The sequence below is a fragment of the Cetorhinus maximus genome, chromosome 20 (assembly GCF_964194155.1).
Source record: "Cetorhinus maximus chromosome 20, sCetMax3.hap1.1, whole genome shotgun sequence".
Taxonomy (NCBI): Eukaryota; Metazoa; Chordata; class Chondrichthyes; order Lamniformes; family Cetorhinidae; genus Cetorhinus; species Cetorhinus maximus.
The window spans coordinates 710,900-855,078 of NC_135898.1; the positions used below are offsets into that span (position 1 = coordinate 710,900).

The 144,179-nt window shown below is 45.2% G+C and overlaps 1 protein-coding gene and 1 non-coding gene across 3 annotated transcripts; both read left to right on the forward strand.

Annotated features, from left to right (window-relative positions):
* Positions 1 to 60,117: 60,117 nt before the first annotated feature.
* Positions 60,118 to 105,312, forward strand: LOC144694772 (NACHT, LRR and PYD domains-containing protein 3-like). Of its 2 annotated transcripts, XM_078565349.1 has the most exons (9): positions 60,118 to 60,288; positions 66,702 to 66,873; positions 66,979 to 67,044; positions 72,190 to 73,927; positions 79,571 to 79,657; positions 91,642 to 91,812; positions 97,869 to 98,033; positions 103,173 to 103,340; positions 104,705 to 105,312. In XM_078565349.1, exons 2-9 carry the CDS (start codon positions 66,768 to 66,770, stop codon positions 104,790 to 104,792), a joined length of 2,589 nt encoding a protein of 862 aa, XP_078421475.1. In that variant the 5' UTR covers positions 60,118 to 60,288; positions 66,702 to 66,767; the 3' UTR covers positions 104,793 to 105,312. The 2 variants fall into 2 exon arrangements, with proteins under 2 accessions (XP_078421475.1, XP_078421474.1); XM_078565348.1 differs by lacking the exon at positions 97,869 to 98,033 and having other exon boundaries at positions 60,193 to 60,288.
* Positions 105,313 to 122,913: 17,601 nt separating this feature from the next.
* Positions 122,914 to 122,996, forward strand: trnac-aca (transfer RNA cysteine (anticodon ACA)). The gene has a single exon. It is a non-coding gene; the product is annotated as a tRNA-Cys (tRNA).
* Positions 122,997 to 144,179: the final 21,183 nt, after the last annotated feature.

A 144,179-nucleotide genomic window follows, 5' to 3' on the forward strand; every position in this document is an offset into this window, starting at 1 on the left:
CCAAGGGCAACAAGCCCATCCTGTCCAACCTACGCTCAAAAGGCAACCCGCTCATTCCAGGTACCAATCCTGTAAACCCCCTCTTAACTATCTGCAACTCACTTAAATCCTTCCTTAAGTATAAAGACCAAAGCAGCACGCAGTATTCGAGATTTTATGTATCAACAATCAATACCCTGTATAACTGAAGCAGAACAACCTTGCTTTTGTGTTCAATCCCTCTCATAATTAAGGATACCATTCCATTAGATGTCTGCAATACGTGCTGTGCCTGCATGCTAACTTTTGGTGAAAAATGAACGAGGACACCTAGATCCCCTGCACCTTGGAACTCTGCAGTGTTTCTCTGTTCAATTAATAATTTGTTTTTATTCTCCCTGCCAACGTGGACAACTTCACTTTTTCCAACATTATGATCCATCTGCTAGATTTTGGCTGACTCACTCAACCCATCTATTTCTATCTGCAAATTCCTTATGTTTTCTTCACAACTTTCCAACCTATCTTTGTGCCATCTCAAAATTTAGCTACAATGCCTTAACTCCACTCATCTAAGCCATTGATATAAATTGTAAAAACATGAGGCCCGAGCATGTACCCTGCGGTACCTCACTCGTCACATCAAGCAAAGACGCACGTTTGCATACTCTCTTTTTTCTGACAGCCAGCCAGTCTTCTCTCTATGCTAAAATGTTACCCCCTACGCCATGAACATTTAATTTCTGCAATAGCGTTTGATGTGGCACCTTATTGAATACCTTTTGTAAATCTTAACAAAGTACGTTTAAATGCTCCCTTTCATCAACAACACATGCTTCTTCTTCAAAGAACTCTACTAAATTGGTTAAACATGATTTCTCTGTCACAAAACCATGCTGAGTCTTACTTTTGCATGAATATGGTGAACTCTGGTTATATCATCTCGAACGGAAGTATTTCCTCCTGCAGGTATGGTCTTCATACTGACACTTATTGATGTATTTCAAGTCTCTTCCAGCAAAGGCTGCCCAGGAGAAAGAGAAAGAGGCCGATGTCACCTTCCTGGAACTCCCTCCCTCATAGCACTCTGGGTATACCTACACCACATGGACAGTAATGGTTCAAGAAAGCAGCACACCGCCAAGTTATGTAGGGCAATTAAGGATGAGTCACAAATGCTGGTCGAGCCAGCGATTCCCACATGCCATGAATGAATAAAAAAAATCACCCGGGCCTTGGGCATAAAATGGACAATATGGTTGTGGTGATTTTTTTTAAACAGATGGTTGTAGGTGTATGTAATGGAGCAGCGAACAGGCAGTGGGGCTTGATTGTTGCACAAAATTCGAGAGAGTTTTTTAAGCCCTGTGTAGCAGCGATGGGTAATACCTTGGGGTTGATCGCCTCGAAATTTGGATTTTAAAGTTATTTATCGTACATATCCCCCAATACTTAGTGAGTTTTGTACTGGGAGCCATATTTCCCTTTGCTTCCCTGCTCCCTGCTCCCTTGTTTCTCACCACTGAGAAAACATAACGCCGGTTTGTCACCTGGTGCCTGCAATATCTGCTCTTTGCGTAAATCCCACATTTTTACTGACGGGTTCTGCTTCTACTGTTCATTAGTCTTCCCTTTCTCCCCCTTAGTCCTGTATACACAGTTCGAGGAGGGGATTTATTTCGATATATCCTATCGAAACATGTAACCTTTTAATTGGTAACCTTTCAAATCCAAATTATACAAGGAACACGGAAAATTTTAGACCTTGGTTCTCTTCGCATTTCTGAAAACAAAAAAAGTGGCATCTTCATAGCACTTTTGGCACAGCTGTTGTGGTGTCTCCGGTGTGGGTTACATCGGTTTCGAACTATATATATTTATGAATAATATTGTGATGTTTGCAAACGGATGATGGATGTATCATTCGGGAGGTGTGTGTACCTGTGTGTTATTTCTCAATATATTTGTGTTTTGAGGTGTATTGAAACGTAAGGAAGAAATAAATGTGCTGAAGAACGGCCGAATGAAGTCAAATCTAGGCGACTTAATGAACAGGGAATAGAGATTCATCTAAATAGACACGCAAACAGCAGAGTCATGAAATCTATCACACAAAGTCAAAAGGATATCAAAATGAGCCCTCGAAGGTTCAATTATATTTGCAATGATCGCTGGAGTTTAAGGATCGTTTCCTGGTGATCTAGCAGTTAGGATTGGGCTCTTTCACCACCGCGGCCTGGCCAGGAAAGTTCATTTTACAAAACACCTAAACTGTTCCGTCATATTTGCCGGTGAAGTTAAATTCCGTTCACAGCATGAAGAGCCTCTGCACGTGGAAGCAAATATTTGTCATGGAGGAAGATCCTTTTGTGCGTCAGGAAAATTGCTAACATCCACACCTCTGCTACTTTTGGGAGAGGAGGATTGAGGAGGAGGGGTGTTGTGGAGTTGCAGTGAGTGTTTGGGAGACGCGAGATTGGGTCGGGCTGCTGGGGAGGCGGGAGGGGGCGGTGGGGATGGGGCGGGAGGCGGTGGGGGTTGAGGGGAGGTACAGAATTCCACAGATGAACGCCGTTCTAGGAGAAAGAATCCTCATCTCATCTTCAAATGGAGATCCCATTTTTCAACCCTGCCCTCTACTTCTAGTTTCCACCTGATCAAGTCATCTCAGATTAGACCATGGTTTAATAGGATCACCTCGCTTTCTTATAAACTCCATTGGGTGCAGGTCCAAACTGCCTTCATAAGATAAACCCTTCATCCCAGGAATGAATTGAGTGAACTTTCTCTGAAATGCTTCTTATGAATTTGTTGAGACATGGCAGGTGATATGTGTCGGGTGACCAAGTCCACAAGGGAAACTTGCCCACTATATCAAAACGGTTTTGCAATTTGTATTAATTACGAGAAGGCTGATGCACTTTAAGGAACAGACAAAAGTCCAAAATAGATTTGGAACTACCTTTCAATCGCACACGTTCGTGGGATGTGGGCGTCGCGTTGCTGGCTCAGCCTGCATTTGTTGCACATCCCTAATTACCCTTGCCCCGTTCAGAGTCCATTTTTAAGTATCAGCCATTGCTGTGCAGTCAAATGTAGGCCAGACCAGCTGAGGACAGCAGATTCCCTTCCCTGGAGGATGGGTTTTTATGACAATACATATGGTTTTGTGCTCATCATTAGACTTCAAATTCCAGATATTAATTGAATTCAAATTTAAATTTGAACGCGGGTCCCCAGAGAATTACCCTGGATCTCTGGATTACTAGCCCAGTGACAATACCACCATGTCACTGCAGTCTTTCATCCCTCACTATGTATGTTTTCTCTATCTCCTAATCTAAAAATCCCATTGCTCGACGGGTCTTTGGAAATTTACTCTTCCCATAATGTAAAAATATTTCATGTAACCAGTATGGCCCCTTTCCTTTTCGGAAAAATAAACATAATAACTTTGCCCTATATATCTTGTTAGTTGTAAACATCCTACCATCCCGTTGAAACTCAACTACCTTTCCACTTACCTGTAAATGCAAATACACTTCACACCCTACATGGTCCATGTTTACGCATTAGCATTTCAAACTTTTTTTCCACCTAACTTATTTTGATCATTTCAACCTTGCTGTCTATCTCACTCTAATTCAATTAACTCAGTAACACAGGCAGAACCATTCACACTCACACACATAAGCCCATATTAATCTTATGAAAAACATTATCGTTTCGTGATCTTTGTCTTCAGATGCGGAGGCTAAAACTGTACACAGTATTCCAGATGTGCCCTCCCCAAGCTCCTGCACAGCTGCAGTAAAACTTCACTGCTTTCATATTCCATGCTCTCTCAATAAACTCCAACATTCCATTTGCTTTCCTAGTCACGTGCTGGACCTGCATACAAGCGTTTTTCGTCATTCATGTACTAGGACACTCAGATCCCCTTGTACAGGTATGCGCAGTTAAAGAAACCCCATTCAGCTAGTTTGGAAGCTGAGACGAAGGACAACAGTTAAAAAATAGACAGATTTCAACTTTGAAACTAGGAAACAATTCCACTCACCAAGGGTGCTGGAATTTCAGAGCTCCCTTCTGTACACAGTAATTGGCTGTTTTATTTTAAATCTGTGATCGAAAGCGTTTTATTACACAAATCTATTGATGTACGTGACAAAAGCCATCTGGTTCCCAATTGGCCACGATACCTCTGAATGACAGAAGAGAACCTTGGGGCTAAATGGCCTCACCATAAGCAATGCTGGGGAAAAGCGGATCACCTTTCGGCTCAGCACTCTATAGCCTCCTGCACTCAACACTGAGTTCATCAATTTTCATCAATCATAATATCCGCCTTCATCTTGTTTCTTTTTTTTCCTTGGCCGCCTTGATTTAGTCCCATTTGTTTCATTATTCCTTCATTTTGCCTTTGGGTGGCTGCCATTCATAACCTCACTTAGACACATTTTTCTTTTATTTTAAGGCAAACTGCAATTTAGACTGCATTGAAAAGGGATTGGAGCATATGAATAAATATTCTTGCTGAAATAGCACAGGCCTTTGGTGACACTATATCTTTAATATTGTTTGCAGTTTTGATCTCTATATTTGAGCAAGGACACAATTGCATTGAAGGTGGCAGAGCGAATGTTCACTGATTTGTCGCCGGGATGAGGGTGCTGTCCTGTGATGAGAGTCTGAGTAAAATGGAGGAGCATTCCGGCTCTCCCACGTGGCGGTTTAATATGATCGTATTCTGAACCGCATCTTACAGATTTGAAGTGAATGTACAATTTCCCGCACTACATTTTCTTTATCTTTTGAATGTCAGGACAATAATACACGAACATTAATCAAAAGGCAAACTGGCAATTCGGAAAATTTTGGAATCATCCTGCAGGTCCAGAAACATCTAAAAATGATGACAAGGATTCAGGGCGATGAGCTCCCGTCAGATGTGGCGTTTTCCAGCAGTGTTGAAATGTCGTGAAGTTTCTTCTAAACGTATTAACTTGTTCACATTCGGAAGCAAAACATGTCCTCACTCCTTGCAGATTATCACATTGAATACATGGGGCTGAGTGCAATCCCCACAATACTTAGGAAGTTGGACAGAACCCAGCATCAGAAACTTGGCAGCAGTCTGTACTATCTATAAGCCGCACTTAAACGACTCGCCAATGCTCTTTTGACAGCACCTTCCAGACATCAATCACCTTGAAAGACAATTGCAGCAAACTCCTGGGAACACCACCGCCTGCAAGTTCCCCTCCAAGCCACACACTATACTGACTTGGCTCTGTATCATGATATATTCATTGCCGCTGTGCCAAAAGCCTGGAAATCCCTCTTAACATCACAGTGGATGTACCTACACCACAGGAGCAACAGCGGATCAAACAGTTGGTTCACCACCACTTTCTCAACGACAATATGGGATGGAAAATAAATGTTGGCCTTACCAGCGAAGCTCACACACAACAAATAGTTTTTTTAAAGGGCGAAAATTTATTCCAACCCTCTCCTGGAGGGTCATGTCTGAGTCTCAACTGTAAACAACCAAAAGTGACCGCAGCCCCGTCACCGACACACTGACAGATACAAGGTCGGGCTCTACTTCAGTGAGATTAATGTCGAGAACAATTTCCCGGTGGGATGTAAGCGGAGAACAGAAATCATTGAAAGAAACAGTGGTTGACTGAGGAGCCTTAAAACCCTTGATTGTCTGCACTGAATCGCTTCCCGAATCCATTGAGACTTTCGTGGAGTGATGCCTAGCATTTCCCTTTGATGTGCGGGGGTGCGGCGGCTAAATATCAAAGAGGAAGATAAAATGGAATCACTTTCGCAATCCGCTTTTTCATTGGGATGGACTCAAGAGGGAGAGACATTTATTCACAATGATAAACTCTCAGAGCCCAGCTCTCAGCGGAGGAGGGGAAAGAAAGGAAGAGCAGAAATGGTAGGAAACTCAATAGTGAGGTGTACAGACTGCCGTTTCTGCGGCCTCAGACCTGACTCCAGAATTGTGTGTTGCCTTCCTGAGACCAGGGTCAAGGATATCACTGAACGGCTGCAGGACATTCTGAAGGGGGAGAGCGAACAATCAGATATCGTGGTTCATATTTGTGCCAAAGTCATAGGTAGGAAGTGGGATGAGCTCCTGCTCCAAAAATTTAGGGAGGTAGGTAGCAGGCTATAAAGTTGGACTTCAGAGATTGTAATCTCTGGATTACTCATGTTGCCACGTGCTTGTGAGTATAGGAATAGGCGGGCCGAGAGGATGAATTCGTGGCTGAACAGTTGGTGCATGAGGGAGGGTTTTAGATTCCCGGATCACTGCGTTCGCCTTTGGGGAATGTAGAACCTGTACAAGTTGGCAATTTGCACCTGAACCGGAATGGGACCAACTTCCTTGCGGGGTGAGGGGTAGGGGTACGGTGATTTGCTCGTGTGGTTGGGGGGCTTTTAAAAAGGTTTGGCAGGAAGATGGGATACGGAGTGGAGATATAGTAGGGGGTGATGCCGATGCAAGTATAGAAGGAAAACCAAGTCAGTCTGGAAGGAAGAGCACCAATAGTCAGGTTGAGGTACAAGGGATCATGGCAAGGCTATTTTGCAATTATTTTAATGCAAGGGTCTTGTGAGTAAGGCAGATACGTTGAGGCTGGTGATTAACACACGGTGATATGATATCATGGCTATCATGTAGGCATGGTTAAGGGAGGGGCAGGGCTGGCAGGTAAATATTCTGGGGTATATAATCTTAAAGCAAGACGGGGGCGGGGTGTGTGTGGTGCGGGGTGTAGAAGAGGAGATGGGGTCGCAATATTGATCAATGAGTCAATTACATCAATAATGTGGGATGATACCTTAGAATGTTCCTGAAATAAGTCATATGGATAGAATTAAAAAACAAAAAGGGGGCAATCAATTTGCTGGGAGTGTACTGTAGATTCCTCGACAGTCGGGGAGAGATAGAAGGGCAGAAATGTCAGCTAATCTCAGAGAAGTGTAAAATAGTGACATGGTAATAGGGGATTTCAACTTCCCCAAAATTTACTGGGATAGCCAAAGTGTGAAAGGCTTAGAGTGGAAAGAATTCTTAAAATTGATCCCGGAGAACTTTTTAAGGCAGCACGGAGAAAGTTCTTCAAGAAAGGGGGCGGTACTGGACCGAATTTTTGGAATTAAGATCGGCAAGTGATAGAAGTTTCAATACGGGAGCATTTCGGTGATAGTGAACATAACTCCGTCAGATTTAAGGTCGTTTTGGAAAAGAACAAAGATGGACCAGAAATACAGTTTCTGAATTTGGATAAGGCCGATTTTAATATGATAAGACAGGATCTGGCCAACGTGAGCAGGCAGCAGCTACTTGTAGGAAAAGCTACATCAGAGTAGTGGGAGTCATTCAAATAGGAAATAGCAAGAATGCAGGGCCAACTTGTTCCGGTAAAGGTGAAGGGTGGGACCCACAAGTCCAGAGAACCCTAGATGTCTAGGAATGTACAGGATAGGGTGAGGAAAAAAAAAGGGAACATTATGGTGGAATCCGAGGGCTGAGAACAGCAGAAGACCGAAAGGATTATAGAAAGTATGGGGGTGGGGGTGCTTTAAAAAAAACAAGAAAGTGAAGAGGGGGCATGAAAAAACACTTGTGGGTAAAATAAAGGAACATTCCAAGGTTTTTAATAAGTATACTAGGGGCAAGAGGATAACCAGGGAAAGAGTTGACCCATTAGCCACCAAAGTGGCAATCTGTGTGAGGAGCCTGAAGATGTAAGTGAGGTATTGTGTGGTAAATGAGTGTTGTGTTCACTATAAAGAATGGCGATGTAGGCATAGAAATGAAACAAGGGGATTTTGACATTTTTGAACAAATTATCTTTGAAAGGGACGAGGTATTAGCGGCTTTTGCAGGTTTAAAAGTGGATAAATCCACAGGCGCAGATGACATGCAGCCCAGAATGCTGTGGGGGGGAAGGGAGGAGATTGCAGGGGGCCTGGCGTTAATTTTCAAATCATCTCTTACCACATGAAAGAAGCAGAAGACTGGAGGACAGCTAATGTGGTGCCATTATTCAAGATGACTGGTCGGGATAAACCAGAGAACTGTAGGCCAGTGAGTCTAACATCAGTCGTAGGGAAAGATTTTGGAAAACGTTCTGAGGGACTGAATTAATCATCACCTGGAGAGCCAATGAATAATCAACAACAGTCAGCATGGTTTTGTCAGGGGGAGTTCATGCCTCACAAATTTGCTTGTTTTTTTTTGAGGAGGTGACTAGGTGTGCAGATGAGGGTAGTGCAGTTCATGTCATTTACATTGATTTCAGTAAGGCTTTCGACAAGACCTGGCCTGGTCGAGAAGGTAATAGCCCATGCGACACATGGCAATCGGTCAAACTGGATCCAAAATTAGCTTATTGGAAGGAGGCAGAGGTTGATTCGAAGGTATTTCTGTGACTGGAAAGTGTCCAGTGGTGTACTGCAGGGCTCGGTGCTGGGTCCCTTGCTGTTTGTAGTGTGCATTAATGATCTGGACGTTAATGCAGGAGATATAATCAGTAAGTTTGCAGATGACTCGAAAATTTGTGGTGTGGTAAATAGTGATGAGGAAACCCTTAGGCTACTGGACGATATCGGAGGGCCGGTCAGGTGGGCATAATATTAGCAAATGGGACTTAAAACTTAAAATTGTGAGGTTATGCATTTTGGGAGGACAAACAAGGGAAGCAGGTCATGATCAATGGTCGGACCCTTGGAAGTGCAAAGGGTCAGAGGGACCTTGGTGTGCATGTTCATAGATCCCTGAAGGCAACAGCAAAGGTAGATAACCTTGTTAAGAAGGCACATGGGATGCGTGCCTTTATTAGTCGAGGCATTGAATACAAGAACAGGGGGGTTATGATGGAGCAGTATATGTTAGCTATCTGTGTGCTAGTTCTGGAGTACTTTGTGCAGTTCTGGTCGCTGCAATAAAGGAAGGATGTGATTGCACTTGAGAGGGTGCAGAGAACTTTCACCAGTATATTGCATGGGCTGGAGCATTTCAGCTAAGAAGAGAGTCTAGATAGGCTGAAGCTGTTTTTCTTAGAGCAGAGAAGGCTGAAGAGGACCTGTTTGAGGTGTACAAAATTATGAGGGGCATGGATAGGGCAGATGGGAATAAATGTTTCCATCTAGCGGAGGGGTCAATAATCACGGGGCATAGATTTATGGTAAGGAGCAAGAGGTGCAGAGGGGATTTGACGATTTTTTTCACCCAGATGTTGGGGGCACCTGGTACTGCTGCAAAACTACGGACTCACCCCAAAGAAACTTGTTCAAGTTTTGAAACTGAACACGTGAAGAAGGATGCACAGTTGGGAAAACTCGAACTTGGGCAAGGAAACTCCAATGGATTATAAATCCAATCCCTTAACCATTCAGCCACGACTATTACGTTGATGCATGCCAGCTCACACTGATCCCCACTCGAAATAATTCTCATAAACTGCTTATTTTGACTTACTGTGCTGGATATAAATGCGGCTTCATCACCCTGCTGGTTACCGAGATCGGTTTTCCTTCTTCATTTGGGCGGAGGTTCATTTGTTTTGTTCTTTTCTGCCAGTTTGTTCTTTTTTCAATCGCCCCTAAATTTATACACAACGCAGATATACACAAATGCATTGAGAGATAACAGAGTTAGCAGACATCTAATCATAACTAGCACACAGACACACAGAAAATCAATATTACAAACGTAACAATGTTAATCATATAGAAATAAATATATTCAGAATCTGTTGTACTCCCTCCCGAAATGCCAGAATTCATTCCGAAATTTAGATTTGAGGTGCTACCAAGGAAAGTGCTTGTGGATTTGTTGGGATGGATCGAAAGAAAACGGGTCCTCGAATTGTGTATATTGGCAAGAATAGCACAATGTCTATAATGTTATTGTAAATAATTTTTTTAAATAGAGTTTATTGGCGTGTTTGTCGATGTGTGCCTATGTGTGTCTGTGTCTTAATTGGATTCAAGCCAGTTGGTCAAGAGGCTTTTATGTATCGAAATAAGTAGGTTTAAAATTGTAATTAGATAAACACACGTGAGTTTAGATGTCACGGGGGCAATTTGCATTTTTAAATTAACCAATAATGGGCGACATCTTGCACCTCGCAAGAAGATGCCAAGCAATGTATTTTATGTTATCCACTTACTAATTAAATCGGTGGGATCAAAGGAAGACATTGTTAAAAGAGGTAAAATTAAAAGCCTAGTGATACAATGTATAATTTACACTCAGCGATAAAGATGGGTATAAAGGAGACAGAGGCATGCGTAAGGCTGAGGCAGTTTAAGACCCATCAAGTATGAAACGTCTCAAGCTGCTGTCTGAGATGTTCCAGAGCTGAAAGGGGCTTATTTTCAATGCAGCTGTCCATGTTGTGCTCTGTCAGGTGTCACTTTAAATCTAAATGATTTACTGTTGCCTTAATGGGACCGTAATTCAGAGTCAGATTAATTGGCGGATATTTGTGATTATTGTACTGGTTATCTTGTAGAAGTATTTAATTGTTTACAATCTTTCTTGTGTTAATAAATGCTTAATTTAGTTTTATTTTTTAAAAAAGCCTCGGTGAGACTCGGTGGTTTATTACTACGGAATTCAAAACCTGCATCTCAGAATCACAGAATCTCAGAATCACACAGTGCAGAAGAGGCCCTTTGGCCCATCGAGATACGTGAGAAAAACGTGACCTACCTACGTAATCCCATTTACCAGCACTTGACCCACAGTCTTGAATGTTACGACGTGCCAAGTGCTCATCCAGGTACATTTTAAAGGATGTGAGGCAACCCGCCTCCACCAGCCTCTCAGGCAGCGCATTCCAGACCACCCAGATCCAGAGATTCCAGATCTCGAAACATACAAGTTTGAAAAATGGGTTATGACAATTGTTTCAAGTTCCCCTCCGAGATTTGAACAACTCAGCCTTTACCATCGACTGTGTCATCATAACACAGAACACAGCAGACAGAATAAGAATGCAATCAACAGTCGTTAAGGATGTAGGGAGTGCACAAAGAGCATATCATTCAGGCACCAGATGAGCAATGGGCATATTTTGTTGGTGGTAAGAAACAGGGGACTGTACAGATGCAAAAGGATTTATGTCTCCAGGTACAGGGCTCACTAACCGCCAGCGCAAATGTACAAAATAATCATTTTAAGATCTCAACTTTCAGGCTGTCATACCCGAGGTACCACTCATTCCAATAGGTATTGACACAACTGTCTTGAATTTGCTGCTTTACACACCTGTGTAACAGACGGGATGGCATAAAGCGAGTTTTGTAATGCAATGTTGTGAATTGTATCCCACTATTTTACTCTAAACATGATTGTTCAACTCTTCTGGGGCTGCACATTCATTAGGAATGCTTTACCTGTGATGGCTCTGTAAGACACTGTGAATTGAGAATTTTCGGGATGGTGCGATTGATGCAGGAGATCAGCCAACATTTTTGAGAAGCCGTGAAATAAACAATGCATCTGCTCCTATTTCTCATGCTCTTGCACGAGAGGAAGCACAAGGATTATATTGAATCTGGATTGGAAGCAGTGCTGATTCCGGAGTTTAGTAGGTTACTTTAGGAGTTTATATTTGATAATCCTAGATACCCATAATCATTGAATGGGTAAAGCACAGAAGGTGTCCATTTGGCTCTCTCTGTCTGTGCTGGTTCTTTGAGGGAGAAATTCACCGGGTATGAATCCCCTGCCTTCTCCTGCAATCCGCACCCCCCCCCCCCACCCCCACCACCCCCCAACCTCCCCACCCACCCCGCTTTTTTAGGGATTCTCCCTGTTTCTAATCCCTTGAGAAAAAGAGAATGAAGGGTGGTTTGTTCGAGGTTTCTATCCTGTTAGAATCAAGTGTTAGGTGAAATAGGGAGAAACTGCTTCCGTCGGCGGTGAGAATAGGTTGACTCATAATATATTGTTGGCATGGATTCGCAGCGGTGGTATCTAGGCCAACCAGGAGAAAATTCAGGGAGTATTTTCACACTGAGAGTAGCTGGAAATCTCGAAAGAATTCCTAAAATTTTCGAGGATGCGATAGTTTCGATCAGAATTTTTTTTGCTAGACTTTTGCATTGCTAAAATGCTACTTGCCTTCAAATAAAAATAAGATGTGTTGAATTGAGGTTACAAATTGCTGCTTAGCAGCCGGCAAAAGGAACCATGAAGGAATAATGAAATAAACTGGACCAAACTAAGCTGGCAAAGAAAGAACAAAGGTGTGAACAGAGGTTATGATCTAAAATTTCTGAACTCAGTTATGAGTTCCTAGTATTGTTGAGACTGCACTCAGCTCCAACTATTTATTATGATAACCTGTAAGGAGGGAAAATCATTTCGCTTCCGAATGGAAGCAAGCTAATACGTTTAGAAGAATGCTCTGTCATTCAGAAATACTTTGGCCAATTGGGAACCAATTCACTTTTGCCACGTACATCAATAGATTTGTGTAATAAAACGCTATCGATCACAGATTTAAGGTGAAACCACCAATTACCGTGTACAGAAGGGAGCTCTGAACTTCTAGCATCCTTGCTGTGTGGAATTGTTTACTAATTGCAATGTCGAAATCTTTCGATTTGTTTTACTGTGGTCCTTAGTCCAAGATTCCAAGCCGTTGGAAAGAGTTTCTTCAACTGACTATATTTGTGCAAGGGATCTGGGTGTCCTAGTGCATGAATCTCTGTGCTGTTTGTATGAATGTAAAGCAAGTGATTAGGAAGGCAAATAATATGTTGGCGTTTATTGAGGGAGAATGGAAGATAAAAGTAGAGAAGTTTTAAGTGCAGCTATACAGGACATTGGTGAGGACACATCTGGAATACTGTGTTCAGTTGTGGGTCCCGCATTTTAAAAGAAAGATAAAAATGTGTCACAAAACTGTAATATTTTTCATAATACTATTGGGGGCTTATGGGTGAGAGTGTGGATGTCTGTGTGATTAATTTAATTGACTTAGACGGATAGACTGAAAGGTTAAAATGATCAAAATAAGTTAGGTGAAAAAATACATTTGAAATGCTAATGAGTAACTGACGAGGGAAGCATCTGGGGTCTGAAGGAAATTTGCATTTTGATATAAGTGGAAAGGTGTTTCGGTTTCAAAGGGATGTTAGGATGTTTACAACTAACAAGGGCAATGTTTATTTCTTCCAAAAGGAAAGAAGACATATTGACCACATGAAAGAATTTTTAAGAGAAATGTAAATTTACAAGGCCTGTTGAATAATAAAATTTACAAATTAAAGAGAGAGAAAACATATATAAAGAGGGATAAAAGACTTTGAGGTAGGTGTGACCGTGTGAGATTGAAAGGTGCACCATGTGAAGCAGTCCCTGGATAAAAGCCTTCAGCCACTTTTGCAGCAGTCTACCATGTCCAGTAACTAAAGTTGTATATTACGTGAAGTTTTGGTCTCTCTACCTAAAAAAGGATGGACTTGCAATAGAGGGAGTGCAGCGAAGGTTCACGAGGCTGATGCCTGAGATGGCAGGGCTGTTGTCTGAGGAGTCGTTGTTTTGGCTGTGCCTTGACTTGAGTTTAGCAAAATGAAAACGGTTCTGATTGAAGCGTATAAAATTCCGATAGGGCTACACAGACAAGATGCAGGTAGCATGTTTCCCCTGGTTGGGGAGTCTAGAATAAGGGGCCACAGCCTCCGGATACGGGGCCAGCCATTTAGGACTGAGGTGACGAAACACTTCTTCACGCAGTGGGGGTTAAACCCGTGGAATTCTCTACGACAGAAGGCTGTGGGGGGCGGGTAACTTAGTATATTAAATAAATAAATTGATATTTTCATGGATATTGGGAGCATAGAGCGGTATGGAGAGAAAGCAGGAATATGGGGTTGAGACAGATGATCAGCCACAATCGTATTGAATGGCGGAGCAGGCTCAAAGGGGCAAATCGCCTACTCCTGCTCCGAGTTTCTATGTTTCTATGTATCCCGTCTGGCTTTGGGCGCTACTCTTCAGCAAGGATGTGAATATGTGAAGGATGTTGGGAAAAGGGCAGAAATAAGTCACGAAAATGGTTTCTAGGATGAGGGACTTCAGTAATGAATGAAGAGTGTAGCAGTTAGAACTGTTTTCCTTGGAGAAAAGGAGGCTGAAAGGAGATTTGGTAGAGGGATTGACAATCATGAGGGGTCTGGACGGAGCAGATATGAAGAAGGTGTTCCCGTTCATTAACGGATCAAGGTCGAGTGACTATAGATTTAAAGTAGTTGGTTATAGAAATAAAAAAGTGACACGAGGAAAAACTATTTTATTTTCTTGTAAAAAAGCGGTTGATGCACGGGGTGAATGCACTGCCTGAGGCTGTGGCGGAGGCGGGATCAAGGGAAGGATTAAAAAGGAGATTTGACTGTTATCTGGAAAGGAAGAACGTTCATACGGGGAGACGGCGGGAAGTATCACTAAGTGAACTGTTCATTCGGAGAGCTGCTGCAGACACAATGGGTTGAATGACCTTCTCCTGCGCCGCAACATTTCTGTGATTCTGTGAGTTTAATAAGGAGACCAAAGATCTGTCCAGATGAAGCTGTCAATGGCAGCAAACCATCCGTCCGAATGTACCAGGGAGGTTAAAGAAAGAAACAGGACAAAAACCAAAACTAGCAAAACTGTTGCTGCTGTTGAGGCCATTTAGTCCCTACTACATGTTTAACGATGCTGTGGCTCATTGATGAATAACTCCATCTGTTCGCCTTTGCCGAGTATTCCTTAATCCCCTCCTTTAACAAAACTCTATGAATTTCAGCTTGAAAATACAACAATCGATCAACTATTAGTTTCCATGTACAGAAAGAAGCCCTAAAGTTCCAGCATCCTTTATGTGCAGGATGGATTCCTAATTTCTATACCGGAATCTCTGCCTTTCTTTTTGACTGTGGCTCTTAGTCCGAAATTCCGAGGCAGCGGAAATAGGATCATCGACTTAACCGCCCAAATGTAACATTAAGGGATAAAGAAAGGAACGTGACAAAAAACAAACCAGAAAAAAGCAGGAAACAACATGGAGGCAGATGCTCTGATCTCAAATTGCTGAACTCAGCGTTGAGTCCATAAGACAGTGCCGCACAATGTTGGAAGGTCAGGGGCTGTTCCTCGAGTTTCGCTGCTGTTAGTCCCTGGAGCCTGTTCTCTTATTCTGTGAGATCGAGATTGTTTGCTGGCTACCTACATATGTTCGCTGTTTCCTCTTATTCCTTAGTGACCTCGTTTAAGAAAACTCTTTGAATCTCAGGTTTAAAATAAAGCCACTAGTTAAACATTAATTGCAGTGTTCAGAGGTTGTAGCGCCCTTTGTATGTTTAATTCTTCTCTAATTCCCGAGGTAACATTTCTGGCTTTAATTATTTGAATGTGGCCCTGGGTCCGAGATTCCCAGCCAGCGGAAATAGTTTTAGGCTGATCTTACCTGTTCGACATGACAAAGAATAAGTGTATCCAATTCCTGCAGCAATCATGAGGACTGACCTAGATAAAGGGGCAGCTTTGGGTTAATTGTACGGGCCGAGCTGTCGTTGAGTGTCAAAAATTAACGAACGTTAGAAGGGAGTTCAAGAGGCAGAGTTCCACGTGAAGATAACTGAAAGATTGGCGGGGAGGAAGAGCGAGGAGTATGAATAGCGTTCATCATATTTCAAAGTTTATTCAATGAAAGAGCCAAAGAGAAAATCATCTCGGTGTCAGGAAGCTGCTGATTAGTGCAACGATCAGAAAATAAGAAATAAAATCAATACAATTGTGATGTTTACTCACTCGATATTGACATTAATTTGACTATGTTTGTATTGGCTGCAAGGTCTAATGCCTAAATCAGCTATCAGAAGATTGGACGGATGAGGGTTTCCGGAGCAGATGTGCTGAGACAGGGGCAGGGTTGGACGATGTTTAGGATGTGGAACTATAGTGTGTTCATCTGATAACATTCTGCCAGTCTACCTACTTCATGCAGTTTCGGCAATGATATTGGGGATGAAATAGATACAGTGTCAGTCATTACTGTTTAGTATTAGTGCTGTTACTGTATCTGTATCTCTGGAACATTATACCAGTGCAGGGGTTTTCACACTTCACTGTAATTAGAAGCTGCACAAAATGTCCCAGACTGAGACAAAGGACTGAGACTCTTTGACGACGAGGTTTCTACTTTAAGAAGTTCAATTGGGATCACTCTTTGCAGAATGATTGCTGTTCATAAACCCATTAATATCAATCATTCCAGGTACTGGTTTCACTGAGGGGGATGAAGAGTCGGTGAACAGAGCGGAGTGTCACCGTTGTTCTGTTGCGGACTCTCCAGCTCCCGGTCTGTTCCTGAGGAAATGCGCTGTCCCCAATACCGCCCGATTCCCGGTTTTTAACATTGAATAAACTGACAGCTGATGGTCCAGACTCCAATATCGGGTTCCTGGTGAAAACTCAGCTGGAGTTTGCCCGAGTGGGAAGGATTCAATAATGATTAAACATTGAGTTCAATAAAGTTACTGTTTCATACCTCAAACAGGGGGATTATTGCGGCACTTTGCGGTTAATACGGAGTTTCTGACCCTCAGTAAATCAGACAATAATAGACTGATGCAGCAGAGAGGAGACTGTCTTGCACGTCCACGCTCTCTGAAAGAGCTATCTAATTAGTTCCACTCCTCTTTCCATTCTCCGTTACCCTGCAACCTCGTAACATCATGAATTTATTGAAATCCATTCTGAGAGTTATTGTTGAATCTGCTTCCACCAGCCTTTCAGACGGTGAATTCCAGATCAAAACAATTCGATTCATCAAATAAACTTTTCTCATTTCCCCCTCTGATTATTTTGTCAATGCTCTATTCTCTGGTTACCGACTCTTCTCTCAATGGAAACAATTTCTTTCCGTTTACTTCAGAATGCCTTCAGCATTTTGAACAGTTCCGTTAAACCCTCCTCTTAACTTCCTCTGCTGGCGGGAGAACACTCCAGCCTCCTACTCATTACACATAAGTGTAGTCCCTCATCTCTGGTACTCTTCCAGTAAATCACCTCTCCACTATCTCTAGCGCCTTGTCATATTCCCTAAAATGTGGTGCCCTAGAATAGGTGATAATACTCCCACTGGTCTTTGACATTCATTGAGGAAGGGCCCGCATATCGTTCCTACTTTTCTTTTGAAGTCCTGTTTCTGGTTTCAACTCAGTGTGGGCTCTAAAATTTGAAGCCCACTGACTTAATCTTGCTACCGAATAAAGTGCTCGCTGACTGTTCCTGACTCTGCCTCCCACAGATATAAAATCTTAATCTCCAGTCACTGTTTCCTCCAATTCAAACAATATCAAATTCTAAAGTCTATTTCCAATCATGTGTTCAGTCTTCAATTATAGCAAAATACCCCGGTGTCATTGAATTGAAGGCTTGTCGCCCGCATTCCAATTGGGAATATTAACCACAATACTAAGGAGAAACAACTGAAGTGCTGCACATCACCGATAAAACGGCAATTCAACTCACCTAGACTTTTGTTATTATTTTTATGCACGATTGATTCGTTAACTTTTTCGTTAGTTTGCATCTCATTTTACAAGGTACCGTATTCAACTGCATTTTAATATTTTAGGATGGAAGTAGTTTTCTATCTGGTGTATAAGTTTTAAATTGGGATAAATTTGAACACTTGAGACTGCCAGTTTTAATCAGGCTTTGCTTGTGCCCCCTCTGAATAAGCAGTAAATCTACATGAAATATAACATAAATTGCTGGAAATACTCAGCAGGTCAACCAGCACCCGTGGAGAGAGAAACAGGGTTAAATCTTCAGGTTGTTTCGTCTGATGAGCCATTACCTCTGACCTGAAACGTTAACTCGTTTTCCCTTTTCACAGATGCTGCCTGATGTGCTGAGTATTTCCAGCATTTCTTATATTTATTTCAGATTCCCGCCACCAACAGCGTTCTCATTTTAGATTAGTAAATCTACATAACTGTGAACAGGATTGTGACTTACGTTGTAACTTTAAATCGAATATTGTGACGTTATTGGGTTTATATTTCTATCGATCGCTCTGCAATTCATTTAGTTGCTATGGGTTACTATTCTGAGTGAAATGGAAATGACTTATTTCTCTCTTGCTCTGTTTGAATGTTAGGTTAAAACATATATTCACAGACCATGGGATCCGAGTGGGACTGAATATTTCTGCCGTCTGAGCCTGTGGAAATGATGGCCTGACCTTGTCTCAGTGTGTCTGTGACTGATAGTGGGCCTATTGTGTGTGAGAAGGAGCTGCCTGCATTGTTCCTTGTGTCTGAGGTGGGGGTGGAAGGATAAACAAAAAGGAAAGACTGTGATGGAGTGGATCCCAGGAGAGTTTAACTGACACAAGGAGGAATGAAGAAAAAATTGGTGCAAGGCCAGAGGGAGAGGCAATGAGATAAGATGGGATAATTACAGAAACAAAATATTGGAGGGGGCGTGGGAGCGGTAGGGACGGAGTTTATGGATGTCACGGGGATGGGGGTGGATGTTGAACGGCAGGATCCTGAATAGCTGCTGTCCGCAAACAAAGAAACTGAAATACGGATTTAAAGGCGAAAACATTTTTAAAATTTTGGCAAAGATTACAATATAAATTGTCATGTTACACTGACGAGATGCACGTCTAATCTGAGGCTTTGAATGAATGCTGCCTCGTGACTCATTGCTAAATCGAGTATGGCCGGATCCCTTCGGCTTTAATGCATATTGTTTCCGAAAACTGTCCCGGATTCAAACTACCTTATTTTCCAGGAATTACGATTCAAGCTAGTTGAGGTGAAATAGCCAGTTTCTGTGTTTAGACAAACACGGGAATATCACCTGGCTGTTGGTGTGAAGGATCCCTCCTCTCAGCGGAGCCTCATATCCCGAGATCTCTGAAATAAAACGTTGTTCCGGACTCCACCTATTACAGGTACGTTGAGCTGAATTTTACGTTCCCCACTGGTGGGTTTGTAGTTGGGGTGGAGGTGGGGGTGGGGGTGTTGTGGGAGTGGGGTCAAGGGTTAGGCGGCCCACCCAGGAAGGTCTGACTATTTCGGGGTTCCTACACCCCCGCGCTCTCGGCGGCACCCCAAACCCCTTCTTTACACGACCCAAGGCCTCACTTGAGGTCCCGCCCTGAGACCACCAAAACCTACCTGTCCCTGGACTCCTGGGACATAAGGTCCGTTCACTTATTGCAGTCCCAGTGTTGCCCACGGCAGCTTCTGACGCTGAAGGACAAAGGGAACTGCTGGCCAATCAGATTGGCAGGTAGCAGTCTGAGCTCAGCTTCCTCGGAGTGAGAGTGAGAAATCCCGCCTGAAGCCAATCACCTTTGTTGCAGCGTTAAATGACAGTGGGCCAGGCAGAATGGGCGGAGACATTCTCCGCCGACTCTTCGCATGGCGGGAACAGAAACCCTGCCACCTGAAAAATCCTGGTTAATAAGAATTTGCATCTGTGGTTTTGTTGGTAAGCATTCTTGCACATGAAATGTTTCTGGCAGCGTGTTAATGTATTAAGGGCGTTCTCTGATTCGGTGAATATGAACTGGATTAATAGTTACAGTAATTGCGTCTCCCAGTGCTTGTGCGTGGCGGGAGGGTGGGGGGGAGGGGGGGGGGGCGTGGTGGGGGCGGGAGCCGGATGAGGGGGCGCTACGAGGGGAGAGTAGGTTGAACACAACATAATTTAGAGCGCTGAAAGATCTGTACTTCTTCTAATTATTTAATGAAATTTACAATTGATGGAATGGGGTAAAGCAAAATATTTTTCCACTGTTCCCTGAACTTAGTCTGACTAATGGCATAAATGCAAGTGTTTGTGCAGCAGCTCAAGAGCTGTAGAATCTTGTAGAGTTAAAACAATTAACTAAATTAACAATAACAAGGGAGAAATCAAGCACAGCCCCTAAGTCAGGTCAGCTGTAAAATCAAGGAAAAACTTTAAAGGAACCTTACAAACATCAAACTAAGATGTGATTAAAGGGGTCAACAAAACACCCCAGTCCCCGCTGTGCCCACCGGGCATGGAAGGCCTCGATGGTGCCGGCAGACACCGCATGCTCCCTTTCCAGGGACACCCGGCTGTGAACATAGCCGCGGAAGAGGGACAAACAATCGGGCGGGATCCCCCCTCGATCGCCCGCTGCCTGGAGCTGTTAATGGCCAACTTGGCCAGGCCCAGGAGCAGGTTCACGAGAAGGTCCTCCTCCTTCCCGACCCCCTTCTGCACCGGGTGTCCGTAGATCAGGAGCGTGGGACTGAAGTGCAAACAAAACAATACCAAAAGGTTTTTTAAATAACTAAAAAGGGAGTGCAGCCTAAGACACCCTATATATGCATGGTCCACGGACTCCACAAGACCGCAAAAAGGGCAAGTGTCCTGGGAGTCCGTGAACCTAAACATCCTTCTATTGTAGGGGACTGCTGCGTGCAACACCCTCCAACCCAGGTCCCCGATAGAAAGCGGGAGGACACCTCCGTAGAGGGCCTCCCATTGGGGGCCTCCACCACCGGACGGCAACAAGGCACACCAGGGCGTGGCCGGGCGGCGGACGAGGGCGAGAAAATGGAAGGTGTGCAGTAGCAGTCCGTGCAGAAAACTCCTCCGCATCATGCCAAATGGCACGGAGGGCATGTCCCCGAGGTGGCTCATATTATTGTGGGGCACCGGCGCCCGAGGGAGGGTTCGGGTCTTGGGGCCAATGTGGAATTCCGTCCGAACAGGGGAACGTTCAGCCGGAAGACCACCACGCACCTGGGCCACCTCGAGACCTAAAATGACATCAGGTCCGAGCACGACCGTCCTTAGGTCTTGGATGGCATCGGCTGCGACCTGGACACTCACTGACGCGCGACGCGCCAACTCCTGTGGGAGCATCCAGCCCAGTCCTCCACCACCCAGCACGTCCCCGATCCTGGTCACCCCGGCAGCCACAGCCCTCCTCTCCGCCAGCCACTGAAAAGGACGGAGGGGCGGATTCCTGAGCAGCGGATCTCTGACGATATCCGCTACTCCTGATGGGGGAGAGTTGCGTCACGAGGCGACCACGTTCCAGACTTTGATCAGGTCCTGGTAAAAGACAGGCAACGCCTGTAAGGAGCCACCGAGGCCCCTCTGCTCTATAAACAGGAGCTGCACGTCATAATTCAGGCCGTGCACCTGGCAGAAGAAATACGTCACCAGGGCACACCATCTCGGAGGAGGCTCGACGTAAAGGTATCGCTGCAGGGTCTGAAGACAGAAAGTCACCACCTGCCTGCATAGGCACACCAGCCCCTGACCGCCCTCCACGCTAGCGCCTGACCGCCCTCCCTAAGCGGGATACTCAGAACTTCAGCAGCGACCCAGTGCAATCTTTTGTCCCAGAAGAAGTCGACTAACATTCTCTGGATTTTTGCGACAAAGTCTGCGGGAGGGGTCAAAGTGACCAGCCGATACAACAACATGGCGGCGATCAGCTGGTTTATGACCAGAACTCCACCCCAGTAAGACAGCACTCGGAGCAGTCCTGTCCAGCGCCGCAGGTGAGCGGTGACTTTTGTCTTCAGTTCCTGCCAGTTCGCCGGCCAGGATTCCTCGGCAGGGCAGAGATGGACCCCCAGGTAGAGGATGCTGGTCCTGCTCCAGGTGAAAGGCCTGAGCTCCTCGGGTAGGGGATCCATCTGCCACGGGCCGACCAGGAGTCCAGAACATTTATCCCAGTTGATCCTAGCAGAAGAAGCAGCAGAGTAGACCTCCTGGCGCTCGCGCATCCTCCGCAAGTCAGCCGGGTCACTAAACATTAGGAGCACGTCATCGGCGTATGCCGAGAGGACCACCCCGATGCCCGGCCCACGCAGAACCAATCCCGACAACCTCCTCCGCAAGTGGCACAGGAAAGGCTCCACGCAAATAGAATATAACTGGCCAGACAGGGGGCAGCCCTGATGTACCCCTCTCCTAAAGCGAAGGGGCGCCGTCAGGGACCCGTTAACCTTAAGTAGACACTCCGTGGCGGTGTACAGAAGTCGGATCCTGGCGACACTCAAGAGCTGAGGCATGAATCTCAGTTCAAGTACCTAAGTATATAGAGAAAAAAAAAATTATACCCCAAATACCACATTCAGTGCCATGAAGAGTACAGGAAAACATTGCCCAGGTGAAAATGAAATTCCCGAGATCGCCAAGAGAAAAATGATGGATTTCCTTCTGCTTTCCAGTTCTGGGTCTCTGGAAATGGACCCACTGTTGTGATCGTGCAATCACCTTCGAGACCTACTGGCTACGCGTTTCTGTCGGAGAGTCAGGGCATTAAGAAACAGAATCAGAACAAATGGGGCACAGGGTGTGACAATAAAATGAAGAAGCTCAATGGTTCCCCAAACCATTGTTTGACGGACAATGTCGGGGTCAGGACAAAGCCAGGGCCCGTTCATAAGCCAATAATGTCTTGCTAACATAAAACACCAGGTGATATTCTGTAAGCAGCATAACCCAGCTACTGTTCCTAGAACGACAAGTGCCATTTTGTCAGTGTAATAATTAGTTTTCACCTTCTGCCAACAAATGGCCACAAATCGATCAAATATGAAAGTCACAGTGAACCAGACTGAGCAGTCTGTTGTTGCAAAGAGCAAAGCGGCATGGATATTATACAGATGGGTCGACTGTATGAATAGAAACTGTTGCCGATAAACAATTGCAATCTGCCTCAAAATCAAATCAATGATAATGACCAGTAGATACGCCACTGTCATGGCCACCAGGTAGTGGGTAACACATTTGGAAAGACCACACTTTCCTTGAGATAGAATCACAATCGTTGCTACGTTAACTATTGAAAAAAAGATAAACAGGGATATCATACAACAGGCTAGGACCAAACTAACCAGATGACTGAATATTTATTGAGATTTGCAGATGTGTTACAGTACCCAGTGATATATAAAAATTATGATACATGGGGCAGGAGCACCCACTGGTGACATGGATTACTGAAATAAAATGAACATTTATTTGCAAGTTATATTTGAGATAAGTTAACATGAGATACAGCAATTTATAAGGCGGTACATGGATGCTATTGCAAAGCTGATGGTTAAGTGCGGAGCGTGGATAATTGAAACAGAATTTGTTGATTGTGAAAAAAATTGTGGAACTCGCCAAAGTTGCCAGCACCGATTCATTTCCTATTGAACCTGTGTAAATTTCATAGAGCCATGGAGTTATCACAGCACAGAAGGAGAAAAATTAGCATCTAGTATCCATTTGGCTCTCAATGGAAGAATCCAACCTGTTCCATTTCTCTATTCTATCCCTGTACTGGGCATGCTTATTTACTTCAACTACATATCCAAATTCCTTCTCAAGTTATTGCCCACGTTACACTCATAGGCATAGAGTTTTCATTTATTAGCACGAGCTGAATAAAAAAAAATCTTCCTTAAATTCACATTTTACCTCCTGCAAAACATGCACAAATTTGTGCTTTATTTTCCTTGTACCATCAATACAATTTAAACAATAATTTTTTACGTACAATATCATACTTTTTATTAATTTGTATACCTTTATGTAATCTCCCTTCAACTCCCTTTGTTTTATAGAGAACAGGCCCATCTTCCCCAAAGTAACCTTACAGTTACGATTGCCCATCTATGGAAGAGTCTGGTATATCTCCTCCGCATTGTCTTAAATACCCTCACTGTATTCCTAAAGGCCAGAAATAGATGTGATTCTCTAGTTGTGACCGCGCCAGAGCCTTATAAATGTACACTATAAACCGTATGTTATGGGGCACAATACCTTTATTTCTGAAGCAAATGATAGCATAAACTTTGCTCGCTGTTCCCTTCGCATGTCCTGCAGCCTTCAAAGATCTGTTCAGACAAAGCCACAGTTCCCTCTGTCACTGGACTTTATTCCAAAATGTGCCAGTATGTATTTTTTATTTATTTTTCTATTCATTCATGAGATTGGGTCATCGCTGGCAAGGCCAATATTAATTGTCCATCCCTAATTTTCCTTGACAAGTTTGTGATGAGCTGCCTTCTTGAACCACTGCAATCCATATGGTGTAGGCACAGCCATAGTGCTGTTAGGGAGGGGGATCCTGGATTTTGACCTGGCACTAGTGAAGGAACGAAGTTTTATTTCCAGGCCTGAATAGAGAGTGCCTTAGAGGGGAATTTACAGGTGGTAGTGTTCCCATGTGTCTGCTGCCACTTTCCACCTTCTAGTCAAGGATCGGGGGATTGCAACGTGCCTTGGTGTGTTCCTGTCGTGCATCTTGTACATGGTGAACTCTACCGCTGCTGTGCGTCGATGGTTGATTGGTTGCCAAATAAGCAGGTTGCTTTTCCCTGGATGGTTCCATGCTCCTTGAGTGCTATTGTTGATAATCTCATTCAGGCACATGGAGTGAATTCGATCATACTCCTGACTTCTGCCTTGTAGATTGTGCACTGGCTTCGGCGGCGGAGGAGATGAGTTAGTCACCGCTGCATTCCTAGCCTCTGACGAGCAATGTTACCCATAATATGTATATGAAAGTCCAGTTCAGTTTCTGGTCAAAGGCAAACCAAGATGTTGATAGTGGGTGATTTGGTGATTGTAATGCTATCGAATGTCAAGGGGCGATGGTTGGAGGTTGTCATTGCGTGACACTGGTGTGGCATGAATGTTACTTGCCACTTGCCAGCCGAAGCCTAGATATTTTCCAGGGCTTGCTGCATTTAGACACAGGCTGCTTCATTGTTTGAGGAGATGCGAATGGTGCTGAACATTGTTGCAATCATCAGCAAACATCCCCACTTCTGACCTTATGATGGAAAGAACGTCAATGATGAAACATCTGAAAATGATTGAGCCGAGGACACTGCCCTGAGGAACTCCTGTAGTGATGCGCTGGAACTAAGATGTAAAGTGAATCGAATATTCTGAACACCGGCATCTGCGATGCTGGGGAGCTGCGAGGGAGGCCAAGATGGATGATCCACTCAGCATTTCTGGCTGGAGATTGCTGCAAATGCTTCAGCCTTATATTTTGCAATGATGTGCTGGGCTCTCCCAACAGTGAATATGGGGATATTTGCGGAGGCTCCTCCTCTAGTGAGTTGTTTAATTTCCCACCATCATTCACGACTACATGTGGCAGGACTGCTGAATTAGATCTAATCCATTGGTTGAGGGGTTAGCTCTGAATATCACTATCTGCTTATGCAGTATGTTACACAAGCAGCCTGTGTTGCAGCTTCACTAAATTGACACCTTATTCGTTGTTAGGCCTGGTGCTGTTCCTTTCATGCCCTCCTGCAGCCTTCATTGAAACATGGCTGCTCAGCTGTCTTGATGGCAATGGTGAGCAGGGGGACTTGATAGGCCAAGAGGCATTAAATTGTGGTTGCATACAATTCTGCTGATGTTGACCTGCAAGCTCTCTCCACACCCATTATTATACAATTCATCATCTCACCATTCTGGGTATTGAATTACATGGGCCATTTGACTGCTCGCTCTGTTAGCATTTGTATGGCCAGGCAGATTTATGATTTACAAGGGAGTCAAAGTTTCATGGGGAAGAAAGGCAAGTGGTGTTATGGCCCAAACCACGTAAACCATGTTCTCAGTAAATGGTGGAACAACCTGGAGTATGGCCTACTTCAGCTGCTGTTTCTTACGATCTTTGTCGTGGTGTCTTTGAGGAATGGACCACAGGATACTCAGGTACAGGTTACGATCGTTTATTCGAGCAATTGCGAGGAGGACACCATCTCAATGCAGCTTGAGACAGTACTCTGCTAAACTACAAGTGTTCATCATATTTATATATTATTGGTCACGTACAAGAACAGTTTCCAGATTTCGATCTCGTCAACAAATAGGTTTACATTAAACAGACAAGTCTCTGGTGCAAAGGTACAAGCATCATCTGACCCCACCTTCACCCAGGCACAGACCTGCCTTCCTATCTAAACTGGAATCATCTGTCCTTCCCCTATCTGCTGAAGAACACACTTAATCCATGTTATTGCATTCTTCTGCCTCCAGTCTAACTCCCAAAACTCCCAATCTGTCATATTTACATTCTTCTTCGTCCAACATGGCCTTGCTAATGCTCGCAAGCCCTGAGAATGTGCAAGATTCAGCATTCTCTCTGTCACAGCCTGAACCTTAAATGTTAACTACTTAGCAATTGTGGTTTTGCATGCTGGGATATTTTAAGTCAAGTCCCTTGAACATTACTGTATTCCTTTATTTCCCCCTAACAGTCCCCGCTTTTGGCCCTTGGCTTAGCGCAAGGTAGCCAACTACATTGGTGTCCGCTCCCTCCCACGCCCCCTTTACGCACCGCCACCCATTGATGCTGGCCAGTCATCCAGCTTTGGCACGTAAAGGGTACGGGTACTTGCCAAACTATCTGTATCATCTGGTCCATTAATCCGAACCTCTGGCTTACCAGATTCCTACTTCATCTACTAAAACTCCCCCAATGTCACCTTTTTTGAGACTTCCGGGTGTGATGAATCAAGTATGTTAGATACACAATCAATGTCAGCTGAAGTGCAACCAGGGCATGGGAGATAATCCGAATCCAGGGGTGTATCTGTGCATTAGAGCCCCAGTTCCACAAATCCTCCCACTATGTGCAAGAATATATTTGTTAAATATCCGTCTTTAAGGCTCTAACTTCTTTCTGCAGTGTATATAATTTCTGCATATCTGCTGAGCCTGTCTCCGAATCACGGTGCAATGCTCTGGTAGTAGGGGAATTTCATAGGAAAATTGGTTCAAATACGGGGCCAGGTTATCCTTCAGCCTTTCCTTGACCTGAATAGTATTCGTTCCTCTCTTGTATATTTCGACCAGTTCCACTTTCGCTACCCTTGCTGGCGCCTGTGGGTTTCGGCACACTGATAATGGATTGGGTATATCTGGTTACCCCCATACCATATTCTTGCCTGCCACGTGGTGATACAATATCTCCCATTCCCTGTATATGCAACATGGGTTGGTGTTTTTGCAGCCCACATAGTTTCCATTGTACAGTGTGATGCTGCTTTAAAAGCACTTAGCTTCATCTGTCTCATATATCGGATGTGCATACTACTGCAGTGGCCTCTATCCTACAGTCTTCTAATGTGGGACTAACTATATTCCCTTCTATGTCTACTGCATATGGTGGAATGACATGACACCTAATGTTATAATCCTCCCGTATAACCCCAATATTTTCTACTCTATATAATGTCCTGCCGGGTATTGACATAGCTTTAACAGGTATTACTAATACAATGCCGTTTAGAATATTACTATTCATTATACATTAACATTAATTCTATATATGCGTGTCAAACCTCTGAGTTGGCAACCAGTCAAGTCATGATCCTTGTGTCGTGAGAGATTCAATAACTGCTCATTAGTTACCCATAAAGGGACTACCCCTTCATTAATCTGTCTTAAATTCTCTCGGGCTTGTTCCAATGCCCAAGAGCCATAGGTGCTGCAAACATCATTTCTGCTCACTTTGTCTGAAATATTTTTCCCTATTTCAATTAATTTATTGATAGTCCCCGCATGGCTTTCGAGCACGGTAACCAGGATTTGAATTAACCGTGTCACGTCCTGGTCCGTATCTAATTGTATATCCTAGATCCCCTGTCCCTGCCCTAAAATCTCCTTAAGCTTAAAGCTCAGGGTACGGACCTTTAGACCAACAGTTGCGAGGTCGATGGAGTTAATTACTGACGTCCCTGTATTAAATACTGTGGCAGCGTCATTCATTAGGCTGCACTTGTCTCGGTTTCCTTCTGGGCCTAACCGCATCCTGTCATTAAACTGAACAGCTTCAGCCATCAACTGTCCCATCAGAGCTGTATGGAGTGCTTGGGTGTGGGTTGGGCACCACTGGGGCAGGGCGAGACCGGATATGTTCAATACTACTGGTACCAGCTCATGGTGTACATTATTATATAGAACCACTGATTAATCAGGGCCAAACCATTCGTCGGTCCTCGACAAGGTGGGTCAGTTGCTGTGCACTGAAAGGCTTCAATTATCTCTACTCGGGTTGTGGAAGTAGGTGCGGGAGGTGGTTGGGTAGTGGTACTAATTTTCTATTTTTGGCGGACCTCCTACGCCCGATCTGAAGCAAACCCTTACTACAATTTGCAAGCATTTGTTCTCCTACTGTTACATTTATCATTCCCCACTGCGTGTCGCATTCGGCACTGTCCGTGCTGTCCTGCGGTGTGGGATAAGCAGTGATGATCCCCGACCTTGTTGCCAGTACAGATACGCCCATGACCAGGATCGTAGATCTGTGGAGACATTAACATCGGCTCCCGGTCCCCGGGTTACAGCTTGGTCAATTGTCATGTATCTTTAACTGTGTGAAATGCCTCCATTTACTTCCCGTTCTCATATCTGCAGGTGCACATGTATCACCTGTCATAATTACCTCGCATGGTCCGTGTCTGTTCGCTCTAGGTTCACCTTGACCATCAACTTATTCCGCACTTGGTCTATTGTTGCTCTTTGGATTTGCCTGTTTCCATATCCTTTTTCACCTGTCGGTCTCTGACTTCCTTCCTTAACTCATGCAATTGCTTACTTATTTCCCTCACATAGTCTCGTATCCTTCCTTCAGTGGTCCTACATCTCCCAGTCCTACTATGATTCCCTCGGGTAACTGCATTGCTCTCCTTTTCATTATTTCAGTTGGGGTGAACCCGGCGGTCCTAAGGCGCATTAGAATATCGGGCTGTTCCCTGTCTCTTGAATTGCTTTTGGACTGATGTTTTTTTAAAAAATTCAGTTCATTCTTTCCACCATCCCCGAGATTTGTGGCTGGTGGGGAATGTAGAATTGCCGTTTATATTTACATTTATACATTTCTTTAATGACTCTTCCTGTGAAGTGAGTTCCCTGATCTAAATCCATCTGGGTAGGCACCTCCACTCCTTCCAGGTTACTCCCTCCTGCTTCTGTCTCATGTCAGACCTCAATTCCTTAAACAACTCTACAATGCACCTTCTTGTCCTATCTTTCAATTGCTCACTATCTTTATGTCCAGTGGAAGTTCTCTCTGGCAGCCGCTTAACTCTGCCTGTCATCAACGTGTTAATCTTGTGGTTTTACTCTTTGTAGCTTGCAGGCACACTAATACTATCAGTAATACATCTGTGTAGCCTTGTCCAGCTTTCCCTTTACCAAATACATCTTGTGGTAAATTGTTGTTAAGTATTATTTATCCTTACATTCCAATTCCTGAACTACTGATTCCACATATTTTTAACCCTAAGTTTTGATTTTCCCTGACCATGATCATGCTAAGATTCCCTTGAGTGCTATTTCTCTATTGTAAACGAGGATCTCTGTCTCTAGGTCTTTGCTTATCTCCCCCTGTGCGTTTCCAATGTCTCAGTTGATGGCCAGATTATCAAATTCACTTCCCTTAAGAAGTTTATATATTGTGTCCTCTTTCCCTAACTCTTTCTCCCATTTGCCTCATACCATTTTACACATACAACAGCTACCATCTTATCTTGTCCTGGTTGCCTGGAGAGACTTTAAAACAAATAAAATATTCTTATAACAGTTTTAAAAACAGAAATCAGGTATTGACGTGTTTTGCTCCTTCATCTTCTTCTCAAACATTTAATTGTCTCAAAAGTAACCTACTAAATTGTGTCTGACCCGTTTCTTTTAGAATTATCCCAGATTCATTAACTCGGCCGAAAATAGGATTTCTGCCAAACGTTGTCAAGGTCTTGAGCTTAGCTTCATATTTTGGGAACAGACTTACAAATACACAAGCTTGCAGCATTTGAATTAGAGCCAATTGTTGTCAAACATTTGAAAATGAAAATCCCCTTTTGAGAAATTATGAGGAACCAAAGCTCATATTTTAAACTTTGCAAGAACTGTAATTTACGCTATCAAAAGTAAAACTTGCTCTTTCTTATGTGTATTGATTTGTCTCCAAGTTATAATTCCCGTATGTTTATCGACACATTCTTTATCTTAGATAGCATCCTAGTGATTCAAAAGTAACATTCTAAACTACACTTCACTATACACCTCAAGATTGTCCCAAATTCAATTAACAGCGCTGTTGGGATGCAGATTTGCTTTCATATTTAATTTATCTCAACAAAAGATTTTTATCCATTGGAACCAAGTAGACCATATGTTTATTCCTTTTGGTTTTCCTAGAATCCCTTGAACTTCAGGTAATTTTTCCAGTCAGAATTTTAGAATACTAACTCGTATGAGTTAATGTAACTCGTATGTATCAATCCCAATCAGCTTGGAAGCTGGTGACGCGAGTCTGCAAAGGGGATGGTTTAAAGGTTGGTTCATCTAACCCTGTCTAGCTTCAGGATACATTCAAATTGCAACCCCTTTTTGCCAGAATTCCCAACTCAAACCTTATACTGAAAACTTTGGAATCTTTCAGTATACTTTTCCTTTAATCTAACATGGGGCTTTCAACCTTAAAGTCCTGAACTGCACACACAAATAACAATTTACGGAAGAAAACACATTAAAGCTCACATACAAATGCTTCCTTGCACACAAACAGACATGCATTTAGAAGTATGTATTTGTATTCCTGTATCCTTAACTCAACGACTTAAAACTCACATATTCTAAATGAAACTTCTAATAGCAGTGGGGGAAATTAAGGGATCTTGAAGGCTCCACCTATACGGACAATCAAACTGACGAAACCTCACATCCCCCTGCCTGTCAGTGCTTATTAACTCCCCTAAGGGTCGCAACTTTTCTCTCTCTCTCTCCAGCACAAGCAACTCTTGTAACTAAGATCAATTCATATTTTTTTAAGTTACAGAAAATTGAGTAGCGGATCTTTCGGGTCCAAATCATCCTTCCATATTTTCAGGAAAATCTCGTCATCCTACAAGAGATATTATAAACCCCCAATTCATTTCTCCCTCCCCCAAGGCTTCCTTGACTGCCCTCTCAAACTCATTCTGCAGGGCTGTCACCTTCCCCCGATCTGGGACGTCCTCAGGTATCGCCCAGTCTCCACTCCTCGGCTGCAGGGTTAATCATCCCCAGATATCCCCTGGGCATTTAGCCTTCACCAGTGTGTGATTATCAAGGGGATGCATTGTTTGGAAACCTTGCATTTCCCGCAGTTTTGTCCAAAAATCTGGGTTGCCATGCCGAGTTTTAATTGTCACCAGTTCTTTAAGCAAAACCTGTTTCTCCCCCGGGCTGAATGGTACGTGCTTAACATTCTCTGCAACCCTCTCAATCTCTTCACCCTCCCCCTATTCCTCAGCCCCCTTTCTCCCTTCGGGTTTCAATTCGCCTTTCCTGATTTTACTGTTCCTAACAGTTATTGCCATAGGGGCCATGGGATCGAATGGGCACAGTGGGGCGGTTGGTTCATATGAGGGCAGAACTGCCTCAGCTCCTTCATAGGTTCTCCTTCGGAGCTTTTCCCCCTCTTGATCAGTGACACTGCAGGCTGCTGCCGCCACTGTTCTGATCTGTCCTGGATCTGACTTTGTTTCTGTCTCTCTAATCGACTGGAATTTGGTATTAACCCTTCTGCACAACTGTAGATACAGTGTGATAATAACCATCATCCCTTTCTTTATCTTATCTTTTTTTTTTGCTCTAATCACCACTGTTTTTATTCTCCGGGGGTTCCCTGTGGGTTCCAGCCCTCCTGCAGTTTAGTGATTATGTTTGACTGTTGTTCCGCTATGAACCTCGTAATGGAGTCCGCGGTTCCCCAGTCGGGTTCCATAGCGCTATTTTGTCTCCCTGATGCCATTCTATTCCTATTTTCCATCTATCTCTGCGCGGTACGTTCGCACGGTCCTAACAACTTAGTTATCTGAGGTATGTAAGTGCGGTTTCACTGCGGTCTGGCCTTCCTGCGCGGCTTTGGCTAAGGTTATATTTCAAACCGTATCCCACCAGCACGGCTCTGCCTCCTCTCTTACTGGGTTCCGGCCTTCCTGGGCGGCTTTGGCAAAGGTTATATTTTAAACCGTAACCGGCCAGCATGGCTCCGCCCTCCTCTTAACTGGGTAATGGTCTGGCCCTTCCTGCACGACTTCGCCCCGCTAGCCCGCCTGCACGTCTCTGCCTATTACCCCTGGCGCCTCCTATCTCCTGTCCTCAGTCCTCCTCTTGATTCTTTGATACTTGACCGGACCATTCTCGGTTAGCCTTACTGCACTAACTACGGGTGATAAATGAATATACTCACCCACTTTGCAGAGCTGTCCCGGGGATCCGATCCAAGTATCCTGCCGACTATGCCAAATTGTTGTGTTGTATTTGATGAACGGACCACAGGAGACTCAGGTACAGGTTATGATCGTTTATTCGAGCAATAGCAAGGAGGGCACCATCTCAATGCAGCTTGAGGCAGTACTCTGCTAAGCTACAAGTGTTCACCATATGTATACATTTTTGGTCACATACAAGAACATCCTTCAGATTCTGACCTTGTCAACATTTATGTTTACATTAAACAGACAGGTCTCTGGTACAAAGTACATGCATCACCTGACCCTCTCTTCACCCAGGCAGAGACCAGTCTTCCTATCTAAGCTGGGACCATCTGTGCTTCCCCTATCTGTTGAAGAGTACACTTAATCTATGTTATTGCCATCCTCTGATTCCAGTCTAACTCCCAGGACTTTGCTGGTGATTGCAAACTCTGAGGGTGTACAAAGTTTGAGAGTTTATAAAGTTCATCTGGATTAACAGTTTAATTGTTGATCTCCTGCTTTGCGCTGGTCTGCCTACAGATTCGAATTTAAGTAATTCATTCCCTTATAATGAATACTCCCTTACTATAAATTCTCGTTTACTTTCTTCCCCCTTACATTCCCCTTTAAAAATGACGTGGTGCTTCCTGCGAAGTTTGGCACTGAAGACCATGAGAGCTGCCCAAAGCAAGGTCAGCAAACAAACCACAATGTCCCGAGCGAATTGCAGGCCGCCAGGTACATGTCACTAATCTCCAGCTGTGAAACACATTGGCATGTGATCAGGCCGCCGTGCCCGGATGATCCAGGTTGGGGGGACTGATTCCGGTGGGCAGGGCTTAGAAGAGATGTTAAAGTATTGAAATTACGTTCCTGACGTGTAGCAGGGAAAACGCGCCGCCATTGACAGATTGAACGGACAACCACAATTGGTTTCATGAATGCTTGAAACCGATTTTTGTCCTTTAATAACATATTGATCGCTCACGCCCGACAAGATGGCCAAAGCAGGAAAACTGCGGGCTTATTGTTTTGAACCTCTTCAAATCTTACTTCAACCTCTCCAGGAATGCCACTCCAGCTTCGAAACCTATCCATGTAATTGAAATCCCTAATCCCTGTAAAGCTGCTAAATCTTTTCTTCACCCTCTTTCAAACTTACAACCTTTCTTAATTGTCTCCAGAATATATCACAATACTCCGAGTTGAAGCTGAATCAGTGTTCTTTAAAGAACACTGAAGATTGATTATTTCCTTGAATTTGTACTCTATATTTTCAGTGCTATTGCCGGAATGTTGTTCGTGTCCACAGCTTTTGAAGTGTCTCATGTCTTCTCCCCTTTCTTGATATCACGTGGAGTGAATCGACTTGGCTGAAGACTGGCAGCTGTGATTCTGGGGACCTCCAGAGGAGGCCAAGATGGATCTTCCCCTCGGCACTTCTGGCTGAACGTGTTCTAACTTCATCAGGATGACACCTCCCTTTTAGATATTTCTGCTGCTGTTCCGGCCATGCCCTCCTGCACTCTTCATTGAACCAGGGTTGAACCCTCGGTTAATGGTAGAGTTGGTGGTATGCGGGCCATGAGGTTGCAGAATGTGGTGGAGAACATTTCCGCTGCTGCTGATGGACCACAGTGCCTCATGAATGCCTAGTGTTGATTTGCTTAATCTATTTGAAATCTATCCCATTTATCACAGATGGAGGGTTTATTCAATATGAAGAAGGGGCTTCAACTCCCCAACGACTATGCAACTGGTCACTCCGACCAATACCGTCATGGAAAGACAGGCAGATTTGTGAGAATGAGGTCAAGTATTTTTTTTTCCCTCTTGATGGTCTCTCATCACCTGCCGCAGACCCAGTCTAGCAGCTATGTCTTTTAGGACTCCCTCAGTAGTCGTGCTACCGAGCCAATCTTGGGCTTCAATGGAGATTGAAGTTTCCCCACCAGAGGATATTCTGTGCCCTTGCTGCCCTCAGTGCTTCTTCCAAGTATTTTTGAAAATGGAAGAGTGCTGAGTAATTCACTGAGGGTGAACAGTTGTGGGTGTTGGGCAGTGGGTGGTAACCAGCAGGAGGTTTCTTTGTCCATGTTTGCCCTGATGCCATAAGACTTATGGGGTCCGAAATCGAGGACACTCAGAGCAACTCCATCCCGATCGCTGGGCTGCCAAACCTGGCCCATCTGCCCTCTTTGTGGGACAAGCATTTATTAATTCCGTTCCAGTAAGTGAAACAGGCACATAAGTACAATCGCAAAGTATTGGAGATAAGTATTTGTAATTTTTCTAATCATAGCTCAGATTGTTAATTATTAAGTTGAAACTGTTGCTCATTAAGTTGAAACTTTTTTCCAGGAGATTATAACAATTCCTCTGTTCCTAATGAGAAACCAGCCTATGACAAACATTGTACAAATTCAGGACAGTTGAATCTGTTTAGCATTATATACGGCTGGATAACGAGATTAATGGAGCTAAAACGAAAAAATATTACACAATTAGAATTGGGACAAAAAAGCAGCTAGTGATCGAAGGCAAATATATTTCAGCTCAATAGGGCTCCGTGTGTACTTGCCTCTGGTGTCCAAACGCAATAAGTGAACAATGGCCTTTGCACCTTGCTCTCTTCCAGCTTCTTATAGTCAATTGATATAGATGTTATACAGTGGGCAATAAAATAAAGACACAAAATCGTCTCCAGCTACAGCACGTGGTTTCTATGTCGGGTCTTCTGAACATCAGCTGCAAGAAAAGGGGATATGTAGTTATTGTCACCACACACACAATGAATAACCGTCTAAAATGATCAGTATTGGAACAATTTAATCTAATTAAGAGAGTGTGCAATTTAGATCCAGCTCCAAATGAGAGAACAGGGTGGGTAGAGATTATATTGATCAGGCTGAAGGTCTTGTTTATGATTGTGATGTGTAATTGATCTTTACCCAGGGAGTGTTCAGGAAACTGCAGAACAAACTTCAATAATTTATCCAGACTCACTGGAAGCAGATTCGGGTACCGCAGCACAAGGTAAGAATTCAAAATATACTGACCACCGTTATTAATTTTTAATATGGAAGAACAGAGTCTATCACAGTTTTTTTATGTCGCCGTCCATTGAATCATAAAATGATTACAGCACTGAAGAAGGTTAGCGAGTCCATGCTAGCTCTCTGCAAGAGAAATCCGGATGTACCCAATATGCCATCCAGTAGCCTTGCATTCTTGTTCCTTTAAGGACTTATTTCCTTTTGACAGCGTCAGTGAAACTGAACACAGCCAGTCTCAATCCTTCTGGCAATGGCAATGATTTCTATCTATTTACTCCATCAAGATCACTCATGATGTTGAACATCTCTTCAAACCTCCTCTCGAAGGAGAAGCTCTCCACTGCCTCAAATTTATCCATGCAGGTAAACTCCTCATCCCTGATTACGTTCTCAAATTTTTCCTTCACCGTCTCTAAAGTTGTTGCATTCTTTCTTAAGTATGATACTGAGAATTCGACACAATGCTCCGGCTTGAAGATGAAACAGTGTTTTATGAAGTTTCATTACGTCCTTGATTTTGTACTCTATGCCATTACCCAAAAAGCCCAGGATGTCCTTTGTCTTATTAAACTCCTTCACAAGCTGCCCTGCCGCCTTCAGCAATTTGTGCATATCTACTACTGGGCGCTCGGTTCCTTCCACCTCTTTAGAATTGCATCCTTTATTTTATGTTGTCTCTCCTCGTTCTTCCTACAAAAAGGTATGATTTCTTCTTGCATAATATCTGCCACATTTTGAATTATATCTGCCACATGTCCACCTATTCCATTAACCTGTTGATGGTAACTTGAAGTCTTATCACTATTCATCAAACACTGCCTGGCAACACATAAGCTACCTAATATTTGGCAGAAGGCACATGTAATAGCACTATTAAAGCCCGGGAAAGATCCCTCAGATCCTAAGAGTTTTCGGCCAATTTCACTGCTTTGCCACACCAATAAGCTGTTTGAAAGCCTGATACTGGAGTGTTATGGTTACTGCTGCTGGGCTCTATTGGTTGGTACTGGAACATGTGTGTCTTCTCCCGAACCTGGACCAGCTTTTCTGCAACTGGTCTAAGGAAAGGGGTCTCTCCCACGTGTATTTCAGTTAGAGCTGCACTGGTGCAGCCTGGTTTGTCTTTACAGTATCATTTAAATACTGTTATCGGCGCTGTAATGTTGTCTCACTGTTCTCCGTTTAGGTGGCAAATATGGAGTTCAATTTCTCCATAGGATAGTCAGATAGTTGGGGGTTCAATGTGGGCTTCACCCGAAAAGTCATCCTTACTCTTCAAAGGACCTCTGAGAAATGAGATTCTAAACGAAACGAAATGAGAGTCTCTGAACATTTTGTTCTCTTGTAAATAAATGTGTGAACATCCTGACACTTAGTGGTAAACAGAATAAACAATTTGCCTCTCTGTTGTCGGTCTTTTTCTGCTCTGGGAATGGGTTTTCCTCTAAGCGCTTCCATGTCTCCTGGAATACCTCTGGCCCCAGGTCAATGTTCAGCTCCTGCTGTACTTACCTGTGGCTCTTCAATCAACTGAGGTATCACACTCACTCTTCCTTTGCCTATTTAGTAACTTCCCTGGTCCTCATTTAACTCTGCAACAACATATCGGCTAAACATATCATTGGCGCATGAGATCATTCCTTTGGCTTGGAATTGGCATTACCCTAACATTTTCCATGTCCTCTGGATCACTACCTCACTCTGGTGGATGATCAATCACAGCTGTCCTCCCATTTTGCTCTTCAACTGTGTTAGGAATCTCACTCAATGTCTGCTTGGGATCTCCCTTCGTCCCTATTTAACTCTGGAAAGAAGGCTTCTACCAGCACTACTTTGGGTTATTCTTCAGCCATTACCTTTCCTGTGTTAAACATTTTCTTTTCCTTACGCCCTTCATACAGATGGAGCATCTCCCTAACGTTCTCTTTTCCAGCCCTGGGACTTCTCTAGTCCATGTTTGATTCTGGGAAGGATGTATTGGCCAACCCAATTTCGGGGTCATTCTGTTAGTCTGTTTTAAATTCTACTGGTCCTTCATGGACCATTTTTGACACTGGCCTAACTTCGGCCTTGTTAAATTCAAGCAACTCTCTCTTAGCTCTCTCATTTGTTGCAGTTTCTATTTCATCATTTAGGGACTCTGAACATTCTCCAGCTCCCTGCGCTCCTGCAGATTCCTACTGGCTGTTGTTGGCCTCTTCTATTTTGCTACCTAAAACTATATTACCTACCAAATCGTGTCTGAGGAGGGAATCGATCCCTGATACCAGTAGTTCGGGGAGAATTCCTGCCGTTCTGGGGCCCGGGAAAAGGCCACACTGTATGTGTCCCCGATGGAGGGGGACAGACATGTATCTTCCTTCCACTCGACTGATCACGCCCTTGGCTTCGAGGGAGGACTCTGGAGCAGGCTTACCTCTCCCCCTTCCCTCAAAAAATAATTAAGGAATGAGTGGCCGCTGTATCATGGGGCAGTACAATGGCCTTTCTCTGATCCTGGGATGGGCACTGGAACACGGTCCCTGGAAGGACAAAACTCTGAAAACATTCTGGGAATTTGTCGGGCTCATCCACACAGAGGGCCAAACCCTCCAAGGGGCAAGTTCCAGAAACAATTTCTCTCCTGCTCTGCTGGACTACCCATTGATGTGTCCTTCTGGGGATTAGTGTTATGGACCCCTATCAGACCCAGAGGCTTCCCGCTCAATCTCCAGCTTCCAGTTCCGGAGTGTCGCACGTTATTACAATGGGAGCACAACAGTTTCCAGCTGTTCTCTTTTCTAGCTTGTTGAGAACTTATCGCACCCTCATTTGTACTTTACTTTCTGGGTGAAGGGCTTTTCCTGTCTGCCTCGCCCTGTTTATGTTCCCAGTTGGGTGAAGGGCCTTTCCTGTCTGCCTCGCCCTGTTTATGTTTCCAGTGATTATGGGAATGGTTTGGAAAGGCTGCCTGAGTTTCCAGGCCAATGGGTGAAGTCACAGTTGGCTGCTGTGATAGCCGCACCCCTTGCTGTGAGGATTTTCTGCTCCTCCAAAAGCATCTGTAGGTTGAATGGTATGTGGTTTTTAAATTCCTACAGCAAAAGCAAGTCGTGCAATCCCTCGTAGGAGCACTGAATTATTAAAGAGTGGCCCCAACAAAATTTACTTCAGCCATTCATACTCGATATTGCTCAATGTGAGCTTTTTATGAGTGTTCTGGAAATGCTGGCGAATTTGTGAAAAATGGTAAGAAAGTCAGAGCTTCTATATTCAGTATTACATTTAATACAGAGAATTTGCTGTATTGTTCAAGTGTGAATATAGGGTATTGCTATATTCTATTACGATTATTAGACAGGGAAGGAAAAACTTCAGTTTGAAGACAAAATTGTGAATTTCCACCTCCGCCCAGTGAAATGGGGAAATCAAACCCGGGGAGGATGGAGCCATTGAGATCGGACAGCGAGTGACCCGGGGAGGATGGAGCCAGTGAGATCGGACAGTGAGTAACCCGGGGAGGATGGAGCCAGTGAGATCGGACAGTGTGTAATCCGGGGAGGATGGAGCCAGAGAGATGGGACAGTGTGTAACCCGGGAGGATGGAGCTAGTGAGATCGGACAGTGAGTAAACCGAGGAGGATGGAGCCAGTGAGATCGGACAGTGAGTAACCCGGGGAGGATGGAGCCAGTGAGATCAGACAGTGTTTAACCGGGGGAGGATGTAGCCAGGGAGGTCGGACAGTGTGTAACCCGGGGAGGATGGAGCCAGTGAGGTCGGACAGTGTGTAACCCGGGGAGAATGGAGCCAGTGAGATCGGACAGTGAGTAACCCGGGGAGGATGGAGCCAGAGAGACGGGACAGTGTGTAACCCGGGAGGATAGAGCTAGTGAGATCGGACATTGAGTAAACCAAGGAGGATGGAGCCAGTGAGATCGGACAGTGAGGAACCCGGGGAGGATGGAGCCAGTGAGATCGGACAGTGTGTAATCCAGGGAGGATGGAGCCAGTGAGATCAGACAGTGTTTAACCGGGGGAGGATGTAGCCAGTGAGGTCGGACAGTGTGTAACCCGGGGAGGATGGAGCCAGTGAGGTCGGACAGTGTGTAACCCGGGGAGAATGGAGCCAGTGAGATCGGACAGTGAGTAACCCGGGGAGGATGGAGCCAGTGAGATCGGACAGTGAGTAACCCGGGGAGGATGGAGCCAGAGAGACGGGACAGTGTGTAACCCGGGAGGATGGAGCTAGTGAGATCGGACATTGAGTAAACCGAGGAGGATGGAGCCAGTGAGATCGGACAGTGAGGAACCCGGGGAGGATGGAGCCAGTGAGATCGGACAATGTGAAACCCAGGGAGGATGGAGCCAGTGAGATCAGACAGTGTGTAACCCGGGGAGGATGGAGCAAGTGAGATCGGACAGTGAGTAACCCGGGGAGGATGGAGCCAGTGAGATCGGACAGTGAGTAAACTGAGGAGGATGGAGCCAGTGAGTTCGGACAGTGTGTAACCCGGGGAGGATGGAGCCAGAGGGATCGGACAGTGAGTAAACCGAGGAGGATGGAGCCAGTGAGATCGGACAGTGAGTAACCCGGGCAGGGTGGAGCCAGTGAGATCGGACAGTGTGTAACCTGGGGAGGATGGAGCCAGTGAGATCGGACAGTGTGTAAAATGGGGAGGATGGTGCCAGTGAGATCAGACAGTGTGTAACCCGGGGAGGATGGATCCAGTGATTTCAGACGGTGTATAACACGGGGAGGGTGGAGCCAGTGGGAACTGCCGTGAGCCATCGGCCATCCAGTGCAGAAAATGAATGAATGTTCTCGTCGGTGCCAACAGTGTAAGATAACCATCTCATTACTCTGAACTCTCAATCTCACATCTACCAGGCATGCATTAGCATCTCACCCACTGCCAGCTGCAGGCACATCACATTTCAGTCTCTCACACATGCACACACATCTTCATCTGTCCTCATCTCCTCTGGAGAATGGCTCCTCAGCACTCACCATCTTGAGGCCACTTGCACAGATCTATATGAGCCCCCAGGCGCATCCTGGGATTATCCCTCTTCACTAGACTACCCTCGCCCTGCAGCCCCTTCCCTGGCCTGAAGCCATTTCTCCCCTTCCAGAAGCAAACCCTAGCCCTGCAGCTGTTGAAAAGCCACCAGCACCTTAGGGCTGATCTGTTAGTTGGAGATCTGCCCCTTCAAAAATGATGTGGTGCTTTCTGTGAAGTCTGGCACTGATGACCATGAGTGCTGACCAAAGAAATGTAGGCAAACAAACCATAAAGTCGCGAGCTAATTGCAGGCCACAAGGTACATCTCACTTTTCCAGAGTTGTCAACACATTGGCATGTGATCAGGCCGATGTGCCCTGACGATCCAGTTTGTGGGGATGATCCTTGTGGGCAGGGCTTATAATGAGATGCAAAAATATTGAACTTAGGTTCCTGACGTGCAGCTGCGAGAAACGCGGCCCGCCATTGACAGGTGGAGCGGACAACCACAACTGGTTTCACGAAAGCTTGAAACACGGCTTAGTCCATTCTCAACATATTTACCGCTCACGCCCGCCATGATGCCCAATGCCGGAAAATAATGGCCACAGTCGAGAATTTGTATCGTTTTGAACTTCTTCAAATCTTCTCTCAACCTCTCCAGGAATACCACTCCAGGTTCGAAATCTATCCACGTAACTGAAATCCCTAGTCCCTGTAAATCTGCAAAATCTTTTCTTCACCCTCTCTCAAACTGTTACAACATTTTTTAATTGTGTCCGGAATTCAACAGAATACTCCGAGTTGAAGCTGAATCAGTTTTCTTCAAAGAACACTGAAGATTCATCCTCACTTCCTTCAATTTTTACTCTATATTTTCAGTGCTATTGCCGGAATATTATCAGGGTCCACAGCCTTTGGAGTATGCCATGTCCCCTCCCCTTTCTTGATATCACATGCAGTGAATCGAATTGGCTGAAACTGGCATCTGTGATGCTGGGAAACTCCAGAGGAGGCAGAGATGGATCATCCACTTGGCACATCTGGCTGAAGGTGTTCTAGCTTCATCAGGTTGACACTTCCCTTTGAGATATTCCTGCTACTGCTTCGGGCATGCCCTCCTGCACTCTTCATTGTACCAGGGTTGAACCCCGGTTTAATGGTAGAGTTGAGGTTATGCGGGCCATGAGGTTGCATGTTGTGGTTGAGTACCATTCCATTGCTGATGATGGCCCGCAGTGCCTCATGGATGCCCAGTGTTGAGTTTCTAGATGTGTTTGAAATCTATACCATTTATTATGGATGGAGGGTGTTCTCAATGTGAAGATAGGGCTTCAGCTCCACAAGAGCTGTGCAGTGGTCACTCCTACCAAAGCTGCAATGGGAAGACAGGCAGATTTGAGAGGATGAGGTCAAGTATGTTTTTTCACTCTTGATGGTTCCTCACCACCTGCCACAGACCCAGTCTAGCAGCTAACTTTTTCAGGACTCCGTTAGTAGTTGTGCTACCGAGCCACTCGTGGGCTTCAAAGGAGATTGAAATATCCTCACCAGAGGGTATTCTGTGCCCTTGCTGCCCTCAGTGCTTCTTCCAAATATTTTTTCAAAATGGAAGAGTACTGACTAATTCGCTGAGGGCAAACAGGTGTCGCGGGGGTTGTCAGGGGTGTGGGGAGAGTGGTTTTGGGGGAGCGGGGGGGGTGGGGGGGGCGGGTTGGGTGTGGTGGGTTGCAATAGGTGGTAACCAGCAGGAGGTTTGTTTGCCCAGGTTTGCCCTGATGCCATGAGAATTGATGGGCTCCGGAATCAATATCGAGGACTCTCAGAGCCGCTCCTTCCCGATCACTGGGATTCCACACCGGGTCAATCTGTGGGACAGGCATTTATTAATTCCGTTCCAGTAAGTGATATAGGGACATAAGCACAGTCGCAAAATATTGCAGCTAAGTAATTGCAATTTTTCTAATCATAGCTTAGCCTGTTATTTATTAAGTAGAAACTGTTGCTTATTAACTAGGAGCTATTTCCAGGAGATTATAACCATTCCTCTGTTCCTAATGAGAAACCAGCCTTTGACAGACATTGTACAAATTCAGGACTGTAGAATCTGTTTAGCATGAAAGGAGGCTGGTTACCGAGATTAATGGAGCTAAAACCCAAAGATATTACACAATAGAATTGGGACAAAAAAAATAGCGAGAGATCGAAAGCAAAGATATTTAAGTTTAAGAAAGCACCGTGTGTCCTTCCCCGCTCTACAAACGCAATAAGTGAACAATGGCCTTTGCACCTTGCTCTCTTTCAGCCTCTTAAAGTCAAATGATATAGAAGTTATACAGTGGGCAACAAAATAATGACACAAAATCACTTCCAGCTAGTGCATATGATTTCTTTGTCAGGTCTTCTGAACCTCAGGTGAAAGAGCAGGGGATATGTAATTATTGTCACCACACACACAATTAATAACAGTCGAAAATGATCTGTATTGGAACAATTCAATCTAAATAAGACCGTGTGTAATTCAGATCCAGCTCCAAGTGAAAGAACAGGGTGAGGAGAGACTGTGCTGATCAGGCTGAAGGTCTTGTTTATGACTGTGATGTGTAATTGATCTTTACCCAGGGAGTGTTCAGGAAACTGCAGAACCCACTTCACTAATTTATCCAGACTCACTGGAAGCAGAATCGGGTACCGGAGCACAAGGTAAGAATCCAGAATACACTGACCATTGTAGCAGAGTTTTAACATGGAAGAACAGAGCAAAGCACAGCATTTTATGTCATTGTTAATTTATTCAAAAAATGATTACAGCACTGAAAAAGGTTAGCGAGTCCACGCTAGCTCTCCATAAGAGGAATCCGGTTGGACACACTATCCCATCGTGTAGTCCTGCATATTTTTTTTGCTTTACGGACTTATTTCCTTTGTAAAGCGTCAGTGAACCTGAACACAGCCAGTCTCAATCCTTCTGAAAATGGCAATGGTTTCTCTCTATCTTCTCTATCTCGGCCACTCATGATGTTGAACATCTCTTCAAACCTCCTCTCAATCTTACTTCTCTAAGAAGAAGCTCTCCACTGTCTGAAATGTATCCATCCATTAAACCCCTCACCCCTGATAGCTTTTAACAAATAATATAATTCACCGCCTCTAAATTTGTTGCATCCTTTCGTAAGCTCAGAGTTCGACACAATTCTCCTGCTTTCAGCTGAAACAGTGTTTTATGAAGTTTCATTACTTCCTTGATTTTGTTCTCTATGCCACTATCCACAAAGCCCAGGATGTCCTAAGCCTTATTAAACGCCTTAACAAGCTGCCCTGCTGATTTCAACAATTTGAGCACATCTACTGGGAGCTCTGTCCCTTGCACCTCTTTAAGATTGCACGATTTATTTTTATTGACTTTCCTCATTCTTCCTACCAAAGGGTATGACTCCTTTTTGAATTATATCTGCCACATGTTGAATTATATCTGCCACATGTTGAATTATATCTGCCACATGTCCACCTATTCCATCAACCTGTTGATGTTAACTTGAAGTCTTGTCACAATACTTCTACCTATACGGCCAAGTTCCATGTCATCATCAAGTTTTAAAATTGTGCCCTACACAACCCCATCAAAGTCAGTAACATGTATTACGAAAGGCACTGAACCGAATAAACCCTGTCGTCCTCCGTCCAGAAAACAACTGTTCGTCACCGCTCTCCATGTTCTGTCACTCAGCCAACTTCACATCCATGCTGCCACTGTCCCTTTATTCCATAGGCTTCAACTTTTCTGACAAGACTGATATGTGGCACTTTGTTAAATACCTTTTTCTGAAGCCCACAGACATCACAACAACCACACTGCCCTCATCAACACACTGTTCTCTCCTCAGAAAACTTGTTATTTAAACGTGATTTTCTTGAAAAAATCCACACTGTCTGCCCACAATTATTCCACTTTTATAATGTTACTGTGACAATATTGACTTCCTTCGTAAAGACAGATGCAAAGTAGTCATTTCGTACTTCAGACATGCTTTCTGTCTCTTTTTGTAGGTCACATTTCTGTTTTTTGAATGTGGTGCCAATCAAGTGGGCTGCTTTTTCCTGGATGGTGTCAAGCTTCTTGGGTATTCTGGGAGCTGTACTCATCCAAGGAGCATTCCATCACACTCCTGACTTGTGCCTTGTAGATAGTGGATAGGCATTAAGGTGTCAGAAGGTGAGTTACTCGTCACAGGGTTCCAAGCCTCTGACCTGCTCTTGTAGACATCGTATTTATATGGCTAGTCCAGTTCAGTTTCTGGTCAATGGTAACCCCACCACCCCCCCCCTCCCCCGCACCCCAAGGACATTGATAGTGGGAGTTACGTGATTGTAATGCCATTGAATGTCAAGTGGTTAGATTCTCTCTTCTTGGAGATGGTCTTTTCCTGGCACTTGTGTGGCGTGAGTGTTACTTGCCACTTGTCAGCCCAAGTCTGGATATTGTCCTGGTCTACCTGCATTTGGACGTGGTCTGCTCCATTATCGTGAATGGTACTGAACATTATGCAATCACCAGCGAACATCCCCACTTCTGGCCTTATCATGGAAGGAAGGTCATTGATGAAGCAGCTGAAGCTGGTTGGGCCGAGGACACTATCCTGATGAACTCCTGCAGTGATGTTCTGGAGATAAGATGACTGATCTCCAACAACCACAACCATCTTCCTTTGTGCTAGGCATGACTCCAACCAGTGGACATTCCCCCACCCCCCCCACCCAACCCCCAACCCCCCCCCCCCCCCCCAACACCCCCCACCCCAGCGACTCCTGTTTTGCTAGGGCTCCATGATGTAATACACTGTCAAATATGGCCTTGATGTCAAGGAAAACCACTTTCACCTTACCTCGAGTTCAGCTCTTTTGTCCATGTTTGAATCAAGGCTGTAATGTGGTCAGGAGTTGAGTGGCCCTGGCGGAACACAAACTGGGCATCACTGTTCAGGTTACTGCAAAGTAAGTGCTGCTTGATAGCACTGTTGCTGACCCCTTCCATTACTTTACTATTGATCGAGAGTAGACTGATGGGGAGGTAATTGGCCGAGTTGGATTTGTCCTGATTCTTGTGTACAGGATATGCCTTGGCAATTTTCCACATATCTGTGAGTCACAACAAGTTAGTATGCAGGCAAAGCAAGTAATTAAGAAGGCTACTGGAGTGCTATCCTTCATTAGGATAGGAATATAACACAAAAGTAAGGACGTTATGCTTCTGTTGTACAGGGCATTTGTGAGACTGCAGCTTGAATACTGCGTGCAGTTTTGTTCTCTATTTTAGGGATGGATGTAAATGGGTTGGAGGCAGTTCAGAGGAGCTTTACTCGATTGATACCTGGAATGTACAGGCTGTCTTTTGAGGAAAACTTGGTCAGACTGGGTTTCAACTGGAGTTCAAAAGAGTGAGGGGTGATTTCATTGAAACATAGAAACATAGAAAAAAGCAGGAGTAGGCCATTCATTATCATCATGGCTGATCATCCAACTCAATAGCCTGCTCCCGCTTTTTCCCCATATCCTTTGATCCCTTTTGCCCCAAGAGCTATATCTAACTCCTTCTTGAAAACATACAATATTTTGGCCTCAACTACTTTCAATGGTAACGAATTCCACAGGCTCACCACTCTCTGGGTGAAGAAATTTCTCCTCATCTCAACCCTAAATGGTCTACCCCGTATCCTCAGACTGTGACCCTTAGTTCTGGACTCCCCCACCATCGAGATCATCCTTCCTGAATCTACCCTGTCCAATCCTGTTAGAATTGTATAGGTATCTATGAGATTCCCCCCTCTTCTGAACTCCAGAGAACATAATCCTAAGCGACCCAATCTCTCCTCATATGTCAGTCCAGCCATCCCAGGAATCAGTCTGGTAAACCTTCGCTGCACTCCCTCTATAGCAAGAACATCCTTCCTCAGATAAGGAGTCCAAAACTGCACTCAATATTCCAAGCGTGGTCTCACCAACACCCTGTACAATTGCAGTAAGGCATTCCTATTCCTGTACTCGAATCTTCTGGCTATGAAGCCCAAATATGATTTGCCTTCTTTACCGCCTGCTGCACCTGCATGCTTACCTTCAGCGACTGGTGTACGAGGACATCCAGGTCTCGTTGAATCCCCTCTCTCAATTTATAGCCATTCAGATAATTTGCCTTCCTGTTTTTGCCTCCAAAGTGGATAACCTCACATTTATCCACATTATATTGCATCTGTCATGCATTTGCCCACTCCCTCAGCTTGTCCAAATCACACTGAAGCATCTCTGCATCCTCCTCACAGCTCACCCTCCCACCCAGCTTTGTGTCATCTGCAAATTTGTAGCTATTACATTTAGGTCCCTCATCTAAATCGTTAATATATATTGTGAATAGCTGGGGTCCCAGCACCGATCCCTGCGGTACCCCACTAGTCACTGCCTGCCAGTTGGAAGAATACCCGTTTATTCCTACTCTTTGTTTCCTGTCTGCCAACCAGTCTTCTATCCATCTCAATATACTACCCCCAATCACATGTACTTTAATTTTACACACTAATATCTTATGTGTGACTTTGTCGAAAGCCTTCTGAAAGTCCAAATAAACCACATCCACTGGCTCCCCCTCATCAACTCTACAAGTTACATTCTCGAAAAATTCCAGTGGATTTGTGAAGCATGATTTCCCTTTCGTAAATCCATGCTGACTCTGTCCGATTCTGCCACTGTTTTCCAAGTGCTCAGCTATTAAATCTTTTTTCATGGACTCTAGAATTTTCCCCACTACCGACGTCAGGCTGACTGGTCTATAATTCCCTGTTTTCTCTCTCCCTCCCTTTTTAAATAGTTTGGTTATATTAGCTACCCTCCAATCTGTAGGAACTGTTCCAGAGTCTATAGGATCTCAGAAGATGACAACCAATGCATCCACTGTTTCTCGGGCTACTTCCTTAAGTACTCTGGGATGGAGATTATCAGGCCCTGGGGATTAATCTGCCTTCATTCCCATCAATTTCTCCAACACTTTCCTTACCAATACCGATTTCTTTCAGTTCCTCCCTCTCACTAAACCCTGTGTTCCCCAACATTTCTGGTGTGTTATATTTGTTTATTTGTGTCCTCCTTTGTGAAGACAGAGCCAAAGTATGTATTTAGTTGGTCAGCCATTTCTTCATTCCTCATTATAAATTCCCCTGTTTCTGAATGGAAGGGACCTATATTTGCCTTCACCAATCTTTTTCTCTTCACATACCTATAGAAACTTTTACAGTCAGTTTTTATGTTCCCCGCAAGCTTACTCTCGTACTCTATTTCCCCTTCTTAATCAATCCCGTGGTCCTCCTTTTCTGAATTCTAAAGTGCTTCCAAACCTCAGGTCTGTTGTTTTTTCTGGCCAATTTGTATGCCTCTTCCTTGGATCTAATACAATCTCTAATTTCCCTTGTAAGCCATGGTTTGGCCACCTTTCCTGTCTTACTTTTACGCCAGATAGGAATAAACAATTGTAGCAGTTCACCCATGCGCTCTTTGAACGTTTGCCATTGCCTATCCACCGTCATCCCTTTAAGTAACGTTTCCCAATCCATCATAGCCAACTCGCATTTCGTATCATCGTAGTTTCCTTTATCAAGATTCATGAACTTAGTCTCAGAATCATTTTCGTCACTGTCCATCTTGATGAGGAATTCTATCATATGGTCGCTCGCAAAGGACCTCACACAACGAGATTGTCAATTATTCCTTTCTCATTCCACAATACCCAGTCTAGGATGGCCTGTTCTCTAGTTGGTTTCTAGGGAGTGACAAGGTATTGGAGGTGTTGGCAGGCTTAAAAGTGGACAAATCTCCACATCTGGATGATTTGGGTCCCAGGCTGCTGAGGGAGGCAAGGGAGGAGATCGCCGGGGCTCTGACTCAAATTTTTAATTCCTCTCTGGCCACGGGGAAGGTGACAGAGGACTGGAGAACAGCTAACGTGGTTCTGCTACTTAAGAAGGGTTTCAGAGATAAGTCAAGAAACTACAGACCGGTGAGTCTCACGTCAGTGGTAGGGAAACTATTGGAGAAAATTCTGAAGGAGAGAATCTACCTCCACCTGGAGAGGCAAGGTTTGATCAGGGATAGTCAGCATGGCTTTGTCAGAGGGGGGTCATGCCTAACAAATTTGATTGATTTTTTTGAGGAGGTGACCAGGTGTGTAGATGGGTTTAGTGCAGTGGATGTAGTTTATATGGATTTCAGCAAAGCCTTTGACAAGGTCCCACATGGGAGACTTATAAAAAAGGCAAATGCACATGGGATACAGGGTAATTTGATAAGGTGGATTCAAAATTGGCTTCATTGTAGGAGACAGAGGGTGATGACAGAAGGATGCTTTAGTGAATGGAAGTCAGTGTTCAGTGGCATAGCACAGGGATCTGTGCTGGGTCTCCTATTATTCGTCATTTATATAAATGACATAGATGACTATGTGGGGGGTAGGATTAGTAAGTTTGCGGATGACACAAAGATTGGCTGGGTGGTTAACAGTGAGGTTGAGTGTCCTGGGCTACAGGAAGATATAGACGGGATGGTCAAATGGGCAGATAAGTGGCAGATGGAATTTAACCCTGAAAAGTATGAGGTGATACACTTTGGAAGGAATAATTTGACAAGGGAGTATTCAATGAACGGCATGACACTAGGAAGTTCTGAGGAACAAAGGGGCCTTGGTTTGTCTGTCCATAGATCTCTGAAGGCGGAGGGGCATGTTAGTGGGGTGGTGAAAAAGGCATATGGGACACTTGCCTTTATCAACCGAGGCATAGATTACAAAAGTAGGGAGGTCATGTTGGAGTTGTACAGAACCTTGGTGAGGCCACAGCTGGAGTGCTGCGTGCAGTTCTGGTTGCCACATTATAGGAATGATGTGATTGCACTTGTGGGGGTGCAGAGGAGATTCACCAGGATGTTGCCTGGGATGAAACAGTTAAGTTATGAAGAGAGGTTGGAGAAACTTGGGTTGTTTTCGTTGGAGCAGAGAAGACTGAGGGGTGACCTGATCGTGGTGTACAAGATTATAAGGGGCGTGGACAAAATAGATAGAGAGCAGCTGTTCCCCTTAGTTAAAGGGTCAGTCACGAGGGTACATAAGTTCAAGGTGAGGGGCAGGAGGTTTAGGGGGATGTGAGGAAAAATGTTTTTCATGTGTGTGCCTCATTCTCTCTCCCCCCGTCACATCTCCCTCTTTCTCTCTGCCCTTTCCTCATTGGTGTATCCATCTTTCACCACTATGCATTTCCTTCTCTGCCCTTTCCTTGCCTGTCTTTCAACTGCCCCCGATCTTCCCTGGCTTTGTCTATTCTCTGCTTGGCTCCCCATCATATACCTCCTGCTTATCTCTCCATCTATCTCTCTCCAATGCTTCTCTCTTTGTCTCCCTCCATCATTCTCACTCACTCTGGTACATCTTACATCTGTCCGTCTGTCTCTCTCTTTCTCTCTCTCTCTCTCTCTCTCTCTCTGTGTCGCCCATCCATCTCCCCTATTTGCCTTCGCTTCCTGTCTGTCTCCCCAGTTGACTCTGTCTGATTCTCTCTTTCTGCCCCATCCCCAGATCTCTCTCTAATCCCTCTGGCTGTTTCCCTCTGTTTATCCAGTCTGTCTCCACCGTTCTGCCTCCCTTTCTTTGTTTCCCACCTGCCTGATTCATCCCATCTATCTGTGCCTCTTTCTCTGTCTCCCCCCCAAGTATGACTCCTTCTTGGTTTCTTTCACTGTCTCTCCTTGCCTGACTCCCCACTATCTCTCTCTCTCCCTCCCTAACTCCTGCCTGTTGCCTTCCCTCCTGTTGCGCCCCCCACTCTGTCTCTCCACGTCTCAGTTTCCATCTTCCTTGTCTCTCTCTGTCTCCTCAGTTTCATCCCCATTTGTCCTGTCAGCTTGCCCCGGGTCTGTCTTTCGTTTTGCCTTCTGTGTCTAACTGCCCCTGTCTGACGCCATAAGCCTGTCTGTCCCCTTCCCTCAGGATTTCCCTCCACCAGCCGGACTCCCCAGCTCTTATACTGGGATCTGACAGATTGTTGCCCCGGCAACAGGGGAAATCGCATCGTGAAAATAACTGAAAATGAAAAAACTAAGATCATATATTCGGAGTTTATTTCAGCGGAAGATTAACCCTGAACAGTTAGTTAGCCTTTTTTTTAAATTTAAATTTAACAACGAAGTTGCAATTCCAATATATCTTAGCACACTCGGGGTTTTACAGCAAGTGTTGTCCAATCATGGAATCACATCTAACAGGAGACATTGTTCTGAACTTTGCAAGCGCAGGCTGGTTGAGTAAGGTCAGTAGTCTGCCTGTTATGAACAGCCAGAGGAATCGCTGTTTGATATGATCTCCAGTTGTTGGGACCACGGCCTACGTACCTGGCATCACACTGGCACGGAAATTCATTTGTGTTTTGGGCAGAATGTCTCTTTGGCTTGACGGCAGCATCCTGTTGGTGGAAAATACTACCCGTGTTGCTACTGCTTGGTAGCAGTGTGAAACGGCTAGCTTCATTTCTTGTTCATACCTATGTTTACATGGCAGTTACTGGGGTATACTAGGGAATATTAAAATAAGGTGGAGACTTAAAAGAAAACTCAAAAAGATAGTCTGTTCTTTAAATTGTTCAGTTTTCTCATTGTGGGCCAAGATACTGAGAAGATGTTTCAATTTTCCTGGACCTGAAATGAACTGTCGATTCGAAGTGACATGGCAGCATTTCTTCATTCATCCCCAATTGCTTACTCAAAGCACGAAAGAAGGTTTGCAACGTCCCCCTCACCTTCGAATAGGAAAAAGAGGGATAGAGCAAAGAAAGAATTACAGTGCAAAGCAACGACAGAGGAAAGAAATATTGTTCCACGTGGGCTCCAGAGTCCAGAATCAAAGTCTAATGAGGTATTTCTTCACGGAGGTTGGTCAGCTGTAAACTGATGCTGGTTAATTCACATTTCCAGTGATGTTGACTTCACATGATGACACAGGCATGCAGAGATGAATCAGTCTTGTGGGCGATGGTACAGAATTTCCAAGTGGAAGCAGTGTAGATGGGGCCAGGTGACCAGCCTGGGCCAGAGCACCTTGTCTGTGAGGCTGCTAGTCAGATGGAAAAATGGGAGACTGACTTTGTAGTACAGTAAGGCAATATTACTGGTTCCAGAAATTGGAAGTCCATGTCACATGACTCACACCTCTTCACATTGTCTTTGACAAAGGGTGTGTATCCTTCCTCTGGGTCCCCGAGATTGTTAAATGTCTCAGCCATTAAGAATTGAAAGGAAGGTTGCAGGGTCATTTGTCTCAGCAGATGAGCAGAACCCTGTTGGCCAGCCTGGGTTATGAAATGCAGATGGCCTTTTTTAGCTCTCTTTGAATTTGGTCTGTGCGGCCCACAGGATTGAGAAGTGTGGTGGTGTTTTTTAGTGGCTCTTCAGAGATAATGAGGTGCAAGTTTCTTCGATACTGCCAGTTTGCTCCTTTTGTCTGGTGTCACAGCCATACATAAATTCAGCCATTTGTGGTCTTTTTGTCCATTTTGGTTTTTTTTTTTAGAAATAGCAATGAGCATCCCTTTCTACGTTTTATAAGGGAAATATGCAGGGTGAGGCCTTAGTCCCTCACCCAGATTAAGTGGTACTCTTACCTTTCTCCCCAGTCGATCTATAGAAGCTCTTTGAATTGGAAAGGTTCTCGCTGGTTGGTGCGCTCTCAGTCCTGTGCTGTCGTTCCTCATTAGTTCCCTAGAACATTACACTGGGTCTCTGGATTACTAGTCCAGCAACAATACCACTACGCCATTACCTCCCCTAAATCCTTTCCGCGTTACAGACTGTCTGATCAGCATGGTATCTTGCCTACCTGGGGTCAGGGTTAAGGATGCCAATGAGCAGCAAGGTCATGCTTCCTCCAGCTCCAGCATAATGCCATCAATGGAACATACAACTTAGGAGCAGGAGTAGGCCACTCAGTCCCAAGAGAATGCCCACCATTCATAAGATCATTGCTGATCTGAATGTAACCTCAACCCCAAATTCCTATCCACCCACGCTACCATTTCACCCCTTTGTTAATCAAGAATTTATCCAGCTCTGCCTTAAAAATATTCGAAGACTCTGCTTCCACCACCTTTTAAGAGAGTTCCAAAGACTCACAAACCTCAGAAAAATAATTCTCCTCATCCTTGTCTTAAATGGGCAACCCCTTATTTAAAACAGTGACCCCTAGTTCTAGATTATCCCACAAGAGGGAAACATCCTTTCAAGATCACACTCTGTCAAGCCCCCTCAAGATCCTAAAGGTTTCAATTAACTCACCTCTTACTCTTCTAATTTCCAATGGATACAAGACTAACCTGTCCAGCCTTTCCTCACCCACCCATCCCTTGTATTAGACTAGTAAACGTTCTCTTAACTGCTTCTAACACATTTACATCTTTCTTCAAATAAGCAGACCAGCATTGTACACAATACTCAGATGTGGTCTCACCAATGTCCTGTACAACTGAACCATAGCCCTCCCTATTTTTGTAATCAATTCCCCTCACAATAAATGATAATATTCAATTAGCTTTCATATTAAGCTGCTGTATCTGCATACTAACATTCTACATACACGAGATACCTAGATCCCTCTGAATCTCAGAGCTCTGTAATCTCTCCCCGTTTAGAAAACAGGTTTCTTCTTTATTCTTCCCGCCAAAATGAACAATTTCAAATTTGTCCACATTATACTCCATTTTCCAGATCTTTGCCCACTCAGTTGACCTATCTATGTCACTCTGTAGCCCCCTTATGCCCTCTTCACAATTTACTTTCCTTCCTATCTTTGTATCGTTAGCAAATTTAGCAACCATTCCTTCAGCCCCTTCATCCAAGTTGTTTATATAAATTGTAAAAAGTTGAGGTCCCTGCACTGATCCCCGTGTTACACCACTCACCACATCTTGCCAAGCAGAAAAAGACTCATCTATGCTTACATTCAGCTTCCTGTTAGCCAGTCAATCTTCTAACCATGCCAATATGTTACCCACTACACCATGAGCTTTTATTATCTGCACTAAACTTTCATATGGCACTTTATCAAATGTCTTCTGGAAATCTAAGTACAGTACATCCACCAGTTCCCCTTTATCCATAGCACATGTGACCCCTTCAAAGAACTCCAATAAATTGGCCACACATGATTTTCCTTTTACAAAAACACACTGACTCTGCCTGACTGCCTTGAATTTTCCAAGTGCCCGACTACAATCTCTTTAATAATAGCTTCAGACATTTTCCTTATGACAGATGTTCGGTTACCTGTCCTATAGTTTCCTACTTCTCCCTCCCTTTTTGAATGAACGAGTTATATTTGCTATTTTCCAATCTAATGGAACCACACAACTGCCACCCCACCCCCATCCCACTCCTCGAATAGAGGGAATTTTGGAAATTTAAAACCAGTGCATCAACTATCTAACTAGCCACTGCTTTCAAGACCTTAGGGTGACGTCCATTTGGACCTGGAGATTTGTCAGCCCACAGCCCCAACAATTTGCTCAATACCACTTCCCGGTGATTGTAAGTTGCCAAGTTCCTCCCTCCCTTCCATCTCCTGATCTACAGCTATTTGCAGGATGTTACTTGTGTCCTCTATAGTGAAGACCAAAGCAAAATCTCTGTTTAATTCACCTCCCATCTCCCTACGTTCCATTAACAATTCCCCAGACACACTCACTATATGGCCAACGTTCACTTTGTTAACTCTTTTCTTATTTAAATATCTATAGAAGCTTTTACTATCTGTCCTTATATTACTAGCTAACTTTCTCTCATATTCTAATATTCTAATTGTTTTTCCTCTGTATTCCTCCGAGTACTGAGGGAGGCAATGGAGGAGATTGCTGGGGCCTTGACAGAAATCTATGTATCCTCCCTGGCTATGGGTGAGGTCTCAGAGGACTAGAGAATGGCCAATGTTGTTCCATTGTTGAAGAAGGGTAGCAGGGATAACCCAGGAAATTACAGGCCGGTGAGCCTTACGTCAGTGGTAAGGAAAATATTGGAGAAGATTTTTTGTGACAGGATTTACTACCATTTGGAAGCAAATGGGCGTATTAGTGAGAGGCAGCATGATTTTGTGAAGGGGCGGTCGTGTCTCACTAACTTGATCGAGTTTTTCGAGGAAGTGACAAAGATGATCGACGATGGAAGGGCAGTGGATTTTATATGCATGGATTTCAGTAAAGTCTTTGACAAGGTCCCTCATGGCAGACTGGTACAGAAGGTAAAGTCGCACGGGATCAGAGATGAGCTGGCAAGATGGATACAGAGTCACTGGGGGTGATACTGGGTCAGTGGGGGGAGAGGGGCTGGGTCAGTGGGGGGTGCGGGGCTGGGTCAGTGGGGGATGCGGGGCTGGGTCGTTGGGGGATGCGGGGCTGGGTCAATGCGGGGTGGGTACAATGTGAGTTAAACAGCAGATTAGTAAATTATACATTGTTTCAAACTTCTTATTAAATTAGGAGAATAATTTAATTTGTAATTTGGAGAAACGACTGATCCGAGACTGAATCATTTTTATACTTCGACAGTGAAGAAATAATAGGACACTGGCTGATAGTTTGATTGGACACAAGGGTATGGACAGACATTCAGTGAGACACACAAGTGGAGAAAATGCAACTAATTGCAATTGTATAGCATCTTTCATTAGCAAAACATCCCGTGCTGTTTAACAAAAGCAGTGCAATTCCTTTTGAAAAAGGCACCGAGATACTGAAGGAGTACCAGAGCAGGTGACCAAAAACTTTGGTCAGAGAGTTAGTGTTCTTAAGGAGAATTTGAAAGGAGGAGAGAAAAGTAACAGAGGCTGAGAGGCTCAGGAAGGGAATTCCAGAGCTCAGAACTTGGCCCCCAGTTTTGGACGATTATCATCAGGATGTGAAACATGTCAGACTTGGAGAGATGGAGGGCAGAGATATCGTTGGCTTCCAGAACTGTTGGAGGTTACATAGATAGGAAGAGAGGGGCCATGGAGAAATTTGAAAAGCGAGGTTGGGGATTTTAAAATGAGATGTTGTGAGACTAGGAACCAGCGTGGACCAGTAGGCACAGATGATGGGTAAAAGAGACTTGTTTAGAGTCAGGATACAGGAAGCAGTGATGAAGTAGAGCTGGGTGTTCTCAGCTTACATGTGGGACCAGGTTGCCAAGGGACAGCGTGTTGATGAGAAATAGAAGAGGGCCAACGAGACATCATTGGGGGACTCCAGAGATAATGGTGTGGGAGTGGGAAGAGATTCTTTGGCTGCACTTTCATAGATAAGGATTGATCTGGGAACTTTTGCCGCATTTTCACCCAGTTGGGTGACAGCAGAGAGGAGCTGGAGAAGGATGATGTGGTCAACCATGTCAAAGGCTGGAGACAGGTTGAGAAGGATGAAAATGCTTCATTTCCTACTGTCAGAGCCAGGAAGGGTGTTATTTGTGACTTCAATAAGAGCCGTTTTGGTCCTGTGGAATGGTTGCACCTTGATTGGAGGGATTTAGACATGGAATTCCATGAAAGATGGGCATGGAGTTTGGAGATAATAACATGTTCAAGGACTTTGAAGATTGAAATGGAGGCTGGAGGGCAGTTGTTTGCAAGGACAAATGGGTCAAGGATGGATTTTTTGAGGAGAAGGGTGAGAGCAGGTCGTACATTGTTGAGCAGACAAAAAATCTACCATCTGTATCACCATGGCATTTCTGAGATTGTAAAATCCCTAAAGATGTCCTGCAAATAAATGCTGTGCATCGCCTCACTGTTTGAAGCTGTCAATGTTCTTCTGATTTTAATATATCCATCTAATCCTTGTATCAATGTAATATTTATTACAGAACATCCTAATCTGAGAACATCTGTCGTCACCATGGCTGAAGGTCCAAACAAGACAGAATATCCAACAACTACAAAAGGAATGAGAATGGACACAGATAGATTCATAAAATACTCCAAAATAAAATTTCTATGCTAATAGATTGGCCATATCTTGTGCAAGACCTGCAGCTCAGACAGGAAGAGGGAACAGGACAGGGGCCTGGTAGAAGGAGTGAAATGAGCGATCCTCTAAAAGGACATCACAGTCACAGTTTGAGGGAGCCCCTAAGTACTGGACCTGTTGAGTAGATACCTGGCATTGGTGCCATGTGTGGTCAAATGCTGCCATGATGGCAAGGACAGTCACCTCACCTCAGATCTCGAATCAATTGGCTGCTTACAGAAGAGGGTTCCTGTGTATTGAAGTTTTTATTATAATTTCACTCCTGAATGGTCTGGCTCCAATCTTTTTTACTATACGCCCTAGTCATAGAGCCATGGGGGGAATTCCATACCAAGGTAGTGACCCGCACCACCTCCCTGGCTTAAAATTAAGCTGCATCAAGCTCCATGTGACTAGGAGTGTCCGAGCCAAATTAACAGCCATAGGGCCATTAATTGGCTCAGAACAAGACTTAAGCTGCTATCAGAAAGGATTTCCCATCTTCAAGAGCTACCTGATCATAAAATGGCAAGTAGCATTCATGCCATACAAGTGCCAAGCAATGATGATCTCCAACTAGATAGAAGATAACCATCTCCACTTGACATTTAATGGCATCACCATCATTGAATCGCCCGCTCTCAACATCCTGGGGGTTACCATTGACCAGTAACTGATTAGCCATATAAATACTGTTTATATACAAGAGCATGTCAGAAGCTGGGAATTATGAGGAGAGTAACTCAGTCCTGTCTTCTCAACGTCCGCCCACCATCTGCAAAGCACAACTTAGGAGTGCAATGGAATATTCTCCCCTTGCCTAAATGTCTGCAGATCCATCAACACTCAAAAATCTACACCATCCAGAACAAAGAGTCCACTTGATCAGCATCTCATCCACCACTTAAAACATTTAAAAAATATTAATTCAAGGGTTTTGGGCTTCACTGGATTGGCCAGCATTTATTGCCCATCCTGAGTTCTAAATTTCCCTTGAGATGATGGTGGTGAGCTCCCGCCTTGAACTGCTGCAGTCCATATGGCGCAGGTATATCCACAGTGCTGTTAGGGAGGGGGTTCCAGCGACAGTGAAGGAATGGTGACATATTTTCAAGCCAAGATGCTGAGTGGCTTGGAGGAGAAATTCCAGATCGTGGTGTTCCCACCTATTGCTGCCCTTGTCCTCCTAGATGGTAGCGTCTGTGGGTGGGGAGGTGCTGTCTAAGGAGCCTTGGTGAGTTCCTGCAGTGCATCTTGTAGATAGTACATACTGTTGCCACTGTGTGTCGGTGGTGGAGGGCGTGAATGTTTGTGTATGGGGTGCCAATCAACCGGGTTGCTTTGTTCTGGATGCTGTCAAGCTTCGTGAGTATTCATGGAGCTGCACTCATCCAGGCAAGTGAAGAGTATTCCATCACACAGCTGACTTGTGCCTTGTAGATGGTGGACAGGCTTTGGGGAGTCAGGAGCTGAGTTATCCACTGCAGCATTCCTAGCCTCTGACCTGCTCTTGTGGCCACTGTATTTATATGGCTAGTTCAGTACACTTTCTGGTCAATGGTAACTCCCAGGATGTTGATGGTGGAGAATTCAGCAATAGCAATGGCATTGAATCTCAAGGGGCGATGGTTAAATTCTCTCTTGTTGGAGATGGTCATTGCCTGATACTTGTGTGGCACAAATTTTACATACCACTTGTCAGCCCAAGCCTGGATATCACCCAGGCCTTGCTGCATGTGGACATGGACTGCTTCAGTATCTGAGGAGTTGCGAATGATGCTGAACATTGCGCAATCATCAGTGAACATCTCCACTTCAGACCTTATGATGGAATGAAGGTCATTGCTGAAGCAGCTGGAGATGGTTGGACCTAAGACACTACCCTGAGGAACTCCTGCAGTGATGTCCTGGAACTGAGATGATTGACCGCCAACAAACACAACCATCTACATTTGTGCTTGGTCTGACTCCAACCACTGGAGAATTTTCCCACTGATTTCCATTGACTACAGTTTTGCTAAGGTTCCCTGATGTCACACCCAGTCAAATGTTGCATTGATGTCAAGGGCAGTCACTTTCATCCCACCTCTGGAGCTCAGCTCTTTTGTCCATGTTTGAAACAAGACTGTAATGAGGTCAGGAGCTGAGTGACCCTGGCGGAACCCAAATGATTGTCAGTGAGCGGGTCATTGCTAAGCAAATGCCGCTTGAAAGCACTGTTGATGACCCCTTCCTTCACTTTTCTGATGGTCGCGAGTAGACTGATGGGTAATTGACCGGGTTGGATTTTTCCTGCTTTTTGCGTACAGGACATACCTGAGCAATTTTTCACATTGTCGGGCAGATGCCAGTATTGTAGCTTCACTGAAACAGCTTGGCTAGGCGTGCGCCAAGCTCTGGAGCACAAGCCTTCAGTACTATTGCTGGAATATTGTCAGGGCCAAATAGCCTTTGCAGTATCTAGTGCCTGCATTTATTTCTTTATCACGTGGAGTGAATTGAATTGGCTGAAGACTGGCATCTGTGATGCTGGGGGCATCTGGAGGAGGCCGAGATGGATCATCCACTGGGCACTTCTGGCTGAAGATTGTAGCAAATGCTTCAGCCTTATCCTTTGCACTGATGTACTGGACTCTCCCATCATTGAGGATAGGGATATTTGTGGAGCCTCCTCCTCCAGTGAGTAGTTTAATTGTCTGCCATCATTCATGACTGGACATAGCAGGATTGCAGAGCTTAGATGTGATCCATTGGTTGCAGAATCACTTCGTTCTGTTTTACTTGCTGCTAATGCTGTTTGGCACACAAGTAGTCCTGTGTTATAGCTTCACCAGGTTGACACTTCATTTTTAGGTATGCCAGATGCTGCTCCAGGTGTGCCCTCCTGCACTTTTCATTGAACCAGGATTAATCCCCTGGCTTGGTGGTAATGGTAGAGTGTGGGAAATACCGGGCCATGAGGTTATAGATTGTGGCTGAGTACAGTTCTGCTGCTGCTGATCGCTCACAGCACCTCATGGTTGCCCTGCCTTGAGTTGCTACATCTGTTTGAAATCTATCCCAATTAGCACGATGATGGAGGGTATCCTCAATGTGAAGACATTAGCTCCTTCCACCACTTACGCACAGTGGCAGCAGTGTGTAATGTCTACAAGATGCAGCGCAGCATCTCACCAAGGCACCTTTGACTGCACATTCCAAATCCATGACCTTTACCACCAAGAAGAACAAGGGCAACAGATGCATGGGAGTACCATAACCTGCAAGTTCCCCTCCAGGCCACACACTATCCTGACCTGGAAGAAAATCACTGTTCCTTTACTGTCACTGTGTCAAAATCCTGGGACTCCTTTCCCAGAAGCACTGTGGGCATACATGCACCAGATATATTGCAGTGGTTCAAGAAGGTGTCTCACCACCTCCTTCTCTGGGGCAATTTTGGATAGACAACAAATGCTGGCCTTGCCAACGACTCCCACAGCCAGCAAACTATAAAGACAATTGCTGGCTTTAAATTTGAGATTGATAGCTTCTTGTTAACCATGGGTATGAAGGGATTTGGGGCAAGGTTAGGGATTAGGTCACAAATCAGCTATGCTATCACTTAATGTTTCTGGATTTTCACACTTTGTTTGATAATGTGGCTCACAGGAGGATTCAGTCGCTTCCTGTAAAGGAAGTAGAACAACGTGGCTAGAAATTCAATGATGTTTGTTTTTCTCCATTTTGTGTTCACAGATCCAAACTCCAGAATCACTGAGTTCTTGACAAAGTGGGATGATTTCCAGCTGTTCCAGTTGACAAAACTTTACTGGGACAGAATAGAGCAAGCGGTTGAAGGAGGGGTGGATGGAGTCAGCTTATTGTTAACATACGAGCAGATTTTCAATGGACAAGAACATCGGGTAAGTGGGAGGATTGCAATGAGGTTGGATTATTTAAACATTACAGAACTTGCAGAATGTAAGTATGATAGAAGACCAAGATTTATCTAGATCATCTTCTAACACCCGGGCAGTCACATGTTGATAATGGTGCTAAATCAATCTCCAATAATTAGCCAACACCAGAACCAAGCATGAGGTGAGGAAAGCCTCAGAGCTTTGGGAACCGTAGACCCAAAGTGACCTGTTGCTTCCAAGCATACAACACTGACCACATACAGATACCGAGATCATTGTGGTTATGTTACTGAATTAACAAACTAGTAGCCTGGACTCATACTCCAGAGACCTGAACTTAGATCTCACTGTGACAGTTTGTGAATTTGATCTAAGGTAATTAGATAATATTGAATTGTCGTCAAAAGCCATCTGGGTCGTTCGTGTCCTTTAGGGATGGAAACCTGCCGTTCTTACTCATCCTGACCTGTATATGGCTCCAGACACCCAGCAACATGGCTGACTCTTCACTGCCCTCTGAAATGGTCTAGATCAACATGCAACACAGCTATAAACAGGTGTAATAAGAGCACGCAGCATTGGATTCAGTCACAGCTCAGTCTACCATGCAAAGGCCCCACTAACATTGAAGGACTTGTAACAAATGTGACCAATAAAACAACAGCCTGACATAAGAATAATCCTGTCAATATGACCATCAAACAACATCCCAGACTCTTCTGCTACTATTCCTGGGTATGCCCTTTCCCACTAGATGGATCCACCAGAGATGGCAGCCTAGGGGTATACAGTAACCAGGGAGAGTCCTCAACATAAATTCAGAACCCCAGGAAGTCTCTTGGCATGAGGCCAAAGATAGACAACAAAACCACCTGCTGATTATTGCCCTCCTCCAGTTGATGAATATGGACTCCTCCAGGTTAATTAAAAAAAGCAAGGGCAGAGAATTCACCATAGGTGGGGACTTAATTTCTCTCATCAAGAATGGCTCGGAAACACCAATAATGACAGTGCTTTCTGAGTCTTGAAAGACATATCTGCCAGACTGGGCTTGCAGCAGTTGGCCAGAGAACCAACAGGAGGTGAAACCCTATTTGTCCTCACCCATCTACCTATTGCAGATGCATCTGTCTATGACACTATAGAAGTGACCACCGCACAGTCCTCGTAGGAAATGAAGTAAAATCTTCAAACTGAAGACACCTGTCATTGTGTTGTGCGATAGTATCACCGTGCTAAATGTGATGGATACACAATAGATCTACTGTCTCTAAACTGACTATCCACAAAGTGCTGTGGGCCATCAGCTGCAGAATTGTGGTAAGGCATTTCCATCACTCCACCATTTTAATCAAACAAGGGGCTCAACCCTGGTTCAATTAATGTGTAGGAGAGCATTTCAGGATCAGCATCAGGGGTATATAAACATGAGATGCTAACCTGGTGAGGCTACAACACATCGCCATAACATATATACTTCACATCGGTCTTCACCCAAGAGAATGAGGATGAAGGTATCGAACTCGGGAAGAGAGACTGCAAGGTTCTTGAGCAAATTGATATCGGGAGTGACAAGGTATTGGAGGTGTTGGCAGGTTTAAAAGTTGACAAATCTCCAGGTCCGGATGATGTGTGTCCCAGACTGCTGAGCGAGGCAAGGGGGGAGATCGCAGGGGCTCTCACCCAAATTTTTAAATCCTCTCTGGCCATGGGGGAGGTTCCAGAGGGCTGCAGAACAGCTAATGTGGTTCTGCTATTTATGAAGGGTTGTCGAGAGAAGCCAGGGATTCATAGGCCAGTGAGCCTCACATCAGTGGTAGGGAAACTATTGGAGAAAATTCTAAAGGAGAGAATCTACCTCCACTTGGAGTGGCAAGGTTTGATCAGGGATAGTCAGCATGGCTTTGTCAGAGTGGGGTCGTGCCTAACAAATTTGATTGATTTTTTTGAGGAGGTGACCAGGTGTGTAGATGGGTTTAGTGCAGTGGATGTAGTTTATATGGATTTCAGCAAAGCCTTTGACAAGGTCCCACATGGGAGACTTATAAAAAAGGCAAATGCACATGGGATACAGGGTAATTTGATAAGGTGGATTCAAAATTGGCTTCATTGTAGGAGACAGAGGGTGATGACAGAAGGATGCTTTAGTGAATGGAAGTCAGTGTTCAGTGGCATACCACAGGGATCTGTGCTGGGTCTCCTATTATTCATCATTTATATAAATGACATAGATGACTATGTGGGGGGTAGGATTAGTAAGTTTGCGGATGACACAAAGATTGGCTGGGTGGTTAACAGTAAGGTTGAGTGTTCTGGGCTACAGGAAGATATAGACGGGATGGTCAAATGGGCAGATAAGTGGCAGATGGAATTTAACCCTGAAAAGTATGAGGTGATACACTTTGGAAGGAATAATTTGACAAGGGAGTATTCAATGAACGGCATGACACTAGGAAGTTCTGAGGAACAAAGGGGCCTTGGTGTGTCTCTCCATAGATCTCTGAAGGCGGAGGGGCATGTTAGTGGGGTGGTGAAAAAGGCATATGGGACACTTGCCTTTATCAACCGAGGCATAGATTACAAAAGTAGGGAGGTCATGCTGGAGTTGTATGGAACCTTGGTGAGGCCACAGCTGGAGTACAGTGTGCAGTTCTGGTTGCCACATTATAGGAATGATGTGATTGCACTGGTGGGGGTGCAGAGGAGATTCACCAGGATGTTGCCTGGGATGAAAAATTTAAGTTATGAAGAGAGTTTGGATAGACTTGGGTTGTTTTCGTTGGAGCAGAGAAGACCTGAGAGGTGACCTGATTGAGGTGTACAAAATTGTGAGGGGCATGTACAGGGTGGATGGGGAGCAGCTGTTCCCCTTAGTTGAAGGGTCAGTCACAAGGGGACACAAGTTCAAGGTGAGGGGCAGAAGGTTTAGGGTGATGTAAGGAACCAATTTTTTTTTGCCAAAGGGTGGTGATGGTCTGGAATGCGCTGCCTGGGAGGGTGGTGGAGGTGGGTAAATGTACCTGGATGAGCACTTGGCACGTCATAAAATTCAAAGCTATGGGCTGGTAAATGAATCAGGTAGGTAGGTCAGGTGTTTCTCACGTTTCGATGCAGACTCGATGGGCCGAAGGGCCTCTTCTGCGCTGTGTGATTCTGTGATATTCAGAAGCAAGTGATCCCACAACCAACAGAGCATATAGCTTTGCATTTCTGCCAGACCAGTCATATTGTGATGAACAGCTAAACAACTAACTGGAGGTGAAGAATCCACAAACAATCACATAATCAATGATGGGGAGCCCAGCACGAGTGCAAAAGATAAGGCTGAAACTTTTGCAACTATCTTCAGTCCGAAGTGTTTAGCGGATGATTCATCCACTAGGTTCTGGTTCCCATCATCACTGAAACAAGTCTTCAGCCAATTTAAATCCCTCCACATGATGTAAAGGAGCAACCGAGCTCACTGGATGCAAGTCCCCAACAATATCCCAGCTGTAATGCTGGAGATTACTGCTCCAGGACTAGCCGCAATTCTAGTCAAGTTGTTTCAGTGCAACACTGGCATCTACCTGACAATGTGTAAAATTGCACGGGAATATCCTATCCATGAAAAGCAGGACAAATCTAAGCCAGCAATTGCAATTCCATCAGCCTACTGTCAGTAATCAGCAAAACAATGGAAGGTATCATCGACAGTGCTTTGAAATGGCCCTTACTCAGCAATAACCTGCTCACCAATACTCAGTTTTGGTTCTCCCCGGACCACTGTGTTCCAGACCTAATCGCAGCTTTGGCTCAAACATGGGCAAAAGAATTCCAGAGGAAAGGTGATGGTGCTTTCCCTTCACATCAAGGCAGCATTTGAGCTAATGTGGCATCAAGGTGTCCTCTCAAAATTGAAGTCAATAGGAAACAGCAATCATATTACTTCTCAATCTTTTTTTTTCCAGTGAGGACACGCCCAGTTTACACAATAGCTCCTTGCCCAACCCCTCCATCCTCTCAATCGTTCTAGTTGTTCTCTTCAGTAGCTCTCATAACCTTGTTGTACTGAGGCAATCAGGACTATACACAGTATTCTAAGTATGGTCACACCAATGTTTTTAGCAAGTTGCAAATTACCTCACACTTTTGGCTCAATATTGCCCTCTTAATACACCCCAACACCTAATTTGCTTTCCATGCTGCCACTGAGAATTGTTCCCATATTAGATAACGGAATCACCAAATCTTACAGAATAGAAATGGGAAAATAGATCGAACTGTAAATATTGTGAATCTGACGCAATGATATGAAACTGAAAACACCCAGCAGATCCATCATTATCTGTAAAAGGATAGGAGAATGATTCAGGTTTATCTCTAGTGTGGACTGACAATAAAAGGAAAGAGTTTGATGAGGCTGGGAAAAGGGGAGAACAGGGAGGGTATAGTGGGAAAGCAATGAACTACCAGGAAAATCTGTGTGTCAGAAAAAAAACAATCGTTTCCCCCATCGATGCTGTGATTTTATCTCATGCTTCGGAGGCTTGAAGACTTTGATCAATTCATCCTTTAGTCTGCTCACCTTGATTCCTAAATTCTCAAATACCCACTTTAACAATAACTCCTCATCCCTGGTAACATCCTGATGAATCTGCAGGACAGTTCCTTCAGTGTTTATAATTCATTCAATAATGGAGTGTCCAAAACTGCACACAACTGGAATAAATGATTTTTCTCTGCCCTCCTGGTGTGACCCATCACTCCTCATGGGAGCATCAGCAAACTAAACTCATTCAATCTGCAACATCCCCTCCAACTACTCTGACTTGGAACTCTATCGCCATTCCCTCACTGTCACTAGGTCAAAACGAGAATGTCCTTCCCAGCAGCTCTGTAGGTGTACCTGTACCAGATGGACTGCAACAGTTCAAGAAGGTCACTCACCACCGCCTTCTTTAGGGTAATTAAGAATGAGTAACAAATGCTGACTTAGCCAGTGATGCCCACATCTCGTCAAAGAATATTTTAAAACTCCTGTCCCTGTTTCTCGCTCTGACAGTCACCTCTCATGGGTGAACATAAGGTAATTGAGTTCATTCACTGTGTAATTTCCTGCCTCTATACTCTTGGTGTGGAACGTAACTCCCTTTTCCTACTGTTAGACATTGGAAAAATCGACCCCATTGTCTGCTATCCCTGCCACAAACTCCATCTTCTCATCACTTGATTGGATTTGTCCCCCTGGTCACTGACTAAAGCTTAGCCAGGCTATCTGGTGTTTCAGTGTCCAGCTTCAAACTGAACTCAATTTGCTGCAAACCTGCCAGCACAAAAATGTCCTACTTCTCTCCACATAACACTGCAAGTCTCTCCCCCTATCTCAACACTTCTCCTCAACCTTCATCCATGGATTTGGAACAGTTGAGTGTGGAGGTAACCAAGGTAACCTTGCAACCTCTGGAATGTTAAGCTACTTGGATTCTGCTGCCTTTACCCTGGACCATTCCAGGTCCCGGATATCACTTGTGTGCTCACAAACCTATCATATCTCCCAGTCCTCAGATGCCTTCAATTTAAAATTCCCATTCTTCTGTTTAAATAACTTAATGACCTTGACCCTTTCGTTCCTTGTAAGCTGCTCGAGTCCTGCAACCTCCCATTGGAATTCTCCATTGCTCTGACCCTGGCCTTATGAGCAGCCTCTCCTTCACACCACCACAGTGTTCAGATATCTTGGGTCCTACTCACTCTCAAAACCTATCCACTTCCCACTCCTTACCAAGTTTTCATACTCGTAGCAAATTTGCAAAAATATCAACCTTCTGAACTTTCAGTTACTGAGGGGGAAATTGATAGGATTGATTGGATTTTTCACCATTATTATTGGTCGATTCTCCTGACAGATAACTCAACAGTACTGGTTTGGTTCAGTCAATGGTGGTTTCACTGCCAGTTTTCATTTTAAGATTCCCATTCTTCTGTTAAAATAACTTAATGACCAGAATCGTCCCTTCCCTTCCACCAGAGATCTGATTTGCTGCTATTTTCTTGCTGAGTAAATGAGATACTGTAACAGCAAGAAGTCAGTGTGAGGAAACAAGTGGATCATATTGTCAATCAATAATTTGACAAAGAAAACTCATCACACCGATCATATTAAAATACTGCAGATTGTCAATGATTCCTCACTCTCCCCAAAATGTATTTCAGACTTCTGGCTTAGTTTATTCACATTTATTTGCTGTTAATGACTGAAATGAGATGAAGATGATTTTTCGTGAATGTTCATTATGCATCAGTTCTCTGCCCAGTGACTGTTTATTGTGCTCAAAACAATTGGAAATGCCATCACTGAGCAGACCCTTTCCTTCTCATTCTCAGTGTTTATCTTTCACTCTGATCCTCGATATATTCATTATTATTCTTTGCAGAAAGTCACCGAGCTCACGGATAAGGGAAACCGGGCGGACAGTTCCAAGCTTCTCCTAAGTCTGGTGATGGAGAAAGGCTCTCGGGCCCGAAGGGTGATGTGGGAATCCTTTGTGAAAGTGCATCATGGGGTCCCAAAGTTGGATAAAATAATAAAAGAAATACAGGAACTTGGTACGGTAAAATCACACAGTGAATTCAATTTGGGATTCAAACATTGCAGATTTTGCTATAACATTACATATATCTGATTTCATGAAAGTTAATTGCTTTCAACAGGTTCTGATCCAGTTGATTACATGAATATTGGAAGAGGCTTATCTGAAGTACCCAGGCACCTGAAAGGTAAGAGATGAAATGGACATTTAAAACCATTTCACTTTTTTTTATCCATTCACGGGATGTGGGCTTCGCTGGCAGGGCCAGCATTTATTGCCCATCCCTAGTTGCCCTTGAGAAGGTGGTGGTGAGCTGCCTTCTTGAGCCACTGCAGTCCATGTGGTGTAGGTACGCCCACAGTGCTGTTTGAAGGGAGTTCCAGGATTTTGAACCAGCGACAGTGAAGGAGTGGCGATATATCTGCAAGTCAGGATGGTGAGCGACTTGGAGGGCAACATCCAGGCGGTGGTGTTCCCATCTATCTGCTGCCCTGGTCCTAATACGTGTTAGTGGTCGTAGGTTTGGAAGATGCTGTCTAAAGAGCCTTGGCGAATTCCTGCAGTGCACCTTGTAGATAGTACACACTGCTGCGCCTGTGCGTCAGTCTTGGAGGGAGTGAATGTTTGTGGATGTGGTGCCAATCAAGCGGGGCTGCTTTGTCCTGGATGGTGTCCAGCTTCTTGAGTGTTGTGGGAGCTGCACTCATCCAGGCAAGTGGGGAGTATTCCATCACACTCCTGACTTGTGCATTGTAGATGGTGGACAGCTTTGTGGAGTCAGGAGATGAGTTACTTATTGCACGATTCTTAGCCTCTGACCTGCTCGTGTAGCCACAGTATTTTTGTGGCTAGTCCAGTTCATTTCCTGGTCAATGGTAACCCCGAGGATGTTGGTAGTGGGGGATTAAATGATGGTAACACCATTGAACATCAAGGGGCGATGGTTGGATTCTCTCTAGTTGGAGCAGGTCATTTTCTGACACTTGTGTGGCGTGAATGTTACTTGCTACTTGTTAACCACGCCCTCCTGCACTCTTCATTGAACACATGGCTTGATGGTATTTGTAGAGTGGGGGATACGCCGGGCCATGATGTTACAGATTGTGTTCGAGTACAATTCTGCTGCTGCTGATGGCCCACATCAATGCCCAGTCTCGAGTTAGCTGGATCTGACCGAAATCTATCCCATTTAGCACGGTGGTAGTGCCACACAACACAATGGAGGATATCCTCAATGTGAAGGCGGGACTTTGTCTGCATAATGACAGTGCGATGATCACTCCTACCGATACTGTCATGGACAGATGCAGCAGCGGCAGGCAGGTTGGTGAGGATGAGGTCAAGTATGTTTTCCCCTCTTGTGGGTTCCCTCACCGCCTGCTGCAGACCCAGTCTAGCAGCTATGTCATTTAGGACTCGGCCACCTCAGTCAGTAGTGGTGCTACCGAGCCACTCTTGGTGATGGACATTGAAGTCCCCCACCCAGAGTACTGCGCCGTTGCCACCCTCAGTGCTTCCTTCGTTCAACATAGAGGAGAACTGAATCAGCTGAGGGAGGGCGGCACGTGGTGCTCAGCAGGAGGTTTCCTTGCCCACGATTGACCTGATGCCATGAGAATTCTTGGGCTGTGGAGTCGATGTTGAGGACACCCAGGGTAAATACCACTGTGCCGCCACCTCTGCTGACAGGACACCTATATTATCCCAGTCCCAGGGATAATGATGGATATTATCTGATAATATGGGACATTATCTCCATGAGGATGGGCTAGCCTGTGAGACAGCCCTCCCAATTTTGGGAGATGTTAATAATGAAGAGTTTGCAGGGTCGACAGGGCTGAGATTGCGGTTGTTGTTTGCTCGGTCGATACCGGGTGCTGCATCTGGTTTCATTCCTATTTTGTGTTACAACTGTGTGCGAGGCCATTTCAGAGCTCACTGCAAAGAGCTAACTGCTGTGGGTCTGAAGTTGCATGTAGGCCAGACCAGGTGAGGACAGCAGATGGGTTGAACCAGAAGGGATTTTACAACAATCGACAATGGTTTCATGGTCATCATTAGGCTTTTAATTCCAGATTTGTATTGAATTCTAATTCTACCATCCACCATGGTGGGATTCGAACCCAGACTCCCAGAGCAGTACTCTGGGTCTCTGGGTTACTAGTTCAGCGACAATACCATCACCTCCTTTCTGAGAATCCGAATGATTGGAACATTTGTTTTAGAGATACTCAGATTCTGAAAATCAGAAAATCAAGTGCTGGGAAACAGGAGATTGAACATGATGAGGATTTGTCATTGATCCTCAACTATGGACATATTTAATTTACAATTCATATGAAATGATTTCTGTTGTATTCTGTAAATATGTGGGCATTGCATTTTTTGACTTAGTCCAGCTGCTGTATGCTATTCTGATATTTTATACACAGCTGCCAGAATCCCACGATGCTGTGAATCATAATGCAAACCTGGGTGTGCACGGATTCTCTGGGCTCACAGTGAAGAGCTGGGCTTTGAGCCAGATGTTACGGGTTCTCTGCACCCAAGAAATCATTCCCATCATTAACAAATCAAATGCTGAGCAGGAAGATCGTAGAAGGTCCATCAAGCCAATTTCACACCACAATAGCTTAACCATGATCGCTAAACAGTTCTTCCCGCCGCTGCCTCCCACTCCCCCACCCCTGCCACTCTCAAGGATCAGGCAATCTCCTGGTAGAGGCAAAAATAGAATAGCCCAGAGCCAGTGTGGGAAAACGTTCCCTCGTATTCTTCTCTGACCTCCTCAGTTGATCGAATCCAATTCAGGAAATCATGTTGTCCAGTTGTTACCTATAAGCCAGTTACTTTCTACATGATGCGATCTCTGTCCAAGTCAGGAACTGGTCCAGCTCCCTCTTCAGAGTCAGCACCGACCATAGCAACTGGAAACTCATTCCAAAGGCTCTCAGTTCTCCGGGCAGAGAAAAAAAACACTGAATATGCTGTTTATTCCTACACTTACATAGTTTAAACTAATCCTCCCCAATTTGATAAACTGGCATAATCTACCAATCGGGACTCTGTCCAGGCATTCATGTATTTACTAGGCCTCTGTAAATTAGCGTAATTCTTTGCTGCTTGAAATTAAACAAATTAAAATCCTTGAGCCTGTCTCAGTAGCTGAGCTTCTCTAAACTGGGAATCATTCCTGCTGCTCTCCTTTGGAACTTTTCCAATGACACTATATTACCCAAAACGTAGGGATAACCAAAACTGCACACACTATTGAGATGTGGTCTGACCAGGAACATGTACAGGCAATGTGATAGCTTTTGTTTAACACTGATTGGTTCCATTAATATAAACTCAAAACTTTGCAGAAAAACTGTAGTTAAATCTAACACTGATCATTAACCTTCAGTGATCTGTACACAGTAGCACCAAAATCATTTTTATCTCTCACCCTGTCTCAGTATTGTTCCCTGCAAATGATGCTTGGATTCAATATTGGCCCAATCAATATGTATGAGGTAGTTATCTGAATGGAACACGGTTTGCCAATGTGTATCCATAGTTGTAGCACATCTAAACGTTTTATTGGATTTGATCGCCCTCTACTATCTTAATCTTCAAATCGATGTTTTTGTCATCTGAAAACGTATATATTGTACTCCAAACACCCTACTATTTGTGTTAGTGATTCATATTTTCACCCTTGTCCAGCTCATGAATACAGATTGTCAAAGTCATGGACGAACCCTTGGGAGAGATCACTTGTAACATATCTTCAAATTAAATTTTAGGTTCGGGATTGAAGAGATTTCCTAATCCAGAGTTTCAAATTTTAACTCACACTCCATCAAATGAAGTAACCTAGTGTGAGGATGCTTATCGAAGGCTTTCTGAAAGTCTAGAGTGACAATGTCCACCAGATTTCTCCCATGCCCTATCCTAGTGACTTCCTCAATAAACTCCACCAAATTTGTTGGACACAAGCTAATTTTTTTGAAGTTGTGTTGTGAATTTCTAATGGCCTCTTCCCTTTCCCAGTGATCATCAAGAACATGCCTTATTATCCCTTCCACCATTTGTCCCTTTTTAAATTGTACGGATAATGTTAAAGAAATTTGAAACATTACATTTTTATTATTTCACGGAACAGAATGAGAGATCAGAAAGTCTTCTATCTGAAATGAGAATATCTACAGATATTCACGCAACAGAGCATTAATGTGGAGAAATGTGAGGAAAAGGGAATATTCAGGGTGACTGGGAATCTACTGACACATTTCCTCATGGCGGTGAAAGAGAGCTCACTATTCTACTCAAAGAATAATCCTACAATTCACGGGTTGTGTTTGAACCCAATGTAATAATTAAAATAAATATATTTTTAATTTTCAAAAACTACATTGTGGGAAATTAGGAGCAAAATTAATTATTTGTAAACAGTTCAAATAAACTGTGAATGTTCCTGCTCTAATGTTACATGGAGTGAAGTAGGTAGTTGTTCTATTTCTAGTTCTGATCAGTAAGAGGACAGGACTATTGTAAAAACACAATCAATGTATGCATGTGTAAAACTCCTGAAAAATTGTTAACGATTTCTGAAACGCAGGACAACAGGAAAAGGATTATTCTTTTTGAGTTCTCTGCCCGAAGGCAGGTCCGACTCACAGCTAAACCATGGTAGGGCAAGGAGGCAGGTCCAAGATCACCCCAGCTGGAATGGAATCAAACCCCATGCTGTTGGCACCAACCTGATCCACACTGGCCACCCAGAAAACTGAGCCAATCGGCCCTAATATCTCAGATAACCTGCCCACAGCCTGATAGAATACCAGAAGGACTCTTGCTCTCCAAGTGCACAGTGATATCAAAGATAACTTGGTGAATGCAGGTTACAATAACAGTGGGACTCCTGAACAATTACATTCACTCCCTCTCCCACTCCTACCCAATGTCCTATTTACCATTGCTGCAGATGATTGGCTTCACTGAGGATTTCATAAACTGATTGACAAGAACATCTACCGCCATATAACCAGGGACTTTGTGGATTTGTAATAAGGTGTCTAGAGTAAAGGCAGGTCAAAGAGTGTTAACCAACAGAGAGAAAATATCATCTTTATAAAATCTCCATGTTCAGTAAATATTAGAACCAAGTGACGACTTTAAATTTTTCTTGCCTATTGCTCACTTTCAAGCGAGGTTTCCAATAATTGAGCTTTAATTCCTGCACAAACTTCGATTGAAACCATAAAATGAATCTATCTATTCAGCAAGATCATATTGAGAAGCCTTTTATGTTACTACAACTAACATTTTCTGCCTATTCTAATTGAAGGTGTTCAACAGAAACACAAGGAGATCCTCCAGGTTCAAACTGAAACACTGAGAGTGAACACTATCCTAATAAAGGAGAAGGTTAAGATTTTCCAGCTGGTTGATCGATACGTTGAGCTAACGATCATTTCTAATGTTCGAGATCGGACACTTGTAGAACATGAACTGCTGGCAAGAGGCCGGGACCATGAAGAGTGGAGAAAGAAAGATCTCCGGAGAGAACTGGAAAAAATCCAAACTGATCAATTGTCCAAGAGCAGTTTTTCCCTGAGAAAATCCAAATCTGGGAGTTCAGCAGCAGTGAGTGGAGTCCCAGGGATCGGAAAAACAACAATGGTACAAAAGATTGTTTATGACTGGGCCACTGGGAAAATATACCCATACTTTCAATTTGTTTTCAGTTTTAAATTCCGGGATTTGAACAATATTAACAGTAGAATAAATTTCAGGAATTTGATACTGGATCAGTATCCTTACTTTGGGAATGTTCTGGGAGAGCTCTGGAAGAACCCAGAGGGATTGCTGTTTATATTCGATGGTTTGGATGAATTCAAGGACAGGATTGATTTTGCTGACAATCGGAGAAATACAGAACCTCAGTTCATGTGCCCAGATCCCGAATGCTGGTGTGAAGTGTCTGACATTGTGTACAGTTTAATACAGCACAAGCTGCTCCCAGGATGTTCAATGCTAGTGACCAGCCGCCCCACTGCATTACTTTTATTAGAAAAGGCCAAGATCAGTGTCTGGGCTGAAATCCTGGGATTTGTTGGTGATGAACGGAAGGAATATTTCAACAAGTTTTTTGAAGATCAGGCAGTGTCAGAAGCTGTTTTCAAACACGTGGAGGAGAACGAGATCCTGTACACGATGTGCTACAACCCTTCCTACTGCTGGATCCTCGGTCTGTCACTGGGTCCCTTCTTTACACAAAGAAACAGGAAACACCAGCAAGTTCCCAAGACCATCACCCAACTATATTCCTACTATATTTACAACATTCTGAAAAACCATAGCCTAGAGATTTTAAGCCCCCGTGATCTGTTCCTGAAGCTTGGTGAGATGGCCTTCACAGGAGGCTCTGAGAAGAAGATTGTGTTTAGAAATGGAGATTTGATCAAGTACAATCTGCAACCTTCCCAGTTCCTGTCTGGGTTCCTGATGGAACTTTTGGAGAGAGATGATTCTATCCAGAGTGTGGTTTACACGTTCCCACATCTCACCATCCAGAAGTTTATAGCTGCACTCGCACAATTCCTGTCTCCCGATCCCAAGGACATCCAGAAACTCCTCAGTGAAGCATACAGTGAAAAAGATGGGAGATTTGAGATATTTCTCCGTTTTGTTGTTGGTCTCTCCTCCCCAAGGTCGGCTCGGCCCCTGGAGGAGTTTCTGAGTCCATTTCTTCATCAAACAACCTGTCGAGTGATTGACTGGGTGAAGGAGAAGGTTAAAGGTCAGATTGGAAACACAGCGACTGAAACTGGTAAAAGGAACCTCCTGAACACATTGCACTACCTGTTTGAGTCTCAGAATAAAGCACTGGCTCAGGCCACAGTGGGATCTGTGGAAACACTTGCATTTAGTGGATTGCAACTGACCCCGATTGACTGTGTGGTCCTATCTCATGTCCTTGGACTCTGTGATACAATAAAACACCTCGATCTACACGGGTGCTACATTCAGTGTGAAGGACTCCAGCGGCTGGAATACGTTCTGTACAAATGTCAGAAATTGAGGTAATTGCTTATTTGGTCCTGTAGCTCGTATTTTCATTATTGAAGTAAAATTTACTATCTTATAAATGAGAAAGTAAATAACTTCCAGTTCAAGAAAAAAGAGGCAGAGCCAGAAAAAACTTTACAAAATAAGATGTGTAAAATTCCAAATTGGAAAATAAGAATAATGCCTTTGTGAACAAATTGTTGGTATACTTCATGGTGAATCAAATAGTTTAAGCGTGGGATTTTGATGATAAGAAATAGTGCTAATTATTTACAAACGGAACAGAATATAGACAGTCTAAGGGTAATAAACACCGTGGAGATAAAAATAACTTAAATAGTAATAATTATAAACCATATCAACTGTAAGCTGTACTGATCACAAGGGAAAATAAATCCTATATATCATCATAATTAATCAAATTGTTTCTGGTGGGAGGGTGAAATATCTTAAATTTAGATAATTACCTAAGAAGACTTTTCGAATTCTAATTATTTAAATTTGCTCCCAATTCTGTTCATTTAATGTAGAAACCTGCTGCTGATCTATAAGTTCGAATTCCCCCATTGCACGTTGATACCCAGAATGCAGCCACATGCTGGACAACTGGGAGGTATTTTCAGGAATCTGTACCACTGACTGGTTCTTACACAGAGTGGACAGTCTCTGGTAGAAATGACAGTTGATGTATAACCGGATTTTCTGATAATCCACCCCATATCTGTGAAACTGATGTAAGCAGGGAACTCCTAGAAATTCCCTTGAAATATAATAAGAGCTGCACCTGCAGTTAATGTAGAGGTTATTTAATGGGGAATAACATGGGAAACACCCCTCCCATATCAACTAGGGGAACAGGGACATGTCAACTTTGTAACAGGACAGAATAAACTTTCCTTGTTGCATGAAATCCAGCGGATAGATTTTACAGCAGCAGTTAGCACACTTTGACAATATCCAGCAATAGCTGGAAATCAAGATGTGGAAGGGAGAGCGGAACCTGGTGAAATTAGAATCACTAGGGAAGCAGTGCTGAGTGAACTGATGGAGCTGTAGGCTGACAAGACTCCGCGTCCTGATGGGCTTCATCTTAGGGACTTAAAAGAGGTGACTAATGAGGTAGTGGATGCACGGGTGTTAATTTTCCAATATTCACCAGATTTCGTAAAGGTTCCATCAGATTGGAAAGTAGCAAATATAACCCCTCTATTCAAGAAGGGAGGGGGGCAGAAAGCAGAAAACTATAAGCCAGTTAGCTTGACATCTGAAGTGGGGAAGGTGTTAGAATCGATCATTAAGGTGGTCAGAGCTGGGCACTTAGAGAAACTCAAGGTAATCGGGAAGAGTAAACATGGTTTTGTGAAAGGGAAATCATGTTTAACTAATTTAATGACGTTCTTTGAAGGAGTGACATGTGCAGTGGATAGAGGGGAGCCTGTAGACATACTGTGCTTGGATTTCCAGAGGCATTTGATAAAGTGCCACATCAAAGGTTATTGCATAAAATAAAGACCATGGTGTAGGGATTAACATATTAGCATGGATAGAAGATTGGCTGGCTTTCAGAAAACAGAGACTATGCATAATTGGGTCTTTTATCTGATTGGCAGGATGTAACGAGTAAATGCCGGGAGTGCTAAATTTAAGGAGAACAGGTTCCATTTCAAACCCATATAAATTAGAATCATTTTTTTTGTCTGCTTAGTGTTCTGCTGAGTGTTGTATTTATTTGTTGTCCATCATTTGGGCTATAAAATGGGCATTGTGGGCTCACACCTCCTGAATGTGTAATATCCACTTGTTAACAATTTCAGATTACTGAATGGCATGCTGGACCCTCTATTAGTAAAGTGCATGGCAGCCTGGATACTGTGCAAATTTCTCACCTTCACATTCTGCCAAACTCCCACCCTCCAACTGGACCAAAGCTTTAAAGACACTCAGACATTGTCACTGGCAGTGAAGCCTTTGTTCATCATGTTGTCTTGGAGGCCCAGCCAATCTCTCTTTCCTCCTGCCTTCGTGACTGTGCCCTGCAGCACACTGGCACAAGATTGCACATACTGAGGCCTTCCTCACCCTGGCCACTTTCATGAGGTCAATGAGGCCCTTCTGGCATTGAGGCCAGGTTCTCCTGACAAGCCCAACATTGCTGACCCCTTCAGCTCCTGCTCCCAGGCAGCACGTGTTTGGCTTGGCTTCTCCCTCTTCCCACCGGATGGCATCAGCTGCTCATGTTGGTTAGACACTGCATGGAGGAGGGCTCTGAGTGAGTCCTCATTAAATCGAGGGGCTGGTTTGGCCCTTCTCCTCTCTCTCTCCCCTCGCTGCAATGGCGCAGACATCTCTGAAGGAAAACATGCAGCAACTAGACAACTCCTCCATGCAACGGTTCAAAAAGAATGCCAGCTCTGCTCAGTGGAAAAGTTTGGAGACAGCAGAACTCATAAATAAACACTCAGTTTAACAGCCTGGAAATAGCTGAAGTCCTAGTGACCCTTCAAGCTGTGAACAATGCCAGCATTTGTTGCGTCCCCTGACACTGCCCCATTCCAGAGGGTCCATTAAGTTACTGACTGTGACTTCGTTTCGGGTCAAGGCCAATGACCACAAAGGCTGGATATGCCGCCCTCCAATACTGATTGGGCAGATGCTCGCCCTCTGTTGGCCTGAAACCCGCCCTCCGTTCGCAATTGGATCAATTAACCGATCATACGCCAAGTTTGAATTGTGGGTTCGGAGATCTTCCCACTTTCGGGTAAATTCCCCCCTCCCCCTCCATACAGGAGCGGATTATCCAGCCTCATCTGTGGGGATTCGGTGGGATTAGGAAACCCCAGAAATTGCTCTGAACTATAGCAATAGTCTCACCTGCAGTAAAGGTAGAGCCTGTTTAATGCTAAATAAAGTGGGGGACAGCCCTTCCCTGTCAACGAGGAGAACAGGGACATTTCAACTTTGTTAAGGGGAGAGAATAACATTTCCTTTTTGCATAAAATCCAGGGGGATGGATTTTAAAGCAACAGTTAGCAGAGTTTCACAATATAATTCACTCCGAGGTGTTATACAGAGTAATGTAATGCACAGAATTATGAAGGACATGGAATCACTGCTTGAATTCTTGGAAAATTGGATCGTTCTCATGAAAGCCCAGAATTAACGAAGAACAGAATGAGACAAGTTTCTTCAAACTTAGCCGGCCAGTCACTGAGCTTCAGGAGAGTAATTCTGATCATCAGGGATTGAGGCCAAACTGGGGGACATTTAGTGGCTGCACACAGACAACTCTCTATCTAATAAACATTGAGAGGGGTGAAAGTGGTATTCACCAGTAGTCAAATTAGTGATAGTGAATTGTTCACCAGTTTACACTGCTCACTGTTTCCTTTTCCCTTCAATGAAAGGAGAATCGGGTGAGCTGTAGTATGGGCGGGTGATCCAATATCACCCACCATACACTATCGACAAAAGATCAAATTACCCCCAATAGATTTAATTTACAGTAACAGTAAAATCTCTGCATTGATTTCTGATGTTGCTTCCATGTTTCCTGTGATATTGGGAAAAGCAATTGAATCAGATCTGAGTTTTTATTCAATGTAATTACATTTCGGGGCTCCTGGAAGGAGGGAAACAGAGGCAGCGGAGGGAGCAGAGGAAAGTGCCAAGAAAACTGGCACCGGCAGTGTGTCAATTTCATGATGCTGATGCTCGTTTCATCATGAATCACCAAGAGTAGGCGGGTTGGGACAGGAATCTCAATTAAGACAGTTGAGAACTTTGTTCAGCACATAATAAGGTTTGAGATTTAAAGTTCTAAAGGAGCGGACAGTTTATCTGTTCATCTGAAGGGAATTGGGCACAGAGTGGGAGCCAGCCATGGCTGCCACAGCCCGATAAGGCCAGTGGGGCAGGCACTAAGCAAGGGGGTTCCTTGATGCTGCTGAGGTGGCAGTGAGAGTGGAAACTCAGGATTTCAATGGGGTTGGCACTCCCAGCAGTGCGGAGGGAAACTCAGGATTTGAATGTGGTTGGCACACCCAGCAGTGCGGAGGGAAACTCAGGATTTGAATGTGGTTGGCACTCCCAGCAGTGCGGAGGGAAACTCAGGATTTGAATGTGGTTGGCACTCCCAGCAGTACGGAGGGAAACTCAGGATTTGAATGGGGTTGACACTCCCAGCAGTGCGGAGGGAAACTCAGGATTTGAATGGGGTTGGCACTCTCAGCAGTGCAGAGGTAAAAGAGGGAGAAAGGCTGCCATGAACAATTGAGAGGCCACCTTCCCAGAAGGAAGGCTCCGGCTGTCAGATGTTGGATGAGGGGCAACACCCTCCGCAGGGAAGGCAGAACCCCAGGTATCTGAAGGGCACGGGAGAGGAAAGATGGGCAGGAAGGCAACAGAGGCCAAACATTCAATGCAGGAACTATTGCTGAAGACGGAACTATCAATGCCCAGTGATGGTGGATATTGTGACCCTTCAGGCATTGGCCACACACATCTGTGTCCTCAATGCTGAATAGCTCACAGCGCTGGTCACAGTTATTGTGGCATTGAACTCCTTCACTTCTGGCTCCTTCCAAGGATCAGGTGTGAACCTTAGAGACATGTCACATGTGGCTGCTCACCAGGCCATCTCACAGATCATGGATTCACTTTTTGCCAGAGCTGGACAGCGCAATCATTTAATAACAGAGAGGCCTTGCAGGGACACAGGGATTTCCCCCAGGAGCAGGGTATCACTGATAGAACCCATTGGCCATCAAGGCACCCAGTGACTGGTCAGTGAGATCCAAACAGGAAGGGCTTCCACTCCCTTAATGGCTCGTCTGTGACCACAACAAAAACTTCCTCCATGTGTGCACTCACTTTCCTGGCAGCTGCCATGATACTTCATCCTCCAAAGTGTGTGTCCTAAAGGATAACGGATATTCCTCAAAGTGATGTTCCTGAGCTCTCTGTGGGAGTCCCAGAAAGAGGCACAATGGTTGGACAACCATTGATCAGGACATCAGGCTTCTGAAGATGTGATCCCAGTGCCTGAGCCAGTCGGGTGCTGAGCTCCAATCCCCTCTTGCAAGTGTCTCTGTCAGTGTGGAAATCTGCTGCATTCTCCATAACATGGCTCTCCAGAGAGGTGTGGACCTTGAGGACAATGAGGCACCGGGATGACACAGCTCATCGAGGGAACAGCAGGCTGTGAGAGAGGAGGTGAAGGGAGAGGACGCTGAACAAAGTGGAGCCCCTGTTGCATGATGAGGTGGCTTCCTCCTGCCCCCCTCGGGGAAGAGGAACTCGCCCCCACCCCCTCCCTCATGGCCTCCGGTTTGGCAGCGATAAAGTGAGGGGGATTCCCTGCCCTGGGTGCCACGCCCCGGGCTTCCCTGTGACATCTCACTTCCTTCTGGTGCTGTGGGAGGCTTTGGTACAAACTCCTGATCTCTCCCTCAGGACAACCAGCAGCCTCAGTGATGGCTGCCAAGTGAACAGGAAATCTGTCTCCATGACAAATAATGACGTCCCCATGCAAAAATCATAACTTTAATCTCTTTCCCACCGGTTGTGAGTTTCTGACCCAAAATAACCCCAGTTCCTGTTCCTTGCCTCCATTGTGAAAATTCAGCCTGTTTTAATGTGTTTCTCACTTCTCTGTTTAGACTGAGTGAAAATAATCTGGGAGATTCAGGAGTGAAACTACTGTCTTCGGCACTGAGGAATCCAGGCTGTAAAATACAGGAACTGGAGTAAGTACCAGACTGTTAGAGTTTGTGTTTATAATAACCGAATGTCTGACACTGTATATTATTATTGGTATCAGGACTTGGGTTATTAGTAGCACTATGTATGTTATTATGACTATCAGTAATAGGATTAATATTAATCAGTGGGGTGAAAATGGACATGGAAATGGCAGGGATGTAGAACAGGTAAAATCACATTTTCTGGTGTCTATAGGAACTCCTGATATTGAGCTCTATTGAAGCAGACCCATATCGCAGATGCCCGATGCAGTGCTGACTAGTCTGCAACTCCATACATGTCCAATTTCACCCCTGCCTGTATTTTATCCAGATTTCCACTGTTTTCTTTCCCTCTGATCCCCAGGCTGTGTAACAACACTCTCAAAGGTTCTTGTGCTAAGGATCTTGCCTCTGCTCTCAGTACAAACCAGTCACTGACGAACCTGGACCTATGTAATAATAAACTGAAAGATTCTGGAGTGAAACTACTGTCTTCAGCTCTGCGTAATCTGGATAGTAAAATACAGAAACTGAGGTAAGTACATAAGAAGATAAGAAATACGAGTGGGAGTAGGTCATTTGGCCCCTCGAGCCTGCTCTGCTATTCAATAAGACCGTGGCTGATCTGCTTGTGTTTCAAATTTCACATTCTATCTGCTGCTGATAATCTTTGATTCCCTTGCTTAACAAGAATCGATCCAGCTCCGCCTTAAAAATATTCAATAACCCCACCTCCACCACCTTCTGAGGCAGAGAGTTCCACAGTCTCACAACTGCCTGAGAGAAAAAAAATCCTCATATCTGTCCTTAAATGAAAAACCCTAATTTTAAAAACAGTGACCCCGAGTTCTGGACTCACCCACATGAGGAAAAATCTTTTCCATATCCACATCATCAAGACCATTCAGCATCTTATACACTTAAATCAAATCACCCCTCATGCTTTTAAACTCCAATGGAAACAAGCACAGTCTGTCCAACCTTTTCCCATAAGACAACCCACTTATTCCAGGTATCAATCCAGGAAACCTCCTCTGAACTGCCTCCAACGCATTTACATCCATCCTTAAGTAAGGGGACCAAAACTACACACTATTCAAGATACGGTCTTACCAATACCCCGTATAACTGAAGTATAACATCCTTACTTCTCTGTTCAATTCCCCTTTAATAAAGGGCAGCATCCCATTAGCCTTCTGAATTACTTGCTGTACCTGCATACTAACTTTTTATGACTCATGTACTCAAACACTTAGATGCATCTGCACCTCGGAATTCTGCTGTCGTTCCCTGTTTAAATAATTCTCTACTTTTTTATTTTTCCTGCCAATATGAATAACTTCACATTTTCCCACGTTATAATCCGTTTGCCAGATTTTTGCTCACTCACTCAACTTATATATATCCATCTGCAACCTCCTTCTATCCTCTTCACAACATAGTTTCCAACCTATTCTTTGTGTCATCTGAAAATTTAGTTACCATAAAATATTTGTTCATTTCATTTTCCATTTCCTCATTATCTACTAATAACTCCCCACTGTCACTCTCTAGAGGACCAACACTCACTTTACTTAGTCTTTTCCTTTTTCAGTACCTGTAGAAACTCTTGTCCATTTTTGCATTTCTAGCTAGCTTCCTCTCATGTGCTAATTTATTTCTTCTGATTAACCTTTTAGTCATTCTTTGCCATTCTTTATATTCTGACCAATCATCTGTCCTGCCACTCATCTTTGCACTGTTATATGCATTTTCTGCTTACCTGAACTCCTTTATTTAACCACGGCTGGTTAACTAAATAAGTTAAGGATTTTTTTCTTTATCGTAGGAATATACTTATTCTGAATATTCTGAAATATCCCTTTAAATGTTTCTCTATCGACATATCCTAAAGCTAAGTGTCCCAGTTCACTTCTGCTTGCTCAGCTTTCATGCCCACATAGTTGCCCTTATTTAAATTTAAGGTACTAGTCTCAGACCCATTCTCCTCCCTTTCAAACTGGATGTAAAATTCAGTCATATTGTGGTCGCTACTACTGAGTTCTGCCTTCACTTTCAGGTTGCAAATTATTCTTGTCACGTTACACAATACCAAGTCTAATATAACCTGCTCCCTGGCTGGTTCCGGAACATGCTGCTCTAAGAAACTATCTCGAAAGCATTGTAAGGACTCCTCATCCAGGCTACACTGCCAATCTGATTTTTTCAGTTTATATGTAGATTAAAATCACCCATGATTATTGCGGTCCCTTTATCACAACCACCCAATATTTCTTCTTGTCCTCCATTGTGGTTACTGTTAGGAGGCCTGTAGACCACTCCGACTAGTGACTTTTTCCCCTACTATTTCTCAACCCCACTCAAACCGACTCTATATTCTGAACTCCTGAAGCAAGGTCATCTCTAATGGTTGCACCAATGCTATCTTTGATCACCAGTGCTACCCCTCCACCTTTACCTAGCTTCCTATTCTTCAATGTCATGCACCCCTCAGTATTCAGGACTGAATCCTTGTCATCCTGCAGCCACGTCTCCATTATGGTTATCAGGTCATATTTATTTATTTCTGCCTGCTCTATCAATTCATTTACTTTGTTATGAATGCTCCATGCATTCAGGTACAAAGCCAATAGTTTTGCCTTTGTTATCTTTGTAACATCTAGTCTTGACTGTTGGTGTATTCTCTGTCCTTTCCCTTTGGCCTTTCCTGCCATTCTCTGTCCCTCATTTCTCATATTACTATTTTGTTTTCCTGTCTTGACTCTACCCCTTGATTTGCTACATCTAGCCAAGTTTGATCTCTCACTCACCGCCCCCACCACCGCCCTTCCCTATGCACCCCATTTGGTTCAAAGCCCTCTCTACATCCCTAGTTACGCAATTCACAGGAACACTCATCCCAGCATGGTTCAGGTGTGGACCGTTCCATGGTACAGCCCCCACTTTCCCCAGTACTTGTGCTTGTGCCCCACAACCCGGAACCCATTCCTCCCCACACCAGTCTTTGAGCCACGCATTCGTCTCTCTAATTTCATTTGCCCTCTGCCAATTTGCACGTGGCTCAGGTAATATCGCAGAAAGTACTACCTTTGAGGCTCTGCTTCTTAATTCGGTACCTAGACCTTCACACTGACTTTGCAGAACCTCTTTCCTTTACCTGCCTATGTACTTACATGGTCTATGACAATTGGATCCTCCCCCTCCCACCAAGTTCCTCTCCAGCTCTGAATAGATGTCCTGACCCCTGGCACTGGGCAGGGAGCACAGCTGTCTGGACCCTCACTCCTTGCTACAGAGAAGAATGTCAGTTCCCCTCAACAAAGTGCCCAGTCATTTCTCCCCCTCCCTTGTGTTGAGCAGAGCCTGCAGTTTGGCTTCCAGGTCAATAAGCCTGGTCTGGAATTCCTCTAGCTGCTTACAGTTTCTGCAGCCATGTTTGTCATGAATCGCCTTGGCACCCAAGCGTCTCACATCCCACAGCTGCAACGTAACACCTGTCCTGCCATTTTACCCTATCTTATTTAGTTCACTTAACTGAATGACTTTATTCCTATGTGTGCTACAATTTACTGTGCTTATTGAATGTGAGTACCACTGACAACTAAAAGTTAGACGCTTCTTGAATACACAGGTATGTGTTTCAGGTGTTTGTTTTAATTATTTTTTTAATGCATGTTTAAATTTTAATTTTAAGGTTTTAAAGTTTTGGATTTTTTAATTTCAAAGTCTCAGTTATTTTTATTTATAGATCTACCTTAACTCCCACACCAGTCCTAGCGCTCACACTTTCCCTTCCACTGGGCACTTACTGGCCAATCAACGCACTGGCTTCCTGTGACGTCACAATTGCCTTCCCCCCCCACCCCCCCTACTGCTGCCTGACAGCAGCTGAAACGGTGCATTCCTCAGCTCCCAACTGCCCCCTGCAGCTCCGCTCCCACTCCCAGCAAGGTCGGCCGCTCTGCAATCCCTGGTCTTTATTTGTAGGCATTAGTATCAGTCATGGTGACTTCAACAACAGCATAAACTTTCATTCATATAGCAGCTTTAATATTGTTAATTATCCCAAGACACTTCACAGGAGTGTTATCGAACAGACTTGGGCAGCAAGGAAAATGAGATATTAGGACAGGCAACTAAAAGCCAAGTCAGGGAGGTAGGTTTTAACGAGAGTGTTAAAGGAGAAGAGAGGGGTAGAGAGGTGGAAGGAATTAGGAAGGGAAATCCAAAGCTTGGGGCTGAAGAGCTCACGGCGCAGCTGCCAATGACAATAATTTCCATATTTAATAATCTGAATCATAAACACTGTATGTTATTATTAGTATTGGGAATAGTGTTATTTAAAATAAAACTTACTAATAGGCAGATAATTAGCTTGGCAGCGAAGTTAAAGCCCAAGTAATAAAAGGGACTGTGACAGCATGGATATAAAGTTGTCTGAGTGACAGGAAACAGAAAATAGTTGTTAATGGTTGTTCTTCAGTTCGAGGAAGCAGACAGTGGAGCTCTCCACCGGTTGCTTCAGGACGAGCAGTAATACATTTCTTGATATATGTTCATGACTTAGACTCGGGTGCAACTAAAAATGAGGTGCCAAACTGGTGAAGCTACAACCCAGGACAACTTGCATGCCAACTAATGGGAGAAGCACGTGATCCCACAACCAACCGATAAGATCAAAGTTTTGTACACCTGTCACATCCAGTTGTGAATGGTGACGGGCGATTAAACAGCTCACTGGAGGAAAAGGCTTCGCCAATATTCCCACCCTCAATGGGGGAGGCCAGACACATCTGATGATTATTGGCTGAAACAGTCCAATTTAACTGGGTCAGACCCATTCTTAGACCATTAAAGTTGGCTTTCCCCATATTCTTACTCTGGACTGTTCTTTGTTTTATCCCATAGTCAGCCTAAACCTTACGATACAGTGATCACTCCTTTATACTTGATCCACTTGGCCCATCTCATTCCAAAGAATAATGTCAAGCTGTGCATCCTTTCTCACACTGGAAACACGCTGCTGTATAACAATTTTCTGGTCACTCTAGGAATTCTTGCCCCTCTCCGGCTGTCACATTAATACTATCCCAGTCTATATTTGGATAATTAAAGTTCCCCATTATAACTACTCTCTAATTCTTGCACCTCTCTGGAATTTCCTTGCAAATTTGTTCTTCTACATCTTCTCCTAGTTGGTAGCCTATACACTAGCAGTGTAATTGCACCTTTTTTGTTCCATAGATCGAGCCATATAAATTCTGTCCTTGTCCTCTTTGGATTATCCCCTTTCTCCAGCACTGAAGTATTCTGCTTAATCATTCGAACCACCCCATTCCATTTTCTCCCTTTCCTGAATACCCGATATTCAGGAATAGTTATTACCCAGCCCTGCCATTCGCTGAGTGAGTCCTCTGTTACTGCCAAACACCATATTTCCACATGGCACGTGCACCTGGAACTCACCAATCTTATTTACCACACGCCATGCATTCACAAACATGCTCTGTAACCCTGATTTAGACTTTATTGTCTTCTCCTTTACTCTGTACAGACTTAATAACTTACTATTTCCTACTCGAGCGCTATATATTTCTCCCAACATTCCTTGGTATTCCTCTCTGATATTACCTCCTGGTTCCCACACTCCTGCCAAGTTAGTTTAAACCCTCCTCAATACCAGGAGCAAATCACCAGGAACTCAGTTCCAGCTCTGTTTAGGTGCAATCCATCTGGCCTGTAGAGGTCCCACCTCCCTCAGAGCTGCTTACAAAGTCCCAGCAATTCTAAATCCCTTTCCCCTGCACCATCTTTCCAGCCACTAATTCATCTGCTTACCCTCCTATTTCTGTGTTCACTTGTGTGGGATACGAGGAGATATCCAGAGATTACTGCTTTTCAGGCCGCGCTTGCTAATTTCTTACCTAGCTCCCTAACTTCTGTCTGCAGGGAAACAGTCTCAGTATAGGCTACTGAACTTTAAGAACTGATGCTTCACTTAAGGGGTTATGAATCTTTGGAATTCTCTATCCCAGAGGGTTGTGGATCCCCATCGTTGAATAAATAATTCTAAGGCTGAGAGAGACAGGTTTCTGTTCCCTCATGGGATTGAGCAACATGGGGAGTGGGTGGGAAAGTGGAGTTGAAGACCTAGGTCATCCATGATCATATTGTCTGAGCAGGCTACTCCGGCTCCTATTTCTTTGTTCTTGTGAAGCAAGACCTGGAGAATTTGTAGGCTTGGCCTGATAAGTGGCAAGTAACAAATGCACCACACAAGAGCCAGGCAATTATCATCTCCAACAAGAGAGAATCTAACCTCACCACCACCTCCACCACCACCACCACCCCAAAGAGGCTGGGAATTCTGCAGTGAGTAACTCACCTCCTGACACCCCAAAATCTCTTAACTATCTAGAGGGCCACAAGTCAGGAATATGAAGGAATGCTCTCCACTTGCCTGGATCAGTGCAGCTCTAACAACAATCAAGAAGCTCGACACCATCCAGGTCAAATGAGCATGCTTGAACAGAATCCCATTGACCAACTTAACATCCATTCCCTCCACCACCGACCCACATTGGGGGCAGCATCACACCAAGACTCCGTCAACAGCAACTTCCTAAACCGTGGCCTCTACCACCTGGAAGAACAAGATCAGCAGATGCATCAGAAACTGCAAGTGCCACTCGAAGTCACACACCATCCTGACTTGGAACTATATCCCCGTCCCTGCACTGTCACCTGGTCAAAATGTGCAAGTGAAGCTTGAGATTCAACATACAGATGTGTTCTATATGAGTCTTTACTTAGATACCCATTTAATATAATTAATCTTCCACCTTGTGCAGCTCTGTCGCTGTTTCTTTGAAGGTCCTTAAAATTTCCCTGGAACCGTTAGCACATGAGGAAAAAATATTGGAAATGAATTGAACTCATTCTGTGTTGTCCTTCCATTGTCACCCTTTGCAGGAGCCAGTGAACTGTTAAAGGCCTAGTACTGTTCTTTAAAATAATGGTGAAAGATTAATTTTGTGATGCACCATCTTAAAATTCATTGCAGACACATACACAGCAAGGTGATATGTCACAACAAAATATAACCCTGTGAAACCCAAGTGCAATGGGATGAACCTTTGAAAGTGATGATGGGGGCTCCTACATTGCACTCCCCCTGCCCTGTCAGCTGAGGTGGAGGCAGGGTGCTGACCTTTCTCCTCCGAGGATTTCTATGACCATGGTGATTGTCCTCTGGTTTCCTGAGGTCTGGAGGGCCCCAGCATACTCAGAGCCTCCTGCACAGATACTGGAATCGGCTCTGTTATCGTGGGTTTGTGAGGTGCTGGTGTTCCGGTCAGAGCAGTGGAAGACCCGCTGCCAAATCCAGGAGCACCCTGAGAGAAGCCCCCAGATGGTGCAGGCAGTCACTCCTACACACTTTCAGGACACACTGGACCCTCCCTGCTCACCTGAGGAGTCCGAGGACTTGGTGGTGACTCCAGTCACCTCACCCCCTCTCACCCAGCCATTGCTCATGGAGGTGGTGATGACATGCAGGTCAGTGTGTATCTCCAATCGTTGGTCTGCTGGATTAACTGTCCATCAAGGTCACCAATCTCTCAGTAGAGGATTCCCGGGACACAGCAATACTCATAGCTTGGATGAACTCCTACATCCTTTGTGTCTGGTTACACACAGCTTCCTTATGTTAACATACCTCATGCTGCAGTTCCAACATCTGCTGCCTTGTTGAAGACGCTGGTGACATGTCATCAGCCTGAAGCTTGACATTGCCTTTCTCTCCCATAGCCCTCTGAGTGTGAGTGACCTTGGCTATTACTGTCTCCATCAGCTGCTCGGGCGTGTCTGTGCTGTTCACCAGATTGTGACTCATTTACTAATGGAATGTGACTATCTCCCGACGTGATAGTACCTGCACTGGTGGAGGGTGCGAGGGGAATAATGTGACGGTCCCCTTCTCGTCCTCAGAGGTGGATGGCTGTCACCCGGTCACAGCCGTCGATCTGTGAAAGAAAAAATAGTGTTTCTAGGGAAAAATTAGTATTGTGCTCGCCAGAGGGTCTCCTGTGTCCATCCATTAGGGCACTCATTCTCTCAGCTCCACAACTCACCTCAAAATCAGTGATTGCCCGCCCTGCCTCCAGATCTCCCAATTCATGTGTCTGAATTTCCATGGGTGTAAGGATGAGGAGATCTGGGGCACAGTGACCCATCTTAGCTCAGGCCCTCCCGTCAGCTGTTTTCACCTGCAAGCATAGAAATCTTCATGTAACTCGCCCATCAAAGAGACACACTAGCCTATACTGTTGGCAGCCTGACTGTCCCGCATGGCACCACATGCATGTCTCCTGCATGCAGCACTCACCAGCGTGCAACTCTTGATCTGTCTTCTGCCATTTCAGCTCTTCATTCAGTAACCAGGGCTCCCTCGCTAGTCCCTCCAGAGCTGCTGTGTTTGAAAGTACTGCTGGCTGCCTTTACAGATGGCGCCAGCATTGTCTGAACTGGGACGTCCCCTGTCTGCACCACCGAAGTGGACGGCTCCTCCCACCTGTCAGCTCTGATAATATCGCATTTGTAACTCTGACTACCCATCCCTACGTCCAAACACCCACTTACAATCCGATCAGGCCTTTACCGCCTCCGGTAAAATTCCAGTCATTATCTTCAGTCCCATCACAAACTCCATTGCCAAGCCATTGACCATCCCATGCCCCTCCCTAGCAACCCGGATAAGGACATGGGAATCCTGTGCTTTTGTTTTTTTATCATCATTTCTTTTTCATATTGTCTTTTCCTTGCCACCCTCCCATCCCCATTTCCCTGTTGCTTAAAACCTGTTGATTCGCTGATTTTTTTTTCAATTCTAATGAAAGTGCATTGATAGAAACATTTAACTCTTTTTCTCTCTGCCTGACTTGCTGAGTATTTCCAGCATATTCTATTTAGATTTCAGATTTACACCAACGATAGTATTTTACCTTCTAGGTAAATGGAAGTTGTTTCTTGAATTTCTCACACTATACATTATTATTGTCATTCATGGTCTTTAAAACACTGACTTTACCCTGATCCCTGTTATCTTTCTCACTCTGATCTTCAGACTGTATGGTAACGGTCTCACAGGTTCTTGTGCCGAGGATCTGGCCTCTGCTCTCAGTACAAACCGGTCACTGACAGATCTGTACCTTGGTCTCAATAAACTGGGAGATTCAGGGGTGAATCTATTGTCTGAGGCTCTGAGGGATCCGGACTGTAAAATACAGAAACTGGGGTAAGTACAAACTGTGTGATATTGTGTTTATAACAGCAGGGTATATAATAAAACAATGTCAGCATTGTTACTGGTATAATAAATAAACGCTGTCCAATTTTATTAGTGCCGGTGATAAAGTTATTAATTCAAAAAATCTCCATTTACTCTGATTCAAGTAATTTCTGTCTCTAATCCAATCTATGGGATGTCAGTCCCACAGATGTTTCTGCTGAGAGTGCTGGGGAATAAAGTGATGGTGCACCCTCTGAGGACCCCTCCTCCTCCTCAGAGGTGGGCTGTCCCCCAGTCACAGGAGTCCTTGATTTGTGAGAGCGAGACGAGTGATTCGAGGGCAATGCACGTTACAACACACCCTTCAGATTATTGTGTGTGAACAGTGATGCACACATGAACACTATGTTTTTTGGTCACCGGAGGCTCTCCTATGTCCATCCATTAGACCACTCACTCTCTCACCTCCACAACCCATCTCACCATCAGTAATTTCCGCCCAGCCTCTAGGCTTCCCAGCTCCAGCGCTTCACCTTCCATCAAAGTCCAGAATGAGCCTAAGATGGTGCATCCTGACTGTCCATCATGACACCACAGGGATGGGTCCTGCATGGAGCCATTTGGTCGTCACAAATCAACTGTGACTGGGCCCTCCAGAGAGGCTGACATGTCTCTAACAGCCAATGCTGCTGCCTGGGCATTGCCAGTGGCTGGGTGGGGATGAGCTTTCTACCAATTTCACTTTCATCATAAGTCATAAGTGAAGTTGTCAGCTTCACCCTGTGTGCCGCATTCACGGTCATTATCCTCATCCCCACCACAAACTCCATCCCCTGATCACTGAGGCCCCATATCCTCTAGCGACCCCGGGAAAGGACTTGGGGATGCTGTGATTTTGTCTTGCAAGCAGGGAAATTATCCCTTTGTGGTCGTGACCATAGAATTACAGTGAGTATGACGTGGTTCAACGCCCAACAGAACAACAAAAATGCGTGATTCAGAATCAACTCTCAATCTGTACTGAACTGTTCCTACTTTATTTCCATTTACAGTAAGCTTACACTTAGTCGCACATGTGATATATATGAGATATCATGTCCCTAGACTACCCCTCTCTGAGCTAGCTATTCCCAAAGCTGCTAGTATAACACTTACAATCTCCCCTCGGCTGGTCTTCAGATGAGGATGTAGATCCTGCTTCCGGTGACTGTCTCTGGCTGCAGGTGTGTGTATTATACTGCAGATCTCAGTTCATACTTATACAGCCCTCTGCACAAAATGGGGATTGCGCTTTCTCTGGTGGCCAACTTGGCTGATCTTGTTAGCTTATGTTCTCACTCACTTTAAACAGTGTTTGATCTTTAATCAAGACGTGCAAAGGCCAACTAGATCCTGCTGATGGTTGACCCATACAGGCTTATCTTCCCATTGTCTGATTATAATGTTAGCAGACGCCAAACCAGTTTTCCTACTGTTGTGTTAATAGTCACCTGGAACATGCTGCAACTTGGCTCTCAAAAAGCAAAGTCTCACACCCGGAGTTAATGATTGCTGTCCTTCATGAACCATCATCCCTTTGTCATTTAATCACTCCTGCACTTCCATTTGGTTCCTTTCTTACCTCCCTCTCCCCCATTTCCCTGTCGGTTAAAACCTGCCAAGTCCTGGCTTTTTCCCAGTTCTGATGAAGGTTAACATACTGATACCTGGGCCAGGATTTTTAGGATGGTGGTGTTTCCCATTCCGCCATCCGAAGATTCGGTAGGGAACACATCTCCTCCAACACTGTCTGTCCCAAGGAGATTTCACACTCCAATGAGTGTTAATTGGCTGCAGGCAGGACTTCCACCCCTCACTTGGGAGGAAGTCCTGTCTCTGAGACCTGCTAGACTATCAGATTGGCCGGAAGTTCTCTAGTTCATGCAGTGCCAGAAGCTGCTGTGGACAGGACTGAGACTGCATGCACTCCCCACAGCTTCAGTATTGGGAGTCCAGGAAAAGGGAAGTTTTGGGGTCTCAGGATGAGGAGGATAGGGGAGGCCTTGGGGTTGGACAGTAGGCGATTGGGGTGTCAGGGACTGAGGGCTGGAGGGAGGTCCTGCGGCCACTGGACCTTGGTGGGGCAGCTGGGAGAGTGGAGGATGGGGGGTGCCCGAGGTTAAAAGGGGGCTTCTGATGGAGACACCTCCCTGTCCCCGGCCCCTTCCGCCAAAGGCCTGAATCCGGTTATTTTTCGGCTTCCACCAGACCCAGGAACTCCACCCTCCAACCTAAAAATTGAGGCTGGGTGGGAGAGGGCCCTCAGGTGATCAATAATTGGCCACTTAAGGTCTTCAACTGGGGTGAGGGCGGGTGTCCCGTCTGATGCCCCGCCCATCCCAGCGTCAATCGCTGAGAGGTCTCGGCTGGTGGGAAACCCAGCCCAAAAATTTTACTCTCACCCATTGCTTAAAAACCCCCTGGCAGGTGAGCTTAAAATTCACACTGTTATCTCTAATTCTTTCTTCACATATAGTGTCTGACTTGCTGAGTACTTCCCGCATTTTCCATTTATATTTCAGATTTTCATCATCAATAGTATTTTCCCTCTATATAATGGAGTGTCTCACACTGTACATTACTATTGTCATTAATAGTGTTCCCTCGGACACCGGAGATTTACTTTGATTCCTGTTGGTTTTCTGTCCCTTATCTCCAGTCTGCAGGATAACAATCTCTCAGATTCTTGTGCCGAGGACCTTGCCTCTGTGATCAGTACAAACCAATCACTGACAGATCTGCACCTGGGGCTTAATCGACTGGGAGACTCAGGAGTGAAACTGCTGTCTGTGGCTCTGAGGAACTTGGACTGTAAAATACAGAGACTGAGGTAAGTACCAAACTGTGAGATTATGTTGATAACTGAATGTCTAACAGTACATTTTCAGCAGTGTTATTAGAATAATAAATAAACACTGTCCATTATTATTGATGTCAGTGATAATGTTATTAATGAAAATGAAACTGCATTTACTCTGCAGAAATGGCAGTTGCTGGGATGAAGTGCGTCACCTGTGGGATGTGGGAAATCTGTGACACTTCAAGTGTCCCGGACAACTATATCTGCAGGAAGTGTACCCAATTGCAGCTCCTCACAGACTGCATGGATCGGTTGGAGCAGTAGTTGAAAGCACTTAGGAGTACTCAGGTAGTGGAAAGCGTCATTGACAGGAGTTTTGGAGAAGTGGAGACTCCCAAGGTACAGACAGATAGATGGGTGACCGCTAGAAGGGGCAGGCAGTCAGTGCAGAAATCCCCTGCGGTTGTCCCCCTCTCTAACATGTATACCACTTTGGATACTGTTGGGGGGGGTGGTGGGGGATGGCCAATCAGGGGAAAACAACAGCAGTAGCCAGAGCAGTGGCACTACAGCTGTCTCTGTTGTTCAGGGGGGGTCAAAGCACAAAAGAGCAATTGTCATAGGGGACTCTATAGTCAGGGGCTCAGATAGGCGCTTCTGTGGTCGTGAAAGAGACACCAGGATGGTATGTTGCCTCACTGGTGCCAGGGTCCAGGATGTCTCTGATCGGGTACGGGACATTCTGAGGGGGAGGGAGTACAGCCAGAGGTCGTGGTAACATTGGTACTAACGACATAGGCAGGAAGAGTGACGAGGTCCTGCAGCGGGAGTTAAGGGAGTTAGGCAGAAAGTTAAAAAACAGGAGCTCTAGGGTTGTAATCTCAGGATTACTCCCTGTGCCACGTGCCAGTGAGGCTAGAAATAGGAAGATAGTGCAGCTGAACACGTGGCTGAACAGATGGTGTAGGAGGGAGGGTTTCCGATATGTGGATCAGTGGGATGTCTTCCGGGGCAGGTGGGACCTGTACAAGAATGATGGGTTGCATCTAAACTGGAGGGGCACCAATATCCTGGCTGCGAGGTTTGCTAATGTCACTCAGGAGGGTTTAAACTAGTATGTCAGGGGAGTGGGAACCAGAGCAATAGGTCAGCAGGTGAAATAAAGGACTGGAAACCAGTGAATATGGCCAGTAGGACTAAGAGGAAGGGCAGGCAGGGAGAAATTACTGAACACAATGGGACTGGGGGTCTGAAATGCATTTGTTTCAATGCGAGAGGTATAACAGGGAAGGCAGGTGAGCTTAGAGCTTGGAGTAGTACTTGGGACTATGATGTTATTGCTATTACAGAGACTTGGTTGAAGGATGGACAAGATTGGCAGATAGACGTTCCAGGATTTAAAAGTTTCAGGCAGGATAAAGAGGGATGTAGAAGAGGTGGGTGAGTTGCACAGCTGGTTAAGGGGAATATCACAGCTGTATGACAGGAGGACACCTCGGTGGGCTCATGTAGCGAGGCAATATGGGTAGAGTTCTGGAATAGGAAGGGTGCAGTCACAATGTTGGGGGTTTTCTATAGGCCTCCCAATTGCCGGCGGGAGATTGAGGAACAGTTATGTAGGCAGATTTTGGAAAGATGTAAAAGCAAGAGGGTTGTTGTGGTGGGTGATTTTAACTTTCCCTATATTGACTGGGAATCACTTAGTGCTAGATGTTTGGATGGTGCAGAATTTGTAAGGTGCATCCAGGAGGGCTTCCTGAGGCAATATGTAGATAGTCCAACTAGGGAAGGGGAAATACTGGACCTGGTATTAGGGAATGCACCCGGCCAGATGGTCGAAGGTTCAGTCGGGGAGCATTTCGGGAAAAGTGACCATAATTCAGTAAATTTCAAGGTACTGGTGGATCAGGAAAACAGGAGTCCTCGGGTTAAGGTGCTTAATTGGAGAAAGGCTAATTATAACAAAATAGGCAGGAACTGAGGAATCTAGACTGGAGGCGGATGTTTGAGGGCAAATCAACAACTGACATGTCGGGGGCTTTCAAGTGTCAGTTGATAAGAATTCAGGACCGGCATGTTCCTGCTAGGATGAAGGATAAGCATGGCAAGTTTCAGGAACCTTGGATAACGAGGGATATTGTGAGATTAGTCAAAAAGAAAAGGGAAGCATTCGTAAGGGCTAGAAGGCTGGGAACAGATGAAGCCCGTGGAGAATATAAAGAAAGTAGGAAGAAACTTAAGCAAGGAGTCAGGAGGGCTAAAAGGGGTCATGAAAAGTCACTGGCAACCAGGATTAAGGAAAATTCCAATGTCTTTTATACATATGTAAAAAGCAAGAGGATAGCGAGGGAAAGAGTAGTCCCACTCATGGACAGAGGTGGGAATCTGTGTGTGGAGCCAGAAGAAATGGGAGAGATACTAAATGAATACTTCTCATCAGTATTCACCAAGGAGAAGGACTTAGCGGTCGATTTGTCTAGGGAAGAGTGTGTAGATAGCCTGGATCATGTTAAGATCTAAAAAGAGGAGGTGTTTGGCGTCTTGAAGAATATTAAGGTGTTTAAGTCCCCAGGGCCAGATGGCATCTACCCCAGAGTACTGAGGGAGGCAAGGGAGGAGATTGCTGGGGCCTTGACAGAAATCTTTGTATCCTCACTGGCTACGGGTGAGGTCCCAGAGGATTGGAGAATGGCCAATGTTGTTCCATTGTTTAAGAAGGGTGCAGGGATAATCCAGGAAATTACAGGCAGGTGAGCCTTATGTCAGTGGTAGGGAAATTATTAGAGAAGATTCTTCGTGATAGGATTTACTATCATTTGGAAGCAAATGGGCGTATTAGCGAGAGGCAGCATGGTTTTGTGAAGGGGAGGTCGTGTCTCACTAACTTGATCGAGATTTTCGAGGAAGTGACAAAGATGATCAACGATGGAAGAGCAGTGCATGTTATATACATGGATTTTAGTAAGGCCTTTGACAAAGTCGCTCATGGCAGACTGGTACAGAAGGTAAAGTCGCACGGGATTAGAGGTGAGCTGGCAAGATGGATACAGAATTGGCTTGGTTATAGAAGACAGAGGGTAGCAGTGGAAGACTGCCTTTCTGAATGGAGAGCTGTGACTAGTGGAGTTCCGCAGGGATCAGTGCTGGGACCTTTGCTGTTTGTGGTATACATAAATGATTTGGAGGAAAATGTAACTGGGCTAATTAGTAAGTTTGCAGACGACACTAAGGTTGGAGGAGTTGCAGATAGTGAAGAGGATTGTCAAAGGAAACAACGTGATATAGATCGGTTGGAGACTTGGGCGGGGAAATGGCAGATGGAGTTTAATTCGGACAACTGTGAGGTAATGCATTTTGGAAGGTCTAATACAGGCAGGAATTATACAGTAAATGGCAGAACCCTTATGTGCATTGACGGGCAGAGGGATCTGGGTGTACAGGTCCACTGGTCACTGAAAGTGGCAATGCAGGCGGATAAGGTAGTCAGGAAGACATATGGCATGCTTGCCTTCATTGGCAGGGGTATTGAGTATGAAAGCTGGGAAGCTCTGCTGCAGCTGTATAGAACCTTGGTTAGGCCACACTTGGAATATTGCGTGCAATTCTGGTCGCCACATTACCAGAAGGATATGGAGGCGTTGGAGAGGGTGCATAGGAGGTTTACCAGGATGCTGCCTGGTCTGGAGGTTATTAGCTATGAGGAAAGGTTGGAGAAACTGGGATTGTTCTCACTACAGCGACGGAGATTGAGGGGCGACTTGATAGAAATTTACAAAATTATGAGTGGCATGGACAGAGCAGATATTCAGAAGCTTTTTTTCCCAAGGTGGAAGAGTCAATTACCTAGGGGACATAGATTTAAGGTGAGAGGAGAAAATTATAGAGGAGATGTGCAGGGCAAGTCTTTTACACAGAGGGTAGTGAGTGTCTGAAATTCGCTCCCAGAGGAGGTGGTGGAAGCAGGTACGATAGTGGTGTTTAAGAGTCAGCTTTACAAATACATGAATAGGATGGGAATAGAGGGATACGGACCCCAGAAGTGCGAAATGTTTTAGTTGACGGGCAATATGATCGGCGCAGGCTTGGAGGGCCGAAGGGCCTGTTCCTGTGCTGTACTTTTCTTTGTTCTGTGTTCTGCCTCCTGTTATTTCTCTCTCTCTAACCCCCAGTCTATGGGATTTTTGTGCCAAGGGTGTTGGGGAATAATGTGATGGTGCACCCAGAGGTCCTCTTCTCCTCCTCAGAGGTGGATGGCTGTCCCCCAATCACAGCCCTTGATTTGTGAGAGGGAGGAGAGTGATTATAGGGTAATGCACATTACAACATTTCCTTCATACATGTGACTAGGGACTGTTACATGATCACTATGTTTTGTGGTCTCCATCGGCTCTCCTGTGTCCATCCATTAGGCCATTCACTCTCTCAGCTCCACAACCATCTCACCGTCAGTGATTGTCCGCCCTGCTTCCAATCTCCAGCTCCAGCATTTCATCTTCCATTGGTTTAAGGATGACAAGATCTGGATGTAGCCACCCATCTTGGATCATTCCCCGACATTGTGTGCTCTCTTCTACAAGCACGTAACTGTCCATTGTTACTCACCCATCAAAGACATACACGAGCCTACGCCGGTGACAGCCTGACTGTCCATCATGGAGACACAGGGATGCTTCCTGCTCGCACCCACTGAGTCACGGCAGCACAGGAGTCAACTCTGACTGACCGGGGCTCTCCACAGAGAGGCTGACATGCTTCTGACAGCCAATGCTGCTGCCTGGGCATTGCCAGTGGCTGGGTGGGCAAGACCTTTTGACCAAGTTCACTTTTATCCTTAGTCACATATAAGGCTGTAAGGCTAACACTGTGTACTGACCTCACAGCCATTATCTTTCTCCCCACCACAAACTCCATTCCTTTACCATCCTCCCTCCATGTCCACACACGAGTGACACGGGTTTAAGGTGTGGAGTCCCGTGATTTGTTTTGTACCCTCACCAGTTTTGTCACGTTAATAATCAGTTCACTTCCATTTTGTACTCACCGCCCCCCCCGCCCCCACCCCCCACCGCCACCCAGCCCCAACCCCCTCCCCCCAATTTAGTGTCATTTAAAACCAGTCATGACGCTGCTTTTCCCACTTCTAAGCTCATCAAACTGAAACATTAACCTGGCCTGATTTTTTCCCTTGTTGGGTGCACGATCGGGGAGCCTGGGAGTGGATGTGAAATGTGCTTCTGCCCGATCAGTCCCGCGACCATGATCTTACGCTGCTTGGCCAATTGAGAGGCAGCCAGTGTGAAACGTACCCGGAGAAAGGCTCAGCACTGCCGCTGGGGGAGGGAAGAGGGCGGCACCGACCTCACTGTAAGTCCTGGTGAGCGCTTCCAGTCAGCTCCCTGAAGGCTGACAGATGCCTCAGAGAGCTGTAGACCCCCTAATAATAAAATAAAGCACAAAAGTGCTGCAAACTGTCCCTGCAACAAAATCAAGCACCTGAAAACAGGCCTCACAAAAAAAAACAGGCCCCAGATATTTATTTCTATTATAAATCCTAACGGAGATTTCATCCCTCCCTTGGATGAGGTTTCATCAAGAATGTAAAGGCCACCTGGTCGATTGGCTGGTCCCCCAACGTCAGGTTGGATGGGCCACGAAAACCCGCTGACAATTGGGACGTTAATGGGTTTAATTTCCTGCTTCATTGTCCGCGTGAGCTCTTCAACGTTTGCGCGTGCCCGCCAAGCCAAATATCGCACGAGTGCGCGATGAAGTCAGGACGCTCGTCCGACATCATCTCGCGCGATTCCCCGCCTGCTTGGGTCAGGCACGCGCCCGCCTGCGGGTCTCTGGGCTCTGTTTCTCCCTTCACAGATACTGTCTCCCAGGCTGACTATTTACAGAACATTCCTTTATATTTCACATCCACAGCATCAATTAGAGATTGCTTTTATGTTTTGAAGTTGTGTTTTGGAGTGTTTCATGCTGTATATTATTATATTAATTAGTTACGATCTTTGAAAAAAAACTGGAAATTTATTCTGATTCCTGTTATTTTTTCTCTCTCGAACCCTCCCCCCAGCCCCCAGTCTATGGGACAACAATCTGATAGATTCTTGTGCTGAGGATCTTGCCTCTGTTTTTAATCGGTCACTGACAGATCTGGACCTGGGTTATAAAAAACTGGGAGATTCAGGAGTGAAACGACTGTCTGTAGCTCTGAGGGGACTGGACTGTAAAATACAGAAACTGGTGTATGTACTAGGCAGTGTGAGATTGTGTTTAGAATAATTTAATATTTAACAATATATTTGAGCACTGTTACTAGTATTAAAAACACTGTCCATTATTATTAGTGTTAGCTATGAATAAAGAGAAACATTTAGTTTGATTCATGTTATTTCTCTCTCTCTCTGAACCCTAGGCTATGGGATGCCAGTCCCAAAGATCTTTGTGTCTCGGGTGTAGGGGAATATTTCGAGGTCTCCCCTCCTCCTCCGAGTTGGGTGTCTGTCCCCGGTCACTGTGGCCATTAATTTGCGAAAAAGAGAAAAGTGTTTAGATGTCAGATGCTAGGATAAGGTGGTGGGGTTGCTCTGTTAATAACTGGTGACATGAGTACAGTACTCAGAGATGACCTTAATTCAGAAGATAAAGATGTAGAATCAGTTTGAGTAGAAATAAGAAGTAGCAAATGTAAAAGGTCACTTTATTATTCATGGTATCCAGGCATCACTGGCTAGGCCAACATTAATTGCCCATCCCTAATTGTCCTTGGGAAAGTTGTGGTGAGCTGCCTTCTTGAACCGCAGCAGTCCATGTGGGAGTAGCTTATAGGCCCCTAATACCTTCACACTTTCGGACAGAATATACAGGAAAAAATAATCGGCGCCTGTAAGAATGATGCTGCAATAATCATGGGTTATTTTAATCTTCATACATATTGGATGAAGCAGAATGGCAAAGGTTGCCTGGAAGATGAGTTCATAGAGTGTATTCAAGACAGTTTCCTAGTGAGTATGCTCCAGTGACAACCACAGAACGGCTATTTTAGATCTGGGAATGTTCAATGAGACTGGATTAATTAATGACATCATAGTAAAGGTGCCTTTTATCAGCAGAGTATGAGAGAAAGCCAGTTAGAAGTATAAAAGCTGATAGAGGTTCTCCAAATATTTATAAAGGAAATGAATACTAAAGTCTGCATAGGTCCCTTAGAAAATGAGGCCGGGAAACTAATACTGGGAAATGAGGAAATGGCAGAAGCGTTGAACAGGTATTTGTCTTTCTTTTCACTGTAGAAGACACAAGAAACAACCCAAGAATACTTGAGCATCAAGAAGTAAAAAGGATGGAGGAACTTAAAACAATCAGGGTTCTGAGGGAAAAGGTATTAGGGAAACTATTAGATCCAAAGGTTGACAAGTCCCTTGACTTGATGGCTTTCATCATAGGGTCTTACAGGAAGTGGCTGCAGACATAGTAGGTGCATTGGTTGTGATCTTCAAAATTCCCTAGATTCATGGAAGGCCCAGCGGATTGAAAATCACATGGGGCGAATGGATTAGATTTCTTTGAGGAAGTAACATGAAAATTGATAAACGAGAATCTGTAGATTTGGTGCACTTGGATTTCCAAAAGCAATTTCATAAGGTGTAACATCAAAGGTTACTATACAAGATAAGAATTTGTTATACAGGCGGTAGCATATTAGTATGTATAGACAATTGATTAGCTAACAGCAAACAGAGAGTTGGGGTAAAGGGCCATTTTCAGTTTGGCAAACTGGTACTAGTGGAGTGACACAGAGGTCAGTGCTGGGGCCTCCAATACCTGTGTAAATTACTTGGGTGAAGGAACTGAATGCATGGTAGCTAAATTTGCCGATGGCGCAAAGGTAGGAAAGTAACTTGTCAAGTGGACATAAATAGTCTATTAAGGGATTTAGATAGGTGAAGTGAATGGGCAAAAAATTGACAGATGGAGTTTAATGTGAGACAATGTGAATTTGCCCTCTTTGGCTGTAAGAATAGAAAAGCAGTAAATTACCTGAATGGAGAAAGACTGCAGACTGTACGGTACTGAGGGATCTGGGCGTCCCAGTCCATGAATCGCTAGGCATGCAGTGGAGCAAGTGATTAAGAAGACAATTGGTATGCTGGTGTTTATGTGGATGCTCTGGATAAAGCAGTTCCAACGACTGTCCAGTAAACCGAAGATCCTGAGTGTGAATCTCAGTGGTGTCTTTACCCCCAGCTTCCATTCAAGGCTTTGAAATGTGACGTGTTTACAACAAAAACACATTCCTTTGATGCACAAAAACCCAGTAACCGAAGGTGTCCCAACGGAAGAAATCAAGAATTGTATTAGATCAAGGGAAGAGATGTATAAAGTTGCCAAAAAAAGGAAAGGCTGCGAATTGGGAGCATTTCAGAAATCTGCAGAGGAGGACATAGAAATGGATGAAGAAAGAAAAGATAGAATATGAGAGTAAACTAGCAAGAAACACAAAGACTGATTGTAAATGCTTCTGTAGGTATGTAAAAAGGAAAATATTAGTAAAAATAAATGTGGGTCCATTTCAAGCAAAGTCAGGAAAATTTACAATGCGGAATAAGGAAATGGCAGAGAAATTAAACAAATACTTTGTGTCTGTCTTCACAGAGAAACATATTAAAAATCGCTCAGAAATAAAGGAGATTCAAGGGACTTGTGTAAACAAGCAACTGCAAGATATTAATATTTGTTTAAAAAAGTATTAGAGAAATTACTGGGACTTAAAGTAGATAAATCCCCTGAATCTTTTGATCTACATCCCAGAGTGTTGAAGGAAGTGGCTGCAGAGATAGTAGATGTGTTGGTGATCATATTTCAAAATTCTGTAGCCTCTGGAATGGTTCCTGCAGATTGGAAGGTGGAAAATATAACCCCATTGTTTAAGAAAGGAGGGAGAGAGTAAACTGGGAACTAGAGATCTGTTAGCCTGACATAAGTGGTAGGGGAAATGTTAGCTTCTGCAATAAAGGATGTGATAATAGAACACTTAGAAAATAATGGTAGGATTGGGCAGATTCAACATGGATTTATGGAAGGGGAATCATGTTTAACATACCTGTTGGGGTTTTTTGAGGATGCTGGCAGCAGAATAGATAAGGGGAGACCCATGGATGTGGTACTGTGAGGTAGCACAAGGATCACAGCTGCAGCTATTCACAATCTATATCAATGATTTGGATGTGGGGATTAAATGTCATATTTAGAAGTTTGCAGGTGGGAGGAAATTAGGTGGAAGTGTGAGTTGTGAGGAGGATGCAAAGATGCTTCAAGGGGATCTGGAGAGGATAAGAGAGTGGCCAAAGTTTGGCAGATCCTGAGGGGACTTGACAGGGGGTGTACTGAGAGGATCTTTCTTCTTGTGGGAGTAGAGCTAAGGGACACTTAAAAAAAATAATGGACTCCCATTTAAGACTGAGAGGAGAAGAAATTTAGTTAGTCTGTGGAATTCTCTTCCCAAGAGGCAAATGGAGGCTGGGTCATTGAATATATTCAAGGCTGAGTTAAGGTAGATTTTTGATTGACAAGAGAATCGAGGGTCACTTCAGACCAACAGGAAAGCGGAGTTCAGGCCAGAATCAGATCAGCCAGAATCAGATCAGCCATCATCTTATCAAATGACGGAGAAGGCTTGAGGGGCTGAATGGCCTACTCCTGCTCCTAGTTATTCTGTTCTTATTCCAACACGTTCTTCAGACTACAATCTGTGACCAGTGATGGATAGAGAAGCATTATGTTTTGTGGACCCCAGAGGCTCTCCTGTGCCCGTTCATTAGGCCACTAGATCTCTCAGCTCCACCAACCATCCGCCCTGCCTTCAGGACTCCCAGCTGCAGCACTTCATCTTCCATTGGTGTAAGGATGGCAAGATCTGGACACCAGCACTCTTAGCGGCTCCTTCCCTGACATCATGTGCTCTCTTCTACAAGCACATACATTTCTATGGTTACTCACCCATCAAAGATACACATTAGTCTATGCTGATGTCAGCCTGGCTGTCCATCATGTCACCACAGAGATGCTTCCTGCATGTGGACACTCAGTCTGGGCAGCGCAGGAGTCAACTCTCACTGGCCAGGGCCTTCCACAGAGAGGCTGACATGTCTCTGACAGTCAATGCTGCTACCTGGGCATCCTTAGTCACGTATAAGGCTGTACATTTAACATTGTTTGCTGCACTCACCTTGCCAGAACACATCAGGGTATTGATCCTGTTGTGTCACTGCAACCACGTGCCCCACAGCTGCTCACCCCCTCAGCAATCTCCACCCAGGCTTGCTTGGATTGACTGGGCCGATCTCCTTCTCCCGTCCTGAGGGAACAAGACCTCCCTCCGAGCCCGAGCAGCCTGGAGAAGCGCCTCCAGGGAGACATCAGTAAACCAGGGATGTTGCCTTCATAGCTTCCAGCAAGATCACAGTCATTATCCTCAACCCGACCACAAACTTCATTCCTGAGTCACGGACCATCCCATGTGCCCCCCACCCCCGAGTGACATGGAGATATTGTGCTGCTGCCTTGCACCATCATCCTTTTTGTCAGTTAATCACACCACAAATCCCATTCTGTTCTCTCCTTGCCCCAATCCCCCAAACGCCGTAGCGAGGGGGGATGTGGGGAAAGGGGGGCGGGGTGGGGGGGGGGGAAGGTAGAGATAAAACAAAGGATGGAAATACATTTAAAAATAATGGAAATAGGTGGGAAAAGAAAAATCTATATAAATTATTGGAAAAGGGGGGATCGGAAAGGGGTTGAGGATGGAGGAGAAAGTTCATGATCTAAAATTGTTGAACTCAATATTCAGTCCGGAAGGCTGTAAAGTACCTAGTTGGAACATGAGGTTCTGTGGGGTAGACTATTTAGGACTGAGATGAGGAGAAATTTATTCACCCAGAGAGTGGTGAGCCTGTGGAATTCATTACCACAGAAAGTAGTTGAGGCCAAAGCATTGCATGTGTTGAAGAAGGAGTTAGATATAGTTCTTGGGGCGAAAGGCATCAAAGGATATGGGGAGAAAGCGGGAGCAGGCTATTGAGTTGGATGATCAGCCATGATCATAATGAATGGTGGAACAGGCTCGAAGGGCCGAATGGCCTACTCCTGCTCCTTGTTTCTATGTTTAACTCTCTTTCTCTCTTCACAGATACTTGCCTGATCTGCTGAGTATTTCCAGTATATTATATTTGTATTTAATTTACAGCATTAATAGTGTTTTCTTTTTCCTTTATAAATGGATGTTGTGCTTTTGGAATGTCTCTTACTGTATATTATCAATAGTATTCGTTAAAACGCTGTGGATTTACCCTGATTCCTGTTATTTTTCTCCCCCTGTTGCTTAGTCTATGTGGTAACCGTCTCACTGATTCTTGTGCCGAGGATCTCGCCTCCGCTCTCAGTACAAACCAGTCACTGACGGATCTGAACCTGGGATTAAACCGCTTCACAGACCAATCTGTGCCCGCTCTCCGCCAACTCATCCTGACCTGCAGGACTCTGAACCTGATCGAGTGAGTGTTTGTGTTAATTTTTAGTGTAATAATTAAAATATAATTGGGATTTTAAAATATAAATGGTCCTGAATCTATCAAACAGCAGCAATGAAAAGCGGATTGCCGCTGCTCGACAAGATTCTCTCAAACTGAAACTGCTTCATTTTCCTCCCGGGACCTTCAGCAGTGACCAACCCCCCCTCCCGGCGAGCTCCATCCGAGCAGAGACTAGTCGGGTCAGGGGAGAGTGCTGGGGTCGGCGGGGTCGGGGGGTTAATGCGGTCAGGTTGACGGCTAATGGGGCTGGGTCAGCGGCGTTATTGGGTCGGACTGTAAAGCCGGGGGTTTAGTCAGATTTGGTCATGGACAGAGTTGGGAGGGTCAGGAGGTAGTCGGGTTGGCGGGGGTGGTTGGAGGGGTTAATCGGGTAGTGTGGGTGCAGTATGATTGTCAGTGGGGGTGGTTGGAGGGGTTAATCGGGTAGTGTGGGTGTAGTATGATGTTCAGTGGGGGGTGGGTGTGGTTTTAGGGGTTAATCGGGTAGTGTGGGTGTAGTATGATGTTCAGTGGGGGGTAGGGGTCGTTGGAGGTGTTAATCGGGTAGTGTGGGTGTAGTATGATGGTCAGTGGGGGGGTTGGGGGTGGTTGGAGGGGTTAATCGGGTAGTGTGGGTGTAGTATGATGGTCAGTGGGGGGTGGGGGTTGTTGGAGGGGTTAATCGGGTAGTGTGGGTGTAGTATGATGGTCAGTGTGGGGGTGGGGGTGGTTGGAGGGGTTAATCGGGTAGTGTGGGTGTAGTATGATGGTCAGTGTGGGGGTGGGGGTTGTTGGAGGGGTTAATCGGGTAGTGTGGGTGTAGTATGATGATCAGTGGGGGGGTGGGAGTGGTTGGAGGGGTTAATCGGGTAGTGTGGGTGTAGTATGATGGTCAGTAGGGGGGTGGGGGTGGTTGGAGGGGTTAATCGGGTAGTGTGGGTGTAGTATGATGGTCAGTGGGGGGGTGGGGGTGGGTGATTGGGGGACTCGGCTGTGGAGTTACCCAGGTATTAGACCGGGTTTTACAGTCTAACATTTCCTGGGTAACTACCCGGGTAAGTCCTGTGGATTTGTCCCAAGTCTCCGATTCTAACCCAGAGTCAGAGACATTCACACAGGGTCCCGGGCAGCAGGGGTATTGCCCAGTGGTAATTTAAACCTCTGGGGCAATTCCCACGTAGGCCCGTGAGTCAGGACATCCCAGGGACCCGCTGCCCATCTTCAGCCATATGTCTGGTCTCTGCTGACCCAGTGAGCAGGAGATTTGGCCCATTAACTCCAGTCTCCCTGTTATTGACACTGTTGTTCAATCTGTTTATTCCTGTTTAATCTTTAATCTGTTTCAGGCTGGGGAGCAATCGGTTCAGTCCAAATGGAGAAAATCAGCTGAAGTCGCTGCGGGGATACAGACTTGGACTGAGAGTGAAAATGTGAACCTTTGTATTGATAAACATTCCTGTTCTCATTATAGGAACATTTTTAACCGAGTTTCTCTCCCTCCCCTTTAACCGGCCGCGCTCCAGGTTTAAATCCTATTGGCCGTTTCCCAGTTTCCAGCTCGAGCTGAGTGAGCGTCATCTCCCATTGTGACGTCAGAGTCCCAGCCACAGGGTCACGAGACTCAGCCGCCCGGCCCCACAGGCGCTGCTTCTGCAGGATATCCGGGGCTGAATGTTCCCCAATGGGGCACTGGGGAAATGTACAGACAGGGAGGGCCCAGGGTGGGGATCAGTCTGGGCTGCAGTGGGACATTGACAATTACACTCAGTATTCCTGGGTTTGGGGGTAAAGCCCCTAGGGCTCCCGCTCAGTATCACTGCCCAGTGATCCTGCTGGGAAGTGAACCTGTGTGAGTTCAGGGTGGGTACAGGGTCTGTTCAGCTGAGATAGATCCCACTGTCCAATAGAGACAAACACCCACTGCATGGGGTGTCCCAGAGAGAGTATCCTATTGGGGAGGTTCCAGCGGATTCCGTAACCGAGGGATTGGACTGAAAGTATCAATGCTTTTCTGTCGTCCCTAAGAAATAAATCATCAGTTGTTGAAACAATGAGTTGAATTTTGTGGAAGAATAAAATACATCTACAGGACAACTAATGGTTAAACAGTTAAAACCATAGTGAAATACTACAGCACAGTTCCCTCTTTTGTTCTAGCAGGCACACCTGCAACTGCCAGCTAATTGAGCAGGAAAGGAGAAAAGGAGTTTCATAAACATGCTTCCTAGAATCCTTGAGACAAGGCTAGGATGTCTGCCCCCAACACAAAGAGACAGGATCAAGCAATGGTCATCTGTTCTCTAGAGTGTACACCCCCTAGCACTAAAGATAAGGTCAAGCATGGTTATCTATTCTCTGTCTCACTTTTTTATTACCAAATGGGCTTCCCCCAATATCCTGTATAGTCATAAATTAGAATATACTAATTGTGTGTTGCATGCCAAAGACAATGATTCTCAATGTAATTAATTATTGAAGGTTAGACTGTCTTATCACCTTCAGGCTCTTTGATATGTACAACTTTTACTATAAGTATGTGTGTACTGTGATGCTTCCTCAGAGTGCCGGCTAGCTCTGTTGTATGCTGCTGGGCTCTCCGTGATATCACGATTTAATAAAGACTTCTGAGACAAACCTCCTGGGTCTGAGTGTTCACTCCATTTTCCGCGACAAATTTAGTCACTGCCCTATTGATATTGCTGTAATTTACACACTGAAGGGTGAGTTTCTAAACACCTGGAATGACAAAGAGGACTGGAGTGTGTCAAATAAGGAAGTTGACCTGGTAAATTCACCCACCCGCTCACAGAGTAACACGTTGTGGAAGTTAAGTGACCCAGTGGAAACTATACTGCAATAAATGGACAGGATCCATGTAGGGACCCACAGCCTGAACCTCTGCGGGCCTAATGCATGGATTGTGGTCTAAACACAGAGCAGGATCACCAGCATTTAAACATAGGGAAGATAGTTTGATGTTCTGGGTCAGGTTCCTTAAGATGTAACTTTCATGGATTGATATTATTTTCCAGATACTGATGGACCTGTTGTACATGACATTATTTCCTGATTTATTTTACATTCCCCATCATATACAGTTTGTTTATTCTCCCCTCACTCTGGTACAATAAATGGTGAAGTTTCACCGTGTTCATCAGGCTTCAAAAAATCAAGGAATGGGAACCAATAATTTGTAATCAGTAATGACCAGATTTGAACAACAGGCTCACAGAAGAAAGATGACCTGGTATTAGATAGCTCCTTGGGCCACAGACTGACAGATCAAGGGACAGAGAGATAAGACTCTATGGTTTAATATAGGAATCAGCTCAGAAATGTCAACATAATCACCATACAGTAATGAGAGATTAATACTGATATAGTGGAAAGAACAGGTAACAGGGACAAAAAAAACACACTTTGTAAAAGCTTTTACACGCTTTTATGATGTTGTCACTGACACCCAATAACCCACAAATTGCAATGAGATAAGTGGCCCATTTAATGGAGTCGATTTCAACTATCAGGGGAGGATTATGTATTGGGTTATGTTACTGGACTAACAATCCTGGGGTTTTGCTGATAACGCAGAGAACATGATTTCAGATGACAGTTTGAGAATTTTAATGCAGTTTAACAGAAGCTGGATTTTAAATAGAAACTGTTGTCATTGATCATTAATCTGCCCGAGTGTTTGTAAAGGAAACGTGCCCTCCTTATCTGGCCTGTTCTGTCTCTGACTCCAGAATCTCCAATGTGATTGACTGTCATGTTCGCGGCCTCTGAAGTGCCCGAGTATTCCGCTTAGTTGTATCAAACAGTCACATCGATCATTCAAGGAGATGCCCCAACAGCGACATCTCAGGGTAATTTGAGTCGACAATTACAGTGACTTCACCAGCAACAGCCACAGCTGGGAAGTGGGTGGAACTTGTCACTCGGGTGTAAAACTGGTGTTTCAGATCCTTGAAATGGAAATTGAAAGGTTTCTGTGAGGCCGCTGATTTCTAAGGCCAGTTTCTCACCAGAGGAGCAAGTTGGGGGATAATTGTTCATGCAGACACCGGGGAGCTCCGCATATCTTCGTGTCTTAGAGCGGCTGGGATGTGTTGTATCCACTGGAACAGACAGAGAGCGCCAGGGATTAACACCTCATCGGGGAAAGCAACAAACACTGGAAAAGAGAATCGGGCCGAATCCAAAAAACCCGGCCGCTTTACTATACCCCGTTATGGGCAAAATCCCAAGACAAACCTCTTCTCCAATCAACAGTATTAGATAGACAGACTACGGAATGGATGGATTAGATTCCTGAATGGTTCATAATAAATAAATCTCCCTAATCTGCAGTAATCTTAGACACTGATTTAAACTATAATTTTATAATCAGTGATCTAGTGAATACATTTTGATGGTGATAGACTGAGTTAGCAGCCTCTCATTCATTGTGCTACTTATCTGCCTATTAATTGTGTAATTAATGTTCCTGGGTGACCCTGTCTGCAACTATACAGAATAGGTCCTTCCGATCCATTCCAGCTATACCCTCATAATTGTCAACACCTCAAATAAATGGTCCCTGAGTCTCCTCTGTTCCAAAGAAAACAACCCCAGCCTATCCAGTCTTTCCTCATAGGAAATGGGTGAGTGCCAGGCTGTCAAGAAGGACAAGGCCAGTAGTGCACTAATCCCCTCAGTGCATCTCGCTCTACAACATTTATTCAGCCCTGAATACTGGTGAGAATGACGGGTCAACTGGGGAGTGCAGCCAGAGCCAAACCCATGGTGCCACGGATTGTTCAGCTGTCCGGGGGTGAATAGGTGCAATAATTGGGGATTCTGTAGTTCAGGGAGACCGCTGGTCTTTCTGCGGCTGCAGACATGAGTCTTGGATGAGTTGTTGACAGACCAACCACCTCCCCGCAACCCCCATGGTGGGCCAAGACCATGCCGAAATCGGCAAAGGCAAAGAAAGCAATGCTCAAAAAGATGCAAATAAAAATATATAAGTTGTTGGATTCTGAGCTTGGAGGCTCTTCTCAGCATCACCACATCTCTCTTAAAAGAGCTGAGACCACAAGAAAATGGCACTTGCGGCCCAGCTCCTTCTCAATAGAGATCAGTAAGAAACATGTGCTACACCCGCGCTTTCTCTTTGTCAGATCTGAACAATTATTGTGTTGTGTCTCCTGTTTAATGGACCGAGAGCTAGTCTTCTTCCCTATTATTCCCAAATTTCCCCTGTCCAATACAATGTGAACAATTATTGTGTTGTGTTCTTCTGTAATCTGTAAACTTCATTGTTCCGGAGTGTGGGAACATCTACTGGCCGGAACTGAGAACTGTAACAGAGCGGCTCAGATTCACATTTACTGTCAGTGTTACGAAAACAGCCACAATGTGCAATGTAAGCAAATAGTTTCTGTCTGTTAAATATGTTGTATTGTTCCACATTTTATAGTGAGAAATGAGTAGAATCGAGAAATAATAACGATATTGCTTCACTCCTTGGATTATTGTGAATTAACCACGTTATCCTTTACTAGACATTAAGCACCATTTCTGTCTGATTTCTCAGGTTTACATGACTGAAAAAAAACAAACACAAATATCAATAAAAACTAAGCTGATAACTTAGGAAATAAAAGCAAAAGAAATGGGGGTGAAATACAAACAGAATAAAATGAAATAAATCTGAAAATGCTGGACAGGCTGATCCTGAAACATCTGTGGAGAAGTTCGGGTTAACAGTTCAGGGCCCTGAACCTTCTCTAGACCTGAAAAGATAATCCAGCTTCTCCACAGAGAGATTTGAACATTCCCCTCCTTTATTTTAATAATGTTTTATTTTGATTTCAGAGTTGCTTATTTTGTATTGAAATATTCTTTTGTAAATTCCATGGGTCCAAATTTTCCTGTCTCCGGATGGTCAGAAATGGGGCGTTTGTGAGAAGATGTGCGTTAGGATCTTGCGGAAGTCCTGACTCGGGGACTTTCCTTATTAAATGGGTCAAGGGAGCTGAACAGGCTTTTCCTGTTTCCACCTCCTGGGTTGTTCTTCCCCGGTGTCTTGGGGATGACACTAGGCAGTAAATAGGAACTCTCTGCTTCTTTCTTGCCTGTGAGCTGTCTGATTGGGACTCTTCCTGTTAATCCTGTTTTATTGTCACACTCACAAGGTCTGAACTGTTGCTCTCTTTCCCATGGTCTCTAAGATTATTAACCAGGTTGGGAAGGAATCAGTGACCCTGACCAGTAACACCCGTTTCCTAATGGTTATCCACAAGGGCGGTTCAGACACTCTCCTCACTTCATCATTAACGGCCATAAATAAAACATAAAAGATACATAACTAGAGCAACAACAATAACTTCCATTTATAGGGCGCCTTTAACGAAGTAAATGTCACAAGTTGCAGGAGGGTTACAGTCAAATTTGACACAAGAACAGAGTAAATAGGAGCAGGAGTAAACCACACAGCCCGTCCAGCCCGCTCCGCTATTTCATATGATCAGGGCCAGGATTCCCTTCCCGCCATCCGAAGAGTTGGTGGTGAACACATCCCCGCCAACTCCCACTGCCCCGCAGCCATTTCACTCTGGGATGAGCGTCAATTGGCTGCAGGTGGAACTTCCGCCCCTCACTGGGAGGAAGTCCCGCCTCAGAGAGCTGCTGGCTATTCTGATTGGCCGAGAGCTCTCTGGTCCCTGAGGCTCCAGGAGTGGAAAGGACCAGGACTGGAAGCAGCTCCCAGAGCCTCAATCCCAAAATTCCAGCAACAGGTAAGTTCTGGGGGCCTCAGGCCGGGTGGGGGCGGCATTGCAGCTACCGGGCTTAAGGGGTGGGGGCAAAGTTTTTCTTTATTCGTTCATGGGATCTGGGTGTCCCAGGGAAGAAAGAATTTATTGCCCATCTGTAATTGCCCCTGAACAGAGTAACTGACTAGGCCACTTCCCAGGGCATTTAAGAGTCAACCACATTACTCTGGAGTAATGTAGGAGTTGGGAGTCACATGTAGACCAGGCCAGGTAAGGATGACGGATGAGAGATTTCCCTCCCTAAAGGACATTCGTGCACCAGATGGGTCTTTACAACAATTGACAATGGTTTCATAGTCACCATTCCTGAGACGAGTTTCTATTCCAGAATTTGTGTAAGTAAATTCAAACTCCACCAGTTGATTTGAACCCGTATCCCCTGAGCAGTAGCCTAGGAATAGGGATTACTATTCCAGCGACAATACCACTACAGCACCATACACACCCCTGATGGAGGAACCTTCACTCCGCCCCCATCCCTCACCCAAGGCCTGAACTGGATCATTGTCGGGCTTCCTCCAGACTCGGGAAGTCCTCCCACCAGATTAAAAATTGAGGCTGGGCAGGAAAGGGCCGTTAAGGGAATATATTTAAGAAGGAAAAAAAACAGAATTACCTGGAAAAACTCAGCAGGTCTGGCAGCATCGGTGGAGAAGAAAAGAGTCGACGTTTCGGGTCCACACAACCCTTCAACAGAACTGAAGTATAGTTAGGAGAGGGTTGAAATATAAGCTGGTTTAAGGTGGGGGGCGGGGGGGAGAGAAGTTGAGGGTGGGATGGTTGTAGGGACAAGCAAGCAGTGATAGGAGCAGATAATCAAAAGATGTCACAGACAAAAGGATCAAAGAGGTGTTGAAGATGGTGATATTATCTAAGAAAAGTGCTAATTAAGAAGATTTGATAATATCATCACCTTCAACACCTCTTTGATCCTTTTGTCTGTGACATCTTTTGATTATCTGCTCCTATCACTGCTTGCTTGTCCCTACAACCACCCCACCCTCAACTTCTCTCCCCCCACCCCCCACCTTAAACCAGCTTATATTTCACCCCTCTCCTAACTATACTTCAGTTCTGTTGAAGGGTCGTGTGGACCCGAAACGTCAACTCTTTTCTTCTCCACCGATGCTGCCAGACCTGCTGAGTTTATTCTGGTAATTCTGTTTTTGTTTTGGATTTCCAGCATCCGCAGTAGTATTTTGTTTATATATATATATATATTTAAGAAGGAAATTGATAGATCTCTGGACTCTAAACATGTCAAGTGTTATGGGGAGAGAGCGGGAGGATGGCGTTGAGATAGAGGATCAGCCATGATCATACTGAATGGCGGAGCAGGCTCGAAGGGCCGAATGACCCAGTCCTGCTCCTATTTCCTATCCTTTTCAATTGGGGCAGGTGTGGGCAGCCTATCTGAGACCTCGTCCACCCCAGCATTAAATTGCTGAGAGATCGGGCAGGCGTGAACACAGTGGGAAGCCTATGTGATATTTAACGCTCAACCACTCCCTCCCCACTCCTTCCCACTCCCCTTCCCCTGCCCGGCCAACCGCCTACAAACCAGCCAGACACAGTATGAAATTCAGGCATCTTTTATTGCAGCTCACAAGCTGTGGGAAAATCCACCCGCTTTTACTCTTATTGGTCTAACAAGGTTGAAGGTTTTCTCTTCCAGTGAATACTAGCTGTTTTAGTTTTATTTCCAGTAATATTACAGGCATTTGGAAAGGTATCTGATGAAAGAGGAAAAAAAAACTTGTTTCTTGGGCAAAGCTGAGAAAAATACCAATAGGATTGGAAAAGCCGAAGATTAAAATAGTTTCTGGTTTGTCTTTTACCTGATTACAAAAAGTTGACACAGTTGTGCACATTTGGGAATGTTTGCTCCACCCTTTTGAAAAGAAGCAGAGAAGTTCACCCTTTCCACTGACAACACAGTGATTATTGAACTAAAAACTTTCCCTTTTAAAGATTTTGCTTCATCCCATTTGTTATCTTTCAAAACAAACTGCTTGACAACAGGAGATTTGGGAGTTATCTCTAAACTGATTGCAAATACTTATGTCTCTGATGTAAAACACCATATTATGTGAATATTATTGGACAATAACTTCCTCCAGGGCTCATGCATGAGAGAGAAGAGTAATTAATGGGATGTCCCACTTAGAATATAGGAGCGAAATAACACCAACAACTGGAAAAGAATAACTCTTCCTGGCTATAGTTGAATGGAATATATCAATCCATATGTATCTATGTACATTTTAATGACAGTCAGGAAAGTGTAGATGAAACTAGTAAGTTGAGTGCTTTATCTTGAGATCTTTGTGTCTTTGCCTCTGAATGATTTAAGGAAACTCCTTTTGATAGTCTGCCCACTCCCTCGGGCATTGCAGCACACGGGGGGGATAAGCAAATATCTACAGGCAGATGCCACCCCCTCCTCCCATCACCCCCTTTCCCCAAAACAACTTCTGGTAAGATTACCTAAGAGTGAAGAGTGGCTTGTATTAGATGGCATGATATTTGCATATCGGTATGAGTGTGCAGATATGATATGTTAATGTGCAGTTAATAACATGTGGAAATGTATGATGTTCCTGTACTGAAGAATGGGCCCCAGACTTGCTCCGAAACTTGGCAACAGAACCACATGAATGGATTAATGTGATCAGTAGCGTGATAAAACATTATAAATCACCAACGCATAAAACAGATATTCCACAGAAAAAGTAACTTTAGAAGAATCAGGGCACAATTAAACACACTGGTATTTACCAGGAGGAGTAACATTTAAATGAAAAGGGATTTTGATTTAGAAAATATCCACAAGGTGGATGCAGCTGAATAGAGCTGCAGAATATTTAAATTCCAGGCATAAACTTTTGTTTGAACTGTAAGTACTTACGACATTCCAATAATTTAGAATTGTGTGAGGTGATCTACAGGTGGAGAGGATGAATCAAAGTCAATAGTTACCACGTTTTACTGGAAAAGGTTTTGAATGTATTCTTGGGGGCAGCTCAAAGGTTTGTCTTGTTGATTCTGATCATTTTAATACCTTTAGTATGTTATCTAGAGTTTGTAATCAAGTAATTAGGAAAAGAAGGTTATAGGTTTGAAATAGATGGATTAACCAGAAATCTGTTTGTGAGAGGGCTAATTGTTGGGAGGGCTAATTTTTCGAAGAGGTGACCAAGTGTGCAGATGAGAGCAATGCAATTGACGTAGTCTACTTGGATTTCAGCAAAGCTTTCAGCTTTCTTCCACTTGTTCTATTTAGGCCTCTCTCTCTCTCTCTCTCTCTCTCTCTCTCTCCCTCTCTGAAGTTAGTTCCTGAAACGTTCACTGGTTATTTCTCTTATGATCAAAAAATTGCCATGCAGTGTTCCAGTTCGGAGTGGGATTATTAAGGAGCGGAAGCGCTCTCTCATTCCTGACCCACTGACTGTGCAGCGCACCCTCATTCCTGACCCACTGACTGTGCGGCGCTCCCCTTTTCCTGACCCACTGACTGTGCGGCGCTCCCTCATTCCTGACCCACTGACTGTGCGGCGCTCCCTCATTCCTGACCCACTGACTGTGCGGCGCTCCCTCATTCCTGACCCACTGACTGTGCGGCGCTCCCTCATTCCCGAACCTCTGACAGTGAAGCGCTCCTTCATTCCCGAAACTCTGACTGTGCAGCGCTCCCTCATTCCTGACCAACTGACTGTGCGGCGCTCCCTCATTCCCGAAACTCTGACTGTGCGGCGCTCCCTCATTCCCGACCCACTGACTGTGCGGCACTCCCTCATTCCCGAAACTCTGACAGTGAAGCGATCCCTCATTCCCGACCCACTGACTGTGCGGCAGTCCCTCATTCCTGACCCACTAACTGTGCGTCCCTCCCTCATTCCTGACCCACTGACTGTGCGGCACTACCTCATTCCTGACCTACTGACTGTGTGGCGCTCCCTCTTGCCCGAAATTCTGACAGTGAAGCGATCCCTCATTCCCGACCCACTGACCGTGCGGCGCTCCCTTATTCCTGACCCACTGACTGTGCGGCACTCCCTCATTCCTGACCCACTGACTGTGAGGCGCTCCCTCATTCCTAACCCACTGACTGTGTGGCGCTCCCTCATTCCTGACCCACTGACTGTGCGGCGCTTCCTCATTCCCGAAACTCTGACACTGAAGCAATCCCCCAACCTGACCCACTGACTGTGCGGCGCTCCCTCATTCCTGACCCACTGACTGTGCGGCGCTCGCTCATTCCTGACCCACTGACTGTGCGGCGCTCCCTCATTCCCGACCCACTGACTGTGCGGCGCTCCCTCATTCCTGAAACTCTGACAATGAAGCGATCCCTCATTCCCGACCCACTGACTTTGCGGCAGTCCCTCATTCCTGACCCACTGACTGTGTGGCGCTCCCTCTTTCCCGAAATTCTGACAGTGAAGCGATCACTCATTCCTGACCCACTGACTGTGAGGCGCTCCCTCATTCCTGACCCACTGACTGTGCGGCGCTCTCTCATGCCTGACGCACTGACTGTGCGGCGCTCCCCTTTTCCTGACCCACTGACTGTGCGGCGCTCCCTGATTCCTGACCCACTGACTGTGCGGCGCTCCCTCATTCCTGACCCACTGACTGTGCGGCGCTCCCTCATTCCTGACCCACTGACTGTGCGGCGCTCCCTCATTCCCGAAACTCTGACAGTGAAGCGCTCCCTCATTCCCGAAACTCTGACTGTGCAGCGCTCCCTCATTCCTGACCCACTGACTGTGCGGCGCTCCCTCATTCCCGAAACTCTGACAGTGAAGCGATCCCTCATTCCCGACCCACTGACTGTGCGGCACTCCCTCATTCCTGACCCACTGTGTGCGGCACTCCCTCGTTCCTGACCCACTGACTGTGAGGCGCTCCCTCATTCCTGACCCACTGACTGTGTGGCGCTCCTCTTTTCCTCACCCGCTGACTGTGCGGCGCTCCCTCATTCCTGACCCACTGACTGTGCGGCGCTCCCTCATTCCTGACCCACTGACTGTGCGGCGCTCCATCATTCCTGACCCACTGACTGTGAGGCGCTCCCTCATTCCAGACCCACTGACTGTGCAGTGCTCCCTCATTCCTGACCCACTGACTGTGAGCTGCTCTCTCATTCCTGTCCCACTGACTGTGCGGCGCTCTCTCATGCCTGACCCACTGACTGTGCGGTGCTCCTTCATTCCTGACCCACTAACTGTGCGGCGCTCCCTATTTCCTGACCCACTGACTGTGAGGCGCTCTCTCATTCCTGACCCACTGACTGTGCGGCGCTTCCTCATTCCTGACCCACTGACTGTGCGGCGCTCTCTCATTCCTGACCCATTGATTGTGCGACACTCCCTCATTCCTGACTCACTGACTGTGCGGCGCTCCCTCATTCCTGACCCACTGTGCGGCGCTCCCTCATTCCTGACCCACTGACTGTGCGGCGCTCCCTCATTCCTGACCCACTGACTGTGCGGCGCTCCCTCATTCCTGACCCACTGACTGTGCAGCGCTCCTGTTTTCCTGACGCTTTGAAAGTGCAGCGCTCCCTCATTTCTGGCCAACTGTGAGTGCAGCTCTCTCTCTGTTTTGACCATCTGACAGCATAGCGGTGCCTTTTTCCTGACCCTCTGACAGCGCAGCGTTCCCTCATGCCTAACCATCTGACAGTGCAGCGCTTGATCAGTCCTGACTCTCCAATAGTGCAGTGCTCCCTGCGTCTTCAACCATTGACTGCGCAGCGCTCCTTCAGCAGTGAGACCCTGATAGTGCAACAGCCTCAGTCCTGACCCTCCGAAGGCACAGCTCTCCCTCAGTCCTGACCCTCTGAAATTATAGCGCTCTTTCAATCCTGACCCTCTGAAAGTGTAGCGCTCTTTCAATCCTGACCACCTGGCAGGACAGCGCTCGCTCAATCCTCACCCACTGACCATGCAGCGCTCCCTCAATCCAAATCCTCTGACAGTGCAGCGCTCCCTCATTCCTGGTTCTCAGACAATGTAGCGCTCCCTCAGTCCTGGTTCTCAGACAACGTGGCACTCCCTCAGCCCTGGTTCTCAGACAATGTAGCGCTCCCTCAGTCCTGGTTCTCAGACAATGTGGCGCTCCCTCTACTGTCCCTCTGAAAGTGCAGCGCTCCTTCAGTCCTGACTGCCTGACAATGCAGCCCTCCCTCAGACCTTTCCCAACGACAGTGCAGTGCTCCTCCAGTCGTGACTCTAAGAGAGCCGCACTACCTCTGTTCTGACCCACTGACTGTGCGGCGCTCCCTCATTCCAGAGCCTCTGACAGTGAAACGCTCGCTCATTCCTGACCCTCTGACTGTGCAGCGCTCCCTCCATCCTGAGCCTTTGACAGTGCAGCAGTGCTGCAGCCCTGAATCTCTGACATTGCAGCGCTCCCATTTTCCTGATCCCCTGACAATTCAGCACTATCTCATTCCTGAGCCTCTGAGAGTGCAGCGTTCCCTCATGCCTAACCGTCTGACAGTGCAGCACTCGATCAGTCCTTACCCACTTTCAGGGGTGTGCTCTCTGAGTCCTCACCCACTGACAGTGCAGCGTTCCATCGGTTTTGACCCTCTGACAGCGCAGCGCTTCCTTATTCCTGACCCCCTGAAGCTGCAGCGTTCCCTCATTCCTAACCCTCTGACAGTGCGGCGCTCGATCAGTCCTGACCCTCTGATAGTGCAGCACTCCCCGAGTCCTCACCCACTGACAGCACAGGGCTCCTTCAGTCGTGAGAATCTCACAGTGCAACACTGCCTCAGTCCTGACCTTCCGACAGTGCAGCACTCCCTCAGTCCTGACAGTCTGACAGTGCAGAAATCTCTCAATCCTGACCATCAAACTGTGAAGCTCTCCCTCAGTCCAAACTGTCTGACAGTGCAGCACACACTCAGCCCTGAAGCTTTGACAGTGAAATGCTGCTTCAGTCCTGACGCTTGACAGTGCAGTGTTCCTTAGCCCTGTCACTTTTACACTGCTTGATACCTCAGTCCCTACCATCTGACAGTGTAGCGCTCCCACAATCCGCATCCTCTGGCAATGAAGTGCTCCCTCAGTCCGGACCCTCTGACAGAGCAGTGTTCCGCCAGTCCTGACCCCTGTCCATGCAGTGCTCCCTCAACACTGAGCTTTTGACAGTGCCGTGTTGTCTCAGTCAGTACCCCCTGACAGTGCAGCACCCCCTGGTTCCTGTCCCTCTTACAAAGCAGAGCTCCCTCATGCCTAAACCTGTCACAGTGCAGCGCTCGATCAGTCCACCCTCTGACAGTGCAGCGCTACCCCATTCAGGACCCCTTGACAGCGCATCACTCCATCAGCCCTGACCATATGACGCTGTAGATCACCTCAGGCTTAGCCTCTGACCGTGAGGCGCCCCTCAATGCTAACCCCCTGAAAATGTAGCGCTTCCTCAGCCCTTAACATCTGACAGTGCAGCGCTCCCTCAGTCCTTAACATCTGACAGTGCAGTGCTCCCTCAGTCCTAACCATCTGACAGTGCAGTGCTCTTTCAGTCCTAACCATCTGACATTGAACGACTCTCTTACTCCTCACCCACTGATAGTGCAGCTCACTGTCAATCCTGACCATCTGGCAACACAGCGCTCCCTCAATCCTCATGCACTGACAGTGTAACGCTCCCTCAGTCCAAACCCTCTGACAGTGAAGGACTCCCTGATTCCTGGTCCTCAGACAATGTAGCGCTCCCTCAGCCCTGTCCCTCTGGCAGTGCAGTGCTCCTTCAGCCCTGACAATGCAGCCCTCCAACAAACCTGACCCTCTGACAGTGCAGCGCTCCTCCAGTCGTAATTCCCTAAGAATGCAACACTAACTCAGTCCTGACATCTGACATTGGAGAGCTCGTTCAGTTCTGACCCACTGACTGTGAGGCCGTCCCTCGTTCCCAAACCGCTGACAGTGAGGCGCTCCCTCATTCCCGAACCTCTGACAGTGAGGCGCTCCCTCATTCCCGACCCACTGACTGCGCGGCGCTCCCTTATTCCTGACCCACTGACTGTGCAGCGCTGCCTCATTCCTGACCCACTGACTGTGCGGCGCTCCCTCATTCCTGACCCACTGACTGTGCGGCGCTCCCTCATTCCCGAACCTCTGACTGTGAGGCGCTCCCTCATTCCCAAACCTCTGACAGTGAGGCGCTCCCTCATTCCTGACCCACTGACTGTGCGGCGCTCCCTCATTCCTGACCCACTGACTGTGCGGCGCCCCCTCATTCCTGACCCACTGACTGTGCGGCACTCCCTCATTCATGACCATCTGACTGTGAGGCGCTCCCTCATTCCTGACCCACTGACTGTGCGGCGCCCCCTCATTCCTGACCCACTGACCGTGCAGCGCTCCCTCATTCCTGACCCACTGACTGTGCAGCGCTCCCTCATTCCTGACCCACTGACTGTGCGGCGCCCCCTCATTCCTGACCCACTGACTGTGCGGCGCTCCCTCATTCCTGACCCACTGACTGTGCGGCGCTCCCTCATTCCTGACCCACTGACTGTGCAGCGCTCCCTCATTCCCGAACATCTGACTGTGCGGTGCTCCTTCATTCCTGACCCACTGACTGTGTGGCGCTCCCTCATTCCTGACCCACTGACTGTGCGGCGCTCCCTCATTCCCGAACCTCTGACTGTGCGGCGCTCCCTCATTCCTGACCCACTGACTGTGAGGCGCTCCCTCATTCCTGACCCACTGACTGTGCGGCGCTCCCTCATTCCTGACCCACTGACTGTGCGGCGCTCCCTCATTCCCGAACATCTGACTGTGCGGCGCTGCCTCAAACCTGACTCTTTGACAGTGCGGCGGTACTGCATTCCTGACTCTCTGACTGTGCAGCGCTGCCTCAATCCTGATCCGTTGACAATGCAGCGGAACTGCACTCCTCATCTCTGACAGAGCAGCGCCCCTGTCTTCCTGACCCCTGACAATTCGGCCCTACCTCAGTCCTGACCAGCTGACAGTGTCCAACAGGCCTCCTCCTGGAACACCAGGGTTTTATGATTCACGAGTTTCATTTCTACACGGACTGGGAGATTAGAAAACGGCTCAAGACGCGCGAAGGTAATGAGTGATTCCGGGCACTTCCCCCATGCTTTGTACCGACTATTGTGCCTGATGTTTTGTACCGGCATGTAACAAGGTTACACGTGTCCAGCTGTGGTGACCGAGGGTCTAAGTTGTTGTATATGAGAGTTGTACATGGGGTTCGGTGTGAATGCTCAAACACTGCCCGCAGCCTCCATGATTGAAATGATTATCTTCTTCTACCAGCTTCTTAACTCGAGAATGCATTTCATTTAATCCATTGGCACAAAGCTTGGAAATACAAATAAGTTATCCAGATTCGTTGAATAATGTTGATTTGTTAGATACTGAAGAAACTTCTAAAACCGGTGAACAACATGGTCAGAAATAGGTTGAAATGTATTTTAATAGAGAACCAGGTTGGGAGGAAAAGCTGCGCCTTCAGCTCATGAGCGTTAATGGGATTTGATTTCTTTCAGTTTTATCTGTGTAAAGCGACCGCAATAGGGCTCGAATCTACATTTTCCTCATAACGTTGCATGATAAACGGGGCTTAAAAGCCGTATCCATTCGGCCATGAGACAAGCCGAACCTTCAGCAAACAATTGTGAATAAATGTTATCGATACATTCAAGACCCTGACTCTCAATGTAAGTAGCGCACTTTGCCCCCGAGTCCTCATCCACTTCTGAAGCTGAATTCTGACTGTTTTCTATGAATCTTGTTTGTTATTGTGTTGTTTTAACAGGAAAACACGATGTTCAATTTGGGAAAGCAGCAGACACCGCAAGGCAAGAAGTTGAGGAAATGTTTTCAATTTCACAAGAAGAATTTATTTTCGTCGCCGTAGAAAGAGAGTCAATATAAATTAGAACAGGGGCGTTAATTGAACTCGAGTTAGGACAGGACACATGGGTTCGGTTTTTAACGTTTCTAGCCAATACCCGAATAACGGCCCAAACAGATTTAACCGCCTTCTTCAGCAATTCCCTGAATTTAGTTTGTGTTGCTGCATGAAGACACGTGTTTGTACAGGGACACAGAAACATCAACAACTAACCTGATTGAGGAGCAATGTATGTGAAACATATATAATCGGGTCGGTAATGCACGGCTAGGTTGTGAGTTACAGAACAGACAGCGGCTGTCAACCGCAACACTATAAAACTGCCTGATATAATGAACAGGAAAATAATGGATTTCCTTCCGTTTTCCACCTCTGGATCATTGTGATTCTTAGTGTTGTGAGCCCGGAGTTCCCTGCGGGCTCTGGGAGCTGTTAAATTGCATCTGATTGTCAATTGGATAACAATACGAAAACAAAAGGAAGTCAAATTGAGAAAATACTTCCGATCCCATAGTCCGCTACGGCAGGTGATAAAAAATAAATTCCAGCTTGGGCGGAAACCCCCGTGAACATTGTTAATGATCAGTTTGTGTTCATAGGCAAACCCGAATTGGATATTCTCCAAATAGTTCAGCACAAAGGCCGTTGTTAAGGTCACTGTAGCAATTTTGACAACGCAACACTTTATTTTAACCTTCTGACAGCACATAGATACACAACGGTCAAAACTGAAGGAGACTGTAAACCACACAGACGTATATAGGCCATTTTTATTCATGTACATGTTTAACTTGCCGACGGCAGTGTAGGAGAGGAATGAGTGTGGGAAGAATTTTCTGCATTGAATCACTTGACTCCTCAACTTCCATAGCCGAACCTGGATGTCTCTGCAGCCCTTTACATCACCCCATCGAGTTTCAGTTTGCACAGAAGGTTTGGTTTCCAAATTTCAGTTTTAATTTTTGTTTCCTTAGGATATGAGAGGATCAGTTTCCTTTCTCTGTCTCCTTTTTCAGATTGGGCCTGGCTCAATAAAATAAAACAAGCTTTGAAAGGACAGATTCCATCACAGGAACTAATCGAGAGAATACCTTCTGCCGCATTTGTGGTGTGTTCTATTATCGAGAGTAGCAAGTTCCTTGCAGCAAAGTCTAGTTTCTCAATCACACGTTTCTACAGAGCACTTCCGCTACCAGGTCAACGTGCCATGTTTTCCTTTCACTGATCCACTCTCCGCGAGCCTCTCTCTTGTTGGGATGCTGTGTTGTTGTTCAGCCTATTAAGTTGCATGTCGATCAGAGCTATCTTGCATCTGTTATCGACCAACTTCAAATTGTCAGTCTGATTCGTGCGCATAGTCCTAACGCTCCCGCTTGCGAATCGACGAGATGACATCTCCTATATTTTAGTTTGTTTCATTTATTTGCCTGGTGCAATGGATTCTATCAACTTGTTGTGGAGAGACTCTAATCTAGAAGAACCCATTAAAGCAGCTGGGCTGTGGTGGGTCAGCACCTTAGTAGTCGGGCGCTGCCCGATGTGAGATGGGTGGCGAATGACCAGAGAGATACGATTGTCCATCCCACCGCCAGAGGCTGCCTGTAGCACTCGTTTATTGTGGCAATCAAATTGGACTTATCACTCATAGCTACTGTTTCCCTTGTTGTGTTAACATTCTGCAATGAAAATGGGGTGCCCTCTCTCCAGGGCTCCAGGTTTGGCAAAATGTATGTAGATCTTGGGCTGCCCAAACGGCAGGGTGCGACTCTTGACCTCCCCGGTTGAATCTGCATCAATGTAGAAGCCTGCGATTGGCAGCAGCTTGGTTGCAAAGGTAGCCAGGAATGTGCCATATTCAGACATCAATCTGCCTTTGGGCTCCAGTCCAGATATTTTGACAGGGTTTATTCGCATATTCTTTAGCTCTCCCGAGGCATCCATATCGCAGTGGAGCTATTTTCCCACAGCTGTGAGTTCGATTCCTGAGTCCATATGGCAGTGGGCCTGGACACGGCATGTCTGGGGCTAACCTGCTCTAAAAAAATGTAAAGTATATTTTTTCCCTGTGTGACTTGTCTGGCTTTGAACGTTGCGACACTTGTTGGAGTGAGTGCAGTGGAATCAACATTTCACTGCCTCTCTTAACATTTTCTTCGGCTGAGACCAAAAACATGGGTGTTTACATCGTGTCGATGTTATCAGCTTCGCCTGACACGTGAAAGGCCCCTTATTACTTGACTGAAATCTGCTTCCACGTGCGGCGGCTATTCATAGGCTGAATGCAATTGTCCTTCATCCACAAATGTGATCTGACATGTTAACTGTTTTGTAAAATGCACTTTTCTGAATGGACATCGAACCAGAACCGCGGAAGTCCCAAACATTAGGCCGGCTGGGAAGGATACCTAAATGTAGTTGAAATGACCAACGATCATTTGGATGTGCTTTTGATTTTGTGCATTAAATGAAAATTCATTTCACGAATCTGCTATTTAAAGATCTGTTTACATGTTCCTCTATTCTTGTTCATTTATCCGGCTGCATCTGACTTCAATCTGGAAGGGCTTTTTTCTGCCTATTTAATGCTCCTTTACATTTCAAATACATTGAAAAATAACCCACAGGTACACATGCAGTTTTCGAGACTAATGAACTATAAAAATCTTCCCAGATCAGACCACATTCAGCCTAAATGAGGAAAACTACAGATCCATGCAAGCAGCAGAGTGTTGAAATGCATTTAGATCCAGCAGAACAAGTCAAAATCATATCGCGAGTCTCGCGCTGAGAATTGTTTTGAGCCGAAATTAGGGTAATTTGCGCCCCATAGCGTAGTCATGGCCGAGTGGTTAAGGCGATGGCCTACAAAGTCCATCGGGGTTTCCCTGCGTCGGTTCAAATCCGGCTCGTTACACAGTTCCATTTACTCCATCAGTTTCAATATTTGACGAAGTTAATTTGTGATGTATTATGCCTGACGTGGAATGCTACCGCACCGAGGAACAACAGGAAATATTCCCTCTCATTCTTATTCATCTGCATTAATTACGAAATTTCTGCCATAAATTCAGCAAATTAGTGACATGTTTCCTTCTGGTCCCCTCTCCCTTTGTCTCAATTACTCCACGTCTAATTATACATAACAAAAACAGAACATGCTGGAAAAACTTAGCTGGTCTAACAGCATCTGTGGAGAGGGGAAAAAAAAAGTTTCCACTTCTCTTTAGTTCTGAAGAAGAGTCAAACGGACTCGAAACGTTAACTCTGTCTTTCTCTCCACAGATGCTGCTGAGATTTTCCAGCAATTTTTGTTTTTGTTTCAGATTTCCAGCATCCGCAGTATTTAGGTTTTAACTTAGTGTTTAATTGACTGCCGCCTCTCTTCCAGGAATGCCTACCTTGCAGATGTACTGCTCTTTACTCCGACAGGGTTTCCGCGTGTCTCTTTTCCCCTGTTCACCTCCATTGCTTTCCATTTCCCTTCTGGTGTTTGACAAGGTGTTCAGTAAAACTCGCTTTCACAGCTATTCTTCCTTCGTCAATGACTGTCCCCGCCTCCAATTTACCCCTCGTGGTTCCAACTGAAGCTCCGTCCCTCATGTTTCGAAACTGCCCAGGGTTACAGTTATCCCCGGGACATACAACCCTCCTTGGGCTGCTGATCTCGCTGCATCCTGAGATCCACCCTCAGTGCCGTGCGCTGTTATATGATCACACCCGACCTTTCCATCCAGCACCACCGACTTACCCTATCTCAAAGCTGTCCTTGTCACCAGTTTCATTTTATTCTTCCCCTCATCCAGTGCCTTAAAAATAAACCTTGTCTCTTTATTTCAGGTGCTAAGGGACACAAGCTCCAACAAATCATTGACATCAAAGCCCATCCAGGACCCTCCACTCCTTCCCAGCCCTTTGGCCCCATTCTGTCTTCCAATCCCAGCCCCGGCCGTGTATTCACCAGGCCCTCTGACCTTCCCCTCTCTGATGCTGAACGTTCAGTGCTCAGTAAAGGACTCAGGTTCATACCTTACGCCGTTGCCTCAATGAATTCTGGGCTCGGCACGATGCTGAACTCTTCTTCCACCGCCTTTGCCTCCGTGCTCACTTCTTTGGGCAGGGGTCCACCTCCCCCTCACCACCCCCCCGGCCCCCGCTCTCCCCCACCAGCTTCAACGGATCTTTTCACCCACCTCGAGTATTCTCCCTCCACCTGGACCCCTCTCTCCGGCCTCTTACCTGCTCTTGGTCTTTTCATTGAGAGCTGTCAGAGTGACATCGGCCGTCTCAATTTCTCTGCTCCTCTCACCCACTCTAACCTGTCTTCTTCTGAATTTGCCGCACTCCGTTCTCTCAGGTCCAACCCTGACTTTGTTATCAAACCTGCTGACAACGGTGGTGCTGTTGTTGTCTGGCATACTGATCTCTAACTCGCAGAGGCTGAGCGCCAACTCGCAGACACATCCTCCTACCTCCCCCTGGACCATGACCCCACCATCAAACATCAAGCCATTGTTTCCAAGGCGGGCACTGGCCTGAACTGCTCTGGGGATCTTCTCTCCACAGCTTTCAATCTCGTAGTCTCCCAACCTCGGACAGCACGCTACTACCTCCTCCCCAAAATCCACAAACAGGCCTGTCCTGGTCGACCGATCCTGTCAGCTTGTTCCTGACCCATGGAAATTATTTCTTCCTATCTTGACCCCGTTCTCTCTCACTTTCTCCAGTCTCGTCCCACCTACATCCACGATTCCCCTGATCCCCTGCATCATATCAACAATTTCCAGTTCCCTGGCCCCAACCGCCTCCTCTTCACCATTGACGTACAATCCATCTACACTTCCATCCCCCGCCAGCATGGTCTGATGGCTCTCCGCTTCTTCCTCGAACAGAGACCCGAACAATCCCCATCCACCACCTCTCTCCTCCGTCTGGCTGAACTTGTTCTCTCACTGAACAATTTCTCCTTAAACTCGCCTCACATCCGCAAATAAAAGGTGTGGCTATGAGTATCCACATGGGCCCCAGTTTTGCATGTCTCTTTATGGGATAAGTGGAGCATTCCTTGTTCCAGTCCTTCTCAAGACCCATCCCACAACTCTTTCTCCGGTATATCGATGATTGTTTCGGTGCTGCTTCATGCTCTCGTCTGGGCCTGGAAAAATGTATCAATGTTACTTCCAATTTCCACCCCTCAATAACATTCACACGGTCCATCTCCGACACTTCTCTTCCCTCCCTTGACCTCTCTGTCTCAACTTCTGGCGATAGACTCTCCACCAATATTCATTACAATCCAATCGACTCGCACAGCTACCTCGATTACAACTCCTCACACTCTGCATCATACAAGGACTCCATCACATTCTCTCAGTTACTTCAAGTCCGTCGCATCTGTTCCAATGATGCCACTTTCCTAAACAATGCTTGTGACATTTCTTCCTTCTTCCTGAACCGTGGTCTCCCACCCACAGTGGTTGACAGGGCCATCAAGCGTGTCCGACCCAATTCCCACGCCTCTGCCCTCACACTTTCCTCCCCCTCCCAGAACCTTGATAGGTCATGTACTCAATTTTCAACCCAACAGCCTCCACATTCACTGGATCATCCTCCACAAATTCCACCAACTCCAGCATGATGCCACCACCAAACATATCATCCCTTCACCCACCCTGTCCGCATTTCGTATGGACTGTTCCCTCCGGGGCACCCTGGTCCACTCTTCCATCACCCCCTACACCTCAAACCCCTCCCACAGCACCTTCCCATGCAATCGCAGCAGGTGCAACACCTGCCCTTTTACTTCCCCCCTCCTCAACCTCCAGTGAAGCAGCGCTTCACTTGTACTTTCTTCAATTTAGTCTACTGCAATCACTACTCCCAATGCGGCCTCCTCTACATTGGAGAGACCAAACGTAGACTGGGTGGCTGCTTTGTGGAACAAATGCGGCCTGGACACTGGCATGACCCAGACCTTCCTTCCGCTTGCAATTTCAACACTCCATCCTGCTCTCATGCCCACATGTCCGTCCTTGGCCTGCTGCATTGTTCCAGTGAAGCCCAACGCAAACTGGAGGAACAGCAGCTCAGCTTCCGACTAGGCACTTTACAGCCTTCCGGACTTAATATTGAGTTCAACAACTCCAGACCATGAATTCTCTCCTCCAGCCTCGCGCCTTGTTGATCCTTTTTTTCAAATATGTTTTTATTAATTTATATATATAATTTCTCCCCACCTATTTCAATTACTTTTTCTGAAATGTATTCGTTGTTTTATACCCACCCTTTAGCCTATTTCGATTTTTCCCCACACCATCCCCTCTGCCCATCGCACCCACACGAGGGTCATCTGTCACTTGTTAATTCTGCTTTCCACTCTTAATGTCACCTTTAGCCCCTCCTTTAACCAGTATCACCACTTCGGATTTATGCTTATTACATCTTTTACAATCTCTCCTTTGCCCTCACCTACCACTGGCCTTCTACCCAGCTTCAACTGTCCCACCGCCTTAAACAGTTTACACTTCACCACATTTTTACTTCTCTTTAGTCCGAAAGAAGAGTCATATGGGCTCGAAATGTAAACTCTGTCTTTCTCTCCACAGATACTGTCAGGCCTGCTGAGTTTTTCCAACAATTTTTGTTTTTGCTTCAGATTTCCAGCATCCGCAGTATTTTGCTTTTATCTTAAAGGAAAATGTCGTTATTGCGCAGAAATAAAAGAAGATCATCAACGGTTCCCCAAATCCGGCTGCCAGTGGGATTGGCAGAATCTGGCCGCCACGTGATCCTGCAACAATCTAGACTTTGGCTTTCGGAGAGCCTCACGATTATGTGGAACATTAAAGTGTGACGGGTAACGGGTTAGGTCACCGAACTCAACAAATGAAGCGCTTTCACAATTGAAGTTCAAAATCCATTGTACATGTAAGGTTTACAATAACGTTCTTGAACACTGAGGTGATGTGCCATAGGTTTATTAAGGATGCAGTAATACACAAGGGGGAATTTGAAATTGCAATCACACCGAGCTACTGTTGGTGGGCGACCCAAACATAGCAGAGCGCTGAGTTCAGTATCTGAAGCCGAGTAGACAGTAAAGCTTTGAGTCAGTGGACGTTTGATTCCGCGTAAAAGACAATGCCCCTAACATGCATTGTTTGATTGCATTGAAGCTGAAATATTTATTTATTGATAATTTCACTCGTGATAAATATCCAAGAATAAAACATTTTAACAGCAAGTCTGTTCTTATTTTTGTATCTATCATATTACATAAAACGGTGCCCATTCAGATGTTTCCTCAGACACAAGACGGTTCTCAAATCTGACTATTTTATTCGTACATGCGGTGTGGGGCTCTCGGTCAGCATTTATTGCCCAGGGAGCGTTTAAGAGTCAACCACAATGCTGTGGGTCTGCAGTCACACGTAGGCCACACCAGCTAATGTCTGGAAGATTCCTTCCCTGAAGCACATCAGTGAAGCAGGTGGGTTGTTATAACGATCGGCAATGGTTTCATAGTCATCATCAAACTTTTGCTAACAGATTATTTTGAGGAATTTGTTTTTCACCATTTACCTTAGCGAGATTCGAACCCCGGTCTCCAGAACAATGCCCCAGGTCTCTGAATACTAATTTAGTGAAAATATCGCGATGTCATTCCGCCCTTTTAAAATATTGACATCATTTGCAATGGGTGGATCAAATTAAATACCTTATTATTTCACCCTAGAACTGACTATTGTTGCAGGGTCGGCTCAGGCCATTCTAAAAGTACTTTCTATAGAGTGTTACTTCTCCGTTTAACCGGCAAATATTAAGGATAATATAGCTGAAAAATAAAGGAAAACTACTATAGCTTGAACGCACCAGAGGATAGTCTGATCAACCTTTTTGTTTAAGTGCCTGTTATTGAGGTTAAAGTATTTAAATTCAACACTAAATTAGATCTCCTCAAGATCATATACTTACTACGACCTATATTATGTCTGTGCCCTCCGTCCGCTAGTTTAGTGAATTCCGCTCTTCAGAAGCAGGTTCAGCATTTTATTTAGTAGTTATGGTCTTACATTGGAACTGCTCTTTTGAACATGTCAATCATCCTTGGCGCTTCGTGATCATAGTTTCACTTTTGCACGTCCATATATACCTCAAGATTATGGACATAATTATATTCAATACAGAAAATGCTCTCCTTTCCGGCTGTCTAGGAGAATATATCGGTGGGGGTGGGGGGTTGGGGGTGGCCTGGAGTCATTTGTTTGGAATCTTGCCCTCCATTACCCAGATGTTTAGGGTACTGTTCAAGTTATTGAAGCTAATATTCACATTAATCAGTATAACCAATATCACAACCAACTGGAAGACAGAACTATGAATGAGTTCTCTTAACTCCACTTCCCAGACACTCACTAGTTTGGTTACTGATATCACGTTGATTTTATTTGTCGAGTCGTGACCATCTGGATTATATTCAGGAGGACTGGATAAATAGATGCAGATAGCGCCCGTCAGTTGAGGGATCAAGAACTAAACGCCAGATATAAAATATTAAATGTCAGAACGATTTAGAAATTATGGTGAAGAAAGGTCTTTACTGGGGAACTGGGAGATGGTGGAATTCGCAGATTCAGACGTTATTCCAAAATAAAGAGGAAAATAAATAAGCTGGTGACTAAAAATAAGCAGGTGATGTTCATACAAGGCGGGTAAAATTATTGGGACTATTTTCTTGGCTGGAGGGTAAAGGCCCAAAAGGTTTGGCTGGTTGGAATGATCTGTTTCCTTGTTACAAAATACCGACATGTTCACGACCAATTGAGAGTTGAAGTTAATCCGATGAGCCAAGTTCTTGCTGCCGTTATAATTAGATACTGATCAGGAGACATGATGCTCGTCTATTACTCCTGGAAACAATGGAGAGTGAAACCTGACGGGGGTCCAGGGTTTGTAACATTCACACCAATATTACAGGTAAACTATAAACAACCACGATTTCAACAGCCACTTCGTTGCTTCTATTCTAAAGGAATCTATCAATTAATATAACCGAGAGTATTATTCCTGTAGCTGGAGTGGAAGGCACTAAGCGCTAACTCCCACGTGTTCGACTCCATATCTGAACCTCAAGTATGACCCTTTGGATGTGGGGTAAAAAGTGGAAGGTTTCAGCAGGAAATTGAGCTGCACAGTTTCGGAGAGTAGACATGAAACACACGGCTCTAAGGTCAGGAAATGTTTTCTGATGCCTGTTCATTTTCAATGACAACAAATCCCTTTGATCCAAACGGAAGGTGGCCATTCTATTCGGAATCACGGGCTGTAATTCTGCTCTAACTTGGGCAGGTCGTTTGGGTTTGAATTTTCATATTTTTACCCAATGACAAAATAAATTTCCAAGGAGATTTCACCACATTAACGAGCTCTTCCCTGAACTTTCTTTGTGTCGCTGTATAAATGCACGTGTTTGTATAAGACTTCAACTGGGTGAGCATATATCCGGTCTCATTGGCAATATATGCAGCATATGTATATTCTGGTTGGATACGTAGGACCAGGGCATCAGTCCACTGACTGACCACTGATGTCAGACTCAGCAATATGAAATTGGCCGACACGGCGAACAGAAAAATAATGGATTTCCTTCGGTTCTCCATCTCTGGATCGCGCTGGTTCCCAGCCCTGGGAGTCCGGAGTCTCCTGCGGGCAATATTGGTTACTACAATGCGCCTGACCGTTAAACAATTACACAGCAATATCAATGCAAAAGGAACCAATGAAAATAGAAAACTTTGTAATCTGAAGTAGGCTCCGCCTGCAGGCGATCTGAAAAAGGCCACATTGGGGCTGAAACCCCACTGAATATTGTTGATTATTATTTTAGGTTCAAATGCAAACCAAAACGGGATGTTCTCTAAACACATAAATACAGAAACAATTATTATGACGATAGACGCAGTTCTCGCAGTACAATACCTGGTTTTCAGTTTCTCACAGCATATAGCTACAAACCGGTCAAATGTGAAGCAGACAGTAAACCACACGGACAAGCCGACGTTGGTACAAGTCATGTACACCATAAATTTGCTAATGACAGTGTAGGAGAGGAATGAATATGGAAAGCGTTCCCTGAGAATTTGATGAGCAATTCTATAGACGAGTGTGGCCAGTAGATCCACTGCTGCCATGGCCACCATATAGATAGAGATACTTATGGAAAGGTGGCACTTTCCTCTGCAGAGGGTCACTATTGTCAAAAGATTCACTGTAAGAAAGAGGAAGAAGAGTTAAATAAGGCTGGGGGGTGGGGGTGCCACTCAGAAACCTCCGGTCACAATTTGTGGGGCAACTTATAGATTTGTTGCTACTTTCAATTGGGAACACGGTTTCCTTTTGGAATATTCGGCCAGCATTGACGACGTTTCTTTTCAGTCAAATAAATCATTGAAGACTCAATTACCTTCATACACATTTCATTCAGAAGGTAACAGGTTCGTTCGGATTCAGGAAGGGGGTTGGTAAAAGAGAGCGGTCCACACCATCGAGACCCAGACGCTGATAACACATGGCAGGGGTCGGGGGGCTGGGGCCGTGGTGTGTAGCGGGGGGAGGGGGAAGGTTCACTGTGGGGTGGTGGCGGAGGTTTACCGACTTGGGACGATATAGTAAAACATGAATCATCAGTCAATTATCTGTCATTTTCCTACAATGATTTGTTTTCCATGCTTAACACCATTAAACTGCAAAAAAGTCCACATATCTTCCATTGCTGTGCGATTAAGGAAAGATGGGGTGTAAACAGCAACAGCTAAACAATAAATATTTATCTAGCGCTTTCAAGGAAGTGCCGTAAAAGCAAACTAGACAGGGAATACGTGGGGAGCTTTTAGGACGGTGGCGAAAAGCTTGGTCAAAGAGTGAAACTTTAACAAGTATCTTGAAAGGCCGACGAGACGTAGAGAGGCGGGGGAAGGGGCGATTTGGCGGGAAATTCAGAGAGTTGGGTCTAAGCACCAAAGATACGGGAACGAATAGTGGAACAATTAAAACTGGGGATGTCCAAGATGCCAGATTTAGAAGATCGCAAATTTTACCGCGCTCTGTGGGGTTGCAGGGGATTTCAGGTTTACAATGGGCGAGGCCAGAGGTAATGGGTGTTGGGGTGTGGGGAGCGGCGGGGGTAGGGGCCGGGGTGGGGTGGGGGGGAGCCGGTGGGGGGGTGGGGGTGTGGGGGAGGTGGCGATTTGCAAACAAGGATGAGGATTTTAAAATCGAGGCATTGTTTAACCGGGAGATGATTTACACCAGCTAGCACAGGCACGATATGTGAACACGACTCGTTGTGGGTAAGGGTTCGGGAGCAGAGATTTTTATCACCACAAGCTAATGGAAGGCAGAATGTATGAGCCCGGGCGGGTGTGCATTGGAATAGCAAAGTCTGCATGTGACAAAGGCTAGAATGAGGAATTCGACAGCAGATCAACTGAGACAAGGCAAAGTCGGACAATGTTACGGAGATGATCAAAGACTGGTCACGAAATACTGTGGAACTGTGGTCAGAAACTCATCTCACGGTGAAATCCTGACACCAAGTTTGAAAACAATCTTGTTTAGTCCCGTACAATTTCTCAGCAGGGGAAAGGAGTCAAAGTTAGGCAATGGAGTTTAGAAGAGACCAGAAACAATGGCTTCTGTCTTCCTGATTTTTAATGGGTGGAGATTTATGATCATCGCTGCTGGATCTGTGATAAGCAGCCTGATGATTCGGTCGAGGTGGAGCAATCGAGAGGTTCGATTGCGAGGCAGATCTGGGTGTCATCAGCGGACATTTGTTTTATTCATTCCCGGGCTAGGCCAGCATTTGTTGCCCATCCCTTGTTGTGCTTGCGAAGGTGGTGGTGAACCGCCTTGTTGCACGGCTGCAGTCCATGTGGTGTAGGTGCACCCGCAGTGCTGTTACGGAGGGAGTTCCAGGATTTTGACCGAGCGGCAATGAAGGAATGACGATACGTGTCCAGGTCAGAATGATTGGAGGGGAACTTTGAGGTCGTGTTGTTCCCTCGAGTCTGTTGTCCATGTCCTTCCAAATGGTCGTGGATTTAGAAGCTGCACCGAAGGAGTCTGGGTGAGTTCCTGATTGAGTCCCTGTTCATGTGAAAACAATTGCTCCGTTTGAGCGTAATGTCGACGAGTGGCAGCATGTTGATGGGAAATAGGAAGCGGACAGGAATAGGTCCGAGCGGCGGTTTCGATATCAGTAGTAATGGCGCAGAAGAGGGAAGAGAGGCCCTTGCAATCGATGCTCTGGCTGTGATTAAATGAAAAGGAATCGCACGGAATCACAGAATTGTTATGGTGCAGAAGGGGACCGTTCGGCCCCTCGTGTCTGCACCAGCTCTCCGAATGAGCAACCCATCTAGCATTATTCCCCGCACACCACCTTCCCCCCTCCCCCACCCCTGCTTCCCGTAACCCTGCACATTCTTCCTTTTCAGATAACAGTCTAATTAACTGTGAGTGTTTCAATTGCATCGGTCTCCTCTACAGCCTCGGGCAGTGCGCTCCAATCCCGAACACTCGCTGCACCAAAACATTTCTCCTCATATCACTTCTCCTTCTTATAGTAATTACTCCAAACATTTTCCCTCTCTTTCTCGATCCTTTCACGAATGGGACAATTATCTACTCTGTCCAAACGCCTCATGATTTCGAATACCTCCATCAAACCTGCTCTCAATCTTCCTTTCTCTAAGGAAAACAGTCCTAACTTATCCAATCTATCTTCATAACCAAATTTCCTCATCCCTGGAACCATTCCTGTCAATCTGTTCTGCAACCTCTCTAATGACTTCTCATCCTTCCTGAAGCATGGCGCCCAGAACTGGAGGCAACACTGTAGCTGAGGCTGAACTGAGGCCTTGTACAAATGCAACTTTAACTCCTTGCTATTGTACTCTATTGATAAACCCCAGGATACGAAAGAGCACTGTCAACATGTCCTGTTCCCTTCAATATTCATGAACAATCGGTCGCTTAGTAATACAGAACTTGAGTACAGTTGAAAAAAGACATTTTGTCGAAGCTTTTCGTCTTGCACTCATGTGGACAATCACATGAATACCAGAGTCAGGGCAATTTTTAGCAAATGCTGACCGATCACAGAATCACATCTAATGTTGGACACTGTATTTGAGTTCTGCAACCACGGTCTGTTAGGGTACAGTCTGTACCTTGCCCGTTCCGACATCAGAAGTGACGTGCTGTTTCATACGATTTGATAGGTCTCCTATCAAACAGCATCTCCCTTCTCCTGTTCACAACGGGCAAGGTACAGACTGTACCTAACCAGCCCGTGCTCGCAAAACTCAACACACAGTGTCCAAATTAGATGTGATTCTGCGATTGGACAACATTTGCTAAATATTCCTCAGTGAGAAAAAATTATGCTGAAAACCAATTGAAGACTGTGAGTTGGGCTCTGTGTGTATAAAGAGCTACATATATCAATACCCAGAGCAGTGTTCTTTGCAGCCAGAAAGAACATGTACACACAATGCGCCTGTTTCAGCGAAACAAAGTAAGTGATAGCCATTCGTTCCTTCTTTCCTTGGTGCAATGCCTTGGTGAATTCCAAGCCGCATGGTTTAAAATTTGAAACAATTCAGTAGCCATCGACCAGTGCTTTCTCCACGGCAACACCTCTACCAATCAGAGTCCACTTGCCAGTCACTCAGCACTCTCTTACCAGACAGTATAAAGTTGTTACTTCCCTGACTTTGGTAGTCTTGCGATTGTCATTATCATTCTCATTGCAAGGCAACAATCTTTGACAAAATGCCTTTTTTCAGCATTAACCAATTTATGAACACATACAACCAAGTCTGTCTGTCCCGCCACACCTTTCAGAGTTGTACGCTTTATTTTATAATGACCTTCCATTTTCTTCTTTCCAAAATTAATCACTTCACATCACTTTGTATTAAACTTCATCTGCCTCTTGTCCGGCCATTCCACCAACTTGTCGACGTCCCTTTGATGTTCTATACTATCCTTCACACATTTCGCAATAGCTCAAGGGTTAAAATTTTGTCCTATACACAAGGGTCTAGGTCATTAATGCATATCAGGGAAAGCACGTGTCCCAACACTGACCCCTGGGGAACTCCAGTTCAAACCTTCATCCAGCCCGAAAAGAAATCCATTCACCAAAACTTCCCGTTTCCTTTCGCTCAGCGAGTTCCATCTCCACCTTGTTACTGTCCCTTTTATTGCACGAGCTGCAAACTTGCTCACAAGTCTGTTGCGTTATATTGTGTCAAATGGTGTTTGGAAGACCATGAACACCATATGAAAAGTGGTGCCCTTATCAACCGTCTCTGTTAGCGCTTTTAAAAAATCTACAGCAATATCGTGGAACAAGATTTTCCATTAAAGAATCCATCCATGCTAATTGAACCAAGAGAGTGCGGTCCCAGTTCACTACAAGACAATGTAAAACAATGGAGGGGGATGTCTTGGTCAACGCCATCTGTAGACAGACCCACCGGCGCCCACATCCCAGGAGTGAATAAATAAAGTCACTGGATTTTATGCTCTGATAAAATAATGGAGTAGCGAAAATCATAGAGAGCAAATCGATTCTCCCAATTTGTCGACCAGCAGAGCCTCTCGCCGGCGAGGTGGACACCTAAATTTCCCGCTTATGTTCATCAAATGATCCCGCTGGACAAGTGTCAAGGCAAGGAGGAAATTCTCATTCTGTTACATAATCATTAACAGTGAGATATTCAACAGCTATCAGACAGCAGGAAATACTGACTTACCAGGAGTACCAATGGCTACGAGCACGGGATAGTAAATATCCTTGATCTGTAGAATTATTGGCCGTTCCATTCTTTAGAAGAATCTTCGCCTCCTGCCCTGTTTTGCAGTTCCCATTGGAATGTATCTGACATCCTTAAGTGATCCCCTTTATAGTACAATCCGTGCCCAGCTGAGAAAAGCAGCTTGCATAACATTTGGCGTTAGTTCCAGTCACTTAACAAACAAACAGCGCTTCCGCTTCAGTGTATTCAGAACGGCAATGGCAAAATTCTGTAGGTCAGTCTCCGAAACACCTGCCATTGAAATTCATCATCAGAATGAAATCCCAATGGAAATGTGCTTCAATGTATACATGATAATTTTGTGGATCAGCATTTCAACGACTCAACAAAGGTTCTGGATCTAGTTTAGATCCATTTTAGATCTAGTAGTGTGCAATGAGGACTGTTTAATTAATAATCTTATCAACGTGATTTCTAAGGGAGACTGAAAATAATAAGGTAGAAGTTTAGATTTTGTTTTTGTAAATGATTTGGTTTACACTGAATCTCGGATGATGAGTCTCAAAATAGCAAACAAATAGCTTTTGAATTCGAGCTGTCAAATGTAGGTTGGGTCACCCCTTTTAAAGACATGATTTTGGACAAACAATGGTTCTCATTAAAATACTTACTGCACAATTTTAAATACGTATACATCCATTTAAGTTGTATCAGCCCCAAGACAAAAGAAGAACAGCGCAACCGTTACGAACAAGAGTGCTTAAAGATACCATAGTAATAAACCGCGGGAATGGAAAGCTTTTACATTTCAGCCAAAGAGGATCTACAATTTACAAGGATACAGTAAAGAGAATATGATATTACACCAACTGCTAACTTTAAAAAAATGTCTGTAAACATTTCTGTAAATTATGCAGATGAAAGAAAATAATCGTGAGAGTAAACATTGACCCACTGGACTCAGGGAAAGGTGGAATTATAATGGGGAATCGGGATTTGGCTCAAAAAAGCTTCAGAATAAAACTGAAACCAAACATCAAGTGAATATATTGAACTTGTGTAAATCTGTACCAGGAAAGAAAGATTTCTGGAGACATTCATGGGGGTAAGTTGCAAGCAATCTCCTAGACCTTTCCACTTGCAACATGCAGTTTGACAGAAGAGGTGGCTGCAAATATAGCAGATGTATTGGATTCGATCTTTCAGAATTACTTAGAATCCAGAACAGTTCCCAAGGATTGGAAAGTAACAAACCCCGATATTTAGGTAGCGGGCAAGAAAGAAAACGGGGAACTATTAGCTTAACATCACTGCCAGGCAAAATGATATTTTCCTTTCTTTTTGGGATGTGCTAATAGAACACTTGGAAAATCATAATGTTATTCAATAAACTCCACACAAGATTGTGAAAGGGAATTTGAATACGGCGATCTTATCAGCGTTTCTCAGGATGTAATTATGAGGAGGATAAAGTTAACACAAATGAATTAACTAAATTTGGATTTTCAGAAAACATCCATTAAAGAATCCTTAAAGGTTCTTACACAAACTTAGAAATTATGGGATTTGGCGTTATATATTAGCATGGAAAATGGATTGGTTAATGGACAGACAACAGAGAGTAGGAAGAAAAGTGACATTTTCACCTTGGCGGGCTGCAATTAGTGGGGTGCTGGATGGATGAATCCTTCGGTCTCAGCTTTGTACATTCGATATTAATGGCTGAGATGATGGAACTGAGTTCGAAGTGTAGGATAAAGTTGATTCCCACAGCAAGAGTTCATGTGAGACTGGAAAACAGCACCACCACAGTGTGATGTAAAGAGTCACATAACAGTAAGCCTGGGATAGACAGGTTCGGACATCGGAAAGACGTGAACTAGAGACGCTCGTGTAGAAAACTGCATGGAGCTCTTAGTCTGGGCTATGCTGGTGCTTATGTGGATAGCTATGTGTTACCAATAAACAGTGACTGTTCAACAGTTGACTTTCTTCGTATGACCAATGGACAGAACCCTTACAACTTGGTGGCAACTAATGGCCGAACCCAGACCTCAAGACAAGCTGGGGAAAGCCCCCAAAATCTGAAAAACTAAAGGAACCATATCCTGACCTGACGAGTTCACCAAAACTGAAGAGCACACGTGGACATTGCCTAAGAAGAAATCCCATTGCAGAACTGGAGGCTCAAGGGCAGAAGAGAAATCCACTGTGTAGCTGAAGGACACCAGCAGAGCCCGTCCCGGGCATTGATAATCCCCATCCAATACAGAGTAAAATAACCGAGCCAGATCGCAAGGGTGAGCAAGCTAAATAATATTTATAAATCGGTACAAAGGCTGAACGGGTCTTTAAAAGTATTGAGGGCATTAATCAGGCAGAATTGTCTATTTCTTCAATCACCGCCCTCAGCCCGAGTCCAGAGTCGGTGGCCTAGAACCGTTGAAATAAAAACGTTTGACGCCTCAGTGAAAGCCGGAAATCACCTTTGATCAACTGGAGACTCTACTCTGGGAAATTCGCGAGAAGACCCAAACGTTCGATTCAAAGACTTGCTGCAAAGAAAGTAGATCACTTTGAGGTCGGGTCCGACATCGCCGCTGGAGCCCGCCAAACCCCAAAAAGCGCGGGGTGAAGTGAACTAAACGGTTTCTGCAGATCCATCTTTAAAAGTGCAACAGCAATTAAATCTGAACTCCCCTCTGCTGAAAGAAAAACAGCCTTGGATAATAAATCAGAGCTAACAGGTCGATCTTTGCTGATCCAAGGGGCAAATCAGGCACAGAATTGGTGGCGTTGGCGGGCATTTTTAAAAGATATACCATAGCTTTAGGGTTAGATAAGGAGACACAGGTTGAAGAACTGAAAACACTTTTGTAAACAGAAGGTCCGATAACCGATGACGTCATTGTGAGCCAAGGAATAAATGAATCTCCGGGTGAATTTGAAGCTGTTCTGAAATCTTTCGATACCTATTTTAATTTAAGAAGGAATAAAATTTTAATACGAGGAAAGTTCAACAACAAGTCCAACAACCTGGAGAGCCCATTGGCATCCTGGACCTGGTGGTGTCCGATAACGGCCGGCAATTGGCTAGTGAAGGCTTCACTCAATTCACCATCCATTACGGATTTCAGCAACTTAACTGCTCCCCAAATTTTCCACAATTAAATGGTGAGGCGGGAGGAGGCGGCCCACCGTTAAACCCCGTTTTGAGGTATAGAAAATACGTCCCACAGACGCTTTGAACATTGAGATCGAACTTGCCTCAGTGCAACAGGCAGGAGCTGAGCAATGTCCCGCATTATCTTAGTATAACTTATTTCTCCTAGTTTCTGTTACCAAGCTGAATCTGCTTACATTTCGGCATATTGTATTCCACCTGCCCTGTTCTTTCCCACACACTCAGCTCATCCATCTCCCTCTGCAAATTTTCTGCGTTATCTCCAACACACACTTTCCCGTCACTTTTCATCGTCAGTAAACTTGGATACTTTGTGTTGTAAGAGTTATTTTCAGTAGGTGTTCAGAGGCTCGTAATGTTGAACAATAACCGTTTGTTGGCAAAACATAACTGTATGTGTGTCTGTGTGTGTGTGTGCGCGCGCGCGCGTCTGTGTGCTTACGTGTGTGTGTGTGTGTGTGTTTTTCTGTGGTTGTGTACAAACTATAGGCCAGACTAAGAGCTATCTCCATGCTGACATCTACTCAAGTCTCCTGATCATGCCTGTCCCATGCGCTAATCTGTCTATCCTAGGTATACTGTCATGTCACTCTTTCTATCACGCTGTGGGCAGTGCTGTTCTCCAATCTCACATTAACTCTTGCTATGCCGAACATACTCGTAGTGCCTTCCCCTCCACTCTTAATCCAACATAATTGCATTACAATATTTTTTACAGCTACCATTTCTCCTTCTTCAAGCCAATGTCTTTATAAATCCAGACAGTCTGGAGGCCTGACAATTCTACCAGATCTCGTTCTGGTCACATCTGGAGGGTTGTAGGCCCAGTTGTTTTGGGCCAACTTTATTGGTTTGGAGTTGAAAAATCAGAGTATCCTTTTTTTCTGGCACATTTTTTTATTCATTCATGGGATTTGGCAGGCGGCTGGCTAAGCCGGTGTTTATTACACATCACCAATTGCCCTTGATAAGGTGGTGCTGAGTTGCTTTATTGAACCGCTGCAATGGATGTGATGTAGGTACACTCACTTGATTGTCTCTATCTGATTAACTTAAAAGTATGATAGGAGGTTCTTCTCAACAGATGAGGAGGAGAATGCTGTTCCGGCGGATTGTACCTTCTGGATTATGTAACAGGTATGATCTTGCTTGATCTTCACTTCCCCAGTCTATGATGCTCGCTCTTTCAAGGTGCCTGGTCCAAACTTTGTCACTTCTGTTTAACTGGAGCAGGTTCTTGGTGCAGTACCTCCTACTGTAGGCAGAACAGTGCATTCTCGGTCCTGAACTTCCTTCTGATCCCTGACTGCCAGAATAACATAGAGATCCAACCTGCCAGGGTTTCGGTCTCCTTACCCAAGGAAGGGCAGCTTTCCCTCACAGAAAGGACAATGTATCTTCATTAGACTGGTCCAAGGGAGGAGATGATTGTGTGTGAAGAGGGATTGATTAAGCTAGGCCTGTACTCAGGTGACCAGCCTGCTTTGAAAACTTTATTTTCAGTAAGATTTGAATCTCAGAACACTCCAGCTTAGAGCATCACGGGAAACACCAGAGTCAGGAGCTGCGACAAGAGCTCCATCATCTCAGTGCTGACCAGTAGCTCCATCCAAGATCCATCTGCCAACTATATAACTGCAGCAGCTTTAACAAAGACTATTCCAGCTTCCACTACCTCGACTGCTGGTAACCGACTTAGCATCAGATCGCTCCTGGTTAAGAATTTACTGGCAGATCACAGAGTCACAGTAGCCTAAGGTGTCGACAGGGGTGCTTCAGAGTCGCCTGAGTTCTGGATCGATGTGATATCGTCCTGTGGTAACGCTGTAAATGTAAATTATTCAGCACCGGGCAGGCATGACAATAACCTCACAAACAATCCTTATTACAGCTCCGGTGAGGAAGGCGGGGACACGATTTAAGTTTCTAACTCTTCACACAGATACGGTGACACTTCATCTCCGGCCGCCATCTTATTCTTGCTCCACCAGCTCTATGTTTATTCATCTGCCAAAGTGATTTTTACTGACGTGACCCCAGAATTTTATCTGCTTTCATTTTATGAAGGAGCACAGTTTGATGTTGAACTGAATGATTCACAGGCATCAACCAATATTCTCTGGGTTATTCGCTTCCCACTCCACAGGGCCCAGCCACTTCCAGTGTCACGGGGTAAAATGGATAAAATGAAAAGCAAACATCTCTGCATCAACCTCTCCGTCTCTTCTCCAGCTCTCTCTCCCTCGATATCCCTCTATCTCTCTCTTTCCATTTTTCTCCCTCTGGCTCTCTATATATATCTCTCTCTCAACCCCCACATCCCCGCCCCCCTTCAAGCTCTCTCTCTCTCTCTCACACACGCACACACACACGCACACGGACACACACACGTACACGCACACGCACGCACGCACACGCACGCACACGCGCGCACACGCACACACACGCACACGCACGCAAACACAAACGCACACTGTTGCTAACACACTTTATTCCTATTCTGGCCCAAGCGAATTGAAACGAAATATTAGGAAAGCCACAGTGACAGCCTTTAAAGAGATTGTTTGTGTCAAGTCGTGGTTCCCCGCCACGATTAGGAAAGTATGGCCAGAGAAAACCAAAGATTTTCGATGAGGAAATATGTATCGAGCAAAATGAAAGAAGTAAAGGCTGTCAGATTGTTTTATTTTATTCCTTCACGTGATGAGGGCTTGCTGGCTGGGCCAGCCTATATTGCCTATCCTAATTGTCCTTGAGAAGTTGATGGTGAGCCGCCTTCTTGAACCGCCGCACTTCCTGTGGTGTAGGTACACCCACAGTTCTGTTAGGGAGGGAGTTCCAGGGTTTTGACCACGTGACAGTCAAGGAACGGCGATATATTTCCAAGTCAGGATGGTGAGTGACTTGGACGTCAACGTCCAGGTGGAGGTGCTCCCATTTATCTGCTTGCCCTTGTCCTTCTAGATGGTAGTGGTCGTGGGTTTGGAAGGCGCTGCATAAGGAGCCTTGCTGAATCCCTGCAGTGCACCCTGTAGAAGGTAGACACTGCTTCTACCGTCCGTCAGTGGTGGAGGGAGTGAATGCTTGTGCGTGGGGTGCCACTCAAGCGGGCTGCGTGGAACTGGACCGTGTCAAATTACTTGAGTGTTTTGGGAGATGCACTCATCCAGGCAAGTAGGGAGTATCCCATCACACTCCTGACTTGTGCCTTGTAGATTACAGACAGGCTCTGAGGAGTCAGGGAGTGAGTTACTCGTCGCGGGATCCACAGCCTCTGATCTGCTCTTGTAGCCACAGCATTTATATAGCTAGTCCAGTTCAGTTTCTGGTCAATGTTAACCCCCAGAATGTTGATTGTGGGGATTCAATGAAGTGCAGTCGGTTGTCAAGGGGTGATGGTTAGATTATCTCTTGATGGAGATTATCATTGCCTGTCACATCTGTGCTGTAAATGTTACTTGCCACTTGTCAGCCCAAGCCTGGATATTGTCCAGGTCTTGCTGCATTTGGCCACGGACTGCCTCAGTATCCGAGGAGTCGCGAATGGTGCTGTACATTTTGCAATCATCAGCGAACATCCCCACTGCTGACCATATCTTGGACGGAAGATCATTGATGAAGCAACTGATGGTGGTTTGGCCGAAGACACGACCCTGAGGACACTACACCGCAAGTGACAACCATGGAAAATAATAGAAAATTCATTGGGGCATTGAAGAATAAATACAGGTAGAAAAGGGCGACTGGGAGAACAGACTAGCAGATTTTATTTTTGCTCTATGGATATAAATATAAAAGGTTGCGAAAACAGGAACGGGCCGAATAGGGACTAAAACGGAATTTCGCGCCTGGAGCCAGAGGACTTATATTGTGTTTTCCAAGAAAGAAAAACACTGCCAAAGGCAGAGTGAAACACGAGGTAGTTGTGAAATTGGATGGACGACAATTGTAGATAGAGGAGGCATTATAAACCTGGTTTTACTAAATGTTGATAATTCACCAGGATTGGTTCAGGGGCAGGGTGTTGAGGAAAGTAAGTTTGGAAATTGCGGAGGGCAGTGGGCCGCAAATTCTGCTTAGTTTTAACGGACGATGCTAGAGGATTGTAGAATTACAAATATTATACCATTGTTCACAAAATGTAGCTAATTATCATTTTGTAAACCACACACGCACCAGTTTAACCTCAAGTGGTGGAAGAGCTTTTGGAAACGATATCCAGAGACAAAATGTATCACCACATGGATAAGTGCGGATTCATTCAGGAAATCATGTCTGGATGTGTTAAAAGCAGTTAGCGTTCAGTTAACTTGATTGTTTTGGGATGAAGACTGTCAGTGGAACATGGGCACCAAGTCAGCTGAATGATAGGAAACAAAGAGCCGTGGTGAATTGCTATATAATGGGATTCTCCAGCCATCAGCAGTGTCATCAATGCTGTTTTTCTTCAACATAGGACCGAGGCGTCGACGTGGAGGGCACCATTTCAAAAGATGTGGATGACACAAAACTCAGAAGTGTTATAAAATTCAGAGGAGGATAATAATAAACTTCCAGAGGACAGAGGTAGGTTGATGGGACAGATGCCATGAGGTGAAATTTAATGCAGAGAAGAGTGAAGTGTTTCATTTTTTCAGGAAGAGCGAGGAAAGGCGACATAAGGTACACTAGTCAATGCTAAATGAGATACAGGAGCCGAGGGGGCTGGAGAAATGGCTGCACCAACCATTGAAGTTGGCAGCGCATGTCGGGACATTAGTTAAATTAGTGACCGGCGATTCAGAGCAAAATCAAATGGGTCACCGACTGTGCGGTGAATTTTCAATTCACTCCCAGAATTCGGCGGAGTTGCAAGGAGAGGGAACTGGAAGATCATTCTGCCTGGCTTTCAGTCAGAGATTTGTTGTGTTTATAGCAAATATAGTAACAACTAACCAGAAGGAAAAATAATCCAACTACAGTCGTTATTTATGCGTTGATCTCAGAGACAGTCGGCTCGCAGCTCCGCTTGACAGAAGAGAAGACGACACTGTGGAGAATTCTCACTGCTTTCCGCTAGTATTTGCGCTGTGTTGACTGTTCTTCATAAGAAGTGAAACCGAGTTAAATTTAATTCAAAACATTTATACGGCGAAAGCGTTGGTTTCTCAGTCAGTGAATTATGTGTCGCCGACAAATATCTGAGCTATGCCGTACATTTTGCAATATCGGTGTTTCGTTTCATTCGGACGTGGTTAAAAGTAATTAGTAAGAAACTATTACCCTGTTGTACGACGCTTGTAAAGCACAAAGAAGTAAATGATTTTAGTGCCTCCAGCTGAACAGTCGATGTAGAGACAGTCATTAAGCATGTGGAGAGTACACAAAGAGCATATCCAGTGAGCAATGGGCGTATTTTCTAGGTGGTGAGAAACAGGGGACCGTAGAGAAGCAAAAGGGTTTCGATCTACAAGTACAGGGCTCACTAATCGCCAGTACACATGCACAAACAATCATTTTATGATCTGAACTTCCAGGCTGTCATATCCGGAGTGGGGGGTTGGGGGGGGGGGCGGGGTTGGGGGGTGGGGGGTGGGGGTGGGGGTGGGGGGGTCGTGGGGGTGGGGGGTGGGGGGGGGGTGCTATTTTGTGAAATGCAACAGATAAATCGAAGATTCTGCTGTGTTGTTCCGCTGAGCGGACTTCAACATTAAATTGTGTGGATCCGTTAAAAGTAAACATATCTCTCCGGTCAGAGTTCGCGCTGCGGAATATTGATGAGGGTCACTGCTGAATCTGGGATGACGAGAATTATATACACGTTCATCATGCCGGAACTCCACCATCGAATTGTAATTTGGTAATTTCCATGAGATGACCAGGACTGCACACAGTTCTCAAATTGTGGCCTAACTAATGATTGACACAGTTCCAGCATAACCTCCCTGTTAGTATATTCTAAGCCTCGGCTAATAACCGAATGGATTCCACATGACTTATTAAACACCTTATCGTCCGTTCTTGTAACATTCGGGGATTTGTGGAGATTCGCTCCAATGTCCTTCACCCCCTCTACACCTCCCAATACTCTCTTCATTAATTGTGTATT

What these genes read in the sequence shown, in the direction of transcription:
- LOC144694772 (XM_078565349.1), top strand. Translation starts at nt 66,768, where the DNA reads ATGGAGAAAGGCTCTCGGGCCCGAAGGGTGATGTGGGAATCCTTTGTG. An exon ending in AGTACCCAGGCACCTGAAAG is followed by an intron (nt 67,045 to 72,189) that starts GTAAGAGATGAA and finishes TTCTAATTGAAG; the next exon opens with GTGTTCAACAGAAACACAAG. An exon ending in AGGACTCTGAACCTGATCGA is followed by an intron (nt 103,341 to 104,704) that starts GTGAGTGTTTGT and finishes AATCTGTTTCAG; the next exon opens with GCTGGGGAGCAATCGGTTCA.